The following is a 121,896-nucleotide window of genomic DNA, read 5'->3' as shown; positions in this document are numbered from 1 at the left end:
AGGATAGAAGTAGCTCTAATTCGGATAGAATTTACTATATTTTCTCTCTAGCTATATATATTAAGATCACTTATATAGTAAACTAGCTAGTTACTACCTTTAAGTCTATTAAGGCTATTTATCGTTATTAGTATAGCATTTCAAGTAAGAAAAAGCCTACTTCTATAAGTTATTTATCTATATTTTACTTATAATATTATACTAATCTATTATTTAGAAGGTAAACTATAACTATAACTATCTATTTAAATCCTATACTAGTTTCGCTATTACCTTATTTCTATACCTAACTCCTTTATATAAGGAGAGAGGTATTAAAGTATATAGTTTATACTATATAATCCAGGATAATTCACTAATATTTCTATAGAACTTTAATAACTATTTATATAATTAGAAATTCGTAATTATATATCATCTTTACCATAGTAATAATAGGTTTCTTACTTAAAATATAGTAAAGGTTCGGTATATTTCCACTATCTATAAGATTCTAGATAAGGAGTAGAATAATAAATCTATAGAGGAGTATATAGAGGAGTATTAGAGAGTAATAATAAATAGCCCTATCGCTTATTAAAGAGTATTTTAATAGTATTATAAAGATAGTTAATCTATTTCCTCTATTTAGAGAAGACCCTTTAAAGTAATAAATAACTTTTATATTTATCTTATTATATATTATCTATTTATATAAGATTTAACAGTAATTTACCTTTATATCGCTATTTTAGTACCTCTTCTACTTATATTATACCTCCTCTCTTCCTCTTCTTCTACTCTCTTTCTTTATAAAAATAACTAATTAGTCTTCATATATTCTCTATATCTTCTTCTAGGATCTATTAGTTAAACTTTAAAGGCTATCCTTTCTACTTTATATAAAAGGATATTTTACTATTAACTTACTTTTCTTCTCTTACTTCTTCTACTTCCTATTCTTTATTATCTTCTAAATTAGGTATAGATATCTATTCTTTATCTTCCTAACTATAGGAATACCAAGGTTTAAGTAAGGAAATAGAAAATATATTATATAAACGAGAATACTTCTCTAGTAAAGTAAGGCAATATATTAGAGAGCTAATATATTCTAATATACGAAAAGGACTAATAAACTTAGAAATAAACTTATAAGATATCTTTATTTTAAGATTATATATAGATAAAAGGATAAGCTATCCCTTATAAAGCTTTTATTTTTAATAGTTTATATTATAGTATTACTTTTAGTTTGCTACTACTTCTAACTAATATTATTTAAGTTATCTTTAAAGTTCCTTAAATTAATTAAGTCTTTCTTATATATTTAAGTAATACTCCCTATTCTAGAATGTTCTACTCTCGGTATATTGTAAAATTACTGGATTATACTCTATTAGTATTTAAAAGGGGGTAAGATAAGTTATTATATTTTAAATATTATTATAAATATATTTAGCTTTAGAAAGAATAATAGCCTAAATAGTAGGATTTTTAGATATATAGTAGTAGAGATATTATATAAGTATCTAGTTTATCTATTCTATTTACCTATTGGTTTAAAGGTAAAATATTATAGAGAGTTTATAGTAAATCTTATTAAGATAATATAGATTACTCTAGAATTAAAAGGTAAATATAGAACCTCTATTACTAATATAGCTATCTAGTATATTATATTTAAGTTTAATTTCTCTATAAAGAAGTTCGGCAAGTTCTTAGCTTTTAATTATTATATTAATAGTAAAGAACTAGGATATCTTAATATAGTAGTTAACTATAACTAGAGTTATATCTTACTTAAGTCTATCTAGTTCTATTATAGTTGGAAAACTAACTATAAAGTTTATTATAATTTCGCTCTAAAGATATTAGAGAATTAGAAGCAATTTGAAATTACTATAAGTTAGGTATCTTTAGGGTTTGTTAGTCTAGTATATATAGTATATATAGTAATACTCCTTAACGTTTTAAGTTATTCGAGGCTAGTAATACTTCCTTTAAAGGAGTTTAAATATCTTTATAATCTTAAAGTAACCTACTAGTAGATTGTTATAGTATTACTATAGAAGCTCTTACTTTACTACTAATTCTTTAGAAATAAAAAGTCTACTCTAGTAGAGGAGCTCTCTAGTAGAGGCTCTAGCTTAATTTATCTAGTTGGAAACCCTTTATTATTTATTTATAAGATAACTCTGGATTTTCTATATAACTAAATCTAAGTCTTAAAGGGTTTTAATCACTTCTCTAAGAGGTTATAAGGGATTAGAGGTATAGATTCCTTCAAATCTTACCTTATCTTCGGCGGATATTTATAGTATCGTTAGAGATAGTAAACTATATTTAATAAGCTTTTAATCTTTTAGATTTCTTAAAATTACTAGAATTATTTCTAATATAGCTATCCTCTAAATAGTATTTAAGTTAGTAGTATCCTACTATTAAATCTAATTTACTACTTTAAGCTTATTTTAAATAGTAGGTAACTAAGCTATTTTCCTATTAAATATTTTATCTTTATAGTTAGATCTTTTTAATAGTCTATTAATAGGGTTTTACTTCCTAGTCTAGTATTTAATAGTAAAATTAAATCCTATTAAATATATATACTACTAGGTTTATCTACTATTAAGGTAATATTATTTTATAAACCTTTAAAGGTTATTATAGTCTAAAAAAACTATAATTTTATAGTAACTCTCTTCTAAATAATATCGCTAATATTTAAAAACTTTAACAATTACTATTATCTTATAATTAGAGATACTATAGTTCTTAATCAACCTAGAAAACTTAATAGACTAGAATATAATAGGGTATTTTTAATAGTTATCTCCTTTTTATAAGAGGACTACTCCTATTATAAAATCTAATATATCGGTCTCGATAATAATAAGTTTCTTAGGATCGAAATATTATAAAAGGGGTATATATTAGAAGATACTCTTAAGTTAGCAGAAAGCCACTCTCGTTTCGTTATTAAACTAAAGATCTCTAAATTTCTTTCCATTCTCTATTCCTTTTATTTGTCACGAATATGCCAACAGGCGGAACCGCGGGGCGCGGGACGCCCCGGGCCAGTCATGGAATAAGCCAATCGGAAGGCAGGAACAGGATCGATGGTGATCAGTGAGCTCAGTTACCAAGCCAGGACTGAGCACACTGAGCACCAGGCAAGGTCACCAATCAGGACGATTGTAACTCAGAAGTGATCAGTGAGCTCAGTTGTCGAACCCGGACTGAGCACACTGAGCACCCAAGAATTAGATAGGTATATAGTCACTCGTTCTGGAGAGCTCTGGGAGTTCTCCAGTTAGCAATCACAACTACAGTTCGCTACAAGCTCGAGAGCCTACTGTTGAGACAAGTCTTTGTTGTGCACCCTTTGGCTGCACCGAACCTAAGCACCCTTGAGAGAATACCTTCGACCGATACTGAACCCTAACAGGACGGGTCCAGAGACAGGTTCGTCACACGTTGCTAACTCCCTTTGATCTGTTACAGTTCAGGCTCGAAGGTAAAACGACATGGCAACTCAACCGACGCCGGGCCAGATCACGGCCGCGCTTCAGAGAGTCACCGAACGACTCGACGAAACTGAAGAAGAGCTTGCGAAGACCAAGGCCAGCAACGCGGCATTGGCAGCCCGACTTGCGGCGACCGAGGTCCACACCAAGGACCCGGCCAAGACGAAGGTCAAATTGGAGCAACCCGAGAAGTACGGGGGCGACCAGGAAGCCTTGCCAGGTTGGATCACGGAGATGCGGAACTATCTCGACCACAACTCGCACCAGTTCGCCACTGAGGAATCCAAGACCAGATACGCCGCCACCCGACTCAAGGACAAGGCCCTCAAGTGGTTCACGGGAACACTGAGTGATTTCCTCGGCGGAGCAATCCACAAACCCTTCACCAAAAAGGTCTTCGAGAACTACTCCGAGTTCGAGAGTGAGATTCAGAAGGTGTTCGGCGACAAGGACGAGAAGTTGCACGCCCAGGAACGGCTAGGACGGCTGAAGCAGACTAGGTCAGCCACCGCCTACGCCACGATTTTCCGACAAGACTCCATGAAGGCAGAGATAGACGACGAGGGGCTGATGCACCTGTTCTACGGAGGGCTGAAGGAGGAGGTCAAGGACGAGCTCTACAAGGAGAGCCGACCCGACACACTCGACGAGTACATCGCCATGGCTGTCAAGATTGACGACCGACAGTTCGCCCGCAAACAACAGAAGAAGGGCAGCGAGACTCAGCGATCCGCAGGCTACCACAAGCCCAACGACAAAAAGAAACGCCAGCACCAGAGCACGTCATACGGTACGCACTCAGGACCCATGGACGTCAGCGCTGCCCAAGCACAATGGGCAGGAAAGAGAGATGGTGCCAAGGACAAATCAGGCATCACTTGCTACAATTGCGGCAAGAAGGGTCACTTCAAACGTGACTGCCGCAGCAAGAAAGAGTGGAGACCGGTTCCAGGGAAGGAAGCCGCCACCATCGACCAAGACACGGTCGGAAGAAGAACCCGATTTCTGGAGGTCGCAGCCGCCAGCTACACGCAGGACGACCTCGAAATCGACATTGACCGAGTCATCGAGCAGGACGATGAACTCACCGACTCGGATCAAGAAGACTTGATGAGCAGCAACCACCAGGAGGGAAATGACACCGCCCATCACGCTTTCATCGAAACGGATGACGAGGGAGAACTGGCTCCCCCGCGGCACATCCGACAAGTCGCTGAGGACTGGGGCATCACCCTGGTTCAGCAGGAGGACGGGCAATGGCGAACCCACGAGGGTGAAGGAGGAGTCAGCCCGAACCTCACCTTCCTACAGCAGAGGGTCCTAAGCCAACGGCAAAGGATCGAGGAGTTGTCAAGAGAGAAAGAAGAACTCGAGCAACTTCTCCAGAGAAGGAACGACCAGTATGGACAACTTTGCGCGGAACTCGATCTCGCCAGAGAACGAGTCCAAGAGATCACCGAGGCCAACAACAGGGCCGGGGATCACGTCGAAAAGACATTAAGAGAGGCACAGGCCTTGCAGGACGACATCCGCCAGGCACTTCCGCATCACACACCGTGGGATGGACCCACCGAAGAGGCGGAGGAATACGAAAACGGAGTACGATACCCCGAGCAACTTTTCGACTACGCACAGGAACAGAATGCGGCGAAAGGAAGAAAACAGCAGAGCTGGGAAGAATACTGGACGCGACATCAGCACATCGTGCGCGCCGGACGACAAACCTCCGACCTTGAATGGTGGGGTTTCCGGGGCGAGAACAACACGGAGGGATTCCAGTTGTTGCCAGAAGACCACGAGCGGGTGAACCCACGAAAAGAAAGTCACATCTACCTGCCCTGGTTCCAGTGCATCGCGCACGAATGTCGGTACCACTTCCAGGACAAATTTCGCAACAGTTTCTGGCCCACGAGGGAAGAAAAAGGAATGCAACCCCTACCCATCAGATGGGTATACGACAGCGGCGACGCTCCCGCAGGCATGTTGTGGGACACCCGACACACCCACGAGGGCAGGCTGAGGGTTAAACCCAAGGCAGCCTGGCCTCGACGCTGTCTAACAGGCGTAGGAGTCGACGAATGCCGAAGCGCAGACTGCCTATCACACGCCGACGAGAAAATCTGGGGATACATGGAACAGCAATCCCAGAGGAAGCCACACCAGAGGACGAGAGCGTCCCGAAGGAACGAGAGGCGCCCAGTTGAGGCATGGGCGGCCCAATGGCTCCAAGAACACCAGACGATCGACGCCGCAAGCCAAGGTGCGGACAGGGACGCCTTGAAACACCACGAGAGCTTGGGAAACGGCTCAGGGCCCTCCGAGGGGCCCGGAAATCTTTAACTCCACAACAACGAAGACAGGCTGCGCAGTACAGGAAGAACTGGCGCAAGCAGAAGCCTTACAACGACCTCCCAGCAGACGAACACGAAGTAGCTGCTGTACGAAGCACCAAGCCAGACAACAGGCTCTGGATCACAGCGCGATGGGGGAAGATCGAAGCCCTCGCGTTAGTGGATGGAGGAGCGCAGATGGATCTCATCTCGCCCGCATTTGTGAATCAACTCAGAATCCCATGGAGGATCAAGAAGCAACCACACGTCGTCAAGGGACCATTCGACACACAATGGGTACGACGAGAGACAGAACCACTCGACATTGAGGTGGAAGGAAAAACCACCCAAGTGGTGTTCGACATCGTAAACATGGGGCCGAAGAAAGACATGATTCTCGGGCGCCCATGGCATGAGGAATACGACCCAGACATCAGTTGGAAGGGAGATGGCCATCTGCGACCGCGGGAACAGCGGGAGCATCCGACCAACTCGATGGGAGAACGCGCAGAACAGGAGCCACGGGAGAGCAGCGGGTCAGAACGAACCCCCTCTACGGGCCCACCGCAGGAAGCAGCCAGTGCAGAACCACGCACTCTGGAGTCCGGAAGAAGCGGCACACGACGAAAGAAGCAGGCACGGGAGGAACGAACCATCGCCGTCGTCTCAGTCGACGAGCACGGAATGCTCAAACACGAACAATGGGTCAATCAGCTCGAAGCGGCAAGCATCGAGCTGGCAGCAGAAGAAGTCAGGGAACTCGAAGCAGCGAGCATCGAGCCTGGGAACAACAAGTTCGCGTACTACGAAGGTACGGCGAAGAACGCGAAAACGGGACAGATCCCAGACAATTACAAGGGACACCCGGCGTTCACGGCAAAACATCTTGCAGGGCTACCAGACCACGGACCTTGGGATCACGAGATCAAACTCAAGGAAGGCGCCCAGTTGAAGTTTTTCAAGGTGTATCACACCAACGAGAAGCAAGATGCAGAGTTGAGGAGCTACCTCGAGAAGAACCTCGAGATAGGACACATCAGACCATCGACATCTCCAGCGGGCTACCCAGTCCTCTTCGTTCCAAAGAAGGATGGGAAGCTCAGGATGTGTGTGGACTACCGACAGTTGAACAACGAGACGGTGAAGAACCGCTACCCACTGCCACTGATCTCGAGACTCCGAGATCAACTGTCAGGGGCACAATACTTCACGCGCCTCGATCTTCCGACAGCGTACGCCCACATCCGCATCAAGGAAGGAGACGAATGGAAGACGGCTTTTCGGACACCCTACGGGCACTACGAGTACCTCGTCATGCCGTTTGGGTTGACCAACGCACCAGCGACATTTCAAGCCGCTATCGACCACGCAATACGACATTGCCTCGATAAATTTGCAGTCTGTTACTTGGATGACATTCTCATCTACTCCAAGACACTCGAAGAACACAAGAAGCATGTGCAGCAGGTGCTGGATGCACTGCATGAGCACAAGTTGTCAGTCAACAAGGACAAGAGCGAGTTTCATGTCAAAAAGACAGTGTTTCTGGGTTACGAAATCTCCCCAGGATGGGTCAAGATCGAACCCGAGAAACTGGAAGCTGTCAGGACGTGGCCGACACCAACAAACGCCACAGAGGTCAGAGGATTCATCGGATTCGCCAACTTTGTCCGGATGTTCATCAAGAACTTCGGCGACATCGCGAGACCTCTACACGAACTCACGAAGAAGGATGCCACATTCCAGTGGAAGCAGGAGCACGAGCAGGCTTTCCAGCGGATCCGCGATGCGATCATCGCCGACCCGGTGCTCATGCTGCCTGATCCAAGCACACCTTTCGAAGTCGAGGCTGATGCTTCGGACTTCGCGATCGGAGGACAACTTGGTCAGAGGGACAAGGACGGCAAGCTGCATCCAGTTGCGTTCTTCTCCAAGAAACTCGAAGGACCAAGGCTCAACTACCCGATCCACGACAAGGAGCTTCTCGCAATCATCGAAGCATTTCAGGAATGGAGACCATACCTCAGCGGCACGACACACGAAGTTCAGGTGTACACGGACCACAAGAACTTACGCTACTTCACCACCACGAAGGTGCTGAACGGACGACAAACTCGATGGGCAGAGTTCCTGTCCGAATTCAACTTCACGATCCACTACAAGAAAGGGTCAGAGAACGCACGAGCGGACGCCTTGAGTAGGAGAGCGGATCATCATGACAACACATCTGAAGCCTCACCACCATTGCTACATCAACAGACAGACGGATCGCTACGGCACGCTTCCCAACCGACTGAAGACTACGAGATCGCAGCACTTCAGCAACAGTCGGAAGATCCCGAAGCTAGGCCTCTGCAACCGTTTGTAGAATGCTGTGCGGCCTTCAGGGAACAACGTTTGGAACAAGATTTCCAAGGAACCATCGCGGACGACGAGCGCGATGCATGGCAAGAAGAGCCGGAATCCAAGATCGCGGGATTGCGACTTGAAGGAACGAGACTCTGGTACCACGACAAGGCCTATGTCAGGCTGGGTGACCAAAAGGAGCTCATTCGAAAGATCCACGAGTCGAGACTCGGAGGACACATGGGAATCAGCAAGACAATTGCGAAAGTCAAGCAGAACTACGACTTCCCAGGAATCAAGCAGACGGCAGAAGAGGTCCGGGCGGAATGCGACCTCTGCAAGCGGAGCAAGCCAGGACGACACAAGCCGTACGGGCTACTACAGCCATTGCCAGTTGCAGAACGACCATGGAGTTCGGTGACGATGGACTTCATCACCAAACTACCACTGTCCAAGGACTCGGTAACGGGAGTGGAATACGACAGCATCCTCACAATGGTGGACAGACTCACCAAGTGGAGCTACTTCCTCCCTTACAAGGAAACATGGTCGGCAGAACAACTTGCAGACGTGATCTATCGCAACGTCACCTCGGTCCACGGATGGCCGGAGGAATGGATCACGGACAGAGACACGAAGTTCGCATCAAAGTTTTGGCAAGCTCTGATGACGAAGCTGGGTACGAAGAGTAAGCTTTCGACTGCTTATCACCCACAAACGGACGGACAGACGGAACGACTCAACCAGATCGTTGAACAATACCTACGGTTGTACGTCAACTTCCAGCAGGATGATTGGGTCGAGCTGTTGCCAACGGCACAACTCGCCTACAACACCACCGTCACGGAGACCACGAAGGTCACACCATTCTTCGCGAATTACGGCTACGAAGCAGATTTGCGACAAGGGCCCGAAGTCTCGGTGCCCAGAGCGGCAGTCAAAGCCGACAAGATGAGCTCGCTGCATGCGATGCTCAAGGAAGAACTCGAGTTCGTACGAACCAGGATGAAGAAGTTCTACGACAGAAACAGGCTCGAGGGACCTCGCCTAGAAGAGGGGGGCAAAGTTTACCTCATTTCTCGAAATCTTCGCACAAAGCGACCAAGCAGGAAACTCGATTTTCGCAAAATCGGACCGTTCAAGATCGACAAAAAGATTTCGGAGAACAATTACGCACTCGCGTTACCCTCGACAATGCGACTACGGACCAACGTTTTTCACATCTCGCTTCTGGAACCAGCGCCCGAGAACGCGCGACTCGACAAGGACGCCGAGGCAGAAGACGAAGAGGAGGAATGGGACGTTGAGGAAGTCCTAGATTCACGCATCATGAAAGGACAGTTGGAGTATTTGGTCAAATGGCTGGACTTTGGCCCAGAAGACAATTCATGGCAACCAGCTACCAACCTCAACTGCCCCGAGAAACTTCAGGAGTTCCACCAGAGGAATCCGGACCGACCAAAGGAAGCCCCACAGACAAGTCGACCCCGGCGAGGAAGGGGTCGTCCGAAGAAAAACTAAGCACTGTCAGCAAGGAAGCAAGGAGGGGGGTAAAGAAGACGAACTTTTGAACCCAAGGAAAGTCAAAAGAAGGAACGCCGGCGACACCCGAGGAAGACGGTTGCCCGGTAGCAACCTCCCGGCGCTCCTGCTCCACAAGCACTTCCCCCTCCTGGTCAAACATCGCCAGGGCCCTGCGTTTCAAGGCCAGACGCTGGGTCCGCAGGCGATCCGCTTTCGCCAGGGCCGTCGCAAGGTCGCGATTCGCATTCAGGAGCTCGCGCTGTGCCTCCCGAATGGCATCAGTGGCAGCACGCTCCTGCTCGTCCAGATCGCGCTCCTCGTCAACAATGCGACGAACGGCAGAATCACTATACCCAAAAGCGTCGCATGAATGGTTACCCGCGTCGAGACAGTTGCCGCAAACGTCGGAATTGTCGGAAACCTTGCAATCTGAAAGTTTCTTTTCCCTGCAGCGAGTACACCTCACCATTTCGGTGCCAACAAGATTGGATAAAGTTGCACGAGTACGACGGCGCTCGGTGCTGGATTTTTGCTTTCGCTTGCGTTTCCTCACACCGTTAGCCATGATGAAGGATGAATGGGAAAGGATGGTGGGGACCACTCACCAAACAGATTGGGGACTGTTGGCGCTATTTCAAGAAGTTGGCTAAAGGAAGTGGCCGACGGGACGTCGACCCTGGAGGGGGGGCATCGTGTCACGAATATGCCAACAGGCGGAACCGCGGGGCGCGGGACGCCCCGGGCCAGTCATGGAATAAGCCAATCGGAAGGCAGGAACAGGATCGATGGTGATCAGTGAGCTCAGTTACCAAGCCAGGACTGAGCACACTGAGCACCAGGCAAGGTCACCAATCAGGACGATTGTAACTCAGAAGTGATCAGTGAGCTCAGTTGTCGAACCCGGACTGAGCACACTGAGCACCCAAGAATTAGATAGGTATATAGTCACTCGTTCTGGAGAGCTCTGGGAGTTCTCCAGTTAGCAATCACAACTACAGTTCGCTACAAGCTCGAGAGCCTACTGTTGAGACAAGTCTTTGTTGTGCACCCTTTGGCTGCACCGAACCTAAGCACCCTTGAGAGAATACCTTCGACCGATACTGAACCCTAACAGGACGGGTCCAGAGACAGGTTCGTCACATTATTAAACTTATTAAAGGAAGTATAATCTCTAAATAATTATAAATAAACTTATAATAAAAATTATAAAATCCTAAAAATACTTAAATATTTTAGAATATTTAAGGTTTAGACTACTCTTAAATAGTATAAATCTATTCTAGATCTATAGTAATTCTATAAATATTTATAATATATTTTAAAAACTCTATTTAATCTTTATAGAAGGAATACTTACTAGGTTTATAGTAAAGTTATATCTACTTTAAATAAGTAAATACCTAGTAAATATATCCTATATACTCTTCTTATATTTTTAAGAAAATTAGAATATTATTAAGATAAATAATATAAAACTTATCTAATAATCCTTCTAAAGTTTAGTAAATATAGCTCTAAAAGGTTACTAAAGTATTAGTTAACCTAAAAGGTATAACTAGATACTTAAATAATCTATAATAAGTATAGAAAGCTATCTTCTATTTATCTCCTTTTCAGATCCGAATCTAGTAATAGATATTCTTAACGTCTAGCTTTATAAAAAACTTAGCCCTTAAAGCTCTATCTAAAATCTCTAAAATTAAAGGTAAGGGGTAATAATTCTTTATTATAATCTTATTAAATCCCCGGTAGTCTATATATAAATATAAACTTCTATCCTTCTTAGAGATAAAGAGAATTAGGCTAGCTATTTAGCTTTTAGAGGGTTTTATCCTTTCTTTTACTAGGTTTTCCTTTAAATACTTATATAAAATTAATAACTAATAATAAAATAAAGGATAAATAGAACTAATAGGGAGTACTATTCCTAGTTATAAATTAATCTTATAATTAATAGGTTTTAATAAAAGTAGAATATCTAAATTAGAAATATCTATTATATTCTTAAACTTTAATAATTTAGTAGAGATCTCTTCTACTTTTTACTATAGTTTCTCTTCTTCTTTATTAGAGAAAAGGGATATTAGTATATCTAGGTAAATTAATACTGTAAAAATATATATTTCTTTCTTATAATACTTTAAAGATTTTTTAGGATTAGTTAACTTAACTATATTAGTTTCCTAAATAAACTATTAACTTTATATCTAAGGAAATAAAAGAATCCCTAACTAACTAAATATAAATATCTCTAGAATTATTAGTAAATCTTCCTTAATAATATTCTATTAAACTATAATATAGTTTATTAATACTTTTCGAGTTTAACTATAATAATTAATAAGAGATAATAGTATTTAGTAAATATTAAAGATCTTTATAAAATAAAAATCTATAAAGTAAACTTAAGATAACTCTCTTCTAATCTAATATAGTTTATATCTCTAAATAAAGTAAATATCTATAATATTAAGTTCAATATATATATCTAAATTAATAAAAAAAGAAATATTAATATAGGTATATAAAACTCTAGAAGTATAAAGTTACTACTAGGTTTAGTCCTCTAAAAGAGAAGTCTCTATAATATTAGGGTTTACTATAGGTTCCTACCATTTCCCTAGCAACTAGTATAGGAGCTATAATACCCTTATTATCAGTATCCTCTAATTTAGTTTAAGAACTTCCCCTTTTATAGATAAACATTTACTAAATACTTATTACTATTATAAATATAATATCTTAGAATACTTCCTATCTTAAACTTAGTAGAATCGGTAATATTCTAATACTAATTACTATTTAACTCAAATATAATATTATAATATAATATATTATTATAAGAATTGGAATGTTCTTATCCTTATAATAAAAAATAACATCTTTAAATATTATATTGAGATTGAGAAAATAGCGAAGAGGCAGTATAAGAGGAGTAATCTACTAACATTTAGGTTAAATAAAATATTTACTAAACTTAAATAGCTAATTAAACTATCTCCTTATAGGTTTTAGATTAATAAGAGATATCTATTAATATATTATATAATTAGGGCTAAAAGCTTTATATAAAATAATAGAGTATAGCTCTTATTATTTTATAAAGGAAAATAGTTCTCTAAGGACTTTAAATAGTAATAGAAGTCTATAAACAATTAGTTTTCTTATTATTATATATTATTAAGTTATTTTATAATAATAGAAGTCTAATTAGCCTAGTTCTATATATAAGTTTAGATCTAGGTCTTGAAAAGATTTTATATTATTTTAATAATATATTACTTTTTAAATAAAAGGTTTCTATAATAGCTATACTAATAGTTCTAAAATTATTTATCTATTTAATTAAATATAAAGAGGATTTAATTAAACTTAATAGTAAATTATTAAAAGTCTCTAATAAATACTTATTATAAATCCTAGAACTATTCTTTTTACTAATAATATATTATAGATTTAATAAAATATATAAAGTTCTTTATTATAATAGTATATCTATAACTATAAGAATTAGATAAAGAATTAGAATTTTATCTTTATTTTATTAGTTATTTATCTAAAGGTAATCTAAGTTATCCTTATAGCTCCTTTTCTTAAATTTAAAGTTATTATAATTACTCTAAAACTTAAATTCATTACTAAACTTATTCTAAGAGCAATTCTATCTATAGTAGAGGAAGAGGTTATTAATTAGAGAGAGTTTAAAAAGGTATATTTAAATAGCTTCTTAACTATAATTAAAGTTTAAAGGGTAATCTTCTTAATAACCCTTTATCACTACTTTAGCTGAAAATCGGTAATATCTTATCTAGTAAGAGTAGAAGGATCAGAACTTATTAGAGGTCTCTAACTAAAGAACTAGAAACTAAACTCTTTAGAGAATTACTAAAGAAGATACTGATATAGATACAGACTGCGGAACTAAGGCGATTTACAGGCGAATAAAGATTTAATTCCTAGCTAAATACTCTTATTTAGACCTAAGGTTAGGTTTAAGGAGTAACTGGAACTGATCCTTAGGGAGCTTCTCCAGGATCGGGCTCGGCTATACTTAAAAGGCTCCTTACTGAGCCTTATAATATTATCATCTATTCTGGGGCTCTGAGGCCCTATTCTGTAATAATACTATAGTAGTAGATAATAGATCCTCTATAAGATTAGTAGGTTTGTAAGGCCTACTAGTAGATTTAGAGGTAGGATTTTCCTCTATATCTACTATATTATCCCTCTCTTAAACTATACTATTCTCTTTATAACTATCTATAGAGGAGGTCTCCGAGGGTACTATAGTAATTTGTAGAATAGTATTATTTTCATTAACTATTTTAATAAACGGCGATTTTACTATAGCTCTTCTAGTAAGTATCTAGACTAGGTAGGTCTTATTTCCTAGTGCTGCTAGAAGCCTACTAGGCTCTGTATAGGCCTATAGCTTTAGGGATTTAGGCCTCTTTTTATTTGGTATAAATAGTTCTATTCTAGAACCTATAGCCTTATACCACCCTAAGTTAGGTATGTAGGTAATACCAGGCTCTAACTTATCGAAGAAGGCCTAGTAGGGTGTAAGGTCTTTATTAGTTACCGCTATAGAATTAACGAGATCTACTATACTAGATAGTATATAATACTAGAGGTATTGTAGCAACTATAATAGAACTACTATAAATCTAAGCCTATCTAAAACTACCCGAATAGATCGTTTAATTAGACCGTTCTATTCGTAGGTATAGAGGCTAGAGGTAGAAAAGTCGATGCCCTTATAGGTTAACTAGGCCTGTAAATAGGTATTAATTTCAGTACTACTATCGAAATGGAATTTATAGGTATTTTCCCTATTTGTTTTTTAGACTATAAAAGAGGCCTTTAATTGCGTTGAAAACAGTAGTACCCTCTTTGTTTAGTATTAAAATTACCTACCGGAACCGCGATTTTCGATCTATTAGAAATAGAGCTATAGGAAGCCAATTATGTGGAATTGGCTTGATTTTTACTGTATCCCCCTCTATTATATCTAAAACAGCCGGGGGATCTGGAATTAACTTCCAGTCTACCCTCCTAGTTACTTTAGCCTTAGAACAGGCTATACATCGAAAATCAACCTCCCTTATAGGGTCTAAATCAGGGATACCACTAGTATTTTTAATGGTTTTCTTTAGTAGGTGTAGGCCAAGATGCCCTAGCCGAACATGCCACTATTTAGCTACTATAAGTAGATCTTTATAGGCCTGAGAACCAGATACTATAGTAGTTCCACTACTTCTATCCTGGGGCCCCCTCTACATACGGGGCAAGTCCTCCTCTAGAGGGCCCTAAGATTTGTTGTCCCAGGGCTCTATTTGCACACAGGGCTATTCCTCCACTATAGAGCCCTGGGATAGATCCTATAACCCTATATTCCTAGGGGCACCTAGGCCTATAGATCCTTTGTCAGAATTACAGGGCCTATTCCTCTGGGGTATGCCCTAAGATTCAGGGCTCGATAGCCCTGAAGAGCCGATAGTACCCCTACTATCTAGCTCTATACTACTAGGTTCGTTATTATCGTACCTAGTATAACTATCCTTCTAAGATTAGGTTTTAGAAGGTAGTTTAACTACTAAATCTTTAGTAGTTTAGGCTAGGCTATACCCTGTACTAACTCTATTAATATAGCTAGTAAGATAGAGCCTTAGCTGAAGGTAACCCTCTATTTAAAGGAAGAAGCCCGATCTCTGGAAGTCTAGAGCTATAATAGTAGACCCTATAGGGCCTTTTAACATTTCCCGGTCCAAATAGCCTCCGGCCTTATAGTGCCGGATCCCACTAAATAGATTAATATCTATAGAGGGTATATAGAGGGCCTTATTAAGGACCAACTCTAAGTATTTCGGGGGACTCTTCTAGACTAGTACTTTAAACTTTATAGTTCTAATACCTTTAGGTTTTATAGGGCTACTACCTATATAAATAGGTGGTATTTAACTAGTATTTTTAGTAAAACTAGTAAATTATTTCCTATTATTTATAATATAGTCTGTAGAACTAGTATTATAGAGTAGAGCATTAGAGGTAACCTAGTAGCTATAGTGATCTTTATAGGCTGGCTTCGAAGATTTCCTACTAGTTGGTTTAGTAGAAGATTTTAAGGTCTGGTAGGTAGTATTAAAGAAAGAACGTAGTTCTTCAATATCTAAATTGGATTTAGAACTACTATCTTCGCTACTATTACTATAGTACCCTATAGTAATATTGTATGCCCCTATAATATAGGTAAAGGAATCGGGCTAGGTACTGTGGTTCGAACTGGAATTTGAACCCTGACCTTTCTTCTTCTTCTTCTTTTAGCCGTTTTAACTACTATTCCCACTACTACCGTTAGTATTTTGTTAGCTTTAGGGACCCTTTTTCCCCTGTTTTTTAGGGCCTTTATAGGGGCCTTTAGCACCCTTATTTTCGCTATAGGCTCTATTAGCTATACTCTTATTGGTAGTAGAGGCCGGAATTCTATGCTCTTCTAGGAGGTTGGCTATTAAGAAGCTCAAATTCAGGTTTTCAGTACCTTGGCCAACTATCCTCAGGGCCTGCATTTGACTGCGTTGCCGTTCAGCCTACTGTGGGAAGGCTTTTTCTATAGCCTTTAAATAGTGGTTTACTTGGTCTATAGGCTGAATTTCAACCCCATTTAGAGTTAGCCTACTGGCTAAGTTGGAAAATTCAGCGTTGAAATCCGCTAAAGAACTACTAAATTTACTAAAATCCAGCTTATAGAACTTCCTATATAGTTGGTCCCACTGAATTCTAATAGAGTGTAAATACCGTAGTATTAGAAGCCTATAGGCCGCTATAGGGTCTGTTTACTAGGCTATAGCAGCCTATAGCCTAGGGCCTATACTATTCTGTAATAGTATTAGAAGTAGAGCTAATGTTTGGTTGTTACCCCTTATAAATCCCTCTGGGTTAGAAGGAAAGGTAGGTATACCGATAGCCCTAAATATAATATTTAGGCTCTGTTTCCAGATATCGAAGTTATCTAGCCCTGTAAGACGTAGATTTTTAGGGAAATCGTATACCTTTCTTAACAGTTCTTTTACTAACCTACTGTTTAAATTGTCTTACAGTATAGTAGGTTATAGGGTAGGGCTTAGAGATACTATATTTAGTAGTAGTACTGTATAAGGTGGTACTACTAGTGGCTCCGGAGGGCCCTGGCTAGTATTACGGGCCTATTGGGCCTGTAAAGTGGCCTTTACTCTATTTTCTACTTTAGAAGCAATAGCTTCTGTAAGCTGCTATTCAGTAGGTATCTGGGGCCGTTGTTATTGTTAAATAGTAAACTATTGTAAACTATCTGTTAATATAGCTATAGTAGTATGTAGTTGTGCCATTTGGGTAGCCTAGGCCTCTAATCGGGTTTATAACTCCTCTATTTGGGCTTAGGGGCTCCTAGCACCCCTAGGCTATGCTATAGTACCTCTGTATAGGCTCGTAGGCTATAGCGGCTATACTAGTTACTATAGGCTAGTAAATACTATCCTATTACTACCTTCGCTATAGTTATAGGGCCTATACTACTATATAGATCTAGGACTTCAACGGTATAAAATACCGGGTTATATTCTATACTATAACTATAGTAAGTTTTTACACACTACTAGCTTTAATATAGTGTAACTACTATTCGCTCTTATAGTAGTAGTCTAGTTACCTAGACCAATAACCTTACAGTAGGTTGTTAGAGCCTTAAGTTCTACTTAGTACAGCTCTTAGAGGTCCTTATTTTACATAGTTTAACTACAACTACTAGCTATAGCAGTAGTTAGTACCTTAAGGTACTACTTTTTACCTACTTACTAGAATCGGTAGAACTAAAACAGTTGATTAGACTGTTAGGAAGGCCTATAAATATAGTACCTTCAGTGAGTGTAATAACCCCTAGCTTTCGAAGTTAAGCTAGATTTTTCTATCTCTTTGAGAAAACCAATGTTTCGGGCTTTATTAGAAAAGTTAAAATATAGGCTCCTAGAAGCTCTATATTAACTATCAGCTATCTAGTATAGTTGACGACCTTGTACTAGGAGGTCTATCTATAGGTTAAAGTTCCTATAGTAGTTTCTAGCTTGGAGAAACAAAGAATTCAGGGATTCCAAGCTATAAACAGTAGAAACAGGCTAAGCTTATAGCGTTTAAAGGCTCTAAATTACAGGGTAATTTATAAGCCTATAGCTGGAAATAGTACTTTTCCGGGCTCATAACCTATTGAGATTTAGATAGGTAAGGCCCTATAGTATATATACTAACAGGGCTTATAATATACTTTAAGGAAGTAATATATAGTACTATTACTTAGCTACTAGCAGTAATTACAGGGCTAAGGCCCTATAATAGTAGTTAATTTAGTAGATAAACCACTATTATTTTAGAAATACCTCTATATTTACTATCTTAACCACTAGAGTTGGATTTACTACTTCCTTCTCATATACCTACCAACCAGGGTACAGTGCCGAATTCGGCCTAGCGGTCTTAGTAGTAAAAAGCTAAATCCTGCAAAACTTATTTATATAGGTTTGACTAAAAATAGGCTCACCTACTCACAGCTATACCCAGAAGTGTCCGGACCTACTTACACTACTACTTTAAAAACCGGTATAGGGTAGGCCAGTTAGGGCTAAGCGGTACAGAGTAGGCCGCTTAGGAGCTAACTACAGTATAGGGTAGGTCGCTTAGGATGCTAAGCGGTATAGGGTAGGCCAGTTGGGAACAACCGGGTGTAGGGTAGCTCGCTTGGGAAACCCAGGTGCAGGGTAGGTGCAGGGTAGCTTGATTTGGGAGAAACCAACACTTAGTGAAAAGAAGAACTAACCTTCTTCAAACTAAGATAACTAGCTACCCAGTAATCGTACCGATATAACCAAAATACCAGTATATAGCTACAGGCTATACGAATTCAATTACAGTACTGTAGAGCCCCCAGATAGCTACAGTACTAGTAATCTAAACTCTAGGGTTTAATAAGGGTATACCCTATATAGATCTAGATATAGTTAGGTAGCTATCTAGTTATAAGTTTTAGTATCTATATGATTATAGTATAGATAAGGAATAGTTTATTATAAGGTAGTTCCTTAGATATCCTACCCTTATTATTGTTAAGTATAATTAAGACCTTTAGATCTTCTCTCTTAGGCTTTATAAGAGAGGTTATATTTCTAGTTTATTTAAAGGACTTATATATAGCTATAGGCTCTGCCTAGCAGGATCGGCTACTACTATATAAGGTTATAGTAACCTAGAAAGCTACTTATATAAGTTTAGAATCTAGTATTAAGGGTATACTAATTACTAAAGGATACTATTAGGCCGGTATTAATATAGTCTATCTTTCTCTAATAAACTAAATTTTATTAGAGTCTTTCTAGATACTTTTAAGTTAGTATAGAGCTACTATACTAATATTAGTAAAGATCTATATATTAAAGAGATAAAACATTTAATTAATATATTTATATACTTTTTAATATATATCTATCTAGTATAGTCCCTCCAATATATTAAAGGTATTATCTAACCCTAAAGCTAATATTAATATAATAAGTTTAAATCGGTTAAGTTAAGCCTATATATTGTTAACTGCCTTATCGATATAGGCTTAGATAGTTAAGTCTATTTAAGTAGTAGCCTTCACTAGGTTCAGCGGTAGCACTTTCATAAACGTTACACTCTTATTCCACTTATTATACTACAGGTTAGTTACTATAGGGGGGTCTGCAGGCCGGGTAAAGGCTATAGCAGTCGATACAGGTTGCAGTAACGCCCTCAGCGGCGTTATTGGAGTACTGCCGGCCATTGTCGCCTTCTCGCAACGAGGCCGGATTGCCCTAAAGATTGGGGGATGTTAAGGTTTTAGCGGTTGTTACTATGGGGGGTACTAACAGAGGGTGCCAAGAAAAAAATTTTCAAGGAGAAGGTGTATGTACCTACTTGAAGTACTCGGTAAGCACTATAATACGCGGCACGTCGCGGTTGTGAAACACCGGGTCCCGCTGCGGCTCGCGGACCAGGATCCGAACCTCGAATCGCGTAATCTTTGCTGAGTATTCGTACCTACCTAGGTAATCAATCATTCGATGATGTCGTCCCACCAAATCACCAAGCTTGCGAGCCATGTCCTTTGATGTCGCCCAGGGAAGCAGACTACGAGGATGAGGTACACTAATTTCAAGTTACACTTCGACGCTTTAAATACAAACTGTCTGATTCTGATTATAGGGGGAGGGACAAATGCAGGACTCTGCGAACTAGAGCGACTGATTCCAAAACCGGCTTGGATAATTTTATTCGGCTAGAAATTCAACCCAGAACTCCACCTGTATAGGTACCAAACCAAGAAGCAGTGGCTATACTACCTGTATAAAAGTGTAGTACCCAAGTAACAAACAGCATGCTTGCTTCGCCGCCCAAGCCCGGAACCCCCGAACCACTGCCCGCACCGAACCGCCATCCACCCGGCTTCCGGTTGTCTAGCGCTGCGCCCCGGATCCCCCGCCGTTTGTCTTGGTATTCGTCGTTTTCGTACCGCTTCCGGTAGTAGTCGTGGTCGTCCTTTTAGCCGGCCCGCCGCTTGTAGTAGCAGTGGTAGTCTTTACAGGGGCTTTTGCAGCAGTAGTCTTTGTGGTGGTAGAGGTAGCCGTAGTGGAAGCGTTGGTGCCCGTCGGTCTCTGGGGAGCCGCGCCGGCGGTGGTAGTGGGCTTTGGGGCGGTAGTAGTGGTAGTAGCGGCAGCCTTTTGGGGAGCGGGCGCGCTGCTGCTGCTGCTGCTGCCCTCGGGCATGGAGGCGACGCGCTCTTGGGCGCCGACCTGGACCAGGATGCGCTTGAAGTGGAGGCCCTTGGCCTCGAGGGCCTCCATGTGGCTGCCGTCGATGGCGCCGAGCTGGACGGTGCCGAGCGTGTCGTCGTCCGTGTACGGCTCCCAGATGGCCGGCAGCCGCGTCGCCTTGCCCAGCTTGATGGTCGGGCCGATGACCTGCTCGATCCGCGCCTTCGCGCTCATCGTGGCCTGGTCGAAGGCGATGAGATAGCTGTACTTCCTGTCCGCGCCCGGCAGCTCCTTCAGCCAGTTCGTTTCCATTAGCGAGTCCTTCATCGCCTCGTCCGCCGCGTCCGGGTCGGGGCCGGACATGTTGAGCGGTTTATCGGTGCCCCCCGAGCTTGATGCGGAAGGGTTTGCCTGAGGGTTGGTGCGTGCCGGGGTGTTGGTCTGAGCGGTGGTGCGTGCCGGAGTGTTTGTCTGAGCGGTGGTGCGTGCCGGAGTGTTTGTCTGAGCGGTGGTGCGTGCCGGCGTGTTTCCTTGAGGGGCAGTACGTGCCGGCGTGTTTCCTTGAGGGGCGGTGCGTGCCGGAGTGTTTGTTGAAGCAGTGCTGCGTGCCGAACCCGTTGGGGCCGCGGGCGCTGCCCTGCCGCCCGCGGGGCCTCTCTGGTTTCCATTTCCGGAAGACATGGTTGTTTGTGGAACTTGGTTGAGTATGGGTTGGAGAGTGGGAACTGAACGGATAAGAAAACGCAAAGTTTTCGCCGCAAAATCTATGGTCACCGATGTGGTAGATCGGTGGTTGAGGAATTAAGATCCGGACTATGGTTAAAGCTCGGACTTTAGAACTTGAATGACCCCGAGCACTTGGTACTGGGAGGATCCTCAACCTCTTATACTCCGGGACACGGTGACCGAGGAAGCAGGTTAGTGGAAAGGAGCCGGCTGGAGGCGGTGTTGGCATGTAGAGGTAATCCTGCAGCCCATTCCACAGCCCCGTAGTAGTCGAGATATCAGACTCCCCACATAACCACGGCGGCACAGCAAGACCATGGTGTGAAACAAGCGGCCGCTTAATCCAACATGACATGGATCCGACGATCCGGCTCCTGCCCTTGGTGTACGGATCGGTAGGAACGATATGTTGCTCATATCCGGTGACCATGATTCTTACCCCCAGACGTCGAGCTTACGAAAGCAGATGAGGCCATTCCCTCACGAGATATGAACAAGCTGCGCCTCCGTGTAAGGGCCCGGGGTTGGCGAGAGGATCCTATATGCAACCCTAACCCTTCGTCATACCCCCTTTTTCAGACTGCTGGTACAGTACTGCGACTCCCAGCAAGACCGCCCGTATCTGAACAGGCACAAGATTGCAGACTGAGTTTCAAGTCTGTTTCCTACATATCTGCCTAACCCAACCATCGTCTTAGAGAATTGGGGAGGATGGTGCCAATGTTGACAGGGTTAGGGTCATGTATGAGAGAAGGCCCCTTGGCAGACTCGTGGAGGATCGGCTTACGGTCTGACATAGTCCGAGGGAAGTAACTATGTAACAATAGCGGGGTCGTGGGCTTTTGGGATTCAAATCTGACAAACCGGGCCCGGCGGAGGCCAGTGGCAGCGGCGGGTGTACGATGTTTAAGGGGGATGAGGAGATGAGCAACACTATGGCCAGTGTCTCCGGTCTTGATCCCCTAGAGTCCCAGAGCCCCGGGACCTCAACTATGAAGGAGTGAAGGAGCTCATGGTCAGCCTAACCCGCGATCCGGACATTGGCTATCCCAAGGTTGGCCATGCCCATCCCACTACGCCACCATAAGCAGTAGTAGACGGTCTGATCCTCCTCGTCGAGAGCGAGGCATGGCCTCATGTCTGAGGAATAACGGCGGCCACTTCGGGAGACCTCGTGCCGCCGCATGGATTTGTGATTCCCATGTTCCCATCCTGTTTCGAGAAACCCGGGGCTAGCAACGCGCAAGTTCCCCGTATAAAGACGTGTTTCCTCTCCCCAGGTTACAGGTAGCCAAGATATTCATACAGTACCTACGTCCTCACCCCATCTTTTCGCCTCGACACTGGTTGTTGTAGGCTGTTCTACTCCCCAAGCAGAGACATCCTATCTATTTGCCTCTCCCCCGTCCCTCCTCGCGCGGTGGCCCGCACTCCAGATCTTCTTTTGCCCGTTATCCCTTCGACATGCCCCCCAATGGCCAACGCGGTGCGGGTTCGGGTACCAGGAGTACTGCGGATCCCATGCGCAGCCGCCCCCCTAGCTCTGCTGCCCCAGCGCCCCTCCCCGTGAAGAACCCATGGTTTGGCATCGAGATCGAGATCTTCGTCAAGGTTAGGGATAGCGTCAAAAAGAACATCGAAGAAAAGCTCAGGAATGGGAAGAAGGTGGCGTCCCATTGGGAGAAATGGCAGTGGGATCTCTCCAATGCCGAAGGCAACCGCGACCACCGCGACAAGAAGGAGAAGCAACGCGAATACGTGGGCCAAGCCATCATGGAGATCCTTGATAAGACCCTGGATCGGAAGCACGGCTGGACATGCACGGCCGACGCGAGCTTGAAAGAATACAAGCTGGAGCTGCCCCCCGACCCCCGCAAATGGTGTAAGTGGGCCCTCACGATCCCTACTGCTATCGGGTAGTTACTAGCAGGTAGTTGCCACCGGGAGGGAAGACCTGGCTAACGGACGGCGCAGGGGGTATCGAGATCATCTCACCTCCATTGTCCTCGAGCAGCGACTGGCAGGCCGCGATAGAGCTGGTTTTCAAATCCATCACGGATACTTTCAACCTCTGGACCAACGATTTCTGCGCCTGCCACGTGCACGTCTCGCAGGGCCTGGGCAAGAAGGCCGCGTACAACCTCGAGCAACTGATTCAGATCGCCAAGGGCGCCTTCTATTGGGAGGATGCCTTGAGACAACTCTTGCCGGCGGAGCGGAGAAACAACAGGTATGCGCTCGCCAACTGGCGCTGTTTTGCGATGGACGAGTATATGAAGGTGCCCCAGGCCGGCTGGTTGCCCGTGTGGCGAAAGATCGAGTACGCGGGACGGCCAGGGACTAAGGAGGCCCAGTTCGCCAAGAGGATGACGGTCGCAGAGGGCGACCCCAACGCGAATCCCAGGTACAGGTCGACCAGCTTCGACCCCTATGAGAGTATCAACACCGTCGAGCTCCGCCGCCAGGCCGGAGTCGCCTCGGCCAAGACGGCCATCCGCCGCGTGCTTCTGGCCCTCACCTTGAATGTCGCCTCCTTGGAGTTCGACTTCGACGTAGTTGGTCCCAGCTACCCAACGGCAGAGAGCCTGATCAACGAGTTATTCTATACTCTAAACAGGAGGCTCTCCGGAGCGTGCCAAGGCGCGGCGTTCAAGACCTGGCTTCAGGATTGCCATAGGAACTACACCTATGATGATATGGAGAGGAGGTTCAATGAGGTGGAGATCAACGAGCGAGAGAAGAACTACCGCCTCTACGGCCAGGCCACCGTAAGTGTACCTCTCCATCCCCGTTCCGGCTTTCCCCTTTCAACTGACCCGGGGTCCGTCCTTACCTATTCACAGAACCCTAACGCCGCTCCCCGGCCCTCTTCGGCCGCCTCCAACGGGAGGTCCGTGGCGTCGGGGACTACCACCACCCTCCCGACGCGGACCGCGCCCTCGACCACGCGAAATGTCATTGTTGTCGAGACCCAGGGCGGCGCCTATGTTCCGCAGACTGTCAACTACAGTCGGCAGTATACCATGGACGACGTGAGGTACGGCGGGCCCAGCAGAGACTACTCGCGCTGATTCGGACATGATCCGAGGTGGTTGGGTCAAGCATCAAGGTTTTCTTCCCATACCCGCAGCAGGGGGTGGGGGGATAGAAGGGCAAGCGCTGGTCCGGCACAGTGGTCCGGTACGGTGACTCGTCTGCTGATTGGGGCTGGTTCCCTGGCTGGGGGGCGGTGTCGTCTAGCGTGATAGATTGAAATTGAATGGTATTAGGAGTTTGGGGTTTTGGGCTTATCTACCTACCTACCTAGGTAGGTACCCATACACTCGTTAGATGTGACCTTGATCCTGCTGTACTGCCAGTAGTAGCTCACTGTTATATTGACTCGTTAATCAACAAAGTGTCTGTCTGTGAACCATGCTAATTAGGTACATGTAGTGATTGATTTAATATCCAAACCTCAACATCCTCCATTTCACGTTTGATTTGTTAACGACACGAATTCGGTACCGGGTCCAGGTTTCGAGTCTCGTTTCACGAGCTCCCGAGTCGGGTCCTAGTATAAAAGTCACGGTAACACAAGCACACTCCAGCTCCGGAAATGGTCACATTTGGCACCAATCACCCACCCGGAGGTCTAAATGTGCATATGTGCGCATGTGAGAGTTAGCGGGTTATGAACCAAAAAATCCCTATCTCAATCGTTCGTCACTCATCCTTCATCGAGCATGTGTGCATGTGCAACTTCTGTGGGTGTAAGTGCTGTTTCTCGTCGAAATTGGCCAGGACCGTTGGCGCTGTCTCACTGCACGTTTCCTGTCTGACCAGGGTGTCTGCAGGTCACGGTTAGCTTCCCCGAAACCCTGTTTCACGATGCGGGCGCGCACATGGCAGCTGATCATTGGCCTGATCGGGGAAGCGCCCGTCGAATCCGAGAAACCGGTCGGGGCCGCCAGGGGGGCTGTCCGATGCAGGCAAACACGGCAAACCGGCAGAAAATCCGGATTTCGTTTGTGCGCAAAATTTTGCTTGAAAAGCACTGGCAAGAGAAGCAAAGTGCCGCGTTCCTGCAGGTGCCAACCTGAGTTTGCCCCTCAGCAGGACTCCGTACCTGCATTCGGGATCGGAGCTGCCCACGATTGGCGGGATGCTTGACAAGCGGGTAAATGTGGGGCCCGATATTGCGAGCCCACCAAGTTGGTTCCGAGTCGTCTGAATGCCCCACAAAGAAGGGGTCGGTCAAGCGCCAGCTGTTGCAGCGCCGTGTCGGAGGATTTGTTTCGATTTTCGAAATCGCTCACAGGAGAAATCCTTGACCCTTGGCAGGTCATGCTTTTGACTGCAGATTGTGTGCAAGGAGAGGAACGAATCGATGGAAGGGGTTGGGTGGGGCGATTGGGTTGACAGCTGCATCGTCTGATCTCACTGCATCTGATGAACCAAGTTGTGTGCTCCGTCAGCCCTGAAAAAGCTGGGACGATGAGCGGTTTTGCTTGTTGGTGGCCCGGGTACCATCCATTCTTTTGAGAAACAAAACACCTCAGGCCTTCCCCGAGCAAAAGGAGAGAGGCACGGCGGAAATGAGTCCGGATGACTTGTCTCGAGCCTGCCAACCTTTGCCACGAGCTTACGGTGACGAGTATAGCAATATATTGTAATAATCGTGTGCCTTGTGTACTACCCCAAGCTTGTATTTTTGTGACAAGGTGTGCCGTCCGGTTCCGTCACTGCGGCCCAGGCACCCAGTTCATTTGTTCCTGACAGGAGTGTGCCCGGTTTCTCCACTCCATCCTGCAGGCACTTTCGTCCCACCACGGTCCAGAACCCCGCGTCAAGCACCCCCTGCCTTGGCCGTTTTCCCTGGGTTCCTTCCTTCCACGATCTGACCATCCCGGCCTCTCCCGCTTTCTTATAAGTCCCAAACCTCACTCCTTCCCGCATCTTCACGATGCCTGTTTGATTCTGGTTTCCTTTCTCACCCACGCTCCCGGGCCTTCCATTCCCTTCCTTTCTAGCAACCGTTTGTTTTCTTTCCATTTCTCCTCGACTGGCTGCGAGCTTCAGCCGTCGTACAACCACCGAATCTTTGGCGCCTTCTGGTCACGGCTGCAGTCATTCAAGTTGTCCCACTCGGACTTGCAAATTCGCATCATTCCTTCTGCGTCTTTGACAGACAGCGACACAAACCTACCGGTAACGCCACCTCGGCCCCCGAATTCACCTTCATTTACCCATTGTGGCCTGGAGCAACCGACACGTATCTAGAGATACTTACACCCTTCCGTTCCTTCCTCGCTTTGTCGTGCTGGCCATCCTTTCGAACTCTTGCACTTCTTTCCAATAACTACGACCCGACAGCGATCGAGCCATCATTCATTGATCAAGACCTTACCAATCTCATCGATTTTGACTAAATCAGTCAAACATCCAACTACGGCTTGACCGCCCCCCTAACATCAGCAAGATGTATACCAAGACCCTTGTCACGCTGGTGGCAGCCACCTTTCTAGGCCAAGCCATTGCTATCCCCCGTGGTCAAGGCTTTCGCCACGCGCACCAGAAGAAGGCCCTTGTCACGGAGCGGGTGACCGTCACAGACTGGGTCACCGTCACTGTCTACGAGGGTGACGAGACCAAGACCAGCCCCAAGGTCTTTTACACCCAATCTCGCAAGTCCAGGCCCCAGTCCAGCACCGAGAGCACCACGACCTCCGATCCGGTACCGTCTCCGGTTGTTCCAACCACCATCGTTGTTCAAGTCACATCTACCATTGTTGCTCCCGAGCAGAACACCCCACCGGCCGTCGAGGCTATCCCGTCTCCGAGCACCACTTCCGAGGTGGTTGTCGTCAACACCCCGCCTCCCCCACCACCGGCGCCTTCTTCCACTGCGCAACCTGCCCCGCCTCCCGCCCCTGTTCCTATCCCCATCCCCGTTCCTATTGTTGGGGACAACAACGGAAACGATGGCAGCGGCGATGACACTGGTAGCAACGACGGCAATAACGGAAACACCGGTGCCGGCGTCAAGCGTGGCCTCGTATACAACAACCCCCAGTTGCTGAAGTCCCTTCTGAACGCTGGAACTAAGGTCTCCTGGGCTTATAACTGGGCCCAGTACGACGACTCGGACACAGACCTCGAGTTCTGCCCCATGCTCTGGGGCCTGAAGCTTGATTTTCCCCAAGTGTGGCCCGGAAATGCCCAAAAGGCGATCGATGCGGGATCCCGATGCCTGCTCAGCTTCAACGAGCCTGAGCTCGAGAGCCAGGCCAACATGTCACCGGAGCTTACCGCCGAAAAGCACATTGAGCTCATGAATCCCTTTTCGGGCAAGGCTCTCATTGGTTCTCCGGCCATCACCAACGGTGGTGGGCCTGACCATGGTATCCAGTGGTTGCAGCGTTTCTTCAATGCTTGTGGTGGCAATTGCGCTGTGGATTTCCTCAACATCCATATCTACGGCGTCGATACCAACACATTCCTCACTCATCTGCGTGACGTGCATACCGCCTTCAACATGCCCGTTTGGATCACCGAGTTCGCCTTTGATGGCTCCGACGACGAGATTAACGCGCAACTCGAGACGGTCATTGACCAGATCGAGACCAACGCGACGTACTCCTTTGTTGAGCGCTACTCGTACTTCATGGTTCAGGATGGCACCATGGTCAAGGGCAATACACCCAGCGTTTACGGCAACACCTTTGCCTACGGAGCTTAAGATGGCGCCCAGCCGCCTTTTGCTTCTATGACAGCATTTCGATTCTACACCCCAGTTTCATGGCTACGCCTGGAAGGACTTTTTAACCTCTGTCTAGATCCCCATGGGCAGACTAGCAGAGGAGGACATCTTTGGCCATCAGCTTTCTGCTACAGCTTTGCTTCATTTCACCTGTACATATTTGACCACTTTTACTTCTTCTTTTCACTCGTTTCCTGTCCACCGAGGCAGTGATTTGGTTTGATGTTTTCATTTTTTGTACGATTTTCAAGGTCAACGGTCAAGGTACATGTGATTTGGCGATGGCGTAGGCAATACCGACCGAGCCGGTACACGGATGGACATGGCACACAATCATCTAGATGGATCGGGTTAGATTCATGAGCTATGAAACGGATATCAAAATAGCCCGCAGCATCTGTTTGTGTTTGACGTGATGTCCGTGTGGTGGCAATGCCACTCGAGCACATATTTCTTGGACATGCCACCATGTAGACATGGCTCGGTGTCTAGACAAAGGAATGGCAAACTTGCTTGCGAGACAGCTTTTAAGACATGAACTCGAGTCAGCTATACTCGACCCGTTGGCGGCGAGGCCATCATGGCCCGACCTCACCGCTCATACGTCTCAGGAATCGCGGACGTCTCCCACTTCTGGAATTTCACATCCGGGAAGGCGACAACACGTGAGTACTTGCCGCCCACATGTGAAGAGAACTGATGCCATGACTTGACTTGAACCCATCTTGATATTTCTTTTCTGCCTACGTACACCTAGTTTCCAACCATACCTAATAAACAAAGCCAACACCCTCTCCAGATCCCCAACCAAACCGTTTCGAAAACCCATATCGTATTATCCAAACCGATCTAACCCTCCCTCCCAAACCCCCTATTAATCCAAATTTTAACCCACCTGAACTCCTCTAGCCGCACCCCCCCTTCTCTCCCTCCCCCAACCCATCCACCCCCAGAACCCATTACTAATTACCCATTAACTCCTACCCCAGGAATCAAAACAGGTCAGAGCAGGTCAGAGCAGAGCAGAGTACAGTACAGGAGAGCAGCACCTACCGCCACCCCCTCCCCCGCCCCCTCTGCCTCCCCATCCCTCCCCCCACCCCGGCCCCAGAACCGGCCCCAGAGCTAGAGCCAGAACCAGAACCAATAACCACCTCGTTCCCCAGCCTCAGCCCCAATCCTTCTGCCTCATCATCCTGATGACCAAGCGCCGCGGTGGCGGCGGCGGCGGTGGTGGTGGTGGTGGTCGTCGTCGTCGTCGTCCCGTAGTCGATGTCCACGCGCACTTCCGACGGAGCTCGGTTGCGGAGGGTGGGTGTTGGCGCTGGGATCGGGGTTGGGGTTGGGGTTGGGGTGGGAGGGTGGTGGCGGTGTGGGTGGAGGTGGTGAGGGTGGTTGTGGTTGTGGGGATGGTTGTGGTTGCGAGGGTGGTTGTGGTTGTGAGGATGGTTGTGGTTGTGAGGATGGTTATGAGGTGGAGGGGTGCCGCCGTGTCGGGATGTGGGTGTGGAGAGCGGGCGGTGGAGGGAGGCGCGGTGGGTGGTGTCACTTCTGTTTCTTCCGGCTGCTTCGGGGGTGAGGATGCTGAATGGTGTGTTGTGCGTGCCCTCTCGCTCGTGGAGCGTGCTGCTAGTGGTTGTGGTTGTGCTGGTGGTTGTGCGGGGTGAGGTGTTGCCGTCTCCATCGCCGTCCCCGTCGCCGTCGTCATCACCCCCCGAGGAGGAGGAGGGGGTGCCGGACATCTTGGCCGCGTCGTCGACCATGATTGCCTCGGCTTCCGTGCTCAGGGAGAGGTGGGATCTGCGCGTGGTCTTGGACTTGGTAGCGGCTGGGCTCTTGTCGTCGTCTTCGTCCGAGAGACGCATGTGTCGGGCTATGCGGTGCGGGATGGCACCTAGCTCGTTGTCTTGCCCCCCTAGCCCGCAGCCACAAGCGTTATGGTTGTTGGGGTTGGGAGTCCCGGAGGAGGGTAGGGTGTCGTCGGAGGGGTGTGGGCTGGTGGTGCTGTCTCGGGAGGTGACCCAGTGGATCACGGCTGCGCTGAATAGGACTGGATAAATGCACAAGCGGGGAGTCGTTAGTTAGCGACGGGCCTTTAAGGGGTAGGGAAACGCACTGTCGCTATTGCAACACATCAGGCACACCCAACCTGGCTCGCCATTCAAACCTACGAGGACAGAGAGGTTGCTGCTAGGGGGTTAGTTGCGTGTAAGAAGGTTTGGGTGGAGGTGTGGCGTACACTATGCTGCTGGTTAGGGTGCAGATGCAGCCGATAAAAGTCCTCGTGGCCATGGTTTTAAGTCGTCGGCTACCAGGAGCCCGATCGAAGTTCTTGTAGGAGTAGAGGCCTGCAAAACTTTAGCGGGTTATTCAGAGACTGTAGGTAACAGAAACAAACCCGAGAGCGGTTTTAGAAAGATTATGGTCAGGTAGACCTGGGACAGTTAGCAAACAGAGATACCGGGCTTAACGAGGCGACTTACGTTGACGAGAAGGTCAAAGACTATAAGGGGTATCATTGCCGGTCTCTGCATGCCAATGATGCACTCACCATTCTCTACTCGCGCGAACCGTCTGAACATCGGTGTAAGAGTTGTGGCAATTCTAAAGACCGTGACTGTGGACTTACAACACAAAGTTTGGCACGACCACCAAGCAGTATGCCCCTGGTGGTGGGTGGTTAGCGAATTCTAACGGCGCAAAGGGGGCCTCTGTGCTCCTCCTACCAATCATGCCGAACGAGTTGAAGATGTAAAGTTTGGACTTAAGCCTCGGCTTCTTGTTGCTCGATCGTATTATGTACTACTCGGCGTCAGCTGAATAGTGCTGGCGGCGAATGCTGTGGGTCTTACCGCTTTCTCTACCAAGAACAGGTATATGAGCTATATGGGAGTCAGTTGTGCTTCTGGTAATCTTGACTTCTGGAGCCCGAGTCGGAGTACCGACGATCTATGCGCGGAAACTGTCAGTATCCTTCCTACAGACGAACTCTGGGGAGGAACAAACTTACCTTGGTTGTCACATAGCACACTAGACAGAGCAAAATGGCAGTTTCGCAAGCTGCGCCCGAGTACCCGGCGCCAAAGCCAAACTGAAGCACGGCGGTGGCAAAAACAAACATGAAGGAGTCGGTTGTAGATGGCAAAGACGACTGAATAATTCCACTATCAGTATGGGACGCATAATGGGAACGAGAGGGTTAGATGACGCACGCCATTGTACAAATGGGAGTTGTTTCCAGGTCTTGATTGCGAGATATCTTTGGGCTAAACGACATCGCCGTCCCCGGTCAGCAAACCCATATCCGGACGACTTCAAGAGCGGGTTGCCATCATACTCGTGAAGCCGGAGAGAGCCGAAATTGACAGCATCGATAGCGCAACACTGATCACCAAGCCCGAGAGTGGCTCGCTGCTTCCGTGGGTTGGCTCATGTCGTGGGGCGAGAGGAGACACATTTGGGGCCATGGGCTTGGAGCCCTAGGGGGCCAAGAGGGAGAGGGAGTGGCCAATGGAGGGCCCGGAAGTGATCTACAACCGGCCTTGAAGCACTCTTGGAGATAGACACGCGGTAGAATCGTAGGATGGATGTTGAAAAGGACTATTTTTTCCAACCCAAGATCGCTTTTCCCATCGCCTTCGTCACCGAGCGGTGAGCCCCGGACCAAAACACACGCGCACCACGCCAGACATACGAGCCCGATAATTTGCCAACATGGTATGGGGCAGATAAAGGCGCAAACGTGCAGTTTGGCTGAGCTGAAGCCGGCGGGAAGCGGCAGGCCGAGTCCAATCTTGCTATCCGAGTCCCAGACATGGGGAATTCCTGAGCCAAACGAAGGGCGCCGGGCAGGTAAGTCAACGCCACCCAGCTGCAAGTTACCGGAGGCTGTCGTTTGTCAGCCCGCCCATCTGCTTGGCGCCTTGATCAAACACTCGCCTGGCTCACGGGGAGGCATGAGGGCTTGCAGGATGGGGTGATACGAACCAAACTGTTTCGATTTCGAGGATTGTTCCTTGCGGACTTTTTGGCGAAGACGCGGGGGAGTATGAGCTGTCTCGAGGGCCTGTTTGTGGTTAAGGCTTAGAGGAACTGAAGGATGTGAAAGAGAATAAAAAGAAACATATCGAGTACACCGGGCAGCAGATAGAAAGTAACACGCCTGGTGTACGGATAGCCAGCTAGCGTACTGCGAGTCATCGGTGTGGCTTGATCTGGAGGGGAATATCCATACATTATTTCTTTTTTTATCCCTCGCGTCTTCGATAACGTTGCTTTCCCGAGACATCAGGATGCACCAACAGGGAGGCCTTGCTTCTCGATGGCGCTACTGTGATTGTGGGATGGAAACCATCACTTGCATTGACAGATCTGATAAATCAGATTCGCGACGAGTCGACCCCGCTCCAACCACGCATCCTCGAGCATCGTCATGTTCGAATCGACGCAGGCATCATGCGTTCGTCTTGAGAAACCGGAACCCCCACGGCCTGTGAGAGGCTGGCAACATGGAAGCCACCGAGTGGCCGAGCTTGAACTTAACAGGACAATGGATGCAATGCACTGATGCGCGAATGCTTTTTGTGACTGACGGCAGGGGGAAAAGAAAACAAAAAAAAAGGAGCGCGGTTCAACCTCAACCCTCCGGTGGTAAGAAGGACCTGACACAATCAGAAAGAGCGTCTGGGAAGAGTGAAGAATGAGCTGCCATGGCAGTGCCAAAATTGCAGTGCAAACGGCGAGAGACGGGATGAGGAGGCAAGAGCCAGCCGTCCGGTCTCATTCAAACAGGCTTAGCGTCCATCCCAGGGCCCTTGCAATAACCCCGGCGGCGATCAGTCCGGGGTTCTCTTGGCATTTTGCATCACGCCCCGGTTCGCAGCGCGAGATCTGCGATGGCATGGTGGGCCTCAATGCATCGCGGATTGCGGCCTGGTACCGAGCTCCGGGTTCTCCCATCACGTTGAGAACTTAACGCGGATTTTATGCTCAGCGGTTAAATGTAAATCGGGACCTCACACCTTCAGTTTCACCAAGAGTTTCACCCCAGTACCCTGTCGAGCCACCTTGCGGCAACACTCAAAGGTCGTGATTGAGAGCAGGAAGCCAGGATAGAGGACCGAGTACGGACGTATCACAACCTTGTCTGCTTTTTCCCCGACCTGTCCTACGCTAAGAATGAGTATGGTGAACAATGTGCGACCCCACAAATCCCAACGCTTCCATCAACCACACGAGAGACATGTCACCACCCGGGAGCTGCGGGGACATCCATAACTGTGCGCAATACAAACTTCAACAATTTATATATGTGTTTACGTGATCCCCGCCATAGTAAAGAACGTCTCTCCCTGTTCTCTTGCCAATAACAACTCGAACCTCCCACAAATGCCTCCCAGCGCAACTGTCCTTTCCTGGGTGAACAACCAACCACTAGATCATATCCCCTACAATAGTGTATACACATTCTGGTGTTGAACCCCTTACAAGAACAAAAACAAATAAAGATTACAAGCCAAACCCAACCGCTCCAAAAAGCAAAGTTGCACCCTGTAAATGCTGTGTCGGTCGGTACCCAAATAACCATAAGCCGAACCGAACCAAATCCAACCGAACCAAACCAAACCAAACCATACAGCAAGAAAAAAAAAACAATCAGCCAGCCTCCCAAACGCCAGCGTCTAGCCCAGACGGTACCTTATCCTCACAACCTGCAGTCACCGCCCGAACCGTAATCCCTTCCATCCTTACTCCACCCCTCAAGATGACGCAAACCCCCAAAGCCCGAAATAATACCAGCCAGCAGCATTAACCATTCATATTACACCTGTGTTCTCCATCCATCTGGCCGACCGGAAACGGGGTCAGGTTTCGCAAAAGTAACGGGTATCTCAAACTGTGAAAAAGAAAAAAAGAAGTCAAAACAAAATGGGGAAAGAATGGAGGAAGCGTGGCTGGCAGGTCAGTTTTCAAGAACCCCTTCTCTCACCGGCCGCCGTGTCCGGTGCCGTTCCCTCTCCTGCCCTCTCTCCCGCCCTCTCTCCCGTCCCCTCTCCCGTCCCCTCTGCCGTCGTCCCCTCCCCCGCACCACCACCACCCTCCCCCGCCGCGCCCGTATCCCTCGGAGCCCCCACCCTACTAAACGAGACACGCCAACTGGGCGCGCGGGGGGGCGCGACGCCGGCCGGGTCCGTTCCGTCGGCCGGGGCCGTGTTCGGTTCGCGTTGCTGCTGGTGCTGCTGGTGCTGCTGGTGCTGCTGCTGCTGCTGCTGCTGCTGCTGCTGGTGCGAGCGGTGCCGCCGCAGGATCTCGATGCGCTCTTCGATCGACGACGCGTGCCGCAGGCGGTGCAGGTCGAGGAAGCGGAAGGAGCGCCTGCGTTGCTGCGGCGTGGTGGTGGTGGTGATGGTGGTGGTGGTGTTGGTGTTGGCGGTGGTGGTGGTGTTGGTGGTGTTGGTGTTGTCGTGCTCATTCTGGTTTGCGGTTGCTGTGGTGGGCGAGCTGGGCGGGGAGGAGCTGCTGTGGCTGGAGTTGCGGGCTCGGCGGCTTTGCGGGTGTAGGTCGAGGCGGCTGTGGATGGGGGGAGGGGGGATGTTAGCGGTGTTGAGAGTGGTGTGGGTGGTGGGTGGTGGGTGGGTGAGGGCTTACCATAGTGGGCAGGTTCCGGAGATGTTGACCAGCCAGGGGTCGATGCAGGGTGGGTGGAACTTGTGGTTGCATGGCAGGACCCGGACGTCCTCGCCTAGAGTGAAGTCTTCTGTGCAGATGGAACAGCCGAGATGTCCCTCCTCCGGGCTCTCAGCGGGTTTGTTCCCGTCTTTTTGATCGGTTTCGTTGCTTGTTGGTGCAGGCACTACCTCGGGTTTAGGCATTGCGCCCGACATTGGCGCGACGCTCCGCCGGGCCTGCGGCGACTGCGGCTCTTCCGGAATCGCCGATAACCTTGTTCCCATGGTCGGATCCGGTGCGGTTGCTGAATGCTGAGACTCGAGCTCGAGAGACTTCGACGGGCCAGGGTCACCAAATTTCACAATCGGCAGTGTCTCCAGCACGGCCCGAGCCAGCCCCTTTACCCTACTCTGCGATGGCCGCCCGCCGGCGCCTGACAGTGGGCCATATCGCTCGGGGTACCGGTGCGCCCGGATCGCCCCCGTCCCGATGATAACCAAGAAGAGTAGCGTGATGAGGCCCGTTATGCTGTAAAGGATGCTCATAGCAACCGCCGAGTTGCTCCCGCGTTGCCCCGGGTTGTCAGGCTCCGGTCTAGTCGTCATATTCTCGGCACCCGTAATCGTCGCGCGCAAGACCCCACCAGCTCGGACGGTGGTATTCATGGTGTCCCGCGCCTCGTTCGGGTTGCCCATGGTGTAAATGGAGTTGTAGACCAGATCGTCGCCCTCGAGGCTGCACGAGGTTCCGTCCACGCTATAGAGCAAAATCGCCTGGGGCTGGTCACCCATGATTTGGTTGACCATTACAGTCGCATCCTCGCCGTCGCAACTGAAGAACACTATTGTTTCCTCGTTCATCAGCCGGGCATCAGCCAAAACTTCGGCCGGGACCAAACTCCCGCGGAACCAAATAGACTGCCGGCGCATCAGCAACAGCAACTTTCTATTGTAAGAAAAAAAGAAAAGAAAAGGCGAGCCTCACGCTTCTGTCACTCCGGTTCAGCCCCGCGGGTTCCGTGAGAGGGTAAACGCTGTAAGTGAGTCGCAAGGCCTCCGTCTCCGGGGCGGTAAGCTCGAGGTGCATGAGTGAGTTTAGCTCCAACTCAGTCACCTCGGATGCCGGTGCTATCCTCGCGTCCTCGGCGCGGACCCCGAAAGGGGCCGAGAGGAGGGACACGAGGAACAAGCACCCGAGCGAGGCCATCTTTCCCAACACCTGCGACGGTCGACGTCGCTGCGGGCGGAAGTAGAGGCAGGATGGCGAGAGTGGGTTTGTGTGCCGATTTCAAGTCGGGGCGGGGATGGTGGGATGCCGGCGGAAGTGGGTGTGTGGCAGAGGAGAAGACGGAAATGGTGGTTGGGACAAGAGTTGTTTGGTAGACCAGATCTCACATTGCACGTCGGCCAGCCGGGAAAGTCTCCATGCTGGGGCTGCCTGGTGGCGCTCGTCCTTGGTTTCTTCGATTCCTGATCGACGGCGTAAGGCGTATGCTAAGAGGCGGGGTGGCTCGGGTGATAACCCCGGGTGGGTTGACGGCCTCGGATGCTCGGGCAGAACAAAGACGCGCTTGGTCGAGCCAGTCGGAAGAGGTCTAGTCAACGTGGCCAAGTTGCGGAATGCGGAAAGGTATGAGTTGAAGTGTGGTGGTATGGAGGTAGGTATTCTGTTGGCGGGGTACTGTTCGTTCACCTGAGCTGCGTACTGTGTATTGAAGAGAAACCGAATCCGCGTTGGCCGGATATCCCGGATGACACAGCCCTCTCAGACTCAACTAAAATCGGTCACACTCAAAATCCCACAGCGTATCCATATGCACCCCCTGCCGCCTCATGTGAGATGGCGCACTGTAACAATAAGGTGGTAGCTTGGGTTATCACCTTGGAGGTCGGCATCAACCAAGCTGGATGGACGTTGTCAGACGGATCGCATACGGAGTAGACGTGTGGGGAAATGGAGCATGCACAGAGGAGTAACTTACACTACTAGTACACTCAGCTGGGCAAAGGATGGGGTTGTAGTGGATCGGTGGACAGAGCGTTTGGGATATGTTTTAGTGCTTGCGGGTACTTAAAGCATGGAACGGGTAAGCCCTGTGCCCAAGCCCTGAGGATTGCATCATAAGAGGCATGCGGGGTAGGTATCCCAGCGTCTCGGAGGAGGTGATCTTATTACATCATCGCAACGCCGTCCTCCGAATGTTCTACAAGAAGGATGTTGCCGACACCGAGTTAGCGTGGTCATCATGATTGGCTTTTGTCCGCATAGATGGGATGGCAGTTAAACGACGAAGGTACATCTACTGTGTACTGCGTAGGTAGTGAACTTCCTCGGCCTTTGTTCAGCTGAGGCTCTTCGCTGGTGGGTCTTTGTTGCATTTCCCGGATTCGGCTCATCGTTGGCACTTGACAGGTCTGTGACAGCGGTCCAGCGAAACACACCGTTTTGGTTCGGAGATTTTCTCGGGACGCTGGCAGCCGAGCTCAGGGATCGTCCATCAACGTCTCAGATGCTGAGCGCAGCTCTCCAGGTTGCTAACAGGGAACTTCAAGAGCGTGGTAGCCAATAGGTAACGTGCCCTGTTGTGTTACTTTCTGTGGACGAATCACCCCTGAAGCCCGAGAAAAGAGGCGGGCATGGCCATTTGGTAATGTAGAAAACAACTGGAGCTGCCATACGCGTCCACAAGGGACTTGGTCGGTTTAAATGTGGGTTAGATATATCGTGCGAGCTCGAGATCATTGGGGCCGTTCAGGGTAACAAGTCGTGCCGAGTAGCGTGGTATTGGCGAGAGACGGGACATCACACAGGGGGTGTTACAGCACAACATCCTTGCAGCAACACCGGCAGGTGCGGCTAAATGACAGTCACGGTACTGATGTGCTCGCTTGTTTGTGTTCTCCGAGGCTTGGTGTTTGTCAAGACTGTGTATTGTGGAGGTCGCGGTTGTTTCACTGCCCATGTGTGCGGCCAAGCTCGCGTCGCTTCTCGGACCACATAAAGGAAGGGGGCCACCATTTTGACAGGGTGGAACTGCGCAACAGTCTGCTCCGGGTGGCTTGTCAGATGGATACCAGGCGGTCAATTGGTGGTTGCTGTGCCCAAGCTTACCTTGTATGCACAGACCGAGATGAGAGCAGGCAATTGCGCATGAGAAAGACTTAAAGGCAGGCCGGGGAGCATCAAGCGTTGCGGCAACCAACAATGTGGGGATTGGGGTGACGCCACGCATTATAACGCTTCCATTGTGCAGGCAACCGCGCCGGTGACCGACCGCTCAAATCTCCTCCATGTCTTCGAGGTCATTCAGCGCTGGGAAGTCGCCAACCTCAACCCGCTCCGGGCGAACGAACACGCCGTGCTTGAGTTGCGATTCTTCGCCCCAGTAGCGGGAGCCACCAATGCTCCCATCGTTCTTGCCAACTGGCTCATCCAGGTGGACGCCGACCCAAGCACCCAGGCCGGGGATTTCCTTCACATCGCCCACATACTTGATTTCCCCCCGTCTAGAGTCGTCTTCGCCGACCTGGCAGCGCTTTCCCACGGCGATGCCCCTGGCTTCGATCTCTTGAGAAATGGCGGTTATCTTTGCTTGCTCATGATTCGCAGCGTTAGGGTCGAAACGCCCCAGCTTCTCCGTCTTCTTCCAGGCGAGGACAGAATCCGCTTTCTTTTCGTATTCCTCCTCGGGCAACACGTACTTCTCAACACCGGCCGTGCTTGAGAAGTTGGGCCTTGCGGAGGCGGGTCTCGTGTCGACGATCTGGCATATTTGATTAACCTCCCACTTTCCACCTAGACCCCCTTGATCTTCCATTAAGATAGCGACGTGATGTGCCCGGGGGTTGAAGTCAGGATATACGAACCAGCAACTCGGCATAAGGGGTGAGGGGAAACTGCTGTAGATAAACCGACTCCTCGTCTGGAGCCTCGACCGCAATCTTTTCACTGGATGACGTCTTGAGAAAGATCTGCTGGCACGAGGGGGGGATGCCGGTAATGGGTTCAAGCTTGGTCTTGAGCTGCGATATGGACCACGACGGAGTAATCCGTCTCTCGGCGGAGGCGTAGTCAGAGACCACATAGAGAGGAACGTCTGCCATAGTTGAAGCTCGGGGTGTTGATAAGTTGATAAGAACTGGATTGATGAAGGATGTTCTCGTTGTTTGGTGGAGGGAAATTGTAGAGACCGATTGCAAGACGTAGCACGTTGTGAGCCGAGTGAATTAGTAAACTGAGAGAAAGGAGTCGAAAGTATTCGTAACCGGCGCTCGCTTGCTAGGACTGCCCCTGTCGCGATTTTCACGATGTGTGGGAGGAAGTTATTCACGATTAAAATACTCCCAATCCTCTAGTTGTATTTTGAAATGCAAAGATCTTGTTGACATGGAGGGAGGGTTCTAGGGTTCTGAGGTTCCCTCTCATCGCAACTGCCTCAACTGTGTGTGTGGGGTTGTTGCCTGACGTCTGTGGAGAGGAGAGTTACGCCGCATCGCTATACCACCAGCCACAGTGCCATCCCGGGTGGTGGCTGTGCTAGTTGTGCCTTCCATCTCGGGCGCGCAATTTCACATCACAAACCTTCTGTTTCATTCTTTCCCTTCTGGCATTTTCAAACTTCTCAATCATTGCCAAAACCGCAATGACCAATCTCCTAACCCAAACAATGCATCGTATATTGCAACAAACCTGACCCATGCGGCCTCCCGACGCCAACACACAATCTGGCGCCCCGGTACGGGAACTGACAGGACTCGAATGTTCTCCCGCGGAGCTTCCAATCATTCAGGTCCTGCCCGTTTGCAGCCTCACCAGACACCGTCCCATTGGAGATGTTCCAAAGCACCATCGGCTTGAGGCATCTCGGCATCGATGCGGTCAGACCCCAGATCCCGCCGCAAGCTGAAAGTCAAACGGCCCTGCAGATCACTATTGGCTTGACCCTCAACAATGATGCTGGACTCGTCCACGCGTCCGACGGCCTCCCGTCATTGACTATCGATGCCCGAAGCCGAGGCGGAGACTCCATACCAGCCGGTACGAGCCGCCCGTGTCCGCCTTAACCCCATACACATACAAACGGAACGGCTGGACAATGGATGGATGCAGCATCTGACAAGTCATCCATCCATTGCCTTGCCCTTGCCCCGTTGCAACTGCTGATAGTTGAGGCGGCCGCGCGAGGCCTGTACCCGAGATAAGCATCCCATTGTCTCGACTGTCCACTAACACGCTCTTCCTCCATTTTCCTCTGCAAAATGTATCCCTTCGCGAGTCACCGCTCTGCCATGCATGCAATTGACCGCTCAGAAAGTCCTGCATATCCAGGCAGCGCCGTCCATTTGACAATGAAGCTCGCCTCCTCCCACAGCGTCGTAACCGAAAAAAAGAGGCTTTCTCCTCGTCGCCTCGTCCTCACTTAGCCACGCATTTGTCAAGTATGACAGGGACATGGGCTCGAAACAAGTGTCAGGCCAGGGACGACATGCATGCTTGCTACCCAAGATCTGTTCCTGTGTCATTCACCGCCACGTTGGTTCGTTCGACAAGATCCTGTGACGTTGTTGACAGTTTTCTGACGTGGGCGGGAGATGACATGATGGCCAGGGCCAAGGGTCGAACCTCCTGGGCGTGTCTTTATTCGCAGTGCAATCAGTGTCACTCATCGGTTTCGGAGACGCCGGAATGGGGATGTCTGCGCGAAGTCCAATCCTCTTTCTGCTCCCACACGTGGTTTTGAAACCTTGTTACCGGCCCGCCACAACCTGGAGCAACAACGGACACAAGTTCACAAAAATTGAACGGATGGCGCCGCCAAGGCGAACGAAGCCCGCCAAGACCAACACATCGCCCACAGCTAGCCGAGGACGGGCAGCGATAAGCATTCGCCTTGGCCTCAGGGAGCCGGCGGTCTTGACCATCCAATAACTCATCTCCTGCGTGAAGAAAGCGATCGAACCGCCTTGATCTGGCGGTGGCTGGAACGGTTCCCATAGGCTCAAAGGCGCCCGCCCTGGCAGAGAGGGCAAAAACGTCGACGTACATGAGGTTCGTCTCACTTGACTTGGCAGCTGTTGAGCTTGACGAACGGCCCACAGACGAAACAGAACGCGCCAAACCGACACCTTCCGCGCTGTTGAACGCATAACTCAAGGTTAGCGAACGTCACCGCGCGGGCGACGGAAAAGCAACCATGAGAAACCCACCATCCCCCGCCCGTTTGCTCCAGACTAGTTTCAAGCGGCCTCCAGGTTTATCGGACGGCTTCTTGCCGCCTTCCCTGTCGCGGATCGCCCTTGCTGCCGTTCCCACCTCGGCGTAGGGCCAGATGAGGTCATGAAGTCCACGTATTTGCGAGGGCCATATCACCGGAGACGTTGGATGACAACGCAGAATCAGCACCCGCCAGTCCCATGCTGCGGTTTTAACCCCCCCCCCTGGAAGGCGCGGTCTCGCCGCGCATGCGAACCCCCCACGACAACATAAGTTGAGGGAGGCTGAGCATGTTCTGTCAGCTCTATCTTGACCACCGTCCAATTGTCATTGGGTTGTTTGATGCCCTCGGTGGTCTGATGGCCCGTTGGTCCGTGGGTTGAGACAAGCATCTCAACCGAGGGCGGGCAAAAGCATGCTCTCAACCATGAAGTGTAAAGTCCTGGTTCACCAGTGAGTGGAGCACTCTGCGGCCGGGGAATTCTTCGAACGCAAGAACCCAAAAACGGAAACGCGATTCATGATCGCCTTTCCGGCATGCTACCATAATAACCCTGATCCTCACTGATGCGGGGAAGAAATCCATGCAAGCTGACCGCCAGTTCGTCGGCAGAAAGAAACCTGGCTGGTCTGGCCATCTCGTCGCTGGATAGAAACCGACGGTTTCAGCCGACCGAGGGTTTCCGACAACGCAGACGCTGACAATCCATTATGTGGACATTCATTGTTCAGCCATCGCCGTCCAGGTCAGGGACATGTGACAAAGGATTGTTGTGATCCGGCATTGGTTCCGGAGCCGCACAGACATCGGATCAAGCTTTCAAGCTCGGCAACAAGTGCTCGATTCCGATCCCTCGCTGCACCGGCGCCTCGCCGCTGCCGCCCTGCCACTTCCGCGGCCGGGCGACTGAAGAGAGCGAGAGGTGCGGGTCAAGTTCGGTCGATGTTACGATGTTAGGGCATTTGCCCCCCGTTGGTCCATGCAAGTAATGCGTCGAGCATCTCTCTAGCCCCTCCTGTGCAGCTTGACAGGGGTTGGTCGCATTGAGGAGGAGGAGAGACAGGTTCATGTCGTTATTTGCGCACGGGGGTTCAAAAAAAACAAGCAGAGATCCTCCCAACGTGCCATCGCGATGGCGCTCGCCAGATCGGGTAGGCGGCTGGGATCTTGGTGATGGGACAGGGTTGAGATCTCAAACCCGATTTGTGACCCGGGCGACGGTGTGAGCCGAAGGACGTCTGTTTCTGGATGGCTAAGTCGCGGATCGAAGCGAGCCTCCTCCATCCCGCTCTTCTATCTTGACCCCAGCACGAGCCTCCCCAAAGGATCGATCACCTCCTCTATCCTTCCTGTATGCATTGTTCGCCCGCCAAATTTAGCCCTTTTTCTTGTTCCAGATGCCAAATATGGGCTTGCAACAACTCGACAACGGCGCCGGAACTCTGAACAGCATGATGCTACCAAGGAACAACCGGGCCGCCGGGCTGTCGGGGCAGAAAAATCTCAAATCGAGGCATGGACCACGAGTTGGCTCGCCCCCTTCCACCGTTCGCAAATCCCCCCTCCCGTCAGTGGCGGTTTCGAACCCATGGGGCACTCTCTTTTTCGTCCTGGCCACTCATTCGTTGCCGTCCTGCTCTCCGTCGTCTCCACGTTACTAGGACTCTTCGCCGCCGGACCCGACGAGGATAATGCTTGAAGACAATGCCGATGTAGCGTTGACTTGGCCAACGCCTTGCCATTCTTTGACGCCACCAGTTCTTCATGCAGCAGGTACCGTCCATTCCAACCTCCAAAGCGGCGCACGACAGGCTACCGATTGCGTTTGCTACTTCGTGGGGAAAGTAGAGAATACAGGCCGGTCGAGCCCAACGGCAGTCAGCCACCGCGGATTGCAACCCGATCCTCTCGCAAGGGACCCTTTCGGCGTTGAGGACGCCAACCTCCCTCCCATGTTCCGATCATGGATCCACCAATCTATCGGACTGAACGCGACTCACGCAGACCAGCATTAAAGCATGATACACTCACCCCGTAGCCACCAGGTATGCTCCCGGCCGGCATCCCGCAAGGCGAGCTTCAATCTGTCAATCCGTGGTGTTCGATTTGAAGCTGTCATCGCCTCCGGAGCCTCCCCCCCCCCCCCCCGGCAACTAGACGCCCCGCGCCAGATCACACAAATATCGTAAAGAAGCCCACAGGTAAAGAACCCGGTGCTGCTTCGCAGAACAGGGTACATAGCCACCGTATGACTAGCTGTCTGGGCGGTGCGGTTCATGTGGCCGTGAACGTCTGGACCGGATCCGCGAACAGCACTTTTTGGTTCTTCCCATCTCTGGAACGAACACGCGGCGTGGGAAGGCCAATGCTGTTATCGGCGCTTGACCTTACCCTGCTACAACCCTCGGACGCTAGCAGAAACTGTATTGTTGCTTACCGAGCCATGACGGTTGTCTTCCCGGGAATCGCCCGTTTCCCCTAGCACATCTCTCCAAGAAAAAAACGAAAGCGTTTGGCGGGCATGGGGGCTGCTGCATTGTACATCCGGACCCCCCTGGCAATACTACCACTCACCAGTTACTACCGAAGCCCTATGCAAGCCCGGGGCCCGATTGCCTAGCACAGCATCCTACACCCAAGCCCTGAACCCACATCTACTTGTTCTGTTTCCTCCCGCTCCACAATTATACGCTCGCTCCCTGCTCACACCCCTCGTGGTATGCCCAGCAGGTCCTCTGCCGTTGCCATCTCTATATGGCATGCAACTAGTTCTGCACACTCCCGTTCTAAGGTCTTCTTCATCTTTAAGTCTTTCCTCCTCCCGGTCGTCTCTAGCTTCGTGTTCCCTCGAACCCCGGTTCAGTCCCCCACCCCTCCTCACCACCCCCGACAGGCACGGCGTCATCGAGATATCCCGGCCCCCTTCTGCTCCAAGCTCCTTCCCTGCTGCTCACCTCTTTCTCCAGTTGGCGATTCTGGAGAGGAGGGAAACAACTCCCCTCAAGCCGCAGGAATCCGCCAACCTCGCCTGACCGACGTATCCATCCGCGAGCACCCCTTGTCTCCATTGCCTACTTTTCTTCTGCTCATCTTGTCACGTTCATTGGTGGAACGCTCCCCTTGAAGAACCAATCATCATGTTAAAGACCACCCTGGATATACGGGCCACGCCTTCTTGAGGAAAGACAACTCCAGTAGTCCCATCTAAAAGGGACCCTCGCTCCTTCTTTGGACAGACGGCCCCCCTTTTAGCACCGTCCACCCTCGACAGGAACGACAGGAACACCCGTCCCTAGCACCCAGGGATCACGGACACCGTTTACCCATTGCACCTGACTTCAACCACCTTGCGCTCCGAGTCCGATTCCTCGCCTAGCTCGCCCGAGTGACCACACTTGGTCCGCCCTGCTGACGTTTCACCCGGATAGCTAGTACGTACCTTGCGCGCGTCGACATCGCTTGAGCCACGAAGACTTACCATATTCAGACGAAGGACGAGACACGATACCGGATCCTTGGCCTAACCGAGCGGGACAAGAACTTTCGAGCCCCGTGGGACACCATCTAACTTGACACCATCTAACCCACTACGCGGCACAGAGGGACAGCTCTCCACCAAGACGCACGACCTTGCGTGCCTATGCCACATCTGCCCTTCTAGGCTAAACCCGGCGAGATAGAGCCCATCGTGGATATCGCCTCCCTTCTCCAGGACGACTCAAATGAGTCCGCCGTGTCCCCCGCCCAACAAACACCATCTAGCACGGTCCCAGTATCCGCAGCGGCAACGGCATCTACGAGCGGCCCGTCGCCGGCATCCTTCGCCGTAGCAACCGGCCCGTTGTCACCCCGATCTGGCGCCGCGGCCGGGACCGGAAGCAGAGCGCCGAGCATCTCGGGTCCAACATCAAGCTCAAGGATAAACTCCCGTCCTGGGAGCGGTGGCGGGAAGCGCAGCATGCCGCCGCACACGTTCGAGTCGCCTGCGAAGAAGCAGAGCAAGTGGTCGTCCCAGGAGGATTCCCTCATCATAGAACTCAGGGGCAGCGGCATGAAATGGGACGACATTTCGAAGCGGCTCCCGGGCCGGAGCTCTATCAGCTGTCGCCTTCATTACCAGAACTACCTGGAACGGCGCAGTGAATGGGACGAGGAGCGCAAAAACAAACTCGCTAGGCTTTACGAAAGGTAAGCACCGCCAACGGGAGCCCCCCTGGACATCACTAACACCCCCCTCCTCCCAGGTTCAAACCTGAAATATGGGCCAAGGTAGCCGAAGAGATGCAAGTCCCCTGGCGAGCCGCTGAGGCAATGCACTGGCAGCTAGGCGAGGCCGAGATGGCTCGGCGGGCTGGAGTCGTTCCATTTTCGCTGAACGTAGCGTCAAACGAGCCACAAGGCTCGATGACGCAGCGAATCTCCCCGACCCGTGGTGGCCACGCTCACTCGCAGTCCCAAGGCAGCATGCCACGCGACTTCTCCGGCCTACCATCACCACGCTACACCCGGGGACCCCCAGGTCCCGGCCCCGGCCCCGGCCCGCCCTCCCACCAAATCCCACCCTTAATCCCCCCGCCGACCCCGACCTCCATCGGAAGCCGTCCCCTTTCCTCCCGGCGCGAGAGCCTCCCGCGCGGGCCCTTCGGCCCCCCCCTCTCAGACACAGGCGACTACGGCTACGGCCTAGCGCCCATCCAAACCAGCGGCTCCTCCTTCGGCCACAGCCGCGGCTCCATCGGCAGCGGCGGCGGCGGGCTCCCCGGCGTCGCGGAGCTGACTACGGGCATCAGCCCCTACAGCACGCCGGCCTACGCCCAGGGGGGCGGCAGCGGCGGCGGCGGCAGCGGCATCCCACCCCCGCCCCCGACCCCGTCCCACCCCTACCACCACCACCACTCCTCCCAGCAGCAGCAGCAACCGCACCAACACCACCACCAACACCACCAGTACCAACCCAGCACCGCGACCAGCCCGATCCATAGCAGCGCGACGGCCAGTCCGGGCCCGGGGGTACCAGGCGGCGGCGGCGGCGGCGGCGGCCTGCTGCCCGCGCTGTCTCCATACCCACAGCACGAGCCGGCGCCCCCGGGGCCAGGGCCAGGGCCAGGGCATGGGAAGCGGCGGGCAAGTCCGCCTGACCACAGGTTTGGCAGCCGCGAGACCAGCCGCCGGAGACAGCACCTGTACTCTTCGTCATCGGCGGCGGCTAGGGATGGGGCGAGGGACGAATACCCCCCGCCGCCACCCCCACCGCCGCCGCAGCAGCAGCCGTCGTCGGTTTTTGAGATGGGGGCGGGGATGGTGCCGGCGAGGAGGGTGGCTAGGCATGGGATTTGATGATTTGATGTGGGAGGTTTTTTTTGGGTTTGTTTGCCTATGCTTTTGTTTCTTTTCTTTTGTTTTGGTTTCTTTTTGAAAGAAAGAAAATCATCATGGGTTACGCATTTACGAGAGCGATGGGATTCGGGTTGGGCATGGGTATGGGGCATGGCCATGGATATGGATATGGATATGGATATGGATATGGACATTTACGGGATACGACGGATGGGACAGAGGGACGAACGACTACCTGAAACGACGGCAAAAGAGGAGCAACAGCAACAGCACCATCATCGCCATTCTTTCGATTTATTCCCTTGCCTACACGGAACCATCCACGACAACAGCACGCGGCGGCGAAACGCGGACGGCTATCTGTACTTTCAGCTACTACTCTGCTTCCCTTTCCTTCTTTGGGGTAAAGAGTCCCCCGGCTTTTGGTGGGCGAGAACCCCCCCTTTGCTTCTACGCCTGTCGTTTCTCAATTCCATTCCATTGAAAGACCTTTTTCTCTCTCAAGTCACATCAAAGATCTCGTGTTACACGGCGTCTGCTGAGCTAAGTGGTACGGTACCAAGGGGCAAAAAAGCAAAAAGTCTAGACCGGTTTCTTGTTTGTTGGTCACGACGGCGAGCGGGCAAAAAATGGGGGGCGGCAGGGGCGCCAATGGAGTTTACTTTGGACGTTTACCAGGGGCTGGTGTGTGATTCAGGGGCAGCGGCCCGCTTGAAACAGCCGTTGTTCCTTCTATTGGGCTGGGTTACGAGACAGGGAATCGTGTGGGGGATAACAGAACCGATGAGGCATACGCGGAGAGCATGGATCATCAAGCCCAATGGGCGGTAGTCAAAGAACCCGATAGACAGACTACCGAATGAGATGAGATGCAGCAGTCACAACAAGCGAAGGGGGGCGTCTGCATTCGTGAGAGAGACTAGAGCGGTCCAGGGGAGAGGCAGCCGATACCAGTTACAAACAGTATTTGCTTCGGCCCAGGATGTACTTTCAGATTAGGCCTCATTGTTGACCCTGGGGGACCGGCTCATTGGCAGCAACCACCCACCAGTTGTCTCTCTCGTAGCCGCTGGAAACGACAACACCCCCTGCCGCCAGCACATCCTCTTCCAGCTCGCCTTTGCGGTAGAGGTGGTAGTAACGCTGAAAGACGGGGTCGGTGTGGCTAAGTGGCGTCCCTGGTTCGGCAGGGCCAGCTGGTGTTGGTGAAGGCGGTGTTTCACCGCCCTTATCGACGGCATCACCGCCACCAATGGCTTGGTTTTGGGCTAGGGCCCTTTTCTGCGGCTTCTGCTGCTTCGGCTGCTTCTGTTGGGACTTCAAGACCCACGGCACCAGCAAATCCTGCTCGCCGCCCTCGTCCCATCCGCGTCGGCTTGCGTTCTGCTCCAGCGCCCAAACGTAGACGAGGACCTGGCCCCCTGTCTGCCCGACCTCTCCCAACCTGACACATCGCAGCAGCTGCCGGATCGCTTCTTGCCGCCTTGCCCGCGTCGACATGTGGTGGATGACGGCCACGCAGATGACGAAGTCTGCAGCACGCTCACGGAAGGGTAGCAAAAGCCCGTCAGCCACGAGAACGTCAGTGGCCACCACGGCGCCACCGGCTTCCCCGCCTGTTCCTGCCTCGGCCGCATTACCCTGTTGAGCTTGGAGCTGCATGCAACGGTCCCTGGCAAGCGCGATGAGCGATGGGCTCCGATCAGAGCCCAGCATGAAGACGTCGGGGTTCACGCCCAGGTACTTGCCATTGCCGCAGCCCACATCGAGCCCAACGGCGCCGGCTGCCCGAGAGCGCAGGAACGACCCCACGGCAGGCCAAGGCTTGTAGCGAGTGGCCGAGAAGTGCGGGGCGATCGCCTCGTAGACGCCGTGGACGTGTGTCCGCTCGTAAGCCTCGGCCTCTGCTTCGGCCGCTGTTGGTTCAGTCCCAGTCCCCGTCTCGGTACCGGCGGTGGGGGCGGCTGTTAGTTTGGCAACCGCATCAGCCGCCGAAGAGGACGGCAGGGCCGATGGCGTGGCGGACGACGAAGCCATGGTAACGATACCTCGGGCAGCCCTCCCGCTCCTGCTTCTGGGTCGGGCAACGGTCGCGATGAGGTCCTGCTTCCCTGAGGCCCAACTTGGCGTGGCGCACAGCGCGGTGGCCAGATAACCGCGGGCCGAGCAGGGGAACGAGGGACACAGCCAAGCGAACTGAGGATTGGTCGTTTCCTGTGCTCGTCAAGTCAGGCCGCAGAGTTCTTCACACACCGCTGCGTCACACCTGCCGGCCTAGTCGAAGGACGTGGAAAATTCCAGATTCCTGGTGCGCCTTCTTTTGGTGTGTTCTTGACCGCTGTTCTTTGTTAGCGCATGAAAGAGCGGAGAAGGGTGTATTCGAAATGTAGCGGTCGAGAAGACATGAGCTAGGGGACTGCCACGACTTGCAGATATGTACCACGCATATTGCACTTGCCGTAGTGTGTCCCTCGATGTGCGCATGTGGGAGTCCCGAGGATGCAGAGACAGGGGGAGAACCCAGTTCCCGACCGCCCGATCCGATCCGATCCCATCATCCGCCCGCGCAGAATCGGAAGAGAGACAATGGCATCCTAGGGGGTCTGCCAACTGGAGGGGTAAAAAGGGTAAAGCATGGTTCCTTGCCAAATCTGTGATGTGCAGTTCCGGGCACACCCATACAACTTCCCCGGCCGGACAGGGAGCCGGACAGGGCTGAAGGGGCACGAACGACGGAAGAGGGACAATGTATGAGATACATGCATGTAGGTACAGGGTACAAACAAGTGGAAGACAGTAGCCGAGATGCTCACCTCCGCAGTAGCTCCCTCAGGCAGCCCCGACCGCTCAAACAAAGCAAAAATATAAAGCAGGGATATTCGAGGTCAGGCGGATTGCTCGGTCAGTCGGTTAACCGGTTCGGATGTGGTATAACCTGCGGTTGGGTTAAAGTTAGGTTAGAGTCGAATAGAGAAGCTGAAGGTTGTGTGTGGGCTGAACTGAAACATTCTGACGTTGATTTGTGGATGGTGGGGGAAGCCAGCAACTTTCCTCCACTCATCACCTGCACACAAACTCCTCCCCTCCCCCTCCTTCTCCCCCTCCTCGAGCTTCGAATCGCTGCCTGCCGAGCTGCCCCCAACGCTGCAACCAAGGAAGGAGCAATGGAACTTGGCGCACAAATTGTGACGAACTTTGGATGAAAATTCTGCAATTACTTGCATCACGATTCCCGATTCCGTCTCTCTGCAGACCCGCCGATCGTGCTAGTTCGACGGCTGAAGTAACCCTCTTTTCTGCATGTGTCGGACCTGCATCCTACCCTCCGTCTCACCTCCAGCCCCCGGCCCTTTTCCGATATCATGATGCATGGGAAAGTGAAGAACAGGGCGCGTACACAGTACTTCGATGCAGTGACAGCAACCGGGACCCAGGGTTCCGGGCCCGAGAAAAGCGCCTTGGCAGGAAGCACAAAGTTGTCATGCATGACACCCTCCGGTTTGAACGTGTCTGATAACGACCTATCCGACCCGGATGTACTCTGTACTCCTAACAAATAGCCGCAGTTCTCAACGGGCCCAGTCCCGAACCCAGTCAGGTAGGTCTCTCTCCGGTGACGGTGAGGGGTGGATTGAGAGAGGGAAACAGAAGGAGACAGAGCCGAAACCTGGTTGGCTGCTCCAACATCTAGTCACAATCCTCCAAGCCCGAAGGTCATGCATGAGAAATCAGATACATCCGGGCATGTCAGCCTCAGAATCCTGAACCTGAACGTCCCTGTCTTCTGGCTGACTAACTAACTCGTTAAGCTCAAAAAGAAACAACAACAGCTTCGCCCAGCCAGCCCCGAACTGAACTAGGGCTGATGACGCCAGTCCCGTTAAGGCCCAGCCCATTTTCTCAGCTCACCAGTGTCACATTCCAAGCTCCAAGCTTACCAACGAACTACCGCTTGCCAGTGTTCAGCGGGCTCTGAGCATCGTACACGTCGGTCGAGATGACATCCGAGTACACAACCCCGCCCTGCCGCAGCGTTTCCTCCATGACCTCCATGATGGTGATGCTCTCGCTCCACGGCAGCGACTTGCTCTCCTTACGCCCGTCCCGCAAGCAGCGCGCGCACTCGTCGGCCTCCCAGAACATGCCCTGGCCCCAGCCGCTCTCGGGGTCCTTGGGGATCGGGCAGTCGACCACCTGGACCTCGCCACCCCCGTTCTTCTTGATCACCCGATACTGCAGCGGGCAGTACGCGGGGCCCATAACTTGGATCTCGCCCGTGGAGCCCTGGATGCGGATGGATGCGCCGGCGCTGTTCTTGCCGTCCACATCGCTGGAGACGCGGAGCGACGTGAGCGCGATTCCGTGGCTCTTGTGCTGGGGGAATTGCAGGATGATGCTAGTCGTCTCGTCGGCCCCGGTGTGGTACTTGTTGATGGCGGCCATGACGTTGGGCGCCTCCTTCTGCTCCTCGGGCTGCACGTGGTACAGCGTCTGGAAGACCCAGGTCAGGGCGTAGATACCGAGGTCAAGGAGGGCGCCGCCGGCCAGTTCAGGATTGACCATGCGGTGCGAGTCGGCGAAGTCGATCTTGCCGTCGGCCTTGTCCTTGCCGATTGACAGGTCGGCTGGTTAAGTTCCATGTTAGCATGGCACTGGACGACAGGAAGGTGGGAGTTTTGAACTAACCAATGGTGCGATAGACGTTTCCGATAGCCCCCGACGAGATCAGGTCCCTCACCTGGATGCTGAGAGGGAAGTAGCGGGTCCACACGGCCTCCATGAAGAAGACACCCTTGGTCCGCGCAGCCTCGACGAGCTTGCGGGCCTGGGACGCCGTCACGGTCAGGGCCTTCTCACAGAGCACATTCTTGCCGGCCTCGAGCGCAAGCATGGCGTTCTGGAAGTGGTGGCTGTGGGGTGTGGCCACGTAGACGATGTCGACATCGGGGTCGGCCACCAGTTCGTGGTACGAGCCGTACGCTTTGGCGGAGCTCGGGGCCTTGACTTTGGTGAGGAAGTCACCGGCCCTCTCCTTGGAGCTGGAGGAGGCGGCGGCGACGACCTCGTGGCGAACATCATGCACGCCACGGATGGCCGGGTTGGCGAGGAGGTCCTTGGTGAAGACTGCGGGCATAAAGTAAGCGCCGTGCAGGAAACGCGGTTCAGCGTGGGAGTTTACTTACCCTCAGCAATCCAACCCGTGGCCATGATACCCCACCTCACCGTGTACGGAGTTGACGACGCCATCGCTGTGATTGTGGGATGACTTGATGCTTGGGTTTCTCTAATGATCACTGACTTGGAAAGGGGGAGAGCAGCGAAGTTTGAAGTTTCTAGTCAACTTCTCGGCGCCTGGCTCTTAAAACCGAGAGCAACAGCCTGTTGTCCGCCGTGACCCCCCATCTTCCCCTCCATCGATGGGGCTCATGGCGGGGCAGCGACGGCGTTGCGGGTAAATGGCCGAAACATCCAGAGCTTGAACTGCGGGAGCAACCCCTGGATCTCCAGCTCCCTCCGCGCTAAATCAACTTGGTATCGGCCCGCTACAGGGTGCAGAGCGAATCAGGGAGCGCCGAGACCGCTCCCCCCGGGATGTCTCAGTGAACCCCGGGAAGAGCTTCCCGGGACAGATTGGCGATCTTGCATGGGTGTTGACGACGTCATTCGTGGTTGACAGAATACACAGTGCTTCTCATCTTCGAGAATGGAGCTGGTATAACGAATTGATGAGTTTACTCATAAGAAGGAAAAGGAAGGATCGTTATATTCTGGTCCAACAGCCGATATACAACCAAGACCACCTCCTGATCCCCTCATTGAGCGACACAGCTTCCCCGCCCTCTCTCAAAAATAACCCATCAATGACTGGCGTGCTTTGGAGGGGGGGAGCACCGTTGTTCATCCGCGCGAGGCAACCAAACCCAAACCCCCTCGGATCCTGGCATCAACGTAAACCATTTTCATTTCATTATAATCTTAACCGGCCTTTGTCTCGGTTAGAAAGCAACAACACCATGGCAACCCCCGAGGCCACTGCGGAGATGCCGCCCATGATGTACGGCACCGCGTGGAAGAAGGAACGGACCGCCGATCTCGTGTATGAGGCCATCAAGGCCGGCTTCCGCGGCATCGACACTGCTGCCATGAAGAGACACTACGACGAGGCCGGTACAGGCGAGGGCATCCGCCGCGCAATCAGCGAGGGCATATGTTCTCGGAAAGACCTCTTCGTGCGTCCCTCCCAACTGCCTATTTACCTTTCCACATCCCACATCCTAACCACCAACCAGATCCAAACCAAATTCACCCCCTTCGACTCCTCCATCCCATCCTACTCTCCCACGGACCCGATCCCCACCCAGATCCACGCCTCGCTCACCTCATCCCTCGCCAACCTCTCCACGCCAGACCACGAACCCGCCTACCTCGACGCCCTAATCCTGCACTCCCCCTTCCCCACCACAGCCGAAACCCTCCAAGCCTGGTCCGCCCTCGCAACCTACCTCCCCACCTCCACCACCACCACCACCGACCCCTCCCGCGCCGGCCGCGTCCGCCGCCTCGGCATCTCCAACGTCACCCTGCCCACCCTGCGCGCCCTCTCCTCCTCCTCCCCGCAATCCCCAACCCCCCTCCCACCACCCCCCAGCATAATCCAAAACCGCTTCCGCGCCGCCGAGCGCCGCTGGGACATCAGCGTGCGCACCTGGTGCGCCACCCACAACGCCGGCTACCAGGGCTTCTGGACGCTGACGGGCAACCCACTCGTCTGGCAACAACAGCAATCCGCCCCGGAGAACGGGGACGGGGGGTTTGTGGCGCGGGTGGCGCGCGGGGCGGGGTTGTCGCGCGCGGGCGCGTGGTATGCGCTGCTGATGGTGCGGGCCGGGGTGGTGGTGCTGAACGGGACGGGGGATGGGGCGCATATGCGGGAGGATCTGGAGGTGCTGGGGAGGGTGGCGGGGTGGAGGGGGACGGGGGAGGGGGCGGTGGAGTGGGAGAGGTGCGCGGGGGAGTTTGGGAGGTTGGTTGGTGATGTTGCGGGGGGAGGGGGAGAGGGGGGGTTGTGAGGAAGGTTCTGGGGTGGGTGGTGTGGTGGTGGTGGTGGTGTTGTCAGGGGTAGGTTTGCGGGTTGGGTGGTTGCAGAATGGTTGGGCTCACCGGGCCTAGCATTCACGTCTTGGGTTCATGTTAATGGGAAGGGTTTAATATCAAGATAGGAAATGAAAGCTCAAATTACAAACGGCTCATCCAATTCACTTCTCATATTCTGGTAGTAGTGATTGTCATCCTCGTCCTTGCCACAAAAGTGAATACCTCATAAGCGTAGGATTCACTCTCTCAGTTACACACAGCCACTGAACATGCCGTACGACCCATATTAGTTGCGTTTTCACCACGAAAACCATTCGTCAACCTGTGGTAGACATTGCTGAAAATATCAAAAAGCATACCGGCCATTGATGATGCTAAGATCCAGAGGCACTACCTGCCGGGGGCAACAAGCAAAGACAAGCAGCAACCTCCATTCCATCACGCGCCTGATAATGCATCCATCCTCAACCGTCCCTCACCCCCAACCAGAAACCAAGCCCTCAATACCCCTCCATTTTCATTCTCCCTCTTAAGCCCCCAACATCATCCTATCACAAAATCGTCAGCACACCATCCCCATCATCTCATCTCAGGGGTAAAAAAGAAAACAAAAAAAGAAAAACATACCTCAGCCTTCCTCTTCCCCAACACCCCCTGTCCCTGGCCCTGCGCCTGTGCCTGAGCCTGCGCCTGCGCCAAAGCCTGCACGCCATACGCCTCACGGTGGCAGCTAGCATGAAACACACGCTCCCCGACGCGGACAGCATCAGTCCAGACCCACTCCTGGGCCTCGTCGAGCCACTTCATCTCGAATTTCTCCTGGCAGATCGGGCAGGCGTTGTTGGCGCGCGCGCTGTCCTCGGGCACGGGCAGGTAGGGCATCATCCTGCCGGCGGCGGCGGCTGCTGCTGCCGAAGCCGAGTTCGGCTTGCCGCCGTGCGCGCCGCCGTCGTGCGCGCCGCCGGATGTGGAGGAGAGGTGGTGGTGGTGGTGGTCTGAGGCGGAGGTTGATGAGGGGTCCTGCGGTGGGTGCGTGTAGTCCGTGTCGATGGCCTCGCGCGTGCGGATCCAATCCTGGGTGGGGGTTAATGATGGGTGTGTGCTGGCAAAGAGAAGGAAGGAAGGGGGGATACGTACCGATTCGTCGACATACCAGCTGCGGTGCTGCCCGCGCTTCTCGGCGTCGGTCATGCGCTGGTGCACGCGGAAGTGCCAGTCCATGTGCGCCGTCTTCTTGCGGCGGCCATCCTCGTTGGCTTTGAAGCGCCGACCACACTGGGTACAGGGCGGGCCGAGGTCTTCGTGGAGTCGCGAGATCATATGCGGGCGGAAGCTGGGTGGCGGCGTTAATTTCATGCGTTCATGTGTGATATGAGAGGATAACGATGAACTCACGTCTTTAGGGAAGCAGGCCTGAGCTGGGGGTTGGCATCTAAAGTCAACCCGGCAAGCGACTGGAAACCATGCGGGCCGAAACCGGGCAGCAGAGGAGCAGCTGGCGGGGGAGTCGGCGTTCCGCTGGGCTTGATCAGACCGGACTGCCTCAGCATGGCCAGCAACGCTGACGGATTCGATGCCGGGGGGGCCGAAGCCGCAGGCTTGGGCGGCTCAGCAGGTCTTTGCAGAGGCGGCGACCGCAACGCAGCAGCTATCGCGGCGGCCGCCGCAGGTCCGATCGCCGGGGCAGGGGCCGGCGGCGGAGGTTGTGGTGTGGGAGCTTGCTGGGGCGTGGCCGACTTCCGCGCATTTCCCGATATCAGTGCCGCCAACGCGCCTTGTCCGAAGATGGAGTCAATCGACACGCCTCCGCCCGTAGCGGGAGGGGCCGATGCAGCAGACGGAGGACGCCCGAGAGCTGCCGCAACGACCGCGGCGGCTGCGGGGGGCACAGGGGTTGACTGCTGAGACACAACCGGGGGCGTAGGAGTGGTGGTGTACGAGACTCCCGAATAAACGGTGTTGGGTGCAGCAACACCACCGCCGGCAGGACCAGCAGTGACTGGGAGCTGCGGGCGAATTTTTACAGCAAGTTCAGCAACTCGATCTCTTATGATCATCAACTGATCCTGAGGCATGTCTTGGCTCTGGATTATTGTTTGCAAGTCCAGCAACGCCTTCAGTCTGGTCTGTTTACTAGTATCAAGTGGGTCTTGTGCAAATTCCGCCTTTTCCGCAACGATCAGTTGCTGGACATCATCTTTCAGCTTGTCTATGCTTATTCCTGGTTGGGGAGCGCCATAGACTGGTCCCGCGGCCGGCTGCTGGTAAGGTGGATGAGACCCGGCAGGCGGAGCTGGTTGCGGTGTCGAGCGGTGAGATGTGGTACCTGGGCCCTGTAGAGGTCGTTAGCAACAGGAATCGCCAATTTCACGAGTAGGAATTAGCTTACGTTGGCCGGTTGCATCGGATACGGCCGCTGAGCCGCATCCGGCCGATGCCCATTTGACCCGGGGTAAGAAGGTTGCTGCGGTGGAGGTTGATATGACCTGGTAGTCGGTGGCGTAGGTGTGTCTCGGCTGGGGGCGGGTTGGCGACCGCGCATGAGCTGCTGCTGCCCCTGAAAGCTATTCTGCTGGGCGGTATAGGCGGCGTTTCTAGCGGCCATCAGAGCATGCTCGATGGGCCGGACCTGTTCGAGCGGAAAGACAGGCTTCGTTGAGATAGAGCCCGGGACCGGCTCCTTCCATGTCTTGAGCATTTCGTCCATTTTTCGTCTTGTCGCATTGTCGACCTTGGTGTAAGCGCCCATAAAGACCGAATAGAGCTTCGGGCCAAAGTATAACGCATAGGGTGTCGGGACATTCTTGACAACGGAATCGAGGACATAGAGCGCTGGCAGTGTCCGTGCGGGTGGCACCTGATCAAAGTTAGGTCTTGTACGTTCAATCGTGTAGCTATCGCCAGGGAGCGTCTAAGCCTTCGGCATAGCCAGACATACCTTCTTAATGTGGTTTGCCAATGCCTCTGAGATGGCGAAGCCGTGGTGTGCGTTCTCACGCGCGATGTTGGTCAGCGTGGCGATCTCGATGCGCGAGTTGACCGTCAGGTCCTCGAGGGCCTGTCGATAGTCCTCGGCCACCTCGGCCGCGTTGTCTGCCATGGTTATGTCGAGCAACAGGTGTAATGATGGGTCGAGAGATCAATCAACGGTCAGGTAGTGTCAATTGAGCGACAGCCGCGAAGTGCTGCCGTGAAGAAGGGCGCAGAAAGGATGTCCTCTAGCGATTCCAGTCACGAATGGGAGCAGGGAAATCTCAGAGGTGGGCCCCTATTCAGGCGACGAGAACAATAGACGGAGAACAGCTATTATCTCCCTCTGCGAATGGAGGCCAGCCCAGCACCAGGGTGCTCGTGCAATGCCCTCCACAGATTCCACCAGCCCAGCTGCACGTTTCCGAACACAGAGCCCAAGTCACAATGCGCACACCATTCACAGCCCTCTCCTTCTAAAGTCGTGGGCCTGGCGAAGAGAGCAGAAATGGGCGAAAGGGCGAGAGAATGGTCGTGATGTGGTGGTAATCGCTGTGGTGGGAGCAGCGAAGCAGTCAGTGGGTGGTGGTCGAACGGTCTTGTGGCAAGTCGGCAGCTGCTTCAGTTACTGTCGTGCTACGCAAGGAAATCGCAACGCTGCGTGGGGCCGTCAAATTTATAGCCGTGGAAACGAGTCAAGCTGGGGAAAGAGGCCGTGCAGTGCAGTCGTCACGGTCGTTGGAATGAGGCACACGATGGCAAGCAAGAAAGAGCGACGCGGACAAAGGGCTGATTAACAAGTGCACGGACCATACAGCTGCCCACAACCGCCAGGGCCGTCAAGCAGCTCTTTCCCAACTTCAACTCACAGGTTCTCCATCGGAGTCATAGGTGAGGTAGCCCAGGGTTCACATGATTTTTTTGAGGGCTCACTAAACATCTATCTTGGTGTTTAAGGATTCATAATTCGCACCCATTGCCGGCCCGACGCGAGAGGACGGCCAGCTTAGGTACTTACTAACAAATTTACCACAAGATAGCCGACCCTCCACGAGGTATGGCACACAAGTCGGAACAAAGTTCCAGGCCAGTTTCAACGAACATTGTTCCAATCTAGGCAACTGGATAATACTATTACTTCCCATTGCCATCCCACCGAAAAGCAGAAAAAAAACTAGCGGGTATACATTACAAAGCAACGAACCACCAACCCATGACTCCCAAACCCCCAAGACGCCCGTCAACCCACCGCACCTCCACCCTGCCTTGTATAATGCTGTTCCCACCACGCACTAGCAGTGTACTGACTGTTCCAGTCTATAACAAAGAAAATGTAAAACCCAAAGAGGGAGTTTGTGTTGTCCCATGCTTAGAACCGATCCATGTGCGCCGCGCTGTACAGGCTGGTCCGGGACTTGGGCATGTAAGCGGGGTGCAGTTCGGTCGGCGGGCGCTGGAGGCCCGGCATGATGGGGCTGCCGCGGTCCTCGCCGTGGCCGTTCAGGTTGTCGTCGAAGCTGTCGCCGCGGCTGTGGCTGGAGTGGCCGCGCTCGACGTCGTCGGCGGCCATGTTGTGCGGGATCGGCTTGCTGATCTGGATGCGCGACTTGCGGAAGTTGAAGTTGCGCGGGTTGAAGGCCCGCGTGAGGCGCTTGACGGCCGACGACGGCTCCACGGCCTCTTCCTCCTTGGAATAGCTCCGCGCCGACCAGTTGTCGCGGTGGGGCGACGAGTAGTGGGACGAGAAGCTGTGCTCGATGTCGTCGCTCTTGTTGGCGGCGTTTTGCAGCGAGAGGTTACCGTGGGTGCGGATCTGGCGGGAGGTGACCTTAACTACCTCGCCGCGGAGCCCGTCGATGGAGGTCCGGAAGACGATGGAGGCGCAGATGTTGAAGAAGCCGAAGGTGATCGAGAGGATGGCCGCGGCGAGGATGGCGCGCCACCAGTCCAGCCCGATGGTCTCGACCGTGTACGCCGGCTTCCAGGCATCGCCCAGGATTTGGAAGCCAATGAATACCATGCCCCAGCCGAGCCACACGAGCGAGTGGTCCGGGCCAAACACAGGCCAGTTCCTTTCGTAGTACCCCTTCAATTTCCTCCACGGTACCGGCAGCTCCGAGACGAAGAGGAACGTGGCGAAGAGGAAGACGAAGACGTGAGTGATCATGTCGAAAAAGTAAAAGTGGCCTTTGATGCCTGAGAGAACGGGCATGACCATGCTGGCCACCATGGCGGCAGCCAGGCCGATCATGTTGAAAGCCCGTAGAACATTGAGGACGACGTGACCGGCGCCGAGGAGCTTCGAGTCCTGCCCGAGGCTAAACATTTTGTGTTGAGGTTTTGCTACTCTCCTGTTAGCCTTTGCCCGTCTACTAGGCGCTGCCTTCGCCCGAAGAGCTGGTTGTGTTCGTGGGAGGGGTGCTGGCGGTGTGGTGGGAACGTCTGGGGTAGGTGGAAGGGGTGGTAATGGTTTTGGAGACCTGGATGGCCGGGTCTCAGTGGAGGCGGGCTGGAGCAGTGGTCGACTGGCCAGTGGCTGGCCAGGGGCTCGAGTCGGGGTTCTGCGAGCCCTCCGTGGTGCTGATCGCCTTCTAGATGGTCCAGGGGTTGGGGGACGAACTGTGGTAGGGAGGTGCAATGACATAGGGGAACCCGGCGCGTCTTCATACAATGAGACTATCGAATGGCGCTCCGGGGGTTCGGTAGAGCCTTCCGAAAGTGTAGAGACCTCCGACCGCATCGTCGAGCGCCGCCCCAACTCGATAGTAGAAGAGTGTGCCATGGCGCGCCGTGGACTCTGCGGGTTTATAGCGCCGGGTTGCGGGTGGGTGTAGTTCCGGAAAACATGCCCCGGGATTTGGGGATTTGGTGCTCAGGAGGGAACAGGTGGGTTGGGCAGTGTATATGTACTTACAGAGAGTGTGTGATCTGATATCAATGGGACTGCCCGCAGTGCTTAGAGTGCCGAATATGCTAGAGAGGATCTGCTGGCAGATACACAAACAGCTAGGTGTCGAGAGAGATGATAAGTTGGAAAAAGAGAAGAGTAGAGTTGTTCAAGGTAACATGAGGCGTGACGATCCAGATCGTACAGGGTAAGAAGAAATGGACGAAGGAAAAAAGAGCGGAGGACAGATCAATAGTCCAGCACTCTCATTGTTGGGAGGCAGACAATAGAACCCGACAAAGGTGAATGGCCAGAAAAAGGCCAGATGGAGAGGCAGTGGTGGCAAGCGGCCTTATAACAATAGGAGCAGCTGCCACTGTCATAAGCGGTTTAACGCCCAAAACCGAATAAAGAAGAGAGCGGGAGGGCGGAAGCAGGGGGACCCAGTGGGTAAGGAACTGGCTCGCGGGTGTTCCCCATGAGTGTTTCGCATTAAGCAAGAATGTTTCCTGCTTTTCTAGCCAATGAAGCCATAGGCACTGCTCCGGCTCAGGATCGAGAGCACCTAAACTTGCCCACCCCGTCCCACGGAGGAATGTGGTCGACAGGGGCACCATGCGGGTAACGGATCGAAAGCCGCAACATTGAACACAACAGCTCCGCGGTCTCGTCTCATCGCGTCGGCGGCATGCTCCCAGCTGCCCCTCCATCGTCGGCAGAGAGGAGAGAGCCAGGGTTCAAGGCGGCATGCGACGACCCATGGCCCCGCGATCCCACGCAAGGACAGTGGATGCTCTGTTGGCAGCGCATAATCGCGACCTGTCGATCACTGTAGTCCAATGGTTCTAATGGACCCATTTGAGGCGACACGGCGAGAACAGCCGCCGCCTCCAGACAGATTCCGGGGTGAAGAGGCGCGGAGCAAGCTCGGCAGGGCATCTTCAAATCCAGACCTGCGAGATGAATCGATTGGCTACGAGCAAGCCAAGGCCGTTTCAGGCCATTTAGCCTTGGGCACCACCGGCCAGGTATCGCATTTTGCTGAACTGAAATTTCGGTCGGGTTTGGGAGGGCCAGGCACAAGGGGAGGGACACAATTAGAAACATTAATATCGCGTGTTGCGCCGAATTGTCGATGTTGCGCATGGGTTCTCGAAGCCCAAGTTGAAGTTGAAGTGGGGGAAGTTGGGGCATTTGGTGGCAGATCCCAAAATTATCGTAGGGTTAGGGCTGAACTGGAAATTCCTCGAATCCATCATGAGCCTCTTCCTTTGACTCAGAGGTGTCTCGATCAGTAGGTATTGGTGACTTCATTGCTAAGTTGTAAACTTGTCCTCCAACGTACCTACTAGGGCAGTCTCCCGTACATTGCCCAGGTGCCTCACCTAGAACCAGCTGTTCTCATTGTGCTCAAGCCTCAAAGCAACGAAACGCACCTGCCGTGTAAGTCATGAGCCGCAGGCCTCGGTACTGTTCCTGTGTACCATGTCTTTCTAGGTTGTTCCTCCTACACAACAAACCTATTTTCAGGTCGACCCATCTTGCCGCGGGTAACAGTGGCCAAGTTACACTTGACGCCGACACAAACGCGGAAGAGCAGGATCCCGCGCGCGTCTAAGCAAGAGGAACGCAGGGGGTGATTGGGTGAAGATTGAAGGTGTTGAATCACTTGGCATGTTCAAAGGCCCCACCAGAAGAAGCGCCCAGAGGAGCCGGGCAGAAGACTTCCAATTTAAGTGGGGCAGCACAGCCTCGTCCGACGCCAACTGACGGCAAGTGACGCCCAGGCGGCCTTGTCCATTTCCCACATGCTGACCGCAAAACCCCTTTCACTGACTGACCCTCAGCACCCAACACACCTCACACAGCGTCGAAACACGAACGCGGCTCTCGTTTCCATATCGAACCGCATCTAACGCTAACCCAAATCCGCCCTCATCGTCAAAATGGCTCGCGGAAACCAGCGCGACAAGGCTCGCGAGGCCAACCAAAAGAAGCTGGCCGCCTCGGTACGCCCTCCTTTGCCTCGGTAGCCCGGGAGCCGGGCACCTCAGCACTCTAAAAGCCCGTCTCTGACATATCTATTTCGTTTACAGAAAAAATCTCACGGTATGAGCGGTAGCGAGCTGGCCAAGGCGAAGGAGGTTGCGGCGCAAAAGATGCGCGAGAAGCAGGCAGCCGGTACGCGCCGACCGTCACCCCGATTGCGAACCTCACCCGGCCGCTCCGACCGGCCATACTGACCCAGTTTCTAGCCGATGCAAAGAAAGCCGAGACCTCCACTGCTAAGAAATGAATGACGAGCCACCATCAATGACCGAAACGACATCCTTCACTACCTACACATTCCACATAGCGACCGCGTTCTTCCTGCCCAAGGTGAACTGTATGGAGGGGAGATTGGATCCGGCGTCAAGACGGGGAGGAACATTTATATGACCCTTATCATCGTTGGGCCGAGGGACCAAACACAGCCGCAACCACACTCGACTATCTCCTAGGCGTAGACGAAGGCGTGTTGTGTGGGCAGGTTGATTAACCCCCCAGCCCTTTGTGTCAGTAGGCGCAGCGATTTGGGTAGGACAACTTGCATCTTCCTCGTCCGCTGCGTATCGTAGCCCCTCTATCCCTATCTCGCTGAACAAGCATTGCCATGGTTAGCACGACCTCCAATTTCTTATCTCGTCCTACCTCCGTGAAGCATTGCTGTAACCCTTCTCCTGCGTGGCTACTAGCATCAGAGAAAACGAGAGAGTCAGTGAACCAGGAACAGGAAATACCGCTATCCAATCGATAACTATTATGGGACACACATTTTGTATTTCGAGCCTCTGTCATGCCATGAACAGACAACACATTGGAACCCGGAAGTAAAACTAGCAAGATCAAATAAAATATGCGGGCAGCTATGCCAGAATACATACACATTGTGGTTGGCAATAATGACATGCCAGAGATTGAACGAGCAGCTCTTAGTTAATTGCTGGGACGACGGAATGTGGACGAAGCTCACACTCACATAAGAACAGGCCAGAACAGTCCGGTGAAGGTGAGAGAATCAATTGTTATCACGACATTTTCACCTCCCGGTTTACAATCTCGGACTCGTCCAACGAGGTCAGCTGAAGAATACAAGGCTAACTGATGAACAGCCTTAATGATATGCTTTGCGAGCATCGCTCCAAATACTTCGTCTCGCATGATCCACGAGATCAGATAGATAGGTAACCACCAGTTCCCCTCTGCGCCTCCTCCATTCCACGAGGAAAAAACGAACATAAGTGGCAGAAACAACCACATGCACAGACCGCCAGCGGGCACAGCGAGAGTAAGAGAGCTGCCCCGAGAACCCAGGCTAACTTGTGCGCGTCACAGAGTCTGAATACCCACACTGAACAGGTCGACTGGGTACAGGTCGATTGGGTACAGTGTTGACCGAGTTCATACACTAGACACCGGCCAAAAACTCGTGATTCCACCTCAATGTGATATATTAAGATTTGTGCATCCAGAAAATACGAGCCAGTCATATACCTCCCTGCGCCGACAACACCCAGGTTGGGCCAGCAGGAGAGAAAAACAGTAGAAAAAGCGACAGCAAGAAAAAACAAGTAAAATCTACAGATAATGGTATTTCCGCCTTCCCATCACCACCACAGCGTCTTTAAAACACCCGCCCAGGAAATAAACCGCCACAACCAACCAGACAACAACAAAGTCATAGCTTCATGAAAAAGATGATGCTTAGACCCGCTTATGCCTTGCGAGCAGGAGGCTCGACCATGGCCATGGGGATGGCACCTATTCGTCGTCATTAGCCACACGATCTCCCCAAAACGAGCGCAGGGTTATTATAATAACTTACCGCCAAACCCGCCAAAGCTGTCGCGGCCCTGGACGGCCTGGTTGGGGAACCCGCCGACGCTGCACTGGACGGCGCAGACGCAGGAGCCGTCGGCGCCGACCTGGCCGACGCCCGTAGCGATGCCCGTGTTGACGGCGCCGGCGGCATCGGTCGGGGTGGCGCCGGGCGGGGTGACGAGGGCGGAGGTGGCGGCTCCGTCGGCGGCGCCGCCGGTGCCGGCGTTGGGGTCGGCGTTGGGCGGGTTGCCGGTGATGGCGCCGCCGGCGCCGTTGCCGTTCTGCTGGATGGCCAGCGCCTGGAACTGCGCGTGCGTCTTCTCGGCGCTCGGGTTGATGCTGAAGACCATGCCGTTGCCGCAGTGGTTGCCCTGGCGGCAGTAGAACCCTGGAGACACGAGTTGGTTAGTTTTGGAAGCTGTGAAGAGCGGGGATGTGGGATTGAAACGTACAAAGCGGGGTGTCAACCATGACTTGCATCGCGACTTGCGGGGGAGGGTTGACGGTGTTGTTGGGGTTGGCCTGGTAACCCGAGTCCATGCCACCGTCGAGCGCAGCGCAGGGGGTGTCGAAAGCGGACTGGGTGGCGGTGTGGTTCTGGCTGAGGAAACTGAAGATGACGGTGTCGCCAATCGCGGCGCTCACTTGCTGGGGGTTGAAGGAGAGACCCTGGGGGCCGCCGACCGTGACGCTGTGGGTGGCGCCGCCGGCGCCGACGGTGCCCGTGGGAGGGGCAACGACCGTAGTCGAGCCAGCCTCGTCCGTCACGACGGCGGGCGGAGGCGTAGCGCCGGCCTCTCCGCCGACGGTTTGGGTGACGGTGACGGTCTGAGCCTCGCCAACGACCGTGGTTGCCGCGCCACCACCAATGTTAACCCAGAGGAAGTTGATAGAGGTGCCGCTGCCGCGGTTGAGGCCGATCAGGCGGGCGAGCTCGGCAAGTTGCTGGTCGGAAGCCTGGACGCTGTTCTTGCCACCTGGTAGCTCAACGACCTGGTGACCATCTCGCCGGACGGGATAGGCGTTGTGAATTGCCTTGCCCAAAGCCAGGGGGGCCATCCCCAATGCCATCGCTGTTGCTGTAGAGAACTTCATTGTGCTTCTTCGTTCTTCTCTCGTCCTACTTCGTAGATGTCGTTTGTCTGCCGGGGAAATATATGACGGAAATAAGTGGTGTATAATCCGGATGCCAAAGCGAGTCCCTGCTCGTGTAGAAGTGAAGAAAAGAATGGATCAACCAAATGAGCGAAAACACATAGAGAAGGTAATGGTGGAAGAGGGGGATGTGAAGAGAAGAAACAAGACTTCTTGTGTGGCCATCTGAGGGGACCCGTCACGGCTTATATCGCAGCATGATGATCTTCGAACACGGCGTCCCAGGCTGTGAAATCGAGGGAGATCCCGGCCAGCGAGGGGTGCAAAGGGGGGAAAGTCCTGAGAGAGTCGAAACACTCGGGAAGGCATCACCGTGGTAGCGATTTCCCCTGCCACGTCCCTGTCACCCCCATCTGATGTCTGGGGCGTCTGCCCAGAGCGGGTTGCAAATGTGAGGCGATGCCGTGATTGCGAGTAAAGGGCGACGATGGCCCAGACTTAGGGGTGGAAAGCAGGAGGTCGGCTGTGACACAATCGTCTCAGAATCGCGTTTGGCATTTCGCCAAGCTTAACGTGCACGGACGATTCAGATGGGACGAAGAAACCGAAGCAGGGGTTTCTCTACCACTTTACCCCGGACCTGGCCCCGGAAGGCGACATTCGCGAAACTCGAGTCTGTCAGTCCTTGCAAAAAAAGAGTTTATCAGGCTCTTCCTATTCAATAGGTGCCAAGTCTTCTTACCGACATACGGATTACTGTGGTACTGTGAACAGTACTGTGCGCAGCGATTCGTGCCACCCAGAAGACGGGAGCGTGCTTCGCCTTCGGCGCAATCGCCATGTCAGACCTTGTCTCTGGGCGCTGCAGAAACATGCGGCCGACACCGAGGACCAAGCCGGCGCGCTTAAGGAACCGCTGGGTCTCAGCAACGGCAGCCATAGGCCGGAGAAAACGGCAACCGCCCGGCATGTTGAATAACCATCACGGCCAGTGATGGCGGCCCGCTAACTATCCTGTTTGGGGCGTTGCCATGTTTCTTGGTACGGAGTGTGCGCGTTTCGCTTGACTCGACAACCAGCAACATCCCATCCCATCTGAGAGGTCGTATCGCCACACAGGATGTCACAACCACGATATTTTACTGCTCGTGCAGAGCACATTTTAAGGATTCTGGGGTCGAGGCATATTGAGAATTCCCCTCAAGATGCCCTGGGCAATTCGAGGTCAGGATAAACGTTGGCTTCTCGGTTGCGGGCCCGAATTAGAGTGATGGAGCGGCCCACCTCGCGCAACGCCCGGGGATTCCGCAGGTCTGGACCTCCGAACCTGGCCTTGGCACCGATTTCATCGAGAAGGCCCATGGAAAACCAGACTCCCGTACATCCACGGTAGTTGGATGAGTAAACGGGAGGCAGCCAACGGATCCGGGTGAGGAAGATCAAGTTGCGCCTGTGCATGAAACGAAGCCACTGCTTGGAGGACAAGGTGGAAGGAAGTGAGCACGGAGATGCGTCGTGTCCCCGTGAAATGCCGAACGCAGGTGGGCTCATCCGGAGAACGGGCAGTGGAATGGACGGATACCGGATTTTGCTTTCCGTGAGATGAAAGTTCGTCCCCCATTGCCAGCTGCCACGCCGGAGAACGAGGCAAGGCACGCAAGAGGCTGTGGAGTTGATACATGCCTTGGCGATGCTCAGACGTGGAACTCGTGAAGCCGTGCGAAAAGTCAGGGTTCTGGAACGCGAGTCGTCGCAGTCGGCCGTTTTCGGTGGCGATCAGGGTTGACAGGGCCTGGAGACCGGGGCTTCCCAATTTGTGTGCCAAGACCTGGATTTTACATTTCCAGATACTGTTACCCCCAGTTTTTCAGCCTTTCGTTTTGACTGTGGGGCACGCTGCATCTTCGCCTGCGCACATGCTCTCTCGGGGATTTTGATCTTTGGCTCGGCTTCGGAACATTAGGTTATCATTTCCACTTGAGGAGACACTCCGAAGTGGCTGATGTTTCTCGTACGATAAACATATCGGGAGGGAACCATATTACCACCCAACAACGCCCGGATGGAACGCTCTCATGAGCCCTTCGAGCCTCCTCCTTTTGCCGGCTGGCTCCCTTGTTGCTTGCCCTCGTAGAGGCCCGTGTAGTAACCTGTAACAGTTAGTTGGAGGGCTGAGATCGGGCCAAAGTAAACTTGCCGGCGTAATACCACGACATCAAGAGCTTCTTTAGCTCCCCATCTTGGACTTTCGTCAACCCATTAGCTTCGTTAGCCGTTTCGAGATTCAGTACCCAAAACTCACCAGCCCCAAGAAACGCCTCTGGCCCTAACGCAGGAGCACCCCCGGCGAGCATCCCATCGGCCTGCTTGAGCATATCCGTTAGTCATCCGCTAGTCGGTGAGAAACAACATCTTGAACTGTTTGATGCCAAGCTTTGACGATCTCTCCGATTCTCGTTCTGCAGGTGAAAGGGGGGTCAGATCTCCCTACCTTCTTCACCTCCACGGAGCCCTGAGCATCCGAGATTGCCGGGTGCGATGTTTCGTCGCTCTCGTCCATGGACATCGTCTCATCTCCCTCTCCCTCGACCTCTCCCTCTGCGATAGGTTCGTTGAGCTCGCCCGTTTCAGGCTTGGCATCGGCATTTGCCCCAGTCCTAGGTACCCTGGCATCAGAAAGGGGATCATGACCCGACTCTCCTCTCTTGGTCTGTCGCCCGAGTGTTTGGGATGGCGGGGGTCTTACATTTCGTCTGTGCTGTCTGGGATGTCATCGACCGTGCCGCCTTTCGCATGGATGCTGTGGTATTTCTGCGATTGTGTCAGGGCGCCGGGCCAGCCTGGAAGGTGACGTGCAGCTGTCGCGGTTTCGAAACGTGCCGCTCACTGACCTTGTACTCCTCCAACGCCTGATTCCAAGAATCGACGAGCGCCGAGTCGTCCCAGATTTCTTCGTGCGTTGCTGCCGTTTCAGAGTCCATTTTGATGGAGGCCTCGGCGTTGTAAAGTGGAAGTTTTCAGAAGTTACGGTTCACATTCGAAAACGCTTCCTTAATTGACCCCAACCTTGCTGCCTCGACACTTTCCCACCCAAACCTCCCACAACTTCACCACCAGTGCAAGTTTTGTTTATTTCTCGCTCTTTACTCATAAAATTCAAGTAGAGTTAACAGGGCCGACACTACGAACTCGAGCGTTAAACCATCAGCGAAATGTTACTCAAGGCCAGATTGATTCCGCATCAATATCCGACCGACTTACTTTGCCCAGCAAACAACAACTAAGAATACCTACCTACCTATAACAACGAGAAAGACAACACATAACGCAAGCCGAGAGATGGGGAGACAGTTCAACACCAATGGTCAGGTACACAGCAGTTCCCCACCCCGCACCCGCTCTTTACTGCCCACTGGGCTGTCGTTTAGGTTGATCGAAAGACACTCCGGGTAGACGGACGACGGACAACGGACAACGAACAACGGACAACAGCGGACAACAAAGCAAAATGTCCGCGATCGGCGTTACCTCAACTCGGCGGTGGGCGTTCCTCGCGTTCCACGCGTACCAATTCCTCGGAGGCGCTGCGACAGCCCTGCCGGGTCCGGATTCCGGGTAGGCCGGGCCGCCCGCTCTCGCCCACAAAACAGCCCCGCAGTGGCCGCACACCCGCAGCTCGCGTCGAGGGCTCGGTAGAGCTCCGGGGAAGGAACAAGATGCTGTAGGAGTGGGGGAGGCGGCGATCCAGACGCTGTGCCACTGGCACGACTGGTTCTAGCCCCGACCCGAATAAAGCTTTGCATGTCACGAGGCAAGAGGGCTTCCATGTCGGACCCGCAAAAGCTGCAGAATGTTGCAGTTTCGCTGCACCTCCCCCGGTGTACCCGCTCGTCAAGCTCTGGTCGGTGCAACCCCCTTACCGACTTCAGAGATAAGGCGTGCACGACAGCGTGTTGATCATTGCTGATCCTGCTGGTGCTCTGACGACGCGTGATGGCCAGACTTTTACACACGATATCCCACGCTTCCGGTTGACTTGTTGAGAGCGTGGGTTGAGCTGGGTGGGTAGTGCTGGGTTGAGCTGGGGGTTGAGTCGCAGAGTTGCTGAGTTGCTGAGTTGGCGTGGGAGCGTGGTTGGCAACCAAGAACCTCAATGGGCCTCGACCTCTTCCCTGCATACCGCCCCTCGACCGCCCCTCGACCGCCCCTCGACCGCCCGCAGCTCTTCCCTGTGCCGAGACTCCATGGTGTGCTTCCAAGGGGCGACAAGATACGGGATTTTGGGATTTTGGGGATGACGAGGCAGGTGGAACCATCCCGACCATGGGATTTCTTCTTTCTCACCCCCATCCCCCCTCCCTTTCTCCCATCGTCCAATGCCATCCTTGGATGCCATTGTCATAGCTCTCGAACATAAGACGGTTCCTTCTTTAAGGGACCTCGTCCGTCTGAAAATTGAACTCGAATAATCCCCATTCTCTTCCCAACCAAGCGCTGCCACAAGTGATTCAGTTGTACTTCCTTCCTCCGTGCCTCGCCTCCCACCGTGCAACCAGGCCCAATTTCGAGGCAGTGTGCTCGTCACACCAAAGCCGAGCTTCTTAAAGAAACTCGCCCCATCCAATTCCACACAAAGCAGAAGAAATGTAAGTTGACACCGCCAACCCACGAGCCCAACATTATAGCATCGCTGACCTCACCTCAACCTAGGGCTTCCACGGTTGGTCGACACAGTGAAAATCGGTCCCGAGTAACAATTTGCTCACCATGCTACCCCAGGACCACTACATCGGCGTAGACGTCGGGACAGGCTCCGCGCGGGCCTGCATCATTGACGCAACTGGCGAGATCAAGGCGCTCGCCAGCGAGAACATCAAGCTCTGGCAGCCCGCACACGGCTACACCGGCTCACACTATGTAAGTCGCCCAATTCCTCCCACCATTCCCTCCCTTTGCCCAAGTGGGGGGGCAGCCAGCCACAACAACCACAATGACCCAAAACTAACAGACCGGCTTTTTCCCTCCACCAGGAACAATCCACAACCGACATCTGGCGGGCGATCGCGCACTGCGTGCGCAAGACGATGGCCGACTCGCAGACGGACCCGGCCACGATCAAGGGCATCGGGTTCGACGCGACGTGCTCGCTGGCGGTGTTCACGCACGACACGGACGAGCCGGTGCCCGTGACGGGCCCGGACTTCGCCAACGCCAACGGCGAGGACCGCAACGTGATCCTGTGGCTGGACCACCGGCCCCTGGCCGAGACGGAGCTGATCAACGAGACGGGCCACAACCTGCTGCGCTACCTCGGCGGCAAGATGAACGTCGAGATGGAGATGCCCAAGGTCCTCTGGCTCAAGAACCACATGCCCGCCGAGCTGTTCAACCGCTGCAAGTTCTACGATCTTGCGGATGCGCTGACCCATCTCGCCACCGGCGGCGAGACCCGCAGCTTCTGCAGCGCCGTGTGCAAGCAGGGCTACGTACCTGTCGGCGTGGACGGGAGCGTCAAGGGCTGGCAGGAGGATTTCTATAGAGATATTGGCCTTGGGGAACTGGCTGATGATGGGTTCAAGCGGGTGGGCGGTGTTAATGGAGTTGTGAGTATCTCTTTTTCTTCTTTCCTTCCCCACAGACCGGGGTACAGCGGAACGGTCGACTAACAAACGATAGAACGGCGAGTTCTTGAGCGCGGGTGAGATGGTTGGTGGGCTGTGCGAGAAGGCGGCCAAGGAATTTGGTCTGCCGGCCGGCATTGCGATCGGGAGCGGTGTCATTGACGCCTACGCCGGCTGGATCGGCACGGTTGGCGCCAAGGTCAAGCTGGACCCGGACTGCCTTGACGATTCCGTCGCACCGAACGATGTCTCACAGGCCTTCACACGGCTGGCTTCCGTGGCGGGCACGTCGACCTGCCACTTGGCCATGTCCAGGGAGCCCGTCTTCGTACCGGGCGTCTGGGGCCCTTACCGTGACGTCTTGATCCCCGACTTCTGGATGGCTGAGGGTGGGCAGTCGGCCACCGGTGAGCTCATGAAGCACATGCTCGAGACCCACGCTGCGTACTACGACACGCTGGCAGAGGCCGAGGCGGTGGGGAAGAGCATCTACGACTACCTCAACGACCACCTGCGGCACCTCGCCGAGAAGACCGAAGCGCCGTCCATCTCGTTCTTGGTCCGGCACTACTTCTTCTACGGCGACCTCTGGGGCAACCGGTCGCCGGTCGCCGACCCTAACATGCGCGGCGCCATCATCGGCATGAGCAGCGACAAGAGCAAGGACGGCATGGCGCTGCTGTACTACTCGACCATGGAGTTCATCGCGCTACAGACCCGGCAGATCGTCGAGGCCATGAACAACTCCGGACACAGTATTAAGAGTATCTTCATGTCCGGCAGCCAGTGCCAGAACGAGATCCTCATGGACCTGATCGCCACGGCGTGCGGCATGCCGGTGCTGATCCCGCGCTACGTCAACGCGGCCGTCGTGCACGGTGCCGCGATGCTGGGAGCTAAGGCGGCCAGCGTAGGCAAGAACGGCAAGTCGGAGCCGCTGTGGAACATCATGGACCGCATGAGCAAGCCGGGCAAGGTGGTCTGGTGCCGGAACGACCCGGCCGAGAAGAAGTTGCTGGATGCCAAGTACGAAGTGTTCTTGGACCAGTGCAAGACCCAACAGGATTACCGGAAGAAGATTGACGAGGCGCTCAAGGGGTCCACGCTGGATGCTGAGGCCGGCAATTAATTGATTGATGACCTGGGGGTTCGGTAAAACTGGTGATGATGATGACGGACAACCTGGAAAGGTGGATGACGGTGGATGCCTGACTTTGCGTGGCTCGGTCACTTCATTTCGATTCAGCTAGACGACTTAGTTAGAGAGATACTCATGGTAATGTAACGATTTGACTGCAAATGTCTACACAGTCGTTTGCTAGTGCCCGAGCGACAAACTGGGCCTGAATGCACTGGAACAGTGGGTTGACTCTTGCTGTGTGCTGTGTGCGTGGTCCTCTGTAAATTGGAGATGGAAAGTTCATTGGCGGGTCAACTGAGAGCTGCATGTGGCCCAAGCTCCCCACCAGCCCACTGAGTGGATGGATACCCTCCTGGCCGCCCCACTCAATTCCCTGCAGGCGCGTCCCAAAGCATTTTCAGGTTCAGGGCAGGCACGCAGGGTCAACAATCGGAAAACAACCAAACCTGAGAAACCAAGCAGTGCTCTTGCCTGCAAACCCTCCCTCCTACAAACGGGCCATATTGCGCGGCACCCCTCTCCGGCCGCAAGCAGCTCGCAAAGAATTGGCGCTATCAACGCTACCATGTCACTTTTCATGGGTAGGGGGACACCCGCGAATTCACAATCGACGGGAATGTTGGGCGCTTCAACTCCAGGAGCCAACCAAGGCGCCACCCCGGGCGCCGGTAACAGCATTTTTGGCGCGACGACCACGGGGAATTCTCTTTTCGGTAGCAGTGCCGCAGCTGGGACGACGACCCCCACCCAGCCTCGACCTGCGGGACTCAACCTCGGTTCCTCGCTGTTCGGCACATCGACGACCACCCCGCAAGGGTCGCTCTTCGGCGGAGGCAACCAGCAACAGCAACAAGCAGGGACCAACCAACCCGCCACCACGGGAGGGAACAGCCTCTTCGGTAGCACCTTGGGCCTGGGCGCCTCAACCGCAACCACTACGCAGCCAGCCGGAGCTAGCCTTCTCTCCGCTCCCCAGGGCGGGGGTCTGCGTCTAGGAGGCCTTGGTTTTGGCAGCACCACCAACACAAACCCGGCTGCGTCAACGAACCAGCAGCAACAGCAACAAGGCCCGCCGTCCGCCCTCCCGACGGGCGCCCTATTCGACAGCCTGCTAGCGAAGAACAAGAAACAAGCCGAGGGGGAAACCGCGCTCGGGGAGCTGCCTTCGCTCCAGCTGGGACTGGGCGATCTCCGTCAGCGTCTCAGGTCGCTCGGCCCCTCGCAAGACAAGCCTCTGGAGCATGGGAAGGCGCACTACTTCCTCGCCGCTTCGGGCGTCGACCCTGGCGCGGCCGTGCGCGATCTGGGCGCCTTCGGGCTCCAGGCACGGGAGCGGGGCGCTGCTGGCCCAGGGTCCGGGTTCGGCGGCGGTGCTGGCGAACTTGACGTCGAGGCGTACCTTTCGAACCTGCAAACCAAGACGACGTTGAGCATGATCGCAGACGGGCTGGATCGGTCAGTGCGGGACTTCGACACGTTCCTCGAGGACAACGTGACGATGGAGTGGGAGGCACAGCGGAAGCGGATTTATCAGCATTTTGGAATCAAGCCGCGGGAGGAGGCCACGGATTCTGCGCAGGCCGCAGCGCGCGCGTCGACACCACAAAAAGATGGACAGGGCACGTTTGGACGATCTAGGCGCAAGGCTAGCCAGGCTGCTGGTGGCGAGCGGGCCACCTCGCGGGCGAGCGTGTTGGGTAGATCGGCTATGCAGCGCTCTGTTATTGGGGCCCCTAGCCGGATTGGATCTCACGCCAGCGAGTTCACGGATGTAGAAGCCCGCAAGAACGTGGTTGGGTCCGGCGGCGTTGGGTCGATGGATGATCGGTTCTTGCGCGAGAAGCAGAGCAAGCTGGCCGAGAAGATCCACGAGTTCAACAATGCCCGCCAGCAGTCGCTGCCCATCTACATTTGCCGCGACTTGGCTGAGTTGGAGTCCAAGTCTGGAGATCCTCACGGGCCGCACCTCGTCGAGGCGTATCGGGCGATGATGGAAATTGTTGGGGAATTTCCCGAAGCAGAGGAGACGCCCAAGGAGCGGCAATACGCCAAGCTGTACCTGGACCCCAACCATCACTCTGCCAACGCCGTGGCGATGCGGAAGCAGATTCTGAACGGAGCCAACGCCTTTTTGGAAAAGCAGTTCTGGAACGAGGTGAACTCGCTGATCGCCAAGTACCCGCAGGACGCCAACCTGGGCGGCCTGCCAGACGTGGTCAGCAAGATCAAGGCCTACATCCGGCTCCGCCTCGCCCGGAAAACGCTCGTCCCGGACAATGTCGACCTCCAGCAGGCGAACAACGAGTACATTTGGGCCATCGTCTTCTACCTATTGCGGGCGGGTTTTGTTCATGAAGCCGCGCAGTACGTCAACGAGAACCAGAACCACTTCCGCAGCATCGACCGGACCTTTTCGGGCTACATCAACAGCTACGCCTCTAGCGAAGAGCGCCGGCTGAAGCGGCAGATGCAGGACCGGTGCATGAGCGAGTACAACCAACGAATCCGCAATGCGCCCGAGGGCTCGATTGACCCCTTCCGCATGGCTTGCTACAAGATCATCGGCCGCTGTGATCTCACCAACCGGAGCCTGGATGGATTGCAAACGGATGTCAACGACTGGATCTGGCTGCAGTTCAACCTGGCCCGGGAGACGGACCGGTCCTTGGAGCTCGCAGGCGAGTCGTACGGCCTCACCGAGCTCCAGATCAGCATTCGCGAGATCGGCTTGAAGCACTTCCCCAAGACACCGGCCGAAGATACTAACGGTAGCTTCGGCATGTTCTTTTACCTGCAGGTGCTGTCGGGCATGTTCGAACAGGCGATCGCCTACCTCTACCCCTTCTCCTACGTCGACGCGGTCCACTTCGCCATTGCGCTTACCTACTACGGTCTCCTGCGCCCGGCGGACGCACAGTCGGCGGCCAACGAGCTGCTGTCTCACAACACACGGAGCCAGCCGCAGATCAACTTTGGGCGCATGCTCGGCTACTACACCCGCGACTTCCGCGCTGCTAACGCCGCCGCGGCGGTCGACTATCTCGTGCTCATATGCCTGAATGCGGACGACGCCGGCGGCCAGCAGCAGGCGGCGCTCTGTCACGAGGCCCTGCGCGAGCTGGTGCTCGAGTCGCGCGAGTTCAGCCGGCTGATCGGCGACATCAAGCCGGATGGACAGCGCATCAGGGGCGTGGTCGAGGACCGTGGGCCGCTGATTGCGCTCGGCCAGGAGGACGACTTCATCCGCGCCATCACGCTGCAGGCGGCCAGCTTCGCCGACGACAACGGGCGCACGACCGACGCGGTCCTGCTGTACCACCTGGCGGAGGACTACGACACGGTCGTGTCGATTGTCAGCAGGGCGCTGAGCGAGGCGGTTTCGCTCGAAATTGGCGAGGAGTCCATGCGGCTGGTGCCGGTGAAGCCCCGCGTCGAGGGCGGCGCGGAGCCGGATGCTGCTCAGCGGGGCAGCAGTCTGAGCCTGGCGGCCATCGACGACCCGGTGGAGCTGGCCAAGACGATGATGAGCATGTACGAGCGGGACCACATGTTCTGGCAGAAGATCCGCGACCCGAACCGGACGGCATGCTCGGTGCTACTGCAGATGAGCGACATCAAGAACATGGTCGAGCAGGGCAAGTGGCCGCAGTGCTTGGATGTGAGTTTCCCCTCCCTTTCCCGACGCCCATTTTCAACCCCCCCCCCCCCCATTTCCACCAATAAATACTAATAACAACTACCCTAGAAAATCCGGTCCCTCGACATCCTCCCGCTCACGGCGCGCGGCGACCCGAGCGTGATCCGGGCGTATGCGGCGCGGTTCTCGTCGCTGTCGCAGCCCGTGGCCATCAACGTGCCCAACCTGCTCATGTGGACGGTCGTCTGCTGCACCAAGCAGCGCGAGCGCCTCGCGACGGGCCAGTTCAGCGGCAACCAGTCGACGGCCCGCCAGATGGTCGACGAGCTCAAGCAGATGAGCGTCGACCTCACCTCGTACACCAGCCAGCTGCGCTACCGCCTGCCGCCGCACCTGCACGAGGCGCTGGCGAGGGCGTCGGCGGATTGAGGGTGTGGGTGTTGCTGTGGATGGGGTTGAAGTTGAGGTTGGGGGTTGGGTAATGAATGTGTTGAGGACAAGCCAGCATTGGGGGGGAGGAAAGAGAGGAGTGATGTATGAAGGTAGCTGTTGTTGTTGATATTAGAGCTTTAACGTCGTCTACACACCAGTTATCGTATGCACCTTTGGGGTTTGCAGGTTTGCTTGCAGCTCGCCCGTCACCCCGTTCCTGTTGTGTTGCACCGGCAGCGTCATTGTCCGGGCCTGGGTACCACTGCCGACATACCCGTAACTCATAGCTAGTGTGCCACACCTCACCCACAAGCTGAAGCTATCTTCGTATCCCAAACATGGTATGTCCTTGTTTATGCCATCTCAACTCCCTTTCAAATCGTTCGGCTCACCCAATAACCGCCTCCTCGGGCCACCGGATCACGTACATGGTTAGAGTGTCTTAGATGTCGGCGCAATGATAGGGCGCCACGCCCCCAAGTGAGATGATGGATGATCCGTGCGGTGCGGCGGTCGGATCGTTTCGTGAACAAGACGAGGCTCCAAGTGGGCCTGGAACAGATTGCAGCTGCCCGCCAAAAACAATCCAAGCCCCTGTCGTGCACTGACTCGGGCCCTTCCTTCCAAGCTCAAATGCTTGAGTCGCTTCCCCTCGTTTTTGGCAGCAATCCTCCCGGACTCCGCCTTCCCTTGACCGCTGCCACAACCAACAGCCTGTCAACCCACAGCAAGAGCAACCTTGATCTGTACCAACTCACAGATCTGAGGCAGGGGCGGAGGGGGTCAGCACAACAGCGGCCCAGCGAAGTTCCCGGTTGGCTGTGCTCTGCATTGAATTGTTCGATTTCATTCGTCCCTCCCCTTTCCGGCGTGGTTGTCTTGTCACGTTGTGTATTTCGTCGTATCTTTGTTTCATTGTTTTTGTTCGCTGGTTTCCGGTTTCCGGTTTCCGGTTTCTGATTTCTGCTATCTGATTTGACCTGGGGACCCCATCCCAATCCATGGCGTCTCCGTCCGGTTCGGTCAACATAGCCGAGAGTACGAATTCAAGTGCAAACATCGATGATGTACCACAACCACAACCACCACAACCATACCCTGACCGCCCGAGATCCACCCATCACAGTTACCACGCCCATCACCCGCCGCCCCTGCCGCACCCGCTTGGCCCCGAGCGGAAGCGTAGCTACGGCGGGACCCCAACCAGTCCCGGACACGGTGGCGTCGACATTGTTACGGACCGAGATGCACGACAGCAGCAGCAGCACACCGAGTCGAGTAGGACGGGATACGGGTACGAGCTGCCACTGGCACACCAACACCAACAACAGTCGGCGGATGGCGCCGATAGCCCTGATCTGCAAGATGCCGATACCCCAGGTAGTACAGATGGGGGTGCCGCTGCATCCAAAAGGCGCAAGACCGGCCGGGGGTCTCGCGGCGTGGCCCATCTGACCCCAGAACAACTCGAGCGGAAACGAGCCAACGGTAAGTGGGGGGCCGAGCCGGACCCGGGCCCCGGACCCAACTGGTCTCGGGTAATTTCCCCGTCGAACCGAACCCGGCCCTAACGCCATGCAGACCGCGAAGCACAACGTGCCATCCGGGAACGCCAGCGCCTTAAGACGGAGCAGTATGAACGGGAGATCGCCGAACTCAAGGCTACTCAGCCCTATCGGGAGCTGCAGAGCGTCGTTCGACAAAAGGAAGCCGTTGAGGCCGAGCTTGCCGATGTGAAGAGGCGTATGGCCGCAATTGTGGGCATGATCCAGCCCATTCTGGGTGCTCCCGAGGGCGCTCGTATGTTTTACTCCCCGCTACTACGGCCAGTTCACGCTGACACACGTCACCAGCACCAGCCTGCCGGCCTCATGGCCAGAGCTACGGACCTACAAAACCATATACAGCACCGTCGGGCCATAACCCCGAGACGACCTCGGCAAGTACCACCTCCCCGACGTCTGTGGGGACACACGGCCGATGGCAGAACAGTCTATCCCCCGTCGCGCCCACAGTGAGCATCGACGGGCAGCAGCATCCTGCGGAAATGGGACCGTTTGATCAACAGCGCCACCGTCTAGTTCACGGCCTAGATCTAGGCTCGGACCGGCTGGGCCTCGACTTCTTAGTCGACCCCAATTTCAAGGTCGCCAGGATCAAGGAGGGCCCCGACGGAGCCCAGGACTCACCACACTACCGCCACATACCCATGAAGCACGACTGGAACGGCACCATTTCCATGATACCGGGTATGCAGGGACAACCGCCAACCCATACACAATCCCAATCCCCCATCTACACCCAATCTCCCGCCACCAGCAGCGGACTTCAACCCACGAGCGCCCCTTTCTCCCCAGCCCCCACCTCGGGACCATCCGCAACGGGATCACCCCCCAGGTACAACATCGTCCCACGCAATTGTGCGCCGACCTGCCCCCTCGACGCCCTTCTCCTAGACTTCCTCTCGGAGCGCCGCCAGCGCGCCGCCGAAGGCCTCTCGCAGTCCGAAATTCTCGGCCCTCGTTACCCCTCGGTCTCGTCCCTGCTCAACCCCGCCGTCTCGGCCTACTCGCACCCGCTCTCCAAAGTCTTCACCGACATCCTGGCGCGCTTTCCCGACCTGGCCACCCTCCCCGAGCGCGTCGCTGTGCTGTACGTCATGTTCCTCCTCATGCGTTGGCAGGTCTCGCCGACCGAGGAAAACTATCTCCGGCTGCCCCCCTGGTTCCGCCCCGGGCCCGGGCAGACCGCCAAGGACCACCCGGCCTGGTATGACCACCTCCCCTTCCCGGAAATGCGGGAGCGTTTGGTGTGCATCTACCAGGACGGCCCGTTCCCGTTTGACCACTTCTTCATCCCCTTCACCTCGACCCTGAGCCTGAACTGGCCGTATGAGGACACCCTCGTGCTGCTGGCCAGCCCCACCAGCGAGGAGCTGATGATCAACCCGGTGTTTGAGCAGCATATTTGCATGCTGGAGAATTGGACGCTCGGTCCGGCTTTTGAGAGGGCTTTTCCGGCCTTAGTGGGGTCCTTCAATTTGAAGGTTTGAATTTAAGGGGGATAATGGGGGATGGTATATATCCTGACATGAAACAAGCAATGATTTTCTTACATTTCCTAGGGCGGGTCTGGAACATGGAAACAAAAAGCGGTACGCTGTTCAACTTTCGCAGATATACTTCGTTTGGAGGGAGGGCGGACTAGTCTAGTAAAAATACCGGGCGTTCATGGAAGAGAAGGAGGCGGCCGTTTGGTACACATGGCTCTACATTGTGGGGGGGGGGGGGGGTCATATATTCTCTTGTAATATTCACTTATAGCATCATCAGTCTCCGTGGAGACTAGAGACTCGATGTGGCAACACACACCGATGCCCAGCCAGGACCTTCAACGGCCGACTGGCATCACACAAATCTAATCATCAAAAACCACTACCACCACCAACTCCCATTCCCAACCTTCTTCCCATATTTTTTATCTAACCCACCACACGCGAGTATATCCATCCCCAAACCCCCCAGCAACGCCAAGTAAACAAAACAAACCCCGTCCCGTCCCGTCCCGTCACGCCCAAAACGAATACTTGCCGACATGCGCCCCCTCCCCGACGAACAAACTCGGGTGCCGATCCCCCGGCAGCGTCTGCCACACCAGACTCTTGACCACCGCCGGCGCCCGGATGCCGTCGACCGCGCCCCCGTCCATCCGCGATCCGTCCCGCAGCGAGTGCAGCGCCACCCCGTACCGCGGCCCGCAGTCCTCTTCTCTTTTGTTCATCCTTTGGTTGTTGGTGGTCCTTCCACTCTGTTGTTGTTGTTGTCCTTGTAGTTGCTGCCACATCAGTGTCGGCGTCGCTGCGGCCGCGGCTTGTGATGTGGTGGCGATGTCGTTGGTGTGTGCCGTCGCGACGATCCCGCACCCGTACCCCGCTGCTGCGGGCAGCACGTCGAGCCCGGCGTGGATGTTGTCGTCGTTGCGGTAGTGCGGGAAGGTTACGATGGGGCGGGCGGCGTTGGCTGCGTTGGGGGGGTTGTGGTGGTTGCGGCCCTGTGGGTGGGGTTGTTGGTGTTGGTGTTGGTGTTGGTGTTGGTGTTGGTGTTGGTCTTGTTGTCGCCGGCGTAGGTAGCGGACGTCGTAGAGCGCCATGGCGCTGTAGGGTCCGGCGGCGAGCACGCCGTAGTCGCCGACGGACCGCACGTGGGCTGCGCTGCTGACGTGCCGGAAGGTGTTGCTCTGGACGGACCACTCGCGTGCCGGGACGCGCAGGTCGAGTACGCAGACGTGTCCGGACCGTGTGCCCGCGAGGACCACCTCGGTTGGGTTGTGTTGCAGGAAGTCCACAGACAGCACGTCCCCTTGCCAGGGTGGTGTGGTGCTTGCGCCCGCGGTGCCTCTGCGGTTGCGCTGGCGGGGTGGTGGCGGTGGTGTGAGCCAGGTGAGCTTGTCGTCTCGCATTTGCACGATGCCGGCGTTGGTGCCGGCGATGCAGGTCATCCGCGAGCCCGGCGGGGCTGTCTGCAGCGCGTTGATGGCGCTGGCGGAACCGTCGCTGAGGAGCGAGTTGTGGGTTTGTAGGCCATCCCCGTCTTCCCGCTAGCTGGTTAGTAGTGCTGCAAGGTCGAGAGATACGCAGCGTAAGGCGGAATCATGAAACATACCGGCGCCTATCACCCATCCTGGACCCGGTTCACTCGGATCCCGGGACCGCGGTGTAAAGTGTTTGATGCCAATCGCCGTGATGCCTTCCCAAGCCATGAGCATCCTGGAGGACGGCTCGTGGAACTTGATGGCCGTTATGCACTGCTGGTTACTCTGCCCGAAATACCTGGGCTGGAAATCAACCCGGGGATACCGTTGAGCAGCGTCCTGGAAGTTGATACTGTTCCCCATCAGCATTCGTTCAACCCACCACCAAAACCAACCCCCCCCCCCTTTCGTTCTCAGAGTAGCACAACTCACCAATCCTCCGCATCCCGCGGAATATACGACGCCGCCGGACTCGAGCCACCGACCACATACGCCAGCCCCAACCCACTCCTCACATCCCCCCCAATCCACATATCCTTGATAACCGACCCCCGCCACTGCAACCTCTCCAACACCCCCTTCCCCCTCAACCCCCCGGCCCACGCCCTGGCAATCACCTCCCCCCCCTCCTCACCACCACCATCACCACCACCACCCCCTCCAGTGCCACCACCCCCCAACCGCCCCCCAAAACCAAAAGCCCCAACCTCCCTCGCTAACAGTCCCCCCATAAGCGGCGCCTCACGGGGCAGGAGCGCGCCCGCCCTCCTCACCCGGCCAGCCTCGCGGCGGCGCTTCTCGCGGCGCTGGCTCTCGTCCCGGCGCTCTTGGGCGCGGCGCTTGACGTTGGGGGCCGACCAGGCGGCGGCGCGGGGGGCGGTGCGGGCGTCTTCGATGCGGAAATACTTGCGTTTGACGGTATCTATGAGGGGGGGGAGGGGGGTTGAGTGAGTGATGGGTGGGTGGTGGGTGGGTGAGGAGTGGGGGGGGTGCTAGGCTAGGGTGGGTGGACATGAGGATGGGTGATGTGATTGGGAGGATTGGGAGGATGGGGCTGACCATAGTAGAAGCCGGGTATTTCTCGATTCATTTTCAAGAGGTGACGGTTAGGACTTGGGGGTGAGGAACGAGTCGGTCGGTCTGGATTCGGCTCACTGCATAAATGCATACGCAGGTGGGTGACCGATTGATGCTTGAAAAAAAAGGAAAGAAAAATTGGGAGGAGGGTGGAGGGAACGGTAGAAACAAAAACCACAATAGCAACACTCGCACTGCGGTCAAGGGCAGTCAATGAGAGATGAACCGTAGTATAAAACAGCAGTTGGCAGTAAATTCAGATGGGAGACAGTGCCGTGTTCGATGGAATGCTTGGCATATTCAAAATGGTTGTCCACTCAAGGTTGCATGCACCACCCACCCCAAGCAGTGATGTCAGGGGAAAACACAGCGAGTCTGCAGGTAGGCAAAACGCCAAACCTTCGCCGCGTTCGTATCGCCACCACATCACAAGCTCACTTAGTCACATGGAAAAGATACCATATTTTTTACTCTTTATATTAGATTGTCTAAGGAAATCGGGGTAATTCTAGCCCCTAATACCAAAGTCCATACAGAACTTGTTCAGAAAATGAAAAAATATATCCCCGGCCGTCCATTCCTAACTATCACCCGCGACCGAGGATTTCTATTTGCTGCCATCTAGGGCAGGCAGGTAGGGAGTGAGTATACGCCCCACGCCATGGCATCGCTCACGCCGCCGGGGTAATTTGGAGGCACGGCACGAGGCACCGCTCGCCCACGCGTCGCTTACTGCGACTTCTCGTGCTGGGTCGAGACGCGCTGGAGGGACACGACAAAGTCCTCCAGAGAGCGCTGCTTCTGGTTGCCCTTGGGCGACTTGCCGTGCATGAGGTTGTCGAAGCCGACGCTGTCCTGGAGCATGTAGTAGAGACCGCCCATGACGCAGAAGACGCCGAACGAGAAGATCCACACACGGACAACGGCGACGATCGAGGTGTCCCTGCCAGGGCCCTCCTCAAACCAACCGAAGATGGTGAACAGGGTGGCAATGATGTCGACAATCAGGACGGCACCGGCCAGCTGCCACGAGGGAAGCGAGGACCAGAAGGGACCGTTGGCACTGAACGAGTATTAGCATTACAAACGTTGCGACAAAACAGTCAGGGACCAAGATGCAAATACATACCGAGTGATGAAGATGAGCCAGTTCTCAGTGAGGGAGATCTGGAGGAACACGACCTCGTCCATGTTGCCGAAGTTCTGGACGATACCGCCATCGGGGCCATGCACGTACATGGTCGTGACAGTGATCCAGGTGCCGATGGCGAGGACAATGCCGAGCAGGACCGACATACCCCAGAGCTTGGGCAGGTTCCACTTGACGGGCGTCTTGCTGTACGGTGCGTTGTCGTAGGCGATGGCGAGGGTGGCAACATCGGCGAAAATGGCGATGAAAACGACGAGGTTGATGTTCAGGCTGCGGTTCAGGATGGCGATCCAGAGACCCAGGTAGATCTCGAGATGGATCGACAGAGCGATACGGTAGACGACGTAGGCGTACATGCGGTGGAAAATCTGGCGAGACGTCTTGAGCGCATCAATAATGGCACCGAGACCGGGGGCAAGGAAGACGATATCGGCGGCAGAGCGGGCAGCGTCCGAGGCACCCTCGACGGCAATACCGGTGTCGGCCTTCTTGAGCGAGGGGGCGTCATTGACACCGTCACCAGTCATGGCAACGAGGTAGCCACGCTGCTGCAGGATCTCGACGACGTTGTACTTGTGCTGGGGGAAAACCTCGGCGAAACCGTCGGCTGCCTCGACGAAGTCGTACACCTCAGAGCCGGGCATGTCACCACCGCCACCGAGACCAAGGCGCTCAGCGTTGTAGACGTTGGTACCGAGACCGAGCTGGCGCGAGGTCTCCCTAGCGATACCGACGGCATCACCAGTAAGCATCTTGATGGACAGACCGAGAGACTTGGCCTCGTTGATGGTGCGGGCAGTGTCGTGACGGGGAGGGTCGGAGCAGGGCATGATGCCGAGAATCTCCCAGGAGCCCTCACCGCGCTTGCGGGCGACACCGAGCGAACGGAAACCACGGGTGGCGAACTCAGCAACCTTGTTCTTGTAGGCCTGGTCGACCTCCTCAGGGATGGGGTGGTCCTCCTCGACGGTCTTGAGAACGAACAGAGGGGCACCCTTGACGCAGATGATGCGCTCGCCCTGGGGAGACTCGACAACGGCGGTGACCTTCTTGGAGACGGGGTCGAAGGGGTGGAAGTCAAGGACCTTGTACTTGGAAAGGACGCCCTTGGCACGGGGGTAGTACTTCAAGCTCTTGAGGAAAGCCTTGTCGATGGCATCCATACCCTTCTTCTTGCGCGAGGCAGCCAGGCAGGCAGTGAGCATGAGGTCCTCGGGGTCGACACCGGCAACAGTGTAGGGTTCGGCGAGGGAAAGCTTGTTCTTGGTCAAGGTACCGGTCTTGTCGGAGCAGAGAATCTCGACACCAGCCAGAGACTCAATGGCGGAGAGCTTCTGGACGATGGCCTTCTTCTTGGCGAGGTAGGCGGCACCGACAGCCATGGTAGTGGTGACGACAGCGGGAAGACCGACGGGCACACCGACGATGGTGATGGCCAGGGTGAACTCAAGGATATGGACAATGCCGTTGGAGCGGTAGAAGCTGGCAACCCAGACGATCAAGTTGGTGAGAATGACGAGAACAAGCAGAATGGTACCAATGCCGTTGAGCACCTCAGTGAAGTGACCGGAGCCGGCGCTGGCCGCGTTGACGAGGGCAGCGGCGCGACCGACGAAGGTGTTGTCACCAGTGGCGGTGACGACCAGGAAGGTCTCACCACGCTTGACACCAGAGGAAGCGTAGCACTGGTCGCCCTTGTGCTTGTCGACAGCGAGCGACTCGCCGGTGATGGCAGACTGATCAACCTGGACGAAGGCATCGTCGGTGACGATGCGGCCATCGGCGGGGATGATGGTACCCTCCTCAACCTGGAGAATATCGCCGGGGACGACCTCGGGGGCCTCAACCTCCTTCAGAGTACCGTCACGGAGAACGACAGCCTTGAGAGCAAGGGTCCTGCAGCGGGTTAATGATGGGTCCTTCGTCAAGTTGAACGGGCAAGTCGCCTTACTTCTTGAGTTCGTCAACGATGGAACCGGCCTGGTATTCCTGGATAAAACCGACGGCGGCGTTGAGAAGCAACAGACCGCAGATAACACCGAAATCGACCCAGTCCTCGAGACCAGCAGCCACTATAGGTCCAAGCGGTCAGCAAAAGTGTTCACTCCATAACCAATTGGTTGGCGCTCTGGTGAGCTTGGCGGCCTGGCACCAGGGGGGTGCCCCTCAGCCGCATGCAAGAAAGCCGTTTGGCTCCCCGCAACGCAGCCTCACGGCATTGGGTGGGGAAAACATGGGACGACGAGTTGGACGGATACATACAGACAGCAGCAGCCTGGTTGATGGGTTAGCATAAAGTCCAAGACGGTGAGTGGGGAAAATGTTTCGTTTCAAGGCTGCTGCGCCAGAGCACAGCAGCTTGTGGATTTCGACGTACCTCCATGACGAACTGGATAGGGCCCACGAAGAAGCCGAGGAACTTGAGAATAAGGTTCTCCTTCTCCTCCTTCATCTGGTTGAGACCATATTTGCGGCGGCGCTGGGTGACCTCCTCGGATGTGAGACCGACGCGAGTGTCGGTCTGGAGCATGTCCTCGGGGACAACACGGCCGCCACCGGGGGTGACATCTTCCTCCTCCTCGAACTGCAAAACCAATTGTTAGTATTAGATGCCAATCGAGGTGATGAAATTTGATGTGATTCCGCCCGCTCGCGGATCCATCGGGCAACGCGGCCGAATTGGCGGCGACGCGCCAGCAATGCACTGGGCGAAAACCGCCGATGGCACACGCTACCCAATTGAAGCTCGTGATTGGGTGGTACAAATCTCGGGGAGGGGCCCGATTGCGCGTGAGTGGATTGGCTTGGCTTGGCTTGGCTTACCTGGTCGTGACCATCGTGGCTCTCGAGGTCATCAATGAGAGCATCAATGTCCTCGTCCTCCTCTTCCTCCTCGAGAGGCGGCTTGGCTGCCGGCACGCTGTGGTGGGCGGCCTTCTCGTCAAACTTTCCGCTCTCAATGTCGGTCGACAGCGCGGGAGCGCCGGTGGTCGAGTGTTCGGCCATTGGCGCGGTTGTTGCGGCAGATAAAGCTCTGCGCGGGGCTCACGGGTTGTCGACGTGGGTTGGGCGCTCAGAATTGGGCGCGTGAAGAATTAAAGGGCGATGGTCAATCGGGGTGGTTGTATGAGGGAGCTCGCGTCCACGCGCGAATTACAGAAGTATTTATGTGGGCGGTGGTCGGTGATAAGCGCGAGGAATTTTTCAGACGATGACCTTCTTGATTAGGGTCGCGGTCAGGTGCAATCGCCCAAGTAGACCAAGACCGGACGGCGTGAATTGAGAGCGGAGAGGGCGGACTCGAGGGGAGAAGCGAGACCTCACGTCGAAGGGAGTTTTAGAAGGACCTCCGTGCGTAAAGGAGAAAAGGAAAGGAAAGAGAGCTTTGGGGGGGAGCGGGTGGGTGACCGGCGTATTTCAACGTTTGCTCGCTCACCATGGGAAAGAACGCTCGTTGTTCGGCCCACGCCCGAAAGCTCTAACTTCCGTAATCAACGCACCTTGTCCCTGTATCGATAAAACGCTACCTTCTCGCTCCGCTCGCTCCAACGCCCACGGCGCGGGATTGTTACGCCATGCCCCCCAAGCGAACCTTCCTCACGCTCCCAGGTTGGCCACTGGAGAGCGGTGGATCCCCCGTCTTGCCGAAGAATGGCACCTGGGCACCCGGCCACTGGCGGCGTTGATGCGAGTCGGGTATCTCCAGCCCCTACCGTATGCGACGCTGTTGGCACTGGGCGCGGCCCGGTCCTACCAGCCATTTCCGCGCATTGGAGCTGTCTCGGGGTTTTTTACGTTTCAATTCACACTGTCTCCAGCCGGAAATCGATGTGATGTGACCCCAAGCATTGGGGGGCAGCAAGGACCCCTGCCCGCCAGGAAAGAAAGTGGGCATCCCGGCTGTAAGTCGCAATGTCCAGGGAGCGACCAGTTCGGCTTGCACGGTTCAGGTAGCTCTTCCCCACTCTATGTTTGCCTTGGCTGCAAATCTCTCGCGGTCGGTACCTCGTTGCAGCTTCCCTCCGAGGTACCGCCTCAAGCAACCCAGTCTGCGGGATTTTCTGGCTGTGCCTCCGTGCCTTCCTCTCAGGCTTGCCTGCCCACAGCCGTGTGCATCTCGCCCAGGCGGGTTACCGACCTTGGGTGCTTGGGTACATTACACGGGACTCTTGGAAGAATTTACGTGACGATGATGCGGTGTGAGCTCGGTTTCGCCTCTCTTTCAACGCGCGTTTGCCTGACAGAGGGATTTAATTCGCGCCGGTTGAGGCCAGGCTGGCTCACAGACAATTGACAGTCTCACGGAATCTTCCAGGGAAGGTTCACCGTTTCTCGCCCAGCAAACACTTGCCTGCTGATGTTGAGACATCAACTCTGTCGCTCCCTTGGCGAAACGTGAAACCGCACGGACTGAGAAAATTGACAAGCTTTGAGCATTTTGCCCGTTCGTCATGGAAGGCCTGGACGAGGAGCATCCATGAAGCAGTTGTATCGCTTTTGACTGGGTCGCCCGGACGAGGTTCCCATGGGCAGCACGCAATGCCGTTTTCTTACTGGTGGTTGAAGCGGCCATCCTTGCGAGGAAACAACGGGATGGAAAGAAACAAAGCTTGGTAACGTGGTAACGCACGGTACGATACCAGCGAGACTGCATGCCTCGCTCTCGCCCCTCGTCTCTCGCGGCGGCACGGCGCATCCCAGGCCAGGGTCTTGCGAGTTGCCTGACTGATCCGAGTGTGGAGCCGGAGGCTCATTCACCCACGGGAGGATGGGGCAACGAGCCATTTGTTTGTTACCAAGTATTCGTCAATTGAGGACGGCCGAAGCATGCGGGCATACCCGAAAGCCAGTTGAGGCCAAAGTGCTATGCGCGCTTTCCCTGAGAGCGCCAACTCAGCCAACACCACCTTACCCGGCAGCATAGCCTTTCCGTCAGCGAACCCCCAAAATGGCGGAAAGAAGCGATCGCGAACGTCATGGCGAATTCGCGCAATTGGCTTTTCAGCCCGGATCCTTGGTGCCGCCGCCCGAAGAGGGTGTGTAGGATCGGCCGAAGCGGAAGTGCCGAGGCCATGACCGCCTTCGCTACGTCATTTTTACTTGCCCCAAACCAGCGCTTCGAACCGAACCACAGGCACCTTGTATCGTAGAGATTCGAGACCTTCACTTTGACAGGCCGGCCCTTCCGAACGGGGAGCCTTCTCGAAAATTTTCAGCCTCTGACGGCTCTTCGCACACCTCGCCCCTTGATAATTCATTCTCTTTTCTAGCCTCGGATTCCCCGATTGATGGCGAGTACGTCCTAATTCGCCGCCTTACTCAGTCAGGGACGCATCCCTCAACGCTGCCCAGCCCTACCCCTCCAAAACCCCAGACTCGAATCAACAGCTCCCCAGCAGGGGTTGGCAGTGCCGGCCGGTTGTGGCTGCATGACCCGAGTCGTGGCGCCCGAGCCAGACAACGACAAGCCTGGATATTGCGACGAGCCGGCGGTATTTGACGGACAACCCAGGGAATCGAGATAAGAATAACGTTTACTGGATGGCGTGTGTGAAGGATTCTCGAGCCAAGTTCATCGTGGAATGCCGATTCGGGGAAACGAACTCACCAAGAGGCCCGTCACCACCTGAGGTGCGACAACGCCCAGACTTATAGATTTGAAGAGGCGTGTAGCCAGGCCGCTTGGCACCTTGGATGAAATTGGGATGTGAGCATAAGGCGGCCAACCGGAACTCTTATCAGAAAATCTAACTGGCAGTTGCTTGATCGTGTTATCTCGATCTTCACTGCGGCACCCAAGCACGCGACAGACTGTTTTCTGTCAACCGGCAGTCCGAGGTAACTAATCTGTAGTTACCTAGTTACCAAGTATGGGCTTTTTTGGTGCCGAGATCTGGAGAGCGCTTCTCTCCATCGTTACTGCAGCAATCGGGACCCCCAAATCTGGATGCACCGACCGAGCCTCCACGTAAGAACGGACGGTTACAGGCGATCAATCCCGTCAAAGGCGGCACATTATCCCGCAAATGGCGGTCTGAGAAGTTATGTGCAATGTTGAGTCTTTTTCCCATAACCTTTAGCCAACTGAATCCAGCCAGAATCTTTGGCAACCAATGGAGCAACCTAGCAGCGGGTTGCGGCGGCCGTTCCAGTGTAAGTGGATTTTTGTTGATCCTGCTTGCGGGGAACTTCCTCGCAGAGTCTTGGGGGAACTGGGGAACGGCTCTCAACATAGTGCGATGTCAAAACACCATGCCCCCGGTTCAATACAATAAGGTTCTACAATATTCCGTTTGGGGCATCACGGCATCCGGCGCTAAAGGCGGCAACGGGACTTCAGCATGCATTCGAGCCTGAGCGAGCAGTGAACACGGAGCAGCCGGCTCACCGGGCCATCGACCCCAACCGTTCTGACGGTGAATGGCGCCGAGAGTCGCTTGCCGATCCCGTGCGGCGTGGGGGGCGAGTTTGCCGCCCTCGGCCACCGCCCGACGTCGCTTCCGTCAGTGGCGATCCTCGGCGGCCCCCCCGGGCGAGACGGCATCCAGGAGCCACGCTTGCCACGGCAGCAAACGTCGGGAGCGACCAACAAAGACGGTCGGGGGGCGCGTTTTCGATAATGGCGACGGTGTGGTTGGCTCGTTGGCTCTGTTGTGACACGGACCATGGCCAGTGGGCAATTGAGCCTGGAAGGATGGAAGTGGTCCACTGCCCCCACCGGAATATGCGCGGATCCGAGCTATCTGCACAAAAAAAAATCACACTCCACGTGTGGTGGATCCGTTTGTCCCCACTTATGCAAAGAAGACCCTGTCCTCTGCAACTTTCACGATGCTGCCGGCGGCCATTTGCTCGGCAGCTCTGCCGCAGGAGGAGTTTCAATTTCACAGTTTCCCACTCGCCATCCGTTCAGGAGCTGCCTGGGCCCGCTTTGTGGGCATCCTCGGACATTGCAATCGTGTCCATCAGTGTTGACACGCTACCCGGCGAGCGCGAGTGTTTGTTTACGTGCGTACGGACAGAGGCGAGGAGAGTTCGGTAGGTTCCAAGACGGGTGTTCTCGTCACCGTCGCTCAAAAAGAATCGCCAATTCCCTCAATCCATCGCCAAGATGGGTCCAGAACCCCAAGCCCTTGCTTGCCTTCCCCGCATTCTCCATTCCCCTCATGTCATCGGCTTGAGCCAAGCAACAGGGCAATGGGCGTCAAGCCAAAATGGTGGGAGAAAGTCGACGGAAGTGCGCCCGGCCGCATTCCGTTTGGCGTGGGGTGCATCACCGACGGCCCAACTGGTTTTAGCCTCGCGAACGGTGAGCGACAGCGATGGAACCGCTCCGCCGAAACGAGCCAGTCGTCGGCGAGCGAAACCTGCAAGAACGAGATTTGTTGGATGCTCGCGATGGAGCCCCAGAAGCCCCCGGCCCCCGAGGAAACCCATGGGGGTGGGCCAGGACTCACCAAGTTCTTGTTTTTGTTTGGTTTCTCCGGCCTTCCTCGTCGTCCAGGACTAATGCCCAAAGAAGGAAGCGGTCGAGTGACGAGGCCGGCGCTCATTCGCCGATCGAAAATGCGCTGCGCTTGCGCATGTCCAATCCACTGCATGCAGGTACGCGTTTCCGTCCGTCTCCTCCCGTTCTCCATCAAACCCGCACCGTCGTGGTGCTCCGTACTACCTAACTACGAGTTATGCTTCGCCGTTTGTTTGCATTTGCTCGGCCGCCATTGGGGTTGACAGGCGAGGTTGCGATGCTTTGGTTCACGATTTGACTCCTTGGCCCGGTTGGCGTTGGTCTTGGGGGCTGGTTTGCGTGACACGACACTGAACGCTGTCAAACGCAATCCATCCCCGGAATTAGTCGAGGCCTGTGGCTTTTTTACGTTAAACAAACGGCCATCTCGAAATAGTGGCATCAAGGGCCGGCCCTGGCTGGCCCTGTGCGCGGGCTCGTCAGACCTTCCAGCTTGGCCATCCTCCTCGTCATTCCCAGCCTTCAGCATTCATTATCCAGGATAGGACGAACAATTGAGGACATACTTCGTCCGAGGGAACTTCGCCGTCAGCTTACCCTCATCAAGCCAGGAGCTCCACGAGACGTGGGTGGCTGGAGAGGTCGACAAGGCACAAAACACGCTAGTTGACGGCTGTGCCTCCGGGCGGCGTCCCGATGAAGTTGTGTTCCCCATGGGCGGGCTGCATCATCGCTGGTCTTGCCGTCATCCCCAAGGAGCCGCTCTATTTCAGGGAGGCAAGAAGAGGTGGTTGGGTGTATAAAGCCTGCTTCCGACCCCGGCAGCATTCCACCAGCCTACCAGGCACCCAAGTGCCGAGGTGCCCAGGGAGTTTCTCCTCGGGGCTGACAAGCTGCAACCAACACCACGCCAGATGGAGCATCATCGGGCAGGTGACACCGCTCGTTCGCCTTACCTCGCGCCTTGCCTCATCGCAAGCTAGCAGGCGGAAAGAACCGGTGTCGAGGCAATTCGCGACGACCCCCAACTCTCGAAGCGATGAGCTGCTGCCCCTCCCCCACCCCCAGGATCGAGTCCAGGGTCTGTCTCGCAGCGCAGAGCCTCGCTTATCGGCCGCCGACAAGCAGCAATTAGCACTTTTTTCTCACCTGAACATTTTACCCTATCACCTCATTTCTGGCTGATTATCATTCCAACCCTGACCTAGTATGTACTCTTACTTACATTCGTACTGTAAGTAGTTACCGTGACGAGTACATATTACAATCATGCCTTCTCTGCCTTCTTCAGCCAGTGCAATCATACATAGTCCCAGGCCCGGGCCAGGTCCAGTCAAGCCCAGCTCGGCTCGAAAAGACCTCATTTTGCGCGCTTTATGCACCAGGGGGGAAACATTTAAACCAGCGGCCCGATTCGGGGAAAGAGGAGTCTCGTTCTCGGTCAACCGTCGCCTTGTTACGAGGCCAATGTTGAAAACGAACAGAGGGAGATTGGCCCATGGGAGCATGGGCATCGGCGCTGTCGCGTGCCGCTTTCCGCTTTCCGCTTGCCGCGGCGGTGGGCGGTGGCTGCGAGCTGAGCCTAGCCTTCGGCCCTCGCTCGTCGTCTCCGGCACTTCGGCGATGCCCAGGCAAGGTTCGGAGGACCAGGGCGGAAAATTGCCAGTTGGGAAGTTTGGGTCGGTCGGAGTTCGGGATTGGGAACGTACCTTTTCGCCTTCTGCGCAAAGGTGCTGAAGTGGAATTCTCCGGTTTGGGTTCGCTTTCTCCGGCTCGGGTTTCCTGTTCTTGCAGTTTATTGCCGGTTTATTGCCATCCTTGTAACAAACGTATCGGCTGGTTTTTTTGGCCTTCCAGAAACGCTCATTCCAGACGCCGGAAAAACGTGAATGGGTTTGTCACTGGCTGTGATAACCCCTTTCAATTTTGCGGGAGCGTGGAGTCGGTCTCCCCTGGGGTTCTTCTGGAAACAAGACGGCTCGGGTCTTTACTCGCGTTCACTACTCCGCTCTGCTCCGCTCGGTCACAGTGATGGACAAAGTGGAAACCAAAACACCATGGAGCCCTTGTTCTTGCTCCTCGACATTCTTGCCATCTCCGAAAAGTTTGATGAATATAAACCGGGGTCATCTTAGCTCGCGTGGCTAGGTGCTGCCTGGGAGAAATGAAAACACCCGGGTGGAGGCAAGAGGAGCATGTTTTGTGTGAGTATAGCCTTTACGGCTGAAGCAAGGCTGACCGTGTTGCTGTCGTCCTGGGTTGCCTTGCCTTGAGCTAGCATCACCACGCCGAAACTCAGCGATGGTTCCCATGGCTTCACCTGTTTGAGCAAATGTACGTGTCTCGTTTGTGTCAAGCTCAGTATGGTCAGGTTGTTCCATACTATTATATTCGTCTAGACTAGACCACTTTGCGGTTAACGGCAGCTGTGGTTGTCGGCACTTTCACATGAATTATAGGAGTTCAACTAGTTGAAGGTTGAGCCTTTACGCCAATTCAACGTCTCCGGGATTCAAGTGCTAGAGCCTTCTTCGGATAACATCTCGAGGCTGGGTGGCAATGTCATCCTTCGTAATACCTTCGTGATACCTCCATGACTTGTCGTTGTTCGCCTTCCACCCAAAAGCCAGAGCGTCCAAGACGCCGGCAAGCCCGAGATCGTCCATGGACCATAGCCAGGAGGCATCACGGGCTCCTAGTTGTTGCTTCATGTTTGTGTCAGAAAGTTTGCGTTTGTGTCATTATTGGGCTCCTTCTCGGCGGCTCCGAGGTTAGGAACAGATGTCGGCCCGGCTCCTGACTCGGGCTTCCGGGTGGCAACCCGGCGAACGTTGGAGATCCCGGCTGCGGGTTGGTCTTCGTTTTGCATGCGAAACTCGGAGCTTGACCCGACCGTTTCAAGACTCGGGCCGGAGAAAACAAGAACGCCACTAACAGATATGTACAACGACCGTTATGCGGAAGCCCCCGCCCCATGGTGGTTCTTCCTGGGGTTCAAGCATGACGTCTGCCCAGAAACTTTGAACCAACGTTGCGAAAATCAGCTTCGAGGTTAACGCATGACCTTGGTTCTTGTCTCCCGGTATTGAATAAAGAATGGACAGCGAGATGAACTTTATATACGTGTGTGTAACTCGTTGGCCTCGTATATTCCCAAGCACTTGAATACCAATCGAAATATGGGATGTGTTGGGGTTCGAGGACCTGTATAGCGAAGTAGAGCCCCGCGAGGAATATGGCAGGTGAAAGAGAATGGTAAAGAAACAGGGACCACAGAATGGGAACTTGGAAAGGACGGGCAAAGGGGACAAACATAGAAGAGAGGTGGCCATCTCCATCTAGGAGGAGATCTGAGTATCGAGTGCCGCAGCCTGCGTGATATCTTCTGTATCTCATCCTACCCACACGAAACGTGGCGTCGCGAGGTATAAACATCCCTCTCAACTTTGACGCTATCCCGGAACGCAAGTAATAAATACTGATGTGGAGAAAGCTCCCCGGTTTATGTATCTCGGCGATGAGAAACACTCGGAGGCCCCTTGAGGCTGCTCCCATCTCCTATACTCAGTCACGACCCTTGTTTAAGGCTCATTACTGAGCACAGGTTCGAAACCTAAATATAGGCGGTGTCAATGGCCAGACTCTTCGAAAGCAACTGGGCTTGATATTGGACATCCTGCCCCCATAGCACCGGCCTCCGTTGGGGTACAAGCACACTGCAATGCTGTGGTCATATATTTCCCTCTTTGACAAGCTCATGATAACCGACATACCCTCCATTAGACGTCTTCTGACAACCATTAACATTCGAGGTACCTTTGTGTACATAAGCCTGACAACTAGAACGATAAACACCGCCCGGACCTTAGCATCACCCTTCTTACATTGATCCTAGTGCTCCAGGAGCCCCTTATATAACTCATACCCATACTACGAGGCAAACCCAAATCATAAATAACACCAAGTCTATCGCTTAGTCCTCCAAGTGCCGTTCACAGTCACAACAAACATTTGCCGCGCGCTACAAACAGGGCTGCATTCATCCCCACCCAGCACCACATGGCCGAGACTCCGAGAACGGACACCGAGCAATACCATTTACACTCGCCCACCACGACTTCACCCACGCTCACTCCGACCAGCACTTCACCCACCACTCGCCCACAATCACTTCACCACCACCACCACCCCACCCTCCTCTCCTCCACCCACGCACCCAAGCCTTCACAAGCCCCAAACTACAAGCCCCAAGTCCTCACGCCTACGGCACACCCCCAACACCAGGGACCTCGATCGTGTGGGCACCCAGCCCGCAAGACACCCTCGCCCACAATCCCCATCGGCATCTCCAACGTCCCACGATTCCCGTGACACATCTTCAAGATTCTCTCAACCTGCCTACTGACCTAAGAAAGGGAGGAAATACAAATCAGCTTCCCAAGATGGAAGAGGTTTCCTCGGCGGAGAACAGAGGATAGCAGTGCAACGGATAATTAGTTATGGGATTGCGCTCGTAGTACCATACGATGCTGTCACGGCTTACCAGCTGATGTAAAAGGGTGGGTTAGGGTGGAAGAAGCAACGCCTCGCTTCTAGCCACAAGGCCTGCCAACAATGCATGGGGCGCTGCTTGGCGGAGGGTCTCACATCGTCCGAGGAGGACTAGGACTGCACGATAGTTCGAGATATCTCAACGGGGTTAGTTTCCCGGAGCTGGAGTCATAGGACAATCGCGCACGGAGCGAGAAACAATCAAGTGCCGGGTTGAGGAACAGAAAAGGGAAAGTCTATATTCGTCCAGCCCAGAACGACCAAGGGTCCTAGCCTGTATTAAAAAGCGCAGGAATCCGCCAAACCGCCCGCTCTAGAGTGAAATCGACCGAGGAAATAACATTGGCGAATAGTTTATCCCGACGAGAGGTTGAGCTGATGCCCTTCCTGCCGCACCACAAAAAGAACGGCGCCGCTTAATGCTTTGCCGTGACCTGGTCGCCCGTAAGCTTCTCGACATACGTCTTCGCCCTGTTTTGAAGAGTTAGTCATGTTGGATCAAAAGCGGGAATAATGAAGAAATGGACGTACATGTCACCCATGGCAACCATGCACACCGTCTGCCAGATACCCAGGCCGATGCGGGGCGCGACGCCGCGGTACAGGCCCTTGATGCCGTTGCTGTCGTAGATGTACCGGAAGGTGTTGCCGACGGTCATCTTCTTGGGACGGTTGGGGTCGTCCTTCTTGCTCTGCATCTCGACACGGATGACCTCGATGGGCTGGTTCCAGGCCGAGAGGCCACCACCAAGAGCCGAGGCGGTGATCTTCTCAAAGGCATTCAGCTTCTCGCCGTGCTCCTTGTGGGTGACCTTGCGGATGCCCTGCTCGGCGAGCCGGCTCAGACCGAAGCGCGAGCCCCAGTTGGTCATTTGACGGATGGCGACGGCGTTGACACCCCTGTTGATGCCGCGAATACCCTCGCGGCGGTAGATGTCCATGAAGGTAGCCCAGGTACCGGGCGCCTTTTGGCCTGCGGCCGCCACCTTGTGCTTGGTGATCTCGACCGTCTTCATGCAAGTGCAGAAACCCATGGTCGCGTATGCCTGAGCAACACCGCCAGTCACGCCGCCAATGATACCGCCACCGAACTCGTTGGCGCCCGCGTTGCGGGCATAGTATTCAGCCTCGGAAGCGACAAAGAGCAGCACGGCGCCCTTGGTCGACGCTTCGATCCAAGCCCAGGGAATCAGACCCTGGTAAACTGTGAACGAAAAACCCAAAGGTCAGCAGCGGTTCGCAAGGGAGACGATCTCTGCCAATCGGGGCGATGTAACCTACAGCCGAGAATACCACCGCGGTTCCAGATGCGGCCCAGAGCTGTCGCGAAGCCATCGCTGCGGTGAGCGGCCATGGTGGTTTTGGTGACCTCCAGGGGCTGACCGAGGGTGGTGACCTCAAACATGTTGAGCCCAGCGCCCAGCAGCAAGTTGGAGAACTTGATGGGCTTCTTCTCCAGCTTCTGCGGCGACGAGGCCGGGGCGGGGGCGACAGCGGCGGACATGACTAGGCGGATGTTGCGACAAAGGGGCCCTGACCAAGGGAGGAGGTTGCTTCTTCGCGGGTGAGGGGGTGAGTACGCGGGGTGGTGGGAGAAACGCGGAGTCTCGGCAGAGATGTAGTGGTTAGACGGATTGGCGGATGTGCGTTTCTAAGACTCTCCGGAAGAAATAGGCGGTTACTAGGTGGATTGCTTGATGAATCGGCTTGAGGAGGACCCTAATTTGCACGTGTTACCGATGGGAGCTCGTCATGGTGGGTTTCAACTGGCTGGGCTGCTGCCCAAAGAGGAGTCCCCCCGGGACGAGGTTCGTTTTGTCTACCCGCGGCAATGCGGACAAAGCGGGCAATGCGACATAGCTTAGGGTCCACACTTACAGACGGGATGCGCTTCGATGCGGATTCCGAGCGATTGACGCGAATGTTTGACAGTGAGGAAGTTGGCGATGGTTGGAAAGGAATCGGGAACAGTCGGGGGACTGAACGGGATGTACTTTTTGAGGCTGACACCCTGGAACACCCGAAAAAAAATCGCTGGTGTCTGAGTTGGGGAGAGGGGCATCGGGCACCGGGCGATCGTGCTTGCTTGGTTCGGGCTCTTTGTGCCAGGGGGGAGGCGTGCACCTCAACAGACGTGTCTCATTGGCTAGTTTCCCCTGGGCCACTCAACGCCTTCCTCGGCAGCTCAACGCAATCCGCTTGGGGTTTGGGACGATCTTCGCGGACCCGGGATTTTGGGGGACGATTTTTAGAATTTGGGCTCCGAATTTGTGCGACTTCGGCTTGTTGGCATCACCGCCTATGAACTATCCAAACCGCTGTTCGACACGTAGACAACATGTCTCTGCTTCGCTGTCCCTAGAATTCGATTGATCCAGTTGATCGAGATACAGCTGCTCAGGTCGGTTGGATGAACCTCTGTCGGAGCTCAACCTAAACGGGGGCGAAGCCGCAATCCTCCGAGGCACTCTCGGGCGATGCTCGGTGCCCCGAGGCCGGAGGCCGCGATACGGACACCATGCGAGGTCAACCATGCATGCATTTGCGGACCTCCGTCCCTTCTCCTACTTCGTACATCTTCCGCTCGGAATCGGAATGCTTACTTGCTGTGAACTTTTCATTTTTTGGGCCCGGAGTACGGAAACTGTATCGTACAATCGCAATGGATAGCCATCCGCCCAGTCAACCCCCGTGCCGGGCTGGAGAAACCGCCCAGATATCCCATCCATTCTATACATGATATAACCGTAAACGAACCCCTTCACGCCGTGCCCAGCAACCCAACCCTATGCGCGCATTGCGCCAGTATTACAGCCTTTTACAGCTTCTTGCAGATCTCGACCCACTTATCCGTCGAGAAGCTCTTGGGGCTGCACACGTTATCATGTCAGCGGAACGGTTCGGGGTTGCATCGAGTGGGTGGGGGTTGCTTACCGCTCGATGGGGGCGCCAACGGCGCGGTCAATGATGAGCTGGGGAAGTACACCAATGGCGCGCGAAACACCAAAGAGGACAGTGTAGTAGTTGGCCTCAGTCAGGCCATAGTACTGGAGGAGAACACCAGAGTGGGCATCGACGTTGGGGTACGGGTTCTTGGTCTTGCCGTGCTCGGTGAGAACCTTGGGGGCGATCTTGTAGACCTGGCTGACCAGCTTGAACATGGGGTCCGAGGGCATCTTCTCTGCAGAGGGGGTCAGTAACCATTTCCATACGCGTTTGGTAGCGGCTCAGTCGCCGGGGGAGGGTCAGAATCGGCTTACCCTGAGCGAACTTGCGCTGGGCAGAGTAACGCGGGTCGGTCTTGCGGAGGACGGCGTGGCCGTAGCCGGGAACGACACGGCCGTTGTTCAGGGTGTCCCAGAGGTACTTGGTAATGGCCTCGTCGCTGAGGTCGTCGCCGACGACCTTCTTCATCTCGGTAAGCCAGTTGAGCACTTCCTGGTTGGCGAGGCCGTGCAGGGGGCCTGCAAGACCGTTCAGGCCAGCGGCCAGGGACAGGAAGGGCGAGCTGAGAGCGCTGCCAACCAGATGGGTGGTGTGGGCGCTGACGTTACCACCCTCGTGGTCGGTGTGGATGGTGAGGTAGAGACGCATGAGCTCAATGAAGTCGGCGTTGTTGCCGAAGCCGAGCTGGTTGGAGAAGTTGTACGCATAGTCCTTGTCCTTCTCAGCGGCGACGACCTTGCCGCCCTTGAAGACGTTCTGGTAGATGCGAGCCGCGATGGTGGGGAGCTTGGCAATGAGGTCCATCGAGTCCTCGTAGGTGTAGCCCCAGTAGTCCCTCTTGTGCACGCCCTTGGCGTAGGCGCGAGCAAACGACGAGGTCTGCTCGAGAGCGGTGACGGCCATCGAGAACTGAGCCATGGGGTGGAGGTCGGTAGGGCAGCGGTCGATGAGCTCCTCAACGAACTTGGGGATCTCGGAGCGGGCAGCCCAGTCGGCCGACAGCTCACGGACCTGCTGCTCCGTGGGGACCTCGCCGGTCAGGAGAAGCCAGAAGAGACCTTCGGGGAGAGGCTCGTTGCCACCGGGGGCCTTGGGCAGGAGCTCCTGGCACTCGGGGATGGTCTTGCCACGGAAACGGATACCCTCCTCGGCGTCGAGGACGGAACCTTCCCACACCAGGCACTTAATGCCACGAGCGCCGCCATATACTTGGTCAAGGGTGACCTTGTCGATGACCTTGGAACCGTGCTCCCTATTTGCGACAGGGCGTCAGCAACATGCACAACGGCGTGCGACCAGCTAAATGGCGAGGGCGTTCATACTTCCTCAGGGCCTTGATCTGCTCAATCTTCTCTGGCAGAAGCTCGGCGAAGCGCTCCTTCAATGTCTGTATCAAGGTTACACGGTCAATGGATGATGTCAGGCTGCAGAGGGCGAGGCGGGACGAGGTCTATGTACCTGGCTCTTGGAGGAGTAGCATCTGGCGGCCGTGAAGGCGGTGTTTCTGTAGAAAACCGAGGGTGCCCTCAGGGAGGCCCTCATCGTGGAGGTCGCTAGGCGCATAGCGGGAGCCATGGTTGGTATCTGAGGTGTGAGGCTTGAAAGGTGGTCAAGGAGGTGAGGAAGGACGGAGGGAGAGAAAAGTTTCGGGCGACCAAACTTTAAAAAAAAACCCGCAGCCCCCAGCCGGACACATGGGGGCGGCACCTGCAACAACGGACCAACCGGGGTTCGGAACCAAGGCGGGCTGCCCCAAAAACATAGGTCATTGCAATGCCAACAACGCCTGCTGTTTCCCGCACCCTACACCGTACCTCAAGGAAGCATCGCAATTCCCGATCTCACCCGTAGCGGTCCGTTGGATCAGGAGGATGCCCATTCTGGTACCAGATAAGATATCTACAGAAAATGTACTCATTTTTGGGTTCTTGACAGCTTCTCTGGGCAGCTCACACTGTTCGTCCCCAACAACAACAAGAGAGGTCCATGCTTTTTATGAGCTGCTGCAAGGTGTGGCCATTGACGTCACGGCGCTTGATGGAATCGGCGCATCACTTGAAACAGTTGGGAGAGGGCTTTCAGCCGACTGATCCAGGGTTGTGATGCTGCTGGTCTTACAAGTCGAGTTGATATTATGGAAGTGGGGGACTAATTGACACCCACAGCCCCGGCCCGAGAAAACTGTTCCTCAACTGCGTGCTTGGCCGTACTGTGCAAAATGTTTTGTTGGTGTTGGTCGGCTTCTCGGTCTTTCTGTCCTGGGCGACCGGAGGTTTGGCACCAGCCGCCACACATCCGGCTTAGTCAACCGGCACCTGCAAACTTGCCCGGGTGATTTCTGGCTCGGGGAAATGTGGGTCAAACCAGATTCTGAGAAAAGGACGCCCTCAGTTCTCCTTGTTCGGCCCCTCCTTCTTTCATCCCACAAAGAACTGGTGTTGCTGTTTGCTGCGACCCCCTCCATCGATTTTTCCACAACGCTCCATCCGAAGACATCCTCATCAATTCCAAAATCACAGTAGCCCCGGTGCAAGTTTGCTGGTCTTGAGGTCGACTCCGCGACTGGTGCAGCTGGTTGAAATACTATTTGCACTGCGCAGAATCTGCTGGTGCCGTCGCGGTTTTCGCAAGAGCGGGCGTCACGTCACAGTGTTCCGGGCCAGGTCCTTTTCCTTTTCGCCTTTCAGCACCTTCTAAGTCAGCCCTTCGCGCCATTACCCTCGCCCTAGTCGAAGTTTCGTAATCCGTTGATTGCAGTCTCGCAAAAGAGTGCATCGACGAAGGCTGGAACTTCCCAACAGGCACCGTACTTTCGTGACTTTTGGAGCATGTCATAGACCTTTCTGCCTGTCAACTTGGGCAATTATCGTACTTTATCGCGAAACACGCGCTCCGTCAAAAACTCTTGATCAGCCATCGCCTGCCATTGTTTCACCATGGCATCATCGGTTGTAGCGGAGCTAGAGGCCGGCCTGCAAGGCATGCTCTCGCTGAAGCCACCAGGAGTATCTGGTTCCCGAATCACAAATATCACGTCGCTATGTGTCGACAACGTCCAGGTGAGCAGTGACAAGCCCACGCGAATTCACGCGAAAATCTTGTGCGGCACAGTTGTTTGGGCTAACATCGCCTCTTTCACAGTATGAATCGGTCCTGATACAAAAGCTATTCACACATTTCAAGAAAACACCCGGCACACACAAACTGGGAGTACTCTACGTCGTAGACTCTGTAACAAGGAAATGGTGGGAGCAGGCCAAAGCTCGAGGGCAAACACCAAGCCTCTCGGCGCCAGACGGGTCATTCGCTGCGGGTGTGCATAGAGTAACAGAACTGATACCCATCTTGATGAACGACATCATTGCTACGGCACCAGAAGATCAAAAGGTACGCAGAGAACATCGCATTGAATGCCACCTGATTCCTAGGAATATGCCAGCAACATGTGAGGCGAGCCCAAGATGACCCCATTCACGGGAACACCGCGATTCGCGACTCAAGAGTCAAAAGTCGCGACGAGGGCATTACCTCGAGGCCCACCTCACTTGCGTTCTGAGAACTCGTACTTTCACTTTCATGATGGATGGACACTCACAAGGATCGTCACCCGTAGGAAAAGATTAAGAAGCTTGTCGATATCTGGGAGAAGGGCCAAACGTTCCCTGTTTCTATGGTCAACTCCTTCAAGGAGAGACTGAATGCTCCGAGACCCACGAGTAGGTTTACCCTAAGACTGCCCTCACCGCTTTGTCCTGGAACACGCTTCAGCGTCCAATTTGCTCTAACCATACCCCTGTCGACAGATGCCTCAACAACACCACCTGGCAGCCCGCCTCCCAACCCTTTAGCCTCGCTTGGTTCTGGTAGCAAAGTGGCAGCAGCGCCATCGGCAAACCAAGCGGCCCCGAACATCATCTTGGACAGGCTTGCGAGCATTGCGCGACAGAATGCTTCGTCTGCGCAGAGTAATCCCAGCCTGGCAGCTTTGGCTCCGGCGTCCACCCCGGCTACGGCACCTGTGTTCAGTGCACCCGGTGGTCTGCCTAGTAATGCCGCCATGCAGGCCGCTCCGGCGCCCGTGCCGGCGCAGCTGGGCATCTCGTACCTGCCGACGTCTCAAGCAACTGCCCATCCTGTAAATGCACCAGGACTGCCGTTCACGTTTCCACCAGCGATGCCCGCACAGACAGGGCCTCCAGTTGCCCCGGGTGCCGTCCCGCCGCAACAGAGCGGCTCAAGTAATCCGGCTGCTGCGACTGTGCAACTCGTTGCAGCCTTGGCCGCTCAGGGTATTCCCATTGACAAGATCGCGACCGTAATTTCGATGATGGGCCAAGCGGGCACGATGCCCGCCGCAGCTCCGCCTCAGATGCCCCAGCCCACCCAGACTGGGTATGCAGCACCTCCTCCAGTCGGCGGTGGCCCTGCTCCTTGGGACGCACCTCGACCGGACGAAACCCGTGATCGTGGTAACTATCATGACGGCATGAGGTCGCCGAACCGACACCGCGGCAGGTCCAGGTCGCGCTCCCCTTCACGTTGGGATAACCGGGGTTCTCCTAGATCGCGCGCGAATGACCGTAGTTTTGACTATGGACGCCCTGGCTCACCTGGCCGGGGTCGTGTAGATGACCGGCGCGGGCAAATGCCCGATTACCGCCAGCGGTCTCCTCACGGGCGCCACGGCGACAGCCCGGGCCAGGAACCGTCCCAGCAGGAGAAGTGGGTTGAATATGACAACAACATTCCCAGCAGCAGCATTAAGGTGTACAGTCGAACCCTTTTTGTGGGCGGTGTAACGTGAGTATCAATCACCCTTGCGTATCCTGCGTATCCCGTATGGACATGGCTCACTGACGATCCCTAGTTGTTCCGAGAGCGAGCTCCGTGGCATCTTTAGCCGCTTCGGCCAAGTCCAAACCTGCATTGTCAACAAGGACAAGCGCCATGCCTTTGTCAAGATGTTCTTCCGCAAGGACGCCGAGCGGGCAAAGACCGCTATGGAGGACATGCGCAGCCAGGACTTTCAACTCAGAGTAAGCCTACGCTAACCCCACCCCGCTCTTCGCTGAAACCCCTTTTGTTAACCATGCCACCATCCGTAATAGACGAGATGGGGTGTAGGCTTTGGCCCCCGCGACTGCAGTGACTACCAGAGCGGAGTCAGCATCATTCCCATTCATAAGCTGACCGAAGCCGACCGCAAGTGGATGCTGACCGCACCCTACGGCGGCTCTGGCGGCCGCCCCATCGTTGGCGGCCTGTCGGTCGAGGAACCCGATATCGAGATCGGCGCCGGCGTCTCATCAAAGGCCATCAGCCGCCGCATGCAGACCGACAAGGGCGGTAACCACGGACCCAAGTCGAGCAGACATGCCGAGGACGAGCCGCCCGTCGGTTTCGGGGGACATGCCAACCCGCAGGCCCCTGGCCACGGACACATGGGCGGCGCGCCCGTCGGGCCCACCAACAGCGCTGCTAACAACCCTGGCGGTCCCCCCGGTGGCCGGTGGCGCCATAAAGGCGCGGACAAGCACCACGGCGGCGGCGGTGGGCGCGATGCGAGAAGAGGCGGCGACGATCGAAACGATGGCCACCACAACAATAAGGGTGGCAACGCCGACGAGCCCATCGTCATGGATCTACCCGCGGGTATCACTATGGGGCCCAACGGAATTAATTACCCGCCCAACTTTTCTTTCGGCGCCGCCGCCTCGCACCCCTAGGCTAGTGAACACCGTGGGCGCTGCTCCGAGAGTGTTTGAGGGGCTTGGGGAATCTGGTGCTATTTAGCTTCTGGCGTTGGGGTGGGAAATTTACCCAGGTGCCGTCTTCAGCTCTAGGGAGGAGGTTGGTTCTGAAAGCGGTTCATGGGATCAGGCGGTTCTCTGCATACTCTTCTTCTTCTTTACCTGATTCGTTCACCGTTCTTGGTTTGCTTGTATACACTACTTTTTTGTCTCTTCTGTTTCGAGCAGCATCACGGACCTATCACGGACTGGGGACGACATCATGGGACACGGGCTGTGGTTCGAGGAAGTTGCGATGGATTTCCAAGACAGGTCTTCAGATGACGGGCTGGCTGGCGTTGGGGGGGGGGGGGGGGGGGGGGGAAGGTGATGCTTTTGAGGTTCGGATGGCGGCGGAACACATGGAATACCACCGTGATCTTCTTGCCTTAAAAATGTTTTTTTTTGGGGGGGTGACACTCTTGTTTTACGGGTACTGCGTAGAGACTTGCAAGTGAGCGAGAAGGGAACCTCGTCCTATAACCTGATATTCATGCCCCGAGGTGTGAGGGAGTGAGAGAAGCTTCGCGCTCGGGTTGAATCCCCCGGGGGTCGGTGCCTCGGGCCGAGAGGTCGCACCAACGGTCCGAGTTTGTTGTGTCCCAGGACGTTACAGTTGTCCGATCTTCGGACATTTATCACGAGCACCTAAGGCAAAAACACGGGCAACTCTTTTAGGTTTACCCCCTAGTATCGTTTGCGTTTCGTTGTACAGTATGAAGTTCGTTTCGATGAGAGAGATGCAGAGCTTCGTGTAGACGAGACTGTAAGTCCCCACTCTACTCGTAAAGTGCAAGTAGAAATGGCCTGATATTATAGGAGAAATGCTAGTAGAATAGCACTATGTGTTTACCGGAGTGCTTCTCGCTATACATAATAGCCTCTAAACGAAGACAAGTAGGTAACACGGAAGGAGAACGAAAGGTCGAAAAGACCAGACGAGAATAGTAATTAGAGAGCTAGTAGAACGCTGCTGGTCATGCTTACTCCAGGTAGCCAAATGTACCTGGCTCTGCTAGGGATAGACTAACAGAGAGAGCCTTCGTTGTACACAGCAATTGACGTTGCATGCATCCATCTCTATGGAGTTCCGTTGCCGTGGCCGTTACATTTTTCTTAGGTTTAGCATTGAGCAAGCACAAGTAATGAAGTTCTCTCTCTAGCGTTCGAGTCCTACCGGAAAACCATTTATATAACAGTAACGGTGCTTATATATATACACATATTTGAGAAAGCTGAGCGGAATAACAAAGTTTAACTTACTAAAAGTAAACTTTTGTTACCTCTTTTATATTATACTATAAGCTATATAACAGATGGTTTTATATAATAATATCTAACTAACTTAGCTAAATAATTTATAATATATATATAATATAATTATTTAACATTTATCGTTAAATAAACTTACGTTAAAGATCTAAAAATATATTATTATTCGTATATTTTACTTGTGCATGTGAAAAGAAGAATATATTCGAGATAATTAATGTATATTCGAACTGATCTCCTTCGGTGGTTGTTTACAATGTACAGTACGATAACAGCCCGTCCCTTCAAATAGTAAATTACTCTTCCTCTTTGAGAAGATAGTCATCTCCTAACTTCAAGTCAACCCCATCTCTATCGAGACTAATCCTTGTCTCCTCAGTCAATGCCTCAACACTGAAATCCAAGCCGTTGTTTGTTCTATGCCTAGCTTCAAGATTATCCACCTCCCTTGGTGGCCTAATCACATTCCCTTGGTCCCGGCGCCTACCCATAAAGCGCCACAAGGGTTTCGACGCCCCTCTTGCTGCATAGCCTCCCACTGTGCAAGGAGTGGTTGGTTCGGATCTTCATTAAGATGCATCTCCCGCCGGAATAGGCCTGTCTCGGCATATCGTGGGCCTTGTACAACACCGATTGTAGGGTTGAAATGTCGTTCGAGATATAGGTTGTCAAGGTAGCCCCGCCCTATTGTAGGCCCTGATTCCGACGCAATGAGGCGTCCCTCAGCATCAAGAGTTGGCGCTGGAGGGTCCGGGTGGGGGGTTATGGTTGGCGGGCGCAGGATGGTCCTGAAGCCCCTTGCGCCTGGCAATGGCACTTTTATCGATGTCATCGATTGTGCCTTCTCTTCGTCTATAGAGCACATGAAAACACGGCCACTAGCGTCCCCAACTACGAGGCGCGACTTGTCCGGACAAAACATGCCCGCTGTGATAGGTGCCGGGGCTTGCAGCAGGTTTCGAACGAGCGGTTTGTCTAAAGAGCGGACGTTCCAGACTTTTACCACACCATCTGAGGAACCGGTGTAGAATCGATCGGGGGTGGTGCCCCACGCGCAAAACTTTACCCCCACGTCTTCTCGTTCCCGATCACCTCGGCATTCGTCGATCGGCTGGCCGTGTCGAAGGACGTGGATGGGTTTGTCGCCTCGAGCTGTGTCCCACACGTACGTATTGCCATCCGTACAGCCGGCTGTGACATAACAGAAGGAGAAGCTGTTTGGCCTAAAGGGGAAGTGAGAATTAGCAGGGGGGAAAAAGGTAGTTGTTGGGGTGAGGTGGGGGATTTAGGGAGGAATTTACATGATTGTTAGCTCGTTGATGTCGATTGCTGTGCAATCGAGCGTCTTGATCGGGCTGTACGCCTTGACGCCAAATTCGTCTTTATCGGCCGGCCGGAAAATCCTGATCTGTGTACGCACACTAGGCTCCAGATCAAGGCCTTGCGGCGACGTGGCAGCGATGAAGGAGTCCTGGGTTGGATGCCACAGGACTTCAAACACGTTCTGGGTCGTAGCAGACGTGACTCGCCACCTCTCGCCGGTAATCCCATCCCAAAGACACAGTTCCCCCGAATCCCGGCGAAGCTCAGGGATATCGTTATCATCCCCCGTCCGGCTTCGGGGCGAGTAACCAACCAACAGAAGGTGTCTGACGTTGGGTGCGAGACCCCACTGCATGGTAGCAGGGTAATACGCCCACTTTTCGGTAGACACGATATTTCCTCTCTCGTCCGTAACGCGAGAGCATGAGTGAGGCCGAAAAGGGGACCTCGAGATGTCGGTGGCGTTAGAGTTGTAGATACGGATCGCGTCAGCCGCAACATCGGCTGCCGTAGCGACCATACCGGACTCATGTTTGGAAGCGGTAACGAAGTTCACGTTGCCGTCGTGCTTCCACTCACCCAAGAGACTCATCGACGATCCCGACTTCTCTACCTTCCAAATTTTGACCGTTCGGTCGAATGAGCAGGTGAATGCGCGGTCGTGGGCCTCGTCGTAGTCAGAGGATACCACAGATGAGTAAAGCCATGGATCTTGGCTCTGTCGCATAGCTTCGGTCGAGTTCTCCCCTTTCTCGACAACCGGCCGGACGATGCGATGCTCTGGGTAGGCGCGGAGCGCTACATTAGGGCAAGACCCGAGTACCAGGTTCCCGGGCTTGTTGTATTGCTGATTGTGGGCGTCCGAGTGCTCCGTGGTGCCGCACAAAAACCCGTCGTTGGACACCCAAGTGATGGTGAATATGTCCCCCGCACAGCCCGTCCATTCCGCTTTCTTTTCTAACTCGTCCTCCCGGCATGTTCGAAACTCATTGTGAAAGTTCCGTAGACACCTTGTTGCCCCTAATCGCTGCCCTGATATTTCTCTTGCCAGGAGGAGGGAAGGTACCCGGCTTGAGCGGACAAGCTCGCCTCGCTGGTCGCGGTCGTCTCTCCCGATAGTGAGTATAACCGGCTCAGAGCTTGACTTCCGATAGTATAAGTCCTGAACTAGATTCCTGACGTCCTCCCTTGTCCGCCCGGGAAGCCGGCCCTCCCGTTCGAATGTATCCAGGACCCGTGGGACAAACTGGGGATTTTTGCGGAGAACCTTCCAGAGGTCCTTTTTTGGGTCCTTGGTTTCTTTCGTCTGCGATAGTTTGAGGGTGCGCCGGCTGAGGCTTCGGAGGTGCTTGATCTCCTCGGTCGAAAAATCGACGTGAAACGTGACGGGGTCGACAAGACTAGTCGGGTCAAGCTCAACGGCGCCTTGAGCCCCCTGGACCATCAACGTTCTCTGTGACGCTGTAAGATAGGGCCGTCGCCGTCCAGAGGCCCACCTTGCCCCTAGGTTAGATGCGTCTTGACCCGTAACACAATCCTTTCCTCGCCAGACGAGGGTATGGGCCTCGGTCCTCCAATCTTGCGGCGTGCTTTGATGTCGCCGCGAGATAATTGGTTGCGATGGCCGAGCTGGAGGAACGACAGATGGGAGAGGAACTGCTAAAGGTATGGAGGGAGCTGGTGCCGGGGTCGGAGCGGGGGCGGGTGCTCGGGTTGCGTTCGGCGACCACCGAATAGCGAGCAACGGAGGCGCGGCAGGCTTGGGCGAAGTGTACCCTGGTGTTTCCCTAGCCGAAGGCGGCGTACGAGATTCGAAAGGCTCTATAGCTGCAGGCGTCGTCCCAATAGACACCGGCCGTTGCCGAAGAATCTCGGGATCGTCATCTAGAGCAATCACCTCAGGCGGAGTTCCCAAAGCACTTGATGACGCGGCTACGCTGGCCGGCAACAACACCTCGCCAGCCCCGTTTGGCTTGGTATAGCCATTTTGTGGTGTATTGCTCGGGAGGGCAGGAACAGGAATCGGCGAAAACGAAAACCTTGGCGTCGGTGAGGGTACTGAGATGGGACGGACCGGGTTTGGCTGATAGACACGGAATTGAGGATCGGGGATTGGGACCGGTGTCTCGACCCGTTGAGGTGCTGGCGATGGGGATGGAGATGGTGCCGTCGATAGGTTGGGAGGAACCAGTTGGTGACCCTAAGCAAGCAGAGCGGGTTAGCATCTCGATCACTCGCTATGGTTTCGAATCGAGAAGCTAGGGAAGGACTGTTTTTACAAGGCGACGGGCAAGCGATTGAACATGCAAGGCGGCAAGATCCGCCAACTTGGCCTCGAACTTCAGGCTTATGGTTCCATCACCACGGCTGTTGTATTCCCGGGAGAATTCTTGCCCGGTCAAGAGGGCGACAACCTGACGAGAACATGTGTGTAAGGGTTTTGGAAAGCGGCAGGACAGAATGTATAACGATGGGATGGGAGAGGAGCACTTACTTGCTTCCCAATTGCCAAAGTGTTCACCCTCTCCTTGGGGAGGGTTGCGATCTGCGCATCGATGTGTGGGAAAACCTGCCTTTGTAGACAATCTACAAGTTTTTGGTGGGAGGTTGGCGGACCCAGGCGTATCCGCTTCGCTGGTGGGAGTTCTGAGGAGTTGTCGGCGTTCGGTAAAGCCTCCGAGGCACCGGTCCCGAGATTGAGGCCCGAGCTAAACGGACTGGTTAACAACGGTCGTCCAGTTACTGGTGATACAGCCGCAATCTGCTGGATCTGGAGGCGGGTAGGCGGAGATGTGGTTGTGGTGGCCGTCGGGCTCATGTCGGAGGTTGTGGGGACATTATGATTCTCGTAGGATATCGCCTGATAATCCTCAGAAATCCAAAGAGACGCGTTATACATTGATTCACGCGTCGATTATTTTACGTACCGAGATTCCATTTGAGGTGTATGTTTTATTTGAAGGTCGGTGGCAAGTTAAATTAGCATCTTGGTTAAGCGAAAAGCCAAGAAACAGCTCATGGAGATACTTACTAAGCAATCAAATAGTTAATTTATAAGATATTATTATTAGTATTTTATTTGTATTTAGTATTAATTATGAATTGAAATTAATAAATGGCTTTTAAGTTACTATATTTAATAACGAGTTTATTTTATATTGAATATTTATAATATTTTATGTTATATTATTTTAGTAGTTTAATATGCCTCTGCAATAGCTCGCGTTTTCTTTCATTTCTAAATAAGATCTGTTTTTACCTTTCTTTTTAAAGATACTTCCTTACATTTAATATCGTTAAGTTCTGTCCTCTTTGTAACACTGAAGGTGCTGGGAGCGTTGCGCTCGTGCTGTGTCCGAACAGAATGCTCTTGTATTCAGTATCGGGAAAGGCTAGGTTATCATATTGAAATGCCATCAGCAGTAAGCGTTTCACCTGAGCACCACTAAGGTTCATTCCATCTCATGCTACAATAGTTTAGACAAGTCACCTCCTCGTCATTCTCGTTTTTAGCTTTTGCCGCCGTGTTATTACGTGCATAGTAACCTAATCTGTCTCGAGCCCATGGGCAGGCTCTGCCTACTGTGACGAACCTGTCTCTGGACCCGTCCTGTTAGGGTTCAGTATCGGTCGAAGGTATTCTCTCAAGGGTGCTTAGGTTCGGTGCAGCCAAAGGGTGCACAACAAAGACTTGTCTCAACAGTAGGCTCTCGAGCTTGTAGCGAACTGTAGTTGTGATTGCTAACTGGAGAACTCCCAGAGCTCTCCAGAACGAGTGACTATATACTATCTAATCCTGTTGCTCATTATGCTCACGAGTCTTGGCTCTGAGCACATTGAGCACCTGGTGCTCATGGTGCTCACGAGTCTTGGCTCTGAGCACATTGAGCACCATGGCTCTCGCTTCTTACTGGCTGAGTGCCTCGTCGGGTGATTGGTCCGGGGTTACTGCCATCATACCCCGCCGGCCGGCTGCATGCGGCCATATCCGTGACACGATGCCCCTCCCCTGAGGTCGACGCCCCGACGACTTGTTCCCTTTGCCAACTTCCTTGAAGTAGAGCCAACAGCCCTAAAATTTCTTGGTAAGTGCATCGCTTCTTCCTTCCGTCATCGACAATCATGCCCCCTAACCGTGTGCGCAAGAATCGTTTTCAGAAGTCCAGCACCGATCGCCGTCGTACTCGGGCCGACATTCTCAGTGCTGTGGCCCTTAAGATGGTGCGCTGCACCCGTTGCAAAGAAAAGCAAATTCCTGATTGTCGTGTCCCTCCCGGGGACGATACCTGCGTCTCTTGTTCTCGTGTTGGGAATGCGTCGTGCGATTCCTTTGGTTACGACGATTCTGCGGTCCGTATTTTGGTTGAGCGGAAACGCCGTCTGGACGCCGAAGAGGCGGAGGCCAACGAAGCGATTCGTTCTGCGAATCAGGCGCTCGTGGCTGCCTTAGCGACGGCGGAGCGCCTCCGCGCCCAGCGCCTTGCCCTGGACAAAAAGGCCCTGGCGATGTTTGAGCAGGAGGGGGAAGTTCTGGCAGAGCAGGAACGTCAAGAGGCCGCTGTCGCGCAACCGACCTCGTCGGGTTCTGCTGGTGCCTTTCCTTTCGATCCCTCCTGGGCCCAGGGGTGCGTCCCTGTCCCGCCTCCCCTTATTCCTGGGTCCCTGCTGATCGTGCTAGTTTTTCTTCGGACGACCCCTTCCTCGCCGGGGTCGATCTGTCCGTGGGGTTTCCTTTGGTCGGTCCGGGTTCCTCTGGTGGAACTCCTGAAGTTTCTCGGGGCAGTTGAGATTCGTAGCTGGTTGCCATGAATTGTCTTCTGGGCCAAAGTCTAGCCATTTGACCAAGTATTCCAACTGTCCTTTCGTGATGCGTGAGTCTAGGACTTCCTCAACGTCCCATTCCTCCTCTTCATCTTCTGCCTCGACGTCCCTGCCGAGTCGTACGTTCTTGGGCGCTGGTTCCAGAAGTGAGATGTGGAAAACGTTGGTCCGTAGTCGCATTGTCGAGGGTAACGCGAGTGCGTAATTGTTCTCCGAAATCTTTTTGTCGATCTTGAACGGTCCGATCTTGCGGAAGTCGAGCTTCCTGCTTGGTCGTTTTGTGCGAAGGTTTCGAGAGACGAGGTAAACTTTATCCCCCTCCTCCAGGCGAGGTCCCTCGAGCCTGGTTCTGTCGTAGAACTTCTTCATCCTTGTTCGTACGAATTCGAGTTCTTCCTTGAGCATCGCGTGCAGCGAGCTCATTTTGTCGGCTTTGACTGCTGCTCTGGGCACCAAGACTTCGGGCCCTTGTCGCAAATCTGCTTCGTAGCCGTAATTCGCGAAGAATGGCGTAACCTTTGTGGTTTCCGTGACGGTGGTGTTGTAGGCGAGTTGTGCCGTTGGCAGCAGCTCGACCCAATCGTCCTGCTGGAAGTTGACATACAACCGTAGGTATTGTTCGACAACCTGGTTGAGTCGTTCCGTCTGTCCGTCCGTTTGTGGGTGGTAAGCGGTCGAAAGCTTACTCTTCGTACCCAGCTTCGTCATCAAAGCTTGCCAAAACTTTGATGCGAACTTGGTGTCTCTGTCCGTGATCCATTCCTCCGGCCAGCCGTGGACCGAGGTGATGTTGCGGTAGATCACGTCTGCGAGTTGTTCTGCTGACCATGTCTCCTTGTAAGGGAGGAAGTAACTCCACTTGGTGAGTCTGTCCACCATCGTGAGGATGCTGTCGTATTCTACTCCCGTTACTGAGTCCTTGGAGACTGGCAGTTTGGTGATGAAGTCCATCGTCACCGAACTCCATGGTCGTTCTGCGACTGGCAATGGTTGCAACAGCCCATATGGCTTGTGTCGTCCTGGTTTGCTTCGTCCGCAGCGGTCGCATTCTGCTAGGACTGCTTCTGTCGCCTGTTTGATTCCTGGGAAGTCGTAGTTCTGCTTGACTTTTGCAATTGTTTTGCTGATTCCCATGTGTCCTCCGAGTCTCGACTCGTGGATCTTTCGAATGAGCTCCTTTTGGTCACCAAGCCTGACGTAGGCCTTGTCGTGGTACCAGAGTCTCGTTTCATCAAGTCGCAATCCCGCGATCTTGGATTCTGGCTCTTCTTGCCATGCATCGCGTTCGTCGTCCGCGATGATTCCTTGGAAGTCTCGTTCCAATCTTTGTTCTCTGAAGGCAGCGCAACATTCTACAAACGGTTGCAGAGGCCTGGCTTCGGGATCTTCCGACTGTTGCTGAAGTGCTGCGATCTCGTAGTCTTCAGTCGGTTGGGAAGCGTGCCGTAGCGATCCGTCTGTCTGTTGATGTAGCAATGGTGGTGAGGCTTCAGACGTGTTGTCGTGATGATCCGCTCTCCTACTCAAGGCGTCCGCTCGTGCGTTCTCTGAGCCTTTCTTGTAGTGGATCGTGAAATTAAATTCGGACAGAAATTCTGCCCACCGAGTTTGTCGTCCGTTCAGCACCTTGGTGGTGGTGAAGTACCGTAAGTTCTTGTGGTCCGTGTACACCTGGACTTCGTGTGTCGTGCCGCTGAGGTATGGTCTCCATTCCTGAAATGCTTCGATGATTGCGAGAAGCTCCTTGTCGTGGATCGGGTAGTTGAGCCTTGGTCCTTCGAGTTTCTTTGAGAAGAACGCAACTGGATGAAGCTTGCCGTCCTTGTCCCTCTGACCAAGTTGTCCTCCGATCGCGAAGTCCGAAGCATCAGCCTCGACTTCGAAAGGCGTGCTTGGATCAGGCAGCATGAGCACCGGGTCGGCGATGATCGCATCGCGGATCCGCTGGAAAGCCTGCTCGTGCTCCCGCTTCCACTGGAATGTGGCATCCTTTTTGGTAAGTTCGTGCAGAGGTCTCGCGAAGTCGCCGAAATTCTTGATGAACATTCTGACGAAGTTGGCGAATCCGATAAATCCTCTGACCTCCGTGGCGTTCGTCGGTGTCGGCCACGTCTTAACAGCTTCCAGTTTCTCGGGTTCGATCTTGACCCATCCCGGGGAGATTTCGTAACCCAGAAACACTGTTTTCTTGACATGAAACTCGCTCTTGTCCTTGTTGACTGACAATTTGTGCTCGTGCAGTGCGTCCAGCACCTGCCGCACGTGTCTCTTGTGTTCTTCGAGTGTTTTGGAGTAGATGAGAATGTCATCCAAGTAACAGACTGCAAATTTATCGAGGCAATGTCGAATTGCGTGGTCGATAGCGGCTTGAAATGTCGCTGGTGCGTTGGTCAACCCGAACGGCATGACGCGGTACTCGTAGTGCCCGTAGGGTGTCCGAAAAGCCGTCTTCCATTCGTCTCCTTCCTTGATGCGGATGTGGGCGTACGCTGTCGGAAGGTCGAGGCGCGTGAAGTATTGTGCCCCTGACAGCTGATCCCGGAGCCTCGAGATCAGTGGCAGTGGGTAGCGGTTCTTCACCGTCTCGTTGTTCAACTGTCGGTAGTCCACACACATCCTGAGCTTCCCATCCTTCTTTGGAACGAAGAGGACTGGGTAGCCTGCTGGAGATGTCGATGGTCTGATGTGTCCTATCTCGAGATTCTTTTCGAGATAACTCCTCAACTCTGCATCTTGCTTCTCGTTGGTGTGGTACACCTTGAAAAACTTCAACTGGGCTCCTTCCTTGAGTTTGATCTCGTGATCCCAAGGTCCGTGGTCTGGTAGCCCTGCAAGATGTTTTGCCGTGAACGCCGGGTGCCCCTTGTAGTCGTCTGGGATCTGCCCCGTCTTTGCGCTCTTCGCCGTACCTTCGTAGTACGCGAACTTGTTGTTCCCAGGCTCGATGCTTGCTGCTTCGAGTTCCCTGACTTCCTCTGCTGCCAGCTCGATGCTTGCCGCTTCGAGCTGATTGACCCATTGTTCGTGTTTGAGCATTCCGTGCTCGTCGACTGAGACGACGGCGATGGTTCGTTCCTCCCGTGTCTGCTTCTTTCGTCGTGTGCCGCTTCTTCCGGACTCCAGAGTGCGTGGTTCTGCACTGGCTGCTTCCTGCGGTGGGCCCGTAGAGGGGGTTCGTTCTGACCCGCTGCTCTCCCGTGGCTCCTGTTCTGCGCGTTCTCCCATCGAGTTGGTCGGATGCTCCCGCTGTTCCCGCGGTCGCAGATGGCCATCTCCCTTCCAACTGATGTCTGGGTCGTAATCCTCATGCCATGGGCGTCCGAGAATCATGTCTTTCTCTGGTCCCATGTTCACGATGTCAAATACCACTTGGGTGGTTTTTCCCTCCACCTCGATGTCGAGTGGTTCTGTTTCTCGTCGTACCCATTGCGTGTCGAATGGTCCTTTGACGACGTGTGGTTGCTTCTTGATCCTCCATGGGATTCTGAGTTGATTCACAAATGCGGGCGAGATGAGATCCATCTGCGCTCCTCCATCCACTAACGCGAGGGCTTCGATCTTCCCCCATCGCGCTGTGATCCAGAGCCTGTTGTCTGGCTTGGTGCTTCGTACAGCAGCTACTTCGTGTTCGTCTGCTGGGAGGTCGTTGTAAGGCTTCTGCTTGCGCCAGTTCTTCCTGTACTGCGCAGCCTGTCTTCGTTGTTGTGGAGTTAAAGATTTCCGGGCCCCTCGGAGGGCCCTGAGCCGTTTCCCAAGCTCTCGTGGTGTTTCAAGGCGTCCCTGTCCGCACCTTGGCTTGCGGCGTCAATCGTCTGGTGTTCTTGGAGCCATTGGGCCGCCCATGCCTCAACTGGGCGCCTCTCGTTCCTTCGGGACGCTCTCGTCCTCTGGTGTGGCTTCCTCTGGGATTGCTGTTCCATGTATCCCCAGATTTTCTCGTCGGCGTGTGGTAGGCAGTCTGCGCTTCGGCATTCGTTGACTCCTACGCCCGCCATACAGCGTCGGGGCCAGGCTGCCTTGGGTTTAACCCTCAGCCTGCCCTCGTGAGTGCGTTGGGTGTCCCACAACATGCCTGCGGGAGCGTCGCCGCTGTCGTATACCCATCTGATGGGTAGGGGTTGCATTCCTTTTTCTTCCCTCGTGGGCCAGAAACTGTTGCGAAATTTGTCCTGGAAATGGTACCGACATTCGTGCGCGATACACTGAAACCAGGGCAGGTAGATGTGGTTCTCTTTTCGTGGGTCCACCCGCTCGTGGTCTTCTGATAACAACTGGAATCCCTCCGTGTTGTTCTCGCCCCGGAAACCCCACCACTCGAGGTCGGAGGTTTGTCGCCCGGCGCGCACGATGTGCTGATGTCGAGTCCAGTATTCTTCCCAGCTCTGCTGTTTTCTTCCTTTCGCCGCATTTTGTTCCTGTGCGTAGTCGAAAAGTTGCTCGGGGTATCGCACTCCGTTCTCGCATTCTTCCGCCTCCTCGGTGGGTCCATCCCACGGTGTGTGATGCGGAAGTGCCTGGCGGATGTCGTCCTGCAAGGCCTGTGCTTCCCTTAATGTCTTTTCGACGTGATCCCCGGCCCTGTTGTTGGCCTCGGTGATCTCTTGGACTCGTTCCTTCGCGAATTCGAGCTCCGCGCAAAGTCGTCCATACTGGTCGTTCCTCTCCTGAAGCAGTTGCTCGAGCTCTTCTTTTTCTCTCGACAACTCCTCGATCCTTTGCCGTTGGCTTAGGACCCTCCGCTGTAGGAAGATGAGGTTCGGGCTGACTCCTCCTTCACCCTCGTGGGTTCGCCATTGCCCATCCTCTTGCTGAACCAGGGTGATGCCCCAGTCCTCAGCGACTTGTCGGATGTGCCGCGGGGGAGCCAGTTCTCCCTCGTCATCCGTTTCGATGAAAGCATGGTGGGCGGTGTCGTTTCCCTCCTGATGGACGCTGCTCATCAGGTCTCCTTGATCCGAGTCGGTGAGTTCATCGTCCTGCTCGATGACTCGGTCAATGTCGATTTCGAGGTCGTCCTGCGTGTAGCTGGCGGCTGCGACCTCCAGAAATCGGGTTCTTCTTCCGACCGTGTCTTGGTCGATGGTGGCGGCTTCCTTCCCTGGAACCGGTCTCCACTCTTTCTTGCTGCGGCAGTCACGTTTGAAGTGACCCTTCTTGCCGCAATTGTAGCAAGTGATGCCTGATTTGTCCTTGGCACCATCTCTCTTTCCTGCCCATTGTGCCTGGGCAGCGCTGACGTCCATGGGTCCTGAGTGCGTACCGTATGACGTGCTCTGGTGCTGGCGTTTCTTTTTGTCGTTGGGCTTGTGGTAGCCTGCGGATCGCTGAGTCTCGCTGCCCTTCTTCTGTTGTTTGCGGGCGAACTGTCGGTCGTCAATCTTGACAGCCATGGCGATGTACTCGTCGAGTGTGTCGGGTCGGCTCTCCTTGTAGAGCTCGTCCTTGACCTCCTCCTTCAGCCCTCCGTAGAACAGGTGCATCAGCCCCTCGTCGTCTATCTCTGCCTTCATGGAGTCTTGTCGGAAAATCGTGGCGTAGGCGGTGGCTGACCTAGTCTGCTTCAGCCGTCCTAGCCGTTCCTGGGCGTGCAACTTCTCGTCCTTGTCACCGAACACCTTCTGAATCTCGCTCTCGAACTCGGAGTAGTTCTCGAAGACCTTTTTGGTGAAGGGTTTGTGGATTGCTCCGCCGAGGAAATCACTCAGTGTTCCCGTGAACCACTTGAGGGCCTTGTCCTTGAGTCGGGTGGCGGCGTATCTGGTCTTGGATTCCTCAGTGGCGAACTGGTGCGAGTTGTGGTCGAGATAGTTCCGCATCTCCGTGATCCAACCTGGCAAGGCTTCCTGGTCGCCCCCGTACTTCTCGGGTTGCTCCAATTTGACCTTCGTCTTGGCCGGGTCCTTGGTGTGGACCTCGGTCGCCGCAAGTCGGGCTGCCAATGCCGCGTTGCTGGCCTTGGTCTTCGCAAGCTCTTCTTCAGTTTCATCGAGTCGTTCGGTGACTCTCTGAAGCGCGGCCGTGATCTGGCCCGGCGTCGGTTGAGTTGCCATGTCGTTTTACCTTCGAGCCTGAACTGTAACAGATCAAAGGGAGTTAGCAACGTGTGACGAACCTGTCTCTGGACCCGTCCTGTTAGGGTTCAGTATCGGTCGAAGGTATTCTCTCAAGGGTGCTTAGGTTCGGTGCAGCCAAAGGGTGCACAACAAAGACTTGTCTCAACAGTAGGCTCTCGAGCTTGTAGCGAACTGTAGTTGTGATTGCTAACTGGAGAACTCCCAGAGCTCTCCAGAACGAGTGACTATATACTATCTAATCCTGTTGCTCATTATGCTCACGAGTCTTGGCTCTGAGCACATTGAGCACCTGGTGCTCATGGTGCTCACGAGTCTTGGCTCTGAGCACATTGAGCACCATGGCTCTCGCTTCTTACTGGCTGAGTGCCTCGTCGGGTGATTGGTCCGGGGTTACTGCCATCATACCCCGCCGGCCGGCTGCATGCGGCCATATCCGTGACACCTACGGGCCTTTCTTTCCGCCTCAGCCCCTCCTTCTAGTCTGATACTATCGCAAGCGGGTTGCCTCGATGCCCGGCTGCGGAACTCAACGCCCCACCCGCTGGGGTCCACACTCCGAAACCCGCGTACTGTGCATGCTGTGTTGCGTGTTGCTATCACTGGCAATCTCAAGGGATCACAGAAATTTAACCAAATACAAATATTTCCTAATGCTAGGTACCTATATAAAGGTTCGACTGCAACACAAGGTACTAGTAAGCAGCTTACATCTTATACATCTCTATAATATACCACAGGTTCCATTTTAATCATGTGTATACGATGTATAGCATCGCTATAAAAACACTAACAAATAATACATAATCGCTTGTATAGACACCTCTCTACAGCATTCAGTTGTATACAAAACCCACTGGCTGCCAAAACCAGTGCAAACTACTACATCAGGAAAGCCAAAATACCTCCCGCTCAGAATAAGTACAACGCCATGCATCGACCCACCCATCCCTTACCCACAGGTAAAACACAGGATCAGAGCTTAGGCTTCTCGACCACGTTGGCAGCAATCTCCTCATACATGCGGTCAATCTCGTTCCGGAAGGCCCGGGCCGTCTGGGGCCGCTTGAGCTTGAGTCTATTTCGTCTCGTGTTAGCATCATGGTCCCCAATCATCTCAATTACATTCTCCATCTCTCCCTCTTTTCGGATGAAAAAGAGAAGAGACGGAAGGGGCCGGAATAAAAGAAGGGATAAAAAGACATACGTAGGTGTCAGCAGCTCATTCTCGATCGAGAAGGGCTCAACGTCAAAGATGCAGTTCTTAACCTTCTCGAAGCTGTTGAACTTGTGGCGCTTGCCGATCTGCTCGAGCAGCTTGAGGAAGGCGGTCTTGACGCGCGGGTCGTTGGCGGCCTGGCGGAGGGCGTCCTTGTCGTCGGCCGGGACGGCCTTCTTGAGGATCTTACTGGCGTAGGGGGCGAAGGTGACCGGGTCGATGCCGAAGACGGCGACGAGGGACGACTCCTTGGGGTCGCCGTGCACGAAGGCCATGGCGATCAGGTTGGTGGCGCCCATGTAGACGTTCTCGATGCGCTCGGGCGAGATGTACTCGCCCTGGGCGAGCTTGAGCACGTTCTTCTTGCGGTCGATGATCTTGAACCGGCCCATGCTGTCGACCTCGACGATGTCGCCCGTGTGGAACCATCCGTCGGGCTCGATCGACTTGGCCGTCTCCTCCGGGTTGCGGAAGTACTCCTGGAAGATGATGGGCCCGCGCATCAGCAGCTCGCCGCGCGGGTTCGGCTTGTCGTCGACCGTGTACTCGTATTCGGGCACCGACTCGATGCACAGCTCGACCGACGGGCACGGGGGTCCGATGTTGCCCGTCGTGAAGTCGCCGGGCACCTGGACGGTGCCGACCGCGTACGTCTCGGTCATGCCGAAGCCCTGGATAAAGTTATTGCCAAAGGCGGCGCGGAGGAACTGGTGTACGTCCGGGTCGAGCTGGGCGCTGCCGCTCACCATGGTGCGGGCGCGCTGCAGGCCCACTGCCTTGAGCACCTTGGGGGTCCAGATGCGATCGTACAGGAAGTGCTTGTTGGTGGCCTGGCCGTTGGGCAGCTTCATGTTTGCCTTCTTGGTGTCGATGACGCGGCGCGACAAACTTCCCTTGAAGCCGTCGGCCTCGACGGTCGCCGCTTGGATGGCCGAGTTGATGCGGTTGAATAGGCGGGGCACCGACATGAAGCCCGACGGCCGGAGGATCTTGATGTCCTCGATTAGCGTAGTGATGTCGCCATGGAAATAGCCAATGCTCGCCCCCTCAGCCAGCGCAGTCTGGTCCGCCATACGGCCATAAATATGCGCCAAGGGAAGGTACGAGATGTGGACGTCGCCGGCGAATACGGTCTCGTTGGACCGGGCCGCGCTAATGCCGGCCACGCCGTTCTTGTGCGTGATGAGAACACCCTTCGGGTCGCCGGTAGTGCCCGAGGTGTAGTTGATGGTCAGGATATCGTCGGCCGTGGGAGGGCGCATGGCGCGGCCGGAGCGCGCACCAAGGGCCTCTACCTCGGTCATGGAGAAAATCTGGATGCCGACATTGGCGGCAGTGGCATTCAGCAGCTCACGCTTTGAGTGGCCCGGCACCTCACCGGCGTCGAGAGGGTCGAGCGAGATGATGAGTTTGAGCGAAGGGACGCGCGGGGCCAGCTTCAGCAGGGTCGGAATATGCGGCAGTGAACAGGCGATGGCCGTCAGGCCGCTGTGGTTGATGATGTACTCGCTCGTCTCGGGGCCGAGGGTCTCGTACAGAGAGACGGGCCACAGTGACTGTGAGAGTAGCGCCAGCTCGGTCATCTGCCACTCGGGGCGGTTCTGCGCCCACAGGCCTACGGGATACTTGTCCTCCTTAACGCCAATCTGGTGGTGCAGCTCGACGATACCGGCACCGAAATTCTTTCTCCGCTCGGCAACCTCGGCATACGTCAGCCAGACGTACTTGGGCTCAAATGTCTTGGTGACGGCATTCCAAGGCCTCCATCCTAGGCACCTGGCCTTCGGACCCCGGGCAACGGCGTTCTCGAAGAGGTCGTGGATGGTTCTTTCCGCGGGGTCGTATGTCTCTAGCAACGGGCCGTTTTGAAAGCGCCAATGGCGGTAGATCGGGGTCCGGTTGGGGCGCTCGGTGCCGGGGATGGGGAGGGCGTAGGGCGAGCCCGGTGGCGGGGGTGTCGCGAGGGTCCTGATGTACGCCCTGGTATCTTGTTTGCTAGGAGCCATGACTGCGGCGGCGGTGGCAGTTTGGAGTGAGGGGGAAGTTGAGTTTCGGGGTAGGGATCGTTTGCGAGGCCCGGAAAAGGAGCGCCAGACAAAGCGAGAGAACGGTCCGAAGCGACCGAGGGAAGGATGGGAGGTTTGCGCGCGAGCGTCACGTCACGGATTTCCTAAGTCGTTAATACTGAGAGTTGAGACTGCTTAAACGGGAACAAAAGGGACAAAAGACGAAAGCCAAAAGTTTGGAAGATGGTCCCCTTTTCGAAGGGAGGGTCGGCATTCGGCTGCAGGTCATCTCGCCCTCGAGGCGTCCTGGGCCGAGTGCTGACAGGGATAGGAAGCCAAGCTGGAAGCGGTTGATGTTGCCAAATTGAGGATCCCCGGCAGGAGATACTTGCCTCTCAACTTGGAAGCAGTGCTCTTTAAAAGGTCACCATCCCCCCAAGAGAAATTGAGTACTAAAATCTGGGATTTGGCATTTCCAAGCGTTTGCGATTCAAGTGGTCTGTTTACTTCCTTTTATGTTGCGTCATAAACCAGAATATTGCAAAATGTATCAAGCATGGTGTTATACACGGTGTACCTGTCGGCCGACGAGACCGAGGGTCAGCCTCGGCTGGCATGCTTCAGGGGTGGGGTCGGGGCAACGAGAGTGGATGGCGCGGGCTTTTCCAATCGTCAGCAGGCCACTGGTGCGAGGGCGGATCCTTCAGGTTCTGGAGCCTCTCAGGGAGTCCCTCTGCACGGCGCGACTTCCTTTACTGGCGACGCGACCTGCATTGCATGCGGCGACAGCCCGAAATGGCATTTCATTCACTGGGGCGATCAAAAAAGATCTCGAAGAACGTTGGTGAAGTTCGATCTGCGGGGAATTCCATGCCGCGTGAGGGGTGCGGAGCAAATGGCGAAAGTGAGACAGCTCAACGGAAACTTTACTCGACTCGGGTGGTACCAATTAGTATAGCTAGGTAGTAGACAAGGCTGGAAGAAAAGTACCAATTGTTTGCAACCTGGGTTTGTCGCGCGTATTCTACCTGCTCTACGAAATGGCGCCTTCCGCTGCCGAACAGAGCGAGGAAGACCGCCAGGGTGTTCGACAGCATTTGCCCGTGCCTGGGGAGATGACGAAACCACGAGCTGTGAAACGGCGCTCCCGTTGTTTGTCGCTGCCTCGGGCAGAGATTGACCTCGGCTAGCAGCCCGCATGCAGATAGTTTAGTGGGGCCGCAACGCCGAGCGTTCACCCCGCGATTCATTTGCTGGGGTATTGACTTGGCTTCGATGCACGGTCCACCTGGTATCAGGTCTCAGCCAAGCGTCATCCAAAGTCTGGCCCCGCACCCCCCGCCAACCCCCTAAACGCGAAGCAACCGACGAATCGAACAGAACACCAAGGCGTTGCGACATGTGATTCAAGAGTCAGGCTTTTTTCTTCTTTTTTTTTTTCTGGAGGAAGATAAGAGGATTGGGCGCATCTGCTGCCGGGGAGTTCATTAGTGCTCGCTCGGCGCGTTCAGTACTCGGATTCAACACTCCGTTTCCACGGGCTCCCTGGTTTCGTGGTTCTCGGCTTCCTATTTTGCCCTCTTCTCGTCTACATCTTCTCATCGGGGAACAAAAGCGAAAGACTTGGAACGAGTGTTCAGGAGATTGCGAAAGTTGTCGTCGACAATGTTGCTTCGTCTCGCCCATGACGCTTTATATCCCTGCCTTGTCTGAAGCAGAGACAGCCAAGGCGCATCGTCTCGTCCAAGCCCTGACCAACTCTCAAACGAGGGGGGACCGCCATTCGATGTTTCTCGCAGCTTTAAGTGAGCTGCCTTCAGGTATACATAGAAACCACCATCACAACAGCGATCACGCCCACGCCAAGCGCCGGATTTGCGACTACCGGCGTCGAACCCAACCTCACGATGCGCTGCGACCTCAATTTGGTGGTTGCGCCGCCATCATTGGCCCGGCTGATTCTGCCGCCCGTCTACTATATTATGCACAATGTCGTTCCTGAGGATCTCTGTTTCAGGATGGCCTCATGGGTCACACAAACTAATTAACTAAATGTGAAGACATTCAAGGCCCGGGTCGGCTTACCGCTTGTTCGACGCGCTCGTTCTTCATTTTTGGTGACTGTCTCTCGTTTCGCTCCCACCTCGAGTTCTGCCATCTCTCCGTTTCTTTCTTGGCCAGTGGCTGCTTTCTCGTTCCTTCACCTTGTTTACTCTCGAGTTTCCGTGCTGTGTATCGCCATCCCTCTATTCATCATGAAGCTCGCAAACATGTCGTTCTCCCTGATGCTCCTCATCAGGGTATGTCAGGGCGTCTTCGCCCTCCTAGTATTAATCCTATCAGGCTTTGGTAAGAATCAACCCCCAGCCGAACCACGCGGTGCAGAGAGGAACCAAAACCCAGCTAACACGACAACCACTCTCCAGTCGCGAACTGGTACAGAACCACGACCAGTCTCCCATCACCCTCACAAATCAACTTCCTCCTCTTCGGCGCCATCTGGTCCTTCATCTCGCTCGCCTGCATCGAAATCCTCCCACGCTTCCTCCCACGCAGTACGCCGACCCGACCCCCCCCCCCCCCCAAACACCCAACCCACCCCAAACACCACAGGTACACACATACTAACCCCCCCTCCTCAACCACCAGTCCCCAAACCCTACATCGCCGCCCCCCTCGACCTAACCAACGCGCTCTTCCACCTGGCCGGCTTCGCCGCCCTGGCCGCCTTCCTGAGCGGC

The 121,896-nt window shown here is 54.2% G+C and overlaps 31 protein-coding genes across 31 annotated transcripts in view; 12 read left to right on the top strand and 19 right to left on the bottom strand.

Moving 5' to 3' along the window:
* Nucleotides 1-20,208: 20,208 nt before the first annotated feature.
* B0H64DRAFT_465661 (uncharacterized protein) lies at nucleotides 20,209-21,186 on the bottom strand (the record flags this gene model as incomplete). Its single annotated transcript, XM_062807673.1, has 1 exon — nucleotides 20,209-21,186. The coding sequence occupies one exon, from the start codon at nucleotides 21,184-21,186 to the stop codon at nucleotides 20,209-20,211; it is 978 nt and encodes a 325-aa protein (XP_062656936.1).
* A 1,509-nt stretch (nucleotides 21,187-22,695) lies between these two features.
* Nucleotides 22,696-24,302, top strand: B0H64DRAFT_444677 (uncharacterized protein; the record flags this gene model as incomplete). The annotated part of the gene is made up of 3 exons (XM_062806800.1): nucleotides 22,696-23,113; nucleotides 23,206-23,999; nucleotides 24,075-24,302. The coding sequence occupies 3 exons, from the start codon at nucleotides 22,696-22,698 to the stop codon at nucleotides 24,300-24,302; spliced, it is 1,440 nt and encodes a 479-aa protein (XP_062656935.1).
* Nucleotides 24,303-26,593: 2,291 nt separating this feature from the next.
* On the top strand, nucleotides 26,594-28,048 carry B0H64DRAFT_212617 (glycosyl hydrolase catalytic core-domain-containing protein). The gene has a single exon (XM_062799456.1). The coding sequence runs from the start codon at nucleotides 26,693-26,695 to the stop codon at nucleotides 27,950-27,952; it is 1,260 nt and encodes a 419-aa protein (XP_062656934.1). The 5' UTR covers nucleotides 26,594-26,692; the 3' UTR covers nucleotides 27,953-28,048.
* A 974-nt stretch (nucleotides 28,049-29,022) lies between these two features.
* On the bottom strand, nucleotides 29,023-31,094 carry B0H64DRAFT_376327 (uncharacterized protein; the record flags this gene model as incomplete). Its single annotated transcript, XM_062802468.1, has 11 exons — nucleotides 29,023-29,297; nucleotides 29,523-30,023; nucleotides 30,141-30,160; nucleotides 30,213-30,321; nucleotides 30,372-30,408; nucleotides 30,457-30,476; nucleotides 30,525-30,547; nucleotides 30,603-30,639; nucleotides 30,700-30,775; nucleotides 30,826-30,855; nucleotides 30,984-31,094. The coding sequence occupies 11 exons, from the start codon at nucleotides 31,092-31,094 to the stop codon at nucleotides 29,023-29,025; spliced, it is 1,239 nt and encodes a 412-aa protein (XP_062656933.1).
* A 1,881-nt stretch (nucleotides 31,095-32,975) lies between these two features.
* On the bottom strand, nucleotides 32,976-34,043 carry B0H64DRAFT_404418 (uncharacterized protein). Its single transcript, XM_062804386.1, has one exon. The coding sequence runs from the start codon at nucleotides 33,558-33,560 to the stop codon at nucleotides 33,219-33,221; it is 342 nt and encodes a 113-aa protein (XP_062656932.1). The 5' UTR covers nucleotides 33,561-34,043; the 3' UTR covers nucleotides 32,976-33,218.
* Nucleotides 33,943-35,848, bottom strand: B0H64DRAFT_419165 (uncharacterized protein; the record flags this gene model as incomplete). The annotated part of the gene is made up of 3 exons (XM_062805361.1): nucleotides 33,943-34,543; nucleotides 34,622-35,559; nucleotides 35,627-35,848. The coding sequence occupies 3 exons, from the start codon at nucleotides 35,846-35,848 to the stop codon at nucleotides 33,943-33,945; spliced, it is 1,761 nt and encodes a 586-aa protein (XP_062656931.1).
* Nucleotides 35,849-37,651: 1,803 nt separating this feature from the next.
* Nucleotides 37,652-38,961, bottom strand: B0H64DRAFT_212297 (CAP Gly-rich domain-containing protein). Its single transcript, XM_062799455.1, has 2 exons — nucleotides 38,509-38,961; nucleotides 37,652-38,405 (listed from the first exon to the last, which is right to left on the bottom strand). Exons 1-2 carry the CDS (start codon nucleotides 38,743-38,745, stop codon nucleotides 37,920-37,922), a joined length of 723 nt encoding a protein of 240 aa, XP_062656930.1. The 5' UTR covers nucleotides 38,746-38,961; the 3' UTR covers nucleotides 37,652-37,919.
* Nucleotides 38,962-44,814: 5,853 nt separating this feature from the next.
* B0H64DRAFT_376324 (uncharacterized protein) lies at nucleotides 44,815-46,193 on the top strand (the record flags this gene model as incomplete). Its single annotated transcript, XM_062802467.1, has 2 exons — nucleotides 44,815-45,044; nucleotides 45,101-46,193. The coding sequence occupies 2 exons, from the start codon at nucleotides 44,815-44,817 to the stop codon at nucleotides 46,191-46,193; spliced, it is 1,323 nt and encodes a 440-aa protein (XP_062656929.1).
* Nucleotides 46,194-46,360: 167 nt separating this feature from the next.
* On the top strand, nucleotides 46,361-47,084 carry B0H64DRAFT_404395 (uncharacterized protein; the record flags this gene model as incomplete). The annotated part of the gene is made up of 1 exon (XM_062804384.1): nucleotides 46,361-47,084. A coding segment is annotated over one exon (664 nt), but the record flags the coding sequence as incomplete, so codon positions are not given.
* Nucleotides 47,085-47,195: 111 nt separating this feature from the next.
* Nucleotides 47,196-49,312, bottom strand: B0H64DRAFT_426036 (S-adenosyl-L-methionine-dependent methyltransferase; the record flags this gene model as incomplete). The annotated part of the gene is made up of 4 exons (XM_062805712.1): nucleotides 48,876-49,312; nucleotides 48,634-48,663; nucleotides 48,282-48,407; nucleotides 47,196-48,241 (listed from the first exon to the last, which is right to left on the bottom strand). Exons 1-4 carry the CDS (start codon nucleotides 48,952-48,954, stop codon nucleotides 47,196-47,198), a joined length of 1,281 nt encoding a protein of 426 aa, XP_062656927.1. The 5' UTR covers nucleotides 48,955-49,312.
* A 548-nt stretch (nucleotides 49,313-49,860) lies between these two features.
* Nucleotides 49,861-51,864, bottom strand: B0H64DRAFT_212231 (uncharacterized protein). The gene is made up of 3 exons (XM_062799453.1): nucleotides 51,377-51,864; nucleotides 50,880-51,317; nucleotides 49,861-50,818 (listed from the first exon to the last, which is right to left on the bottom strand). Exons 1-3 carry the CDS (start codon nucleotides 51,438-51,440, stop codon nucleotides 50,139-50,141), a joined length of 1,182 nt encoding a protein of 393 aa, XP_062656926.1. The 5' UTR covers nucleotides 51,441-51,864; the 3' UTR covers nucleotides 49,861-50,138.
* A 333-nt stretch (nucleotides 51,865-52,197) lies between these two features.
* Nucleotides 52,198-53,143, top strand: B0H64DRAFT_426034 (NADP-dependent oxidoreductase domain-containing protein; the record flags this gene model as incomplete). Its single annotated transcript, XM_062805711.1, has 2 exons — nucleotides 52,198-52,423; nucleotides 52,484-53,143. Coding segments are annotated over exons 1-2 (876 nt in total), but the record flags the coding sequence as incomplete, so codon positions are not given.
* A 304-nt stretch (nucleotides 53,144-53,447) lies between these two features.
* On the bottom strand, nucleotides 53,448-56,516 carry B0H64DRAFT_212255 (uncharacterized protein). Its single transcript, XM_062799454.1, has 6 exons — nucleotides 56,227-56,516; nucleotides 55,678-56,145; nucleotides 54,684-55,621; nucleotides 54,426-54,621; nucleotides 53,916-54,362; nucleotides 53,448-53,836 (listed from the first exon to the last, which is right to left on the bottom strand). Exons 1-6 carry the CDS (start codon nucleotides 56,386-56,388, stop codon nucleotides 53,789-53,791), a joined length of 2,259 nt encoding a protein of 752 aa, XP_062656924.1. The 5' UTR covers nucleotides 56,389-56,516; the 3' UTR covers nucleotides 53,448-53,788.
* Nucleotides 56,517-57,627: 1,111 nt separating this feature from the next.
* Nucleotides 57,628-58,584, bottom strand: B0H64DRAFT_327644 (uncharacterized protein; the record flags this gene model as incomplete). Its single annotated transcript, XM_062800790.1, has 1 exon — nucleotides 57,628-58,584. One exon carries the CDS (start codon nucleotides 58,582-58,584, stop codon nucleotides 57,628-57,630), a length of 957 nt encoding a protein of 318 aa, XP_062656923.1.
* Nucleotides 58,585-60,928: 2,344 nt separating this feature from the next.
* B0H64DRAFT_212200 (4F5 domain protein) lies at nucleotides 60,929-61,534 on the top strand. The gene is made up of 2 exons (XM_062799451.1): nucleotides 60,929-61,154; nucleotides 61,242-61,534. Exons 1-2 carry the CDS (start codon nucleotides 61,092-61,094, stop codon nucleotides 61,386-61,388), a joined length of 210 nt encoding a protein of 69 aa, XP_062656922.1. The 5' UTR covers nucleotides 60,929-61,091; the 3' UTR covers nucleotides 61,389-61,534.
* On the bottom strand, nucleotides 61,486-62,138 carry B0H64DRAFT_212219 (uncharacterized protein). Its single transcript, XM_062799452.1, has one exon. The coding sequence runs from the start codon at nucleotides 62,092-62,094 to the stop codon at nucleotides 61,702-61,704; it is 393 nt and encodes a 130-aa protein (XP_062656921.1). The 5' UTR covers nucleotides 62,095-62,138; the 3' UTR covers nucleotides 61,486-61,701.
* A 649-nt stretch (nucleotides 62,139-62,787) lies between these two features.
* Nucleotides 62,788-64,396, bottom strand: B0H64DRAFT_212169 (uncharacterized protein). The gene is made up of 3 exons (XM_062799450.1): nucleotides 63,459-64,396; nucleotides 63,011-63,394; nucleotides 62,788-62,946 (listed from the first exon to the last, which is right to left on the bottom strand). The coding sequence occupies exons 1-3, from the start codon at nucleotides 64,099-64,101 to the stop codon at nucleotides 62,900-62,902; spliced, it is 1,074 nt and encodes a 357-aa protein (XP_062656920.1). The 5' UTR covers nucleotides 64,102-64,396; the 3' UTR covers nucleotides 62,788-62,899.
* A 1,650-nt stretch (nucleotides 64,397-66,046) lies between these two features.
* Nucleotides 66,047-67,015, bottom strand: B0H64DRAFT_404366 (uncharacterized protein). The gene is made up of 5 exons (XM_062804383.1): nucleotides 66,848-67,015; nucleotides 66,593-66,758; nucleotides 66,404-66,464; nucleotides 66,299-66,346; nucleotides 66,047-66,251 (listed from the first exon to the last, which is right to left on the bottom strand). Coding segments are annotated over exons 1-5 (354 nt in total). The 5' UTR covers nucleotides 66,850-67,015; the 3' UTR covers nucleotides 66,047-66,174.
* A 274-nt stretch (nucleotides 67,016-67,289) lies between these two features.
* B0H64DRAFT_212106 (uncharacterized protein) lies at nucleotides 67,290-68,755 on the bottom strand. The gene has a single exon (XM_062799449.1). It carries the CDS (start codon nucleotides 68,424-68,426, stop codon nucleotides 67,626-67,628), a length of 801 nt encoding a protein of 266 aa, XP_062656918.1. The 5' UTR covers nucleotides 68,427-68,755; the 3' UTR covers nucleotides 67,290-67,625.
* A 113-nt stretch (nucleotides 68,756-68,868) lies between these two features.
* On the top strand, nucleotides 68,869-74,929 carry B0H64DRAFT_326649 (Nup93/Nic96-domain-containing protein; the record flags this gene model as incomplete). The annotated part of the gene is made up of 5 exons (XM_062800750.1): nucleotides 68,869-69,018; nucleotides 69,132-69,704; nucleotides 69,778-70,820; nucleotides 71,407-74,521; nucleotides 74,609-74,929. 5 exons carry the CDS (start codon nucleotides 68,869-68,871, stop codon nucleotides 74,927-74,929), a joined length of 5,202 nt encoding a protein of 1,733 aa, XP_062656917.1.
* A 1,670-nt stretch (nucleotides 74,930-76,599) lies between these two features.
* Nucleotides 76,600-77,984, top strand: B0H64DRAFT_327048 (uncharacterized protein; the record flags this gene model as incomplete). The annotated part of the gene is made up of 2 exons (XM_062800764.1): nucleotides 76,600-76,732; nucleotides 76,786-77,984. Coding segments are annotated over 2 exons (1,332 nt in total), but the record flags the coding sequence as incomplete, so codon positions are not given.
* A 515-nt stretch (nucleotides 77,985-78,499) lies between these two features.
* Nucleotides 78,500-80,552, bottom strand: B0H64DRAFT_419152 (uncharacterized protein; the record flags this gene model as incomplete). The annotated part of the gene is made up of 4 exons (XM_062805360.1): nucleotides 78,500-79,521; nucleotides 79,594-79,814; nucleotides 79,895-80,384; nucleotides 80,522-80,552. 4 exons carry the CDS (start codon nucleotides 80,550-80,552, stop codon nucleotides 78,500-78,502), a joined length of 1,764 nt encoding a protein of 587 aa, XP_062656915.1.
* A 456-nt stretch (nucleotides 80,553-81,008) lies between these two features.
* Nucleotides 81,009-85,150, bottom strand: B0H64DRAFT_363970 (uncharacterized protein). The gene is made up of 6 exons (XM_062801820.1): nucleotides 84,513-85,150; nucleotides 84,067-84,273; nucleotides 83,952-83,964; nucleotides 83,641-83,761; nucleotides 81,669-83,585; nucleotides 81,009-81,602 (listed from the first exon to the last, which is right to left on the bottom strand). Exons 1-6 carry the CDS (start codon nucleotides 84,693-84,695, stop codon nucleotides 81,269-81,271), a joined length of 2,775 nt encoding a protein of 924 aa, XP_062656914.1. The 5' UTR covers nucleotides 84,696-85,150; the 3' UTR covers nucleotides 81,009-81,268.
* A 2,027-nt stretch (nucleotides 85,151-87,177) lies between these two features.
* On the top strand, nucleotides 87,178-88,795 carry B0H64DRAFT_212004 (uncharacterized protein). Its single transcript, XM_062799448.1, has 4 exons — nucleotides 87,178-87,320; nucleotides 87,551-87,730; nucleotides 87,784-87,842; nucleotides 88,030-88,795. The coding sequence occupies exons 2-4, from the start codon at nucleotides 87,637-87,639 to the stop codon at nucleotides 88,729-88,731; spliced, it is 855 nt and encodes a 284-aa protein (XP_062656913.1). The 5' UTR covers nucleotides 87,178-87,320; nucleotides 87,551-87,636; the 3' UTR covers nucleotides 88,732-88,795.
* Nucleotides 88,796-90,498: 1,703 nt separating this feature from the next.
* B0H64DRAFT_211988 (uncharacterized protein) lies at nucleotides 90,499-91,245 on the top strand. Its single transcript, XM_062799447.1, has one exon. The coding sequence runs from the start codon at nucleotides 90,656-90,658 to the stop codon at nucleotides 91,187-91,189; it is 534 nt and encodes a 177-aa protein (XP_062656912.1). The 5' UTR covers nucleotides 90,499-90,655; the 3' UTR covers nucleotides 91,190-91,245.
* Nucleotides 91,246-94,124: 2,879 nt separating this feature from the next.
* On the bottom strand, nucleotides 94,125-95,212 carry B0H64DRAFT_444659 (mitochondrial carrier domain-containing protein; the record flags this gene model as incomplete). Its single annotated transcript, XM_062806799.1, has 3 exons — nucleotides 94,125-94,179; nucleotides 94,240-94,912; nucleotides 94,990-95,212. The coding sequence occupies 3 exons, from the start codon at nucleotides 95,210-95,212 to the stop codon at nucleotides 94,125-94,127; spliced, it is 951 nt and encodes a 316-aa protein (XP_062656911.1).
* A 1,099-nt stretch (nucleotides 95,213-96,311) lies between these two features.
* On the bottom strand, nucleotides 96,312-98,292 carry B0H64DRAFT_404336 (citrate synthase mitochondrial precursor). Its single transcript, XM_062804382.1, has 5 exons — nucleotides 98,113-98,292; nucleotides 97,977-98,041; nucleotides 96,969-97,906; nucleotides 96,643-96,889; nucleotides 96,312-96,578 (listed from the first exon to the last, which is right to left on the bottom strand). Exons 1-5 carry the CDS (start codon nucleotides 98,227-98,229, stop codon nucleotides 96,527-96,529), a joined length of 1,419 nt encoding a protein of 472 aa, XP_062656910.1. The 5' UTR covers nucleotides 98,230-98,292; the 3' UTR covers nucleotides 96,312-96,526.
* A 1,179-nt stretch (nucleotides 98,293-99,471) lies between these two features.
* Nucleotides 99,472-102,552, top strand: B0H64DRAFT_211854 (uncharacterized protein). The gene is made up of 6 exons (XM_062799446.1): nucleotides 99,472-99,713; nucleotides 99,796-100,041; nucleotides 100,268-100,370; nucleotides 100,458-101,454; nucleotides 101,522-101,690; nucleotides 101,763-102,552. The coding sequence occupies exons 1-6, from the start codon at nucleotides 99,591-99,593 to the stop codon at nucleotides 102,378-102,380; spliced, it is 2,256 nt and encodes a 751-aa protein (XP_062656909.1). The 5' UTR covers nucleotides 99,472-99,590; the 3' UTR covers nucleotides 102,381-102,552.
* Nucleotides 102,553-103,919: 1,367 nt separating this feature from the next.
* On the bottom strand, nucleotides 103,920-107,992 carry B0H64DRAFT_404331 (uncharacterized protein). The gene is made up of 5 exons (XM_062804381.1): nucleotides 107,533-107,992; nucleotides 107,318-107,452; nucleotides 105,017-107,238; nucleotides 104,229-104,938; nucleotides 103,920-104,184 (listed from the first exon to the last, which is right to left on the bottom strand). The coding sequence occupies exons 1-5, from the start codon at nucleotides 107,935-107,937 to the stop codon at nucleotides 104,012-104,014; spliced, it is 3,645 nt and encodes a 1,214-aa protein (XP_062656908.1). The 5' UTR covers nucleotides 107,938-107,992; the 3' UTR covers nucleotides 103,920-104,011.
* An 8,913-nt stretch (nucleotides 107,993-116,905) lies between these two features.
* B0H64DRAFT_376305 (uncharacterized protein) lies at nucleotides 116,906-119,155 on the bottom strand (the record flags this gene model as incomplete). The annotated part of the gene is made up of 2 exons (XM_062802466.1): nucleotides 116,906-117,008; nucleotides 117,138-119,155. 2 exons carry the CDS (start codon nucleotides 119,153-119,155, stop codon nucleotides 116,906-116,908), a joined length of 2,121 nt encoding a protein of 706 aa, XP_062656907.1.
* A 2,255-nt stretch (nucleotides 119,156-121,410) lies between these two features.
* Nucleotides 121,411-121,896, top strand: part of B0H64DRAFT_444653 (membrane-associating domain-containing protein) — a gene marked incomplete at both ends in the record, with an annotated part of 696 nt that continues 210 nt past the window's right edge. The window contains 3 exons of the mRNA XM_062806798.1: nucleotides 121,411-121,504; nucleotides 121,582-121,710; nucleotides 121,805-121,896. The exon at nucleotides 121,805-121,896 is cut by the window's right edge and continues 210 nt beyond it. Of these exons, the coding sequence (XP_062656906.1) occupies nucleotides 121,411-121,504; nucleotides 121,582-121,710; nucleotides 121,805-121,896 (315 nt within the window). The remainder of the gene's footprint in view (nucleotides 121,505-121,581; nucleotides 121,711-121,804) is intronic.

This window comes from Chaetomium fimeti (genome assembly GCF_033439085.1).
Source record: "Chaetomium fimeti strain CBS 168.71 chromosome Unknown B0H64scaffold_6, whole genome shotgun sequence".
Lineage (NCBI taxonomy): Eukaryota > Fungi > Ascomycota > Sordariomycetes > Sordariales > Chaetomiaceae > Chaetomium > Chaetomium fimeti.
Note: the sequence above shows the minus strand (reverse complement) of the source record. Positions and strands in the feature narration are given on the sequence as shown.

Bases quoted from the DNA above. Each gene is read 5' to 3' on its own strand.
- B0H64DRAFT_212617 (XM_062799456.1), top strand. From the start codon at position 26,693: ATGTATACCAAGACCCTTGTCACGCTGGTGGCAGCCACCTTTCTAGGC.
- B0H64DRAFT_404418 (XM_062804386.1), bottom strand. From the start codon at position 33,560: ATGGTTATTTGGGTACCGACCGACACAGCATTTACAGGGTGCAACTTT.
- B0H64DRAFT_212297 (XM_062799455.1), bottom strand. From the start codon at position 38,745: ATGGCAGACGTTCCTCTCTATGTGGTCTCTGACTACGCCTCCGCCGAG. The intron at 38,406-38,508 runs GTTCGTATATCC...CAAATATGCCAG, and splicing joins CCCCTTATGCCGAGTTGCTG to ATCGTCGACACGAGACCCGC.
- B0H64DRAFT_212231 (XM_062799453.1), bottom strand. From the start codon at position 51,440: ATGGCGTCGTCAACTCCGTACACGGTGAGGTGGGGTATCATGGCCACG. The intron at 51,318-51,376 runs GTAAGTAAACTC...TTATGCCCGCAG, and splicing joins CACGGGTTGGATTGCTGAGG to TCTTCACCAAGGACCTCCTC. The intron at 50,819-50,879 runs GTTAGTTCAAAA...GAACTTAACCAG, and splicing joins AAACGTCTATCGCACCATTG to CCGACCTGTCAATCGGCAAG.
- B0H64DRAFT_212255 (XM_062799454.1), bottom strand. From the start codon at position 56,388: ATGGCAGACAACGCGGCCGAGGTGGCCGAGGACTATCGACAGGCCCTC. The intron at 56,146-56,226 runs GTATGTCTGGCT...AACTTTGATCAG, and splicing joins TGGCAAACCACATTAAGAAG to GTGCCACCCGCACGGACACT. The intron at 54,622-54,683 runs GTGAGTTCATCG...GCCGCCACCCAG, and splicing joins AGGCCTGCTTCCCTAAAGAC to CTTCCGCCCGCATATGATCT.
- B0H64DRAFT_212200 (XM_062799451.1), top strand. From the start codon at position 61,092: ATGGCTCGCGGAAACCAGCGCGACAAGGCTCGCGAGGCCAACCAAAAG. The intron at 61,155-61,241 runs GTACGCCCTCCT...TTTCGTTTACAG, and splicing joins AAAAGAAGCTGGCCGCCTCG to AAAAAATCTCACGGTATGAG.
- B0H64DRAFT_212219 (XM_062799452.1), bottom strand. From the start codon at position 62,094: ATGTCATTATTGCCAACCACAATGTGTATGTATTCTGGCATAGCTGCC.
- B0H64DRAFT_212169 (XM_062799450.1), bottom strand. From the start codon at position 64,101: ATGAAGTTCTCTACAGCAACAGCGATGGCATTGGGGATGGCCCCCCTG. The intron at 63,395-63,458 runs GTACGTTTCAAT...TCGTGTCTCCAG, and splicing joins CATGGTTGACACCCCGCTTT to GGTTCTACTGCCGCCAGGGC. The intron at 62,947-63,010 runs GTAAGTTATTAT...GACGACGAATAG, and splicing joins CAGCTTTGGCGGGTTTGGCG to GTGCCATCCCCATGGCCATG.
- B0H64DRAFT_404366 (XM_062804383.1), bottom strand. The intron at 66,347-66,403 runs GTGAGTTTTGGG...GGTTGACGAAAG, and splicing joins AGAGGCGTTTCTTGGGGCTG to TCCAAGATGGGGAGCTAAAG. The intron at 66,252-66,298 runs GCAAGTTTACTT...TAACTGTTACAG, and splicing joins GATGTCGTGGTATTACGCCG to GTTACTACACGGGCCTCTAC.
- B0H64DRAFT_212106 (XM_062799449.1), bottom strand. From the start codon at position 68,426: ATGGTCGGGATGGTTCCACCTGCCTCGTCATCCCCAAAATCCCAAAAT.
- B0H64DRAFT_363970 (XM_062801820.1), bottom strand. From the start codon at position 84,695: ATGGCCGAACACTCGACCACCGGCGCTCCCGCGCTGTCGACCGACATT. The intron at 84,274-84,512 runs GTAAGCCAAGCC...TTGGTTTTGCAG, and splicing joins GCCACGATGGTCACGACCAG to TTCGAGGAGGAGGAAGATGT. The intron at 81,603-81,668 runs GTATGTATTTGC...ATACTCGTTCAG, and splicing joins TGGCTCATCTTCATCACTCG to TGCCAACGGTCCCTTCTGGT.
- B0H64DRAFT_212004 (XM_062799448.1), top strand. From the start codon at position 87,637: ATGCACCGACCGAGCCTCCACGTAAGAACGGACGGTTACAGGCGATCA. The intron at 87,731-87,783 runs GTTATGTGCAAT...AACTGAATCCAG, and splicing joins CGCAAATGGCGGTCTGAGAA to CCAGAATCTTTGGCAACCAA. The intron at 87,843-88,029 runs GTAAGTGGATTT...ACGGGACTTCAG, and splicing joins GTTGCGGCGGCCGTTCCAGT to CATGCATTCGAGCCTGAGCG.
- B0H64DRAFT_211988 (XM_062799447.1), top strand. From the start codon at position 90,656: ATGGGAGCATGGGCATCGGCGCTGTCGCGTGCCGCTTTCCGCTTTCCG.
- B0H64DRAFT_404336 (XM_062804382.1), bottom strand. From the start codon at position 98,229: ATGGCTCCCGCTATGCGCCTAGCGACCTCCACGATGAGGGCCTCCCTG. The intron at 97,907-97,976 runs GTATGAACGCCC...TGTCGCAAATAG, and splicing joins CAGATCAAGGCCCTGAGGAA to GGAGCACGGTTCCAAGGTCA. The intron at 96,579-96,642 runs GTAAGCAACCCC...TAACGTGTGCAG, and splicing joins GTTGGCGCCCCCATCGAGCG to CCCCAAGAGCTTCTCGACGG.
- B0H64DRAFT_211854 (XM_062799446.1), top strand. From the start codon at position 99,591: ATGGCATCATCGGTTGTAGCGGAGCTAGAGGCCGGCCTGCAAGGCATG. The intron at 100,042-100,267 runs GTACGCAGAGAA...CGTCACCCGTAG, and splicing joins CGGCACCAGAAGATCAAAAG to GAAAAGATTAAGAAGCTTGT. The intron at 101,455-101,521 runs GTGAGTATCAAT...GACGATCCCTAG, and splicing joins CTTTTTGTGGGCGGTGTAAC to TTGTTCCGAGAGCGAGCTCC.
- B0H64DRAFT_404331 (XM_062804381.1), bottom strand. From the start codon at position 107,937: ATGTATAACGCGTCTCTTTGGATTTCTGAGGATTATCAGGCGATATCC. The intron at 107,453-107,532 runs GTAAGTGCTCCT...TGTTCTCGTCAG, and splicing joins CTTTGGCAATTGGGAAGCAA to GTTGTCGCCCTCTTGACCGG. The intron at 107,239-107,317 runs GTAAAAACAGTC...CTGCTTGCTTAG, and splicing joins AATCGCTTGCCCGTCGCCTT to GGTCACCAACTGGTTCCTCC.